This window comes from Eleginops maclovinus, chromosome 4 (assembly GCF_036324505.1).
Source record: "Eleginops maclovinus isolate JMC-PN-2008 ecotype Puerto Natales chromosome 4, JC_Emac_rtc_rv5, whole genome shotgun sequence".
In the NCBI taxonomy this organism is placed as follows: domain Eukaryota; kingdom Metazoa; phylum Chordata; class Actinopteri; order Perciformes; family Eleginopidae; genus Eleginops; species Eleginops maclovinus.
This window is the reverse complement of record NC_086352.1, coordinates 25,172,749-25,316,927: the sequence shown is the minus strand read 5'-3', so window position 1 is coordinate 25,316,927 and position 144,179 is coordinate 25,172,749. Positions and strand designations below refer to the sequence as shown.

General features: G+C 40.0%; 5 protein-coding genes and 2 long non-coding RNA genes across 11 annotated transcripts in view; 4 read left to right on the top strand and 3 right to left on the bottom strand.

The window, feature by feature from the left end:
- The window catches only part of kcna4 (potassium voltage-gated channel, shaker-related subfamily, member 4), a 44,169-nt gene extending 41,519 nt beyond the window's left edge, over positions 1-2,650 (top strand). The window contains exon 2 of the mRNA XM_063882151.1: positions 1-2,650. This exon is cut by the window's left edge and continues 5,365 nt beyond it. The gene's annotated coding sequence lies outside the window, so the exon portion shown is untranslated.
- The window catches only part of LOC134863572 (uncharacterized), an 87,386-nt gene extending 49,126 nt beyond the window's left edge, over positions 1-38,260 (bottom strand). Inside the window, exon 1 of one of the 2 annotated variants that reach the window (XR_010165681.1) lies at positions 37,962-38,260. This is a non-coding gene — a long non-coding RNA (uncharacterized LOC134863572). The remainder of the gene's footprint in view (positions 1-37,961) is intronic. The other variant, XR_010165680.1, reaches the window with a different exon arrangement.
- A 6,459-nt stretch (positions 38,261-44,719) lies between these two features.
- On the bottom strand, positions 44,720-66,646 carry LOC134863462 (CD151 antigen-like). Its single transcript, XM_063881996.1, has 8 exons — positions 66,426-66,646; positions 62,956-63,040; positions 59,361-59,552; positions 52,482-52,556; positions 48,286-48,390; positions 46,815-46,973; positions 46,016-46,102; positions 44,720-45,900 (listed from the first exon to the last, which is right to left on the bottom strand). Exons 2-8 carry the CDS (start codon positions 63,037-63,039, stop codon positions 45,841-45,843), a joined length of 762 nt encoding a protein of 253 aa, XP_063738066.1. The 5' UTR covers position 63,040; positions 66,426-66,646; the 3' UTR covers positions 44,720-45,840.
- Positions 66,647-67,798: 1,152 nt separating this feature from the next.
- LOC134862695 (transmembrane protein 138-like) lies at positions 67,799-72,863 on the top strand. The gene is made up of 5 exons (XM_063880711.1): positions 67,799-67,896; positions 69,608-70,143; positions 70,345-70,516; positions 70,887-70,962; positions 72,157-72,863. The coding sequence occupies exons 2-5, from the start codon at positions 70,127-70,129 to the stop codon at positions 72,267-72,269; spliced, it is 378 nt and encodes a 125-aa protein (XP_063736781.1). The 5' UTR covers positions 67,799-67,896; positions 69,608-70,126; the 3' UTR covers positions 72,270-72,863.
- Positions 72,303-86,663, bottom strand: cfap70 (cilia and flagella associated protein 70). 3 transcript variants are annotated; one of them, XM_063880707.1, is made up of 26 exons: positions 86,548-86,663; positions 85,663-85,849; positions 84,637-84,732; positions 84,460-84,545; positions 82,622-82,813; positions 82,168-82,350; positions 81,725-81,819; positions 81,095-81,185; positions 80,787-80,924; positions 80,527-80,682; positions 80,294-80,383; positions 79,304-79,395; positions 78,908-78,968; positions 78,605-78,787; positions 78,222-78,353; positions 77,968-78,096; positions 77,665-77,798; positions 77,159-77,274; positions 76,381-76,590; positions 75,919-76,064; positions 75,436-75,588; positions 74,454-74,615; positions 74,151-74,240; positions 73,735-73,836; positions 73,370-73,417; positions 72,303-73,020 (listed from the first exon to the last, which is right to left on the bottom strand). In XM_063880707.1, the coding sequence occupies exons 1-26, from the start codon at positions 86,620-86,622 to the stop codon at positions 72,922-72,924; spliced, it is 3,246 nt and encodes a 1,081-aa protein (XP_063736777.1). In that variant the 5' UTR covers positions 86,623-86,663; the 3' UTR covers positions 72,303-72,921. The 3 variants fall into 3 exon arrangements, with proteins under 3 accessions (XP_063736777.1, XP_063736779.1, XP_063736780.1); XM_063880709.1 differs by lacking the exons at positions 84,460-84,545; positions 85,663-85,849; positions 86,548-86,663 and having other exon boundaries at positions 84,637-84,749; XM_063880710.1 differs by lacking the exons at positions 84,460-84,545; positions 84,637-84,732; positions 85,663-85,849; positions 86,548-86,663 and adding an exon at positions 83,267-83,291.
- A 471-nt stretch (positions 86,664-87,134) lies between these two features.
- ddb1 (damage-specific DNA binding protein 1) lies at positions 87,135-143,943 on the top strand. 2 transcript variants are annotated; one of them, XM_063881875.1, is made up of 27 exons: positions 87,135-87,310; positions 99,467-99,615; positions 100,112-100,228; positions 100,660-100,881; positions 102,007-102,121; positions 102,732-102,829; positions 107,292-107,450; positions 109,137-109,220; positions 109,454-109,570; positions 112,142-112,244; positions 116,963-117,038; positions 117,127-117,235; positions 118,425-118,603; positions 120,026-120,189; positions 122,080-122,187; positions 123,495-123,702; positions 123,882-123,977; positions 124,297-124,408; positions 125,248-125,371; positions 127,313-127,477; positions 128,007-128,101; positions 130,613-130,783; positions 132,447-132,556; positions 134,783-134,952; positions 138,369-138,471; positions 139,158-139,281; positions 143,274-143,943. In XM_063881875.1, exons 1-27 carry the CDS (start codon positions 87,250-87,252, stop codon positions 143,355-143,357), a joined length of 3,423 nt encoding a protein of 1,140 aa, XP_063737945.1. In that variant the 5' UTR covers positions 87,135-87,249; the 3' UTR covers positions 143,358-143,943. The 2 variants fall into 2 exon arrangements, with proteins under 2 accessions (XP_063737945.1, XP_063737946.1); XM_063881876.1 differs by lacking the exons at positions 134,783-134,952; positions 138,369-138,471; positions 139,158-139,281; positions 143,274-143,943 and adding an exon at positions 132,740-132,928.
- LOC134863590 (uncharacterized) lies at positions 112,929-114,941 on the top strand. Its single transcript, XR_010165683.1, has 3 exons — positions 112,929-113,226; positions 113,784-113,888; positions 114,345-114,941. It is a non-coding gene; the product is annotated as an uncharacterized LOC134863590 (long non-coding RNA).
- Positions 143,944-144,179: the final 236 nt, after the last annotated feature.

The window sequence follows — 144,179 nt, the reverse complement described above, 5'->3', positions numbered from 1 at the left end:
AACAGAGATTACAGTGTGTGCCTGGTCACATCTGTCTTAGATAGGAAGAATAAGGATTCATACCTGTGTGTTGACAGGCTCTGGACTATACTGGTAATGTCAGCTCAATTTACTCGGTTAATAAACCCGTCGCCCCAATATAACTTCATCTAGGAAATACTCAGTGGTCACTACTAAATGTCATTACTGTTCTTGACTAAAATCAAGCCCGGCCCTGACCATTGTGCTGCCCTAAGCATGATTTTAGCTCATTGATGAGTTGATTCAAACTTAGTTTCTCCACAGAGAATCATTAAAGCATTACTTTAAATGTTTACCGAACATGAGCCCACACGTTTCCTGGTAAATTGTCTAATAAGAGAACTAAGAGGTGACAGTCTTCGTTTTTGAAGTTAGCTAATTTTTTTCGGAGATAAGAATATTAATTTGATAACAGTGACCCTCATTAACTTCATTAGTCAAATGTAACTTTGTTGTTTTTTGAACACTATTGTACCAGAGCAGTAGGAGAACATGATATGCTAAATGAAGAAGGGGCATTATTTTGCTGAAGTGCTCATCGTTAGAAGGTAATTAGCACTTGCACCTTTTTCAATGACAACCACAGAGTTGATTCAGTGTAGTTCAGGTTGAGGTTTGAAAACATAAACGCACACATATTAAAATCTTCTAGTGAGAAAATCTGTGCACACACCCACAGCAGCCGGAACGTTTATTGCTCTCAGAGGACCCTTGAGCAAAGCAACTGCCTGCTTCTCCTGACTGATGCCGTCCTCTCGGGTGTCTCAAAGTGAAATGTGGATCCTAATTGCACAAAGCCTCATAGATCAAGCTATTGGACATTCACATAGCTTTACAGTGCAATCAAAAAGATATGTCTTTGCTTGAAGATGGAAAACTTTGATCGATATGAAATGAATTGCCAACTATTTTGATAATCTTCTCAGTCAGGCGTCCTCTGGTTCAAGGGTCTCCAATGGGAGGATTGGATGATTTTAATTTGCAATAACTGATAAGAAATTGAATTTCTGTGAACTAAAAACATACTGTATCTCATCAGACTGTGTAATGCATGCTTTTCCTCCCTTTTTAAATTATAACAAGGACATTATACAGTTTTTTTTTCACTATTTCTGGACATTTTACTGATCCAAAATAAAAAAGTGAATAATTTGGAAGATAAAGCAATAGTTACTGTAGTCCCAGCTCTAATTACAACATAACCGTTCTAAATGATATAATCATGCTATGTGATGAATGTGCTGTGCTCTGTGATATGGAAATGTAATGTCTAATAGCACTTTTTGGGAAAAATTAAAAACACAAGCAAATGAAAACAAACATCTCCACCAATTTGACAATAAAGCTTTTAGGGAAACGGGTGCAAAAGAAACAAAACAAAATGACACATAAATCTGCGAACACACAGAACGGGTGTTATTATGTTTTCTGTTTCTGTATAATGGGGCACTTGGTGAAGACGTTTCCTCCATTTGTTTAGTCTATTTTTCATGCGTCTTCTGTAATTGCAGCGTGTTGAGCTTTCAAGGTGGCCGCAATCATTGAATCAAAAGTAAATTTAACTGCCTGCTGACGGTATTAAACATGCCCTTTTTGGAAAGCACCTTACTTTAGCCTGTGCAAACATATCACTATGGTGACAGTAGGTAATTGCAGCAGATCCTTTGTCCCCTCAACAAGCCTCCAAATGTAAAGGCCAAGGATCATCAGCATGTTTAACTGTTCGTCAATGTGTAAATGACCTGTTTTTAATTTATAAACTAGATGTCTCCGATTAAACAACCTTTCATTTTTATGTTTTTCAAAGTCTGCTCCAGTGTTACATAAATCATTAGTTAAAAAGATTGAAAAAAACAAAGAAAAGAAGGATGCATTAAGATGTGAATTTGACACAAGGGCGGGATTCAAACCCATAATAATCTGGTGTCTATGCAAGCTGTTGCAGTTTGATCAGCCAAGGACAAGGTCACATTTATATGATGGTTATAATCCAGTTCATCTACATTAGTCAGTGATCCTCTCCATCATCTCGCCTGCAGAGAGGTCCACTGTCTACAGGCATTGTGGGTAGTCTTTAAGTCATGGAAGACTATAATAGTTTTTGGGGATGATGTCGGAGGCTGCATTTGATTTCATATGTCTGCTTCCCATTTGTGTACCAATTATATTCAACATTTGTGAGCGCCTCGTCAATCATAAAAAAAAAAGGGGAATAAGCAAAAGGAAAACCGATGGTATCTATTAATGACCATGTAAAATATTTCTACAGTTCAGGTGTTGAGAAATATCCATATGAGTTCTTGGCCAGCCTTGCTTTTATTCTGCATGATGCTTTGTTTTGAGAAAAATGCATCCTAACCCAAGGTATGTTTGTATTCTTTTTACCTGAGGGAGCTCCTCTCCTATCTTTCACCCTCTCTTTCTCTCTTTCTCTCTTTGTATCTTTGGAGCTTGTCATCTCTGACCCTAAAATCTCCTTATTTTTTGTTTTATTTTTTGGTAAACCTTCTGGATTTTCTACATTCATAACATTTTGTAGACAGCAATATGAGATGTGATTGAAAATGGAATATGTGCAAAGTTGATTAAAGAAAAATATAATATATTCAATAAAAATTCAGAAACAGAATTGGTTTTACATGTGCTTTTTTTGTCAGAGGTAAACTGTCTGCATGTAGCTTTTGTTGTTTTAACACCATAACAGTCATTACTAAAATTGAACCTGACTTCTAATTGTTTATTCATCATTATGTGGTCATATGTTTTGTTTGCTGCTCGCTGAACTATTTACGTAAATTGCTTGTGTCTCTAAAACAGAATCAGCTCTGTCAGCAAGGGCCGAGTGTTACAGTGACATCATGTTTTCATCCACAATGGCCTTTTATGGTGGTTGCTTCTGAAACTCGATGCCATAGCCGTTCATGTTCAACACCGTTTAAATATTTTAAATGGGTCCGTTGAGGTGCAATCACTTGACTCCTGGACAGACACCAGTTCATCCATCAAGCTGCTGATAGACACGCAGCTGCCGGGTTATGCTTTGCCTCCTCGCTGCAAAACACGTTCTAAGAGGTTGCAGCCGGTTCACCTTCAACAAAACTTCCAAAAAGCAAATTAATATAATGTAACAAACCGTATGCTCAACAAAAACATACAAACTAAAGGAATTTGTCATGAGTTTGCTATGCAACCCTGAAGGGTCGACGTATGACTCTTGGATCAGGTCAGGGTAAAGAAAATTAGACCAGTGTTATATATAGCAGCTCACCCTTTGCAGCGCTCTTCACAAAATAATACGCAAGGTCTACACTACACAATCACAGAGTCATGTGCACACATTTACAGAGCAACCACAAACACAAACAAGCAGCAAACACCCAGACCAAGTCATTCAGACGAATGCTTTGTCATCATGAGCGGACCTGAAAAAGCAGTGATGCAGGACGCGCCATTGGCTGTTTTGCTCCGGTGGTTGTACTCGCATTAACTATGAATGTGAACAAATAAGTATGAATGACAAAATTGCACAACATTTTTCTTTATATTGCTCTGTTTTTAGTGAATATTTTGTCTTAAAATATAGCTCCGGAAAAAATGAAGAAACCACTCCAAATGTTTCTTGAATCTTTATCTCTACATGTCATTCCAGTGTCTGTTGAATTCCAACACAGAGAAATGTTGTCAGTAGTTTAAAGAATACAATAAAAATCTTTTAAAAAATCATAATTTAACTCAAGACACACCTATAAATAATAAAACAAGGGAAAATGATAATGCTGAAGTGGTCTCTTTTTTCCACGGCTGTATGTGTATTCGACAAAAGTATTATTTGTGGAGTGGGTTAAATTAGGTTTCCCCTGGTTTGTGTGAGTATATATATATATATATGGTTGAACCCAGAGTGAGGCATGAAAAACAAATCTCCCAGCATGCACAGCTGCATCAGAGGAGCACTTCCCATCTTGTCTTGCATTGATATATTGATGGTTTGTGTAATTGTGCACTTCAATTCCATACTTTTGTTTAGAAATTAGAAAATGTGTTGGACCACGAGTGTTGTGTGCAAAAGTGGTAAACTGTGCTCCAAATATAAGTGCGTAACTAGCTGACTAGCTCAGAATTGATGCTTTTTTTTAAATGGTTTGAGTAAGAATAATTGAATTATGTTTTCTAAATTAAATTTGTTTGAGAAAAAAAGACTCTGTACAATTCCAAACTTAAAGTACAGGCAGATAGAAAGTGCAGTGACAGCAGCGTCTCAGCTTCACACGTGTCACAGCTCCTGCTGCTCCTCACTGTCTGCTGCTGTCCTCCAAGAAAACACCCCATCACTCAGAGGTGTAAGGCAACACCTGACAGGAAACAATATCTCGCCACATGGTCAGAGGCTGCCCTCGTACATTCATGCCAGTGGATTTGGCATTCACCATTTCCCCTCTGCAAGGAAACCCAACGCCGCTGTACTGCATGCTGCTCTGGCCCCTGAAACCCAATCGCCCAAATCCCAAAAGCTACCTGCCCGCTCCTTTACAATCAGCCCGCCTGTCGCAGGGCGGAGTTGTCAGCCACAATAGTGCTTGCTGCTATAGACAAACTGTTCTTTTACATCCAGAAAATGTCAGGAGGCCTTCTGCCAGACAAATGCAGCATGACTAAGGCCAGGGACCTCCCCAGGGGAACATTTACCAGTTTCAGCACTTAGATCCAGTGGCGCTGACCTTGGACTTACTCCCCTGGCAAACTCCTTTCACTCTCCATTTATTAAATTTGACAGTCAACGTCATTGAATGGATGTGTTGTCAAGGATAGATACATTTCACAGGTTTGCTGTAATATTTATATACTGTACGTCTGGGATGATTTATGGAGACTTGAAGGAAGAAAATTAAGACGTAGCGATAGAGATAACAGTGGAAAGAACATTAAGATGGATTGACAGGTAAACTAAATGCATGCATCACTAAAGGGGAGTAAAAGAGCTGGAGAAAAAGAGTAGAAAACAGCAGCAAAATCCCAAATCAAGCGAGTTACATAAACACATCAGTGATTTCCACAGGATCTCACAGCCCGACAGAGGCTTTGAAGTCGGGAGGCTTAAGCAGCTTGTTAGTTTTCAAATCTATCTGCACACAGAGTGAGGAGAAATCAGTGTTTGGGTTGTCAGGATAAGGTGTTATTAATCTGATAAGACTATACCGAGTGTGAATTCCCTCCAAATGTGCTTCATTTCTCCTAGCTTTCGCACAAACAGTCAAGTAGTGGATGCTGCCGGATGTTTTTATGGTTCCACCGTCTCCTCCACATGTTCATGGGCGTTTGAATTGGATAGGATGTGCTCGAAATTTTCTAAGGTTTACTATTTTCAAAGGAAAAGTGCCAGCTGTCAAAATGTCAATTCTGGGATGGTCTGAGCAGGACACCACCCAAAATAGAGTTTTTGACCGATCGCTGTCACTCTCTGACATCTCAAGGTGTGAGAATGGACGGACAGAGGGTCATGGGTCGAAGAATCCAAAGCAGGCCCAGGTCTGGTCTGGCATTTCAGTGCCGGGGCCCCCAACGGTGTGTAAGTGTATCCTTGCTGCTGCTGCTGGTAAAGTGGAGGAGAGTCTATTTCAGTTTGGAGTACAGAAAAATAAGAGTTTTTCTCTGCTCTTGGTGGAAGAGACCGAACAGGATATTTAGTGTGTCCTTCTCTGGCTCACTCATCCCTCCACTGCAGGCCAGGCGGAGCGCTTCCCTGTCACTGCTCTCTCAGACCGTGATGCATGATGGACCGAAGTGCTCGCACAGCTGGGTCGCCGCTGAGCACACGGCTGCTCCAAAGCGTTCAAGAACAGCAGCTCAGCTCATCCTGTTGCAGATTCAGTCATCACCGTTCAGTCAGGATCAGAGGATCTCAAATTGATACCGCTTGAGAAGAGAGAAGAATCGAGGCGGTGATCTCACTGACATCTGAATTAGTCATGTGATCGGTCACGCTCCGCTCATCGGCAGGAGACCAATTGAAGTGTATTCCCCAAACTCAGGATGAGGCTGGGAGCGGAGAAGCGGGTGCTAACTTAGGGAGGAGGGAGGATAGTTTCAGTGTTGAAAAGCATTTGGTGAGGTGTGTGAAGGGAAATTTCTGTTTGTTGTCATGGTAACAGGCAGTGTGGTCCATAGCAGAAACCCATCCCTAGCATAGAGGCTCGATCAGGATCCAGCGGCTCCTCGCAGCACAGCTCCTCTCCTCCATTTTGAACATAACGGCGCCGGTTGTGTGATGAATGTTTGATGATTGGTAAAGCTGCGAGTCACAGGAAGTATATTTCATATGCAGCACGGGGCTGTAGAACTATCTGTGTGGATGTTGGGCTTCACACATGTGAGGTGAGTCACTGAATGGTTGTGGGGAGTGTGAGGAAGACGTTCCTTTTTATGGTGTGCAGGATTTCAAGGCAACCATGCGTTAAGGTGAGAGAGAAAATGTCAACAAACAGCAACATTTACTGTAAGTGTGAAACCAAACAGAGACAGAAGACATGAAGAAGATTTGAACAGTGTTTGGTATTACTCGAATATGTTCAGTGATTGTAAATGAAGGTTATGTTGTATTCTGATTACAGATCTGCAAGAAATACTGTCCTCAAGCCATTTGAAGTGTTACAGTGGACAAGATCATTGATTAGATCATTCCTACAACGACTACAATCACCAGGAGCTAAACCCCTTTATCTTTATTATTCTTGCTTTTTGCAGGGTTTGTAACTTGTTAGGTATGGATAATAGAAGTTCCAGTAAATATGAATATATGAGAGTATATAAACTAGTTGGGAGCAGGTCTTTATAGGATTGAGAGTTTATTAGTAATCTACAGTAGAAGGCAGATTTAAAGGTCTCCTATTATGCTATATTTTAACAATATATTGTAGGCAATATCTATACAAAACTTGTCTGTGAAGTGTTTTGCTCAAAATACCAAACAGATCACCCATTGTAGCATGCCTCATCCCCCTCTATTTCAGCCCTGTTCCTGAAGTGCTGATTCTGTGACGCTTTAAATTTGAGCTGACCTGAAGCTGGCCACGCCCCTCTGGAGGCATGATCTCTCTCTGAAGAGAGAAGTTTCTAACGAAGATAAACGCTGCCGTGATTAAACCCCATATTATGTTCCAAACCACATCAAGAATTATTTCTGAAACACTTCTCAGTGTTTACCACTAGAACAGAGACATTATATGTTTTATATATACAACAACTCGCTCCTGCAGACATCCCGCACAGAGACACAGAGGTGCTGCGGAGGGGATTCAACTCGCGACTGTATATTGTGGACGATAGGTTGGGACGTGTCACGTGGGCGGGACGGGCCGACAGTTCAATGTAAAGCCAGCCCACATTTCCGATATGACGTCATATCGGCAGCAAATCTGGATCATCTCGTTCTCTCGGGGACCTTTAAAGTTATCTTGATTACATTGCTTAATTTTCCATACAACTCTTCTTTTCTGTTTTAATGAAGATGGTTCAAGTACGATTTTTCAATAGGAAAATGTTCAATAAATGCAATTTCTTTTTGGTATAGCCCTGAAATATAAGTTGTAATTGTCTCTTCCAAGTGAAACACACACATTGTTTCATAATTCCACAAATAAAAAATGGCCGTCTGTCCTTCACTAGGCCAGCATTCTCTCTCTCAGCTAATCGTTTCAATTAGAATAATAGCTATAGAAACGAGATCCATTGTTCTCATTTCAGATGATTGGTGCTTATTGTTGTAATTGTATCTGTTTAATTACAATATGTGTATTCAGAAATGTTAAAGATTTAGATTAAGTGGCGCATTAGCACAGTGATAAGCATCAAACCAAATAAAATGAACCCGTTATTTACTCCACCCTTTGCCATTAACAGGATAAGTGGATAAAAAAGATGGATGAAAAAGTCAAACAAACCTCACACAAGTGACAAATATAAAGTCTTGAAGTTTAAGGCTGGAAAATAACCTGTCAACTGTAAGGATTAATATTAAGGTTAGGATGGGGATTAAAATGTGGAATTAGGAAAAGACAGGGGTTTAGGTTGCGGTTTATATCGAGTGTTGGTGGGGGACGTGTAAGACAAATGTGTGTAAGTGTGTTTCACGGAGGAAGACACATCCTATCAAGAAGCAGGAAAGCCGCCGTGTTTGTCTACAAAGATCCTGTGTGAGATCTGTAACTCCACTTTTGAATCAGACACATTTCCGACTTCCCTGTGAATGTAGCAAACAGAGACAGAGAGACACCTGCACACACTCTTTCCTTCAAGGTACACACCAGAAAAACAGACTCAACGTTCCTCATCTCTGCCTCACTCACACATGAGCAGAGAGTGAGAGTGAGTGAAGAAAGCAGCATACGCCTGCCATTCACTCCTGACTGTAATCCCCAGTGCTTCCACAGCTGTAAACTGTCAGGCGTCTGCTATGATTGTCTGTGCGTGTTTGAGCGTGAAGCCACACATCTCCCTTTCCTTCAAGAAAAAACGATCTAAAATTAGATTGACCTTTTTAAATCTAGTTTTTCCAGGCACTAAAATAGAAAAATCAAATGGCTTGCAGGGAAACAAAAGCCTTCCCCCCCATTCTGAGCATCACACAGTCTGCGCCTGGGAGCTCAGGCTTTGCATAAAATGAGCATTGATAAATTTAGCAGTGCTTACTTAACTCGCGCTCAGTTTGAATTTTACTGATGAGGCAGAAAAAGACGTTGATTTCACTCCAGCTTCCATCTGCTTATCATTTTTTGCGGTAAACCCGCAAACATGCAGCCGCAGTGACAGCAGCGCCTGACAGGGAGCGGGCACGGGAGTCACTCAGCTGAAAATGCCATGCTGTGGAGGTAATGTTATAGAAGTGTTTGTCAGAAGTTACCCCACACCTCCTCATCCTCCTCTTTCCAAACCTGCAAAGCCTCTACATGAATATCCACATCCAAAAACCTCAGAGAAGCTGTCAGTCTATTTTGTGTTCAACTTTCACGATGTAGACTAAAAGCTTCTGGTACAGATTTTCCCTGAAGAAAAAAAAAGGGAGTGCCCTATTTTAATATTCAAAGAATCGACACCAAAGAGTAGTTGTTTTACAAATATCTCTGGCAGTGAAAAGAATAAACCCTGTCAGTGTGCAGGATGTGTTCTTTTCTCTTCACTGCATTTGGAGGCAAGAAACGCTCAGACGCAGCGAAGCATGATGGGAAGAGATACCATCAGAGAGTGCGTAAGCCGAGGAGAAACCACTCTCCTTCACTTCGATTGGACAATTCTGTATCAATTTGAATAGCACAGTCACAGGCCCATCTATTGTATTAATTCAAGAGAGAGGTGATGCATTTCAGAGGGCAGACGGTGGGAGTAAACAGCAGCGCAGCAAAGCGAATGTCAATTCATCTCATCACCGGGAAGCAATTACCTCTCTGTAGACTGGAGCTGCGTCTCCGCTGCACAGAAATATCCACACCACTTGAAGGGAGAACATACTGAAGGCCTGCACACAATCTCTTCCAATTCTCCCCTGGCAAAATGACCATTCAGCCATGCCAAATGTGGATCAGGAGCGAGAGAGAGAGATGAGCAAATCACAGGCAAAAGGAATTCTGGGTAATACAATGCCAGTGATAAGCCTTTAGATACCCCATCCATTTTGTTCAACATGAGCAGTCTCTGGGATGGATGTAGGTGGAGAGAACGGTCTCTCCATGGCTACTCCTGATGATGCAACAACAACAGAGCAACAAGAGACCCTTGTGCTGAAAACAAGAAGAACTTAAGGGGGGAATGACTTAAAATACTATGTTGTGATTCTGCAAGAGAGATATTTTAGATTTGTGGATGGTGTAGAATGAACTGATACCATGGGTCAGTGCGCAACAACTTAGCATCACTTTAAGTAAGGGATAATCAGGGCGATCAAGATCCCTCCACTTCGAGCCGAGCTCCCTGATCATGTCAATATGTTAATACAGTTCATGTTGAGAGACAGCAGGTGCACCGGGGCTAACTAAACTAACCTGGGACAGATGTTGTGCCGTCTACACAGATTGTTGATTACACTCACAGTCCTGAACGTTTCAGATAAACTTGATTCCACGCAGGGAAGCGGTGTAAAGCAGCCACTGCAACTTCCTTATTCTGGATGAGAAGTGAAGGACGAGGTATGTCAAACCAAGACAGATGGGAAGCACAGTCTCTTAAGCCCACTTTACTAATGAAGGTCTAATGATATGTGATGTTAGAACCCCCTCCCCAAGCTATTTTTCACCACATGTTTGGGTACATAACACTCATGACCTCTGGTTTCCACAGATGCTGTTTCTGAAAGGCATGAGGTGGCCTTTTGCTCTGTTTACCTCCTCCATGTAGAGACGGAGAGAATTTTAAATGAACTCCTGCTCTGGGTTTGCAGTGTCGATGCATGGTTAATGTCCCGTCTTACTTACTGCGGGTCGGTCCAAATCTTCTCCTGTTATCACATTGCTCTTGCAAATATAAAAATGTCAACAGGGCTTTCACTGAAACACTTGAGGGAGTTTGAGTTTCAGGGGAGCTTTCTTTTCAACACTAAGTACTTTTAAATGCACACCAAAGCACCAATTACTAGGAGGAATGACCTAAATCGGCTTCTATCGATTAAGATGTTGACATGGGTCAAAGATAAGTGGTTTATCTAATAACACAATTTTCCTGGATTAATTCAATTGATGATTCATTCAAGAGTCTCTTCCTCTTGGAAAAACAAAAAGGCTTGTCTTACATGTCAAAATGTGGCTGAGGCACAGTTACAACATACATCTAGAAGGGACTGAAAGCAATCAGGCTAAAGACAGTAGGGTTAAAGAGTCTTCATAAATAACACACAGATGGAGGTGAAGAGAGGCATTCCCCCCACTGAGACCGTACAGAAGTTAAGTGGGAAGAGTTATCTTGGGTGTACTAACATCAAAAGTCCCTTACATTTTCTGCAAAAACAATGGTAGGTGACCGGCAGTTGGAGTTCCTCCAAGGCTTGGAGAAGCATGAGACTGTTGGCTGCATTCAAAGACATTTGGTTATTTGATATAAAGTGAGAGGTACAAACAAAAAGGGAATTGAAAAGTAATTTTGGAGGCGCATGTTTTAAACAAGCGCTGGGCACAGAGTGTAAACAATATACATGTAAGGTAATGATTGCACATCTGATAAATCTGACCAATCATTCAGCATTTTAAATGAGGTTACTTTCTGGTCCTATGTAATGTAGGATGACTATCGTAGCTATGGTTCCGTGTTTTCCCCAAACTTCAACATTATTGCATTTCTCGGAAAAAAAGTGTATAATATAATAATTGAAACTGAAAACTAAAATGTGAACCTAGAGGATTGTTAAATTGTCCAGTTTATTCTTTGTTGAGGATAATTTGGGGATATGACGTCAAAGCAAATTATTTATCAGTATGAGATAAACCCTGAGTTTATTATTGAGTATGTACACCACCAAGGCAAAAATAAATCACCATTATAACATTTCTAGTCGGTTTAACCCATTGTTCTTTTCACAAGAGACAGTTAGTTTAACTGTGAGCACCAACTATAGACACACTGTTGCTATAGATACCTGGCGTGCCATAAACTCAGAATAAACTTTGTTTGTTGTAAACAATATTTTAAGTGTTTTGTTTTTATAATGTTTTACCAGAAAACCTCGAGCGAACCAGAAACAAGTATAAAGCAGCAACCATGGCCGCTGGAGGGCTTTGTCACTTTAACGCTAACAGAATTGTTGGAATAAAATTGGATTAATGAAAAATCCTAAGTGTATGCTGTTACTATCCCCTGTAATATTGAGTAGTATCGCTCATTCTACTAAATCTACGCACAGCTTTTTATCCTTAGCACACATTTGTCAAGAACATCTTGGACAAAAAGTTAGGAGTACTGAAATATTAATGTTTATAAATGATCTACTGTGTACCAAATCACTAATGCAGGAGGTGCAGCAGGGAGCAGAGGCTGACAGCAGAGGGTATGAATGCTGAGAGGCTTCTGGGAGAGAAGGAAACAGAATACAGTGCAAACATCCAGACTGTCAACAGAATAAAGCCTAATACAAACACCTGATCTTTGTTTGTCCCTTTATATGATTCCTCCCTCCACTCAGCAGGCAGCAAATCCAACAATACATCAAGTGTCAACATCTCTCCCAATGATGGCCAGACTGATAAATTGGCCATGCTGATTTAAGAATAAATGGACATTTCAATACAAGTGTACAAGTCAACCAAAAGTTGCAAAAAGTCATTTGAACTCAGATAAGTGAGCAGTTCTTCTTTGCAAAGATACTCCCGTCACCTTCCGGGTGTGTTTGGTCACAGCATGATAACAACACACAGGTGTCCCTCGGGCAGATAATGCAAACAGCACTGCCGTTGTGTTGCTACAGAGAGAGTGGTGTTGCGCACCGCTAAAAATGATCCCCAAGCACGCTCAAAGTTTGAAATGTTTCCACTCGGACCAATTTTACCGGACCTTTCGACATGCAACTAATCAGCTGTGTGAAGCGTTGCAAGCTGGCCAGATAGGTAAGAAACAAAACGTGACTGCGTATCACTTGAATGCAGCTTTACATTTGTAGTTTCATTACACAGCGTAATGCCAAAGATGTTGCCCTGAAAATGTTTATTTCACCATCATAAGCAGTCTCTGTTTGAAATTTGGCAGAATCTTATGTGCATCGACGCCAGCTCAGGACCTCAACACCTTCCGCTTTAGATCTTCTGGGACCAGCCCCCAGCCGATGTTACAGTTGGTTTACAGAAAATGTCTGAGTGAAGCTAAGCTTGGGGCTCCTCTTCCTAATCAGGGTCTTAACACAAGTTGCTCACCTTGGATGATGTATTCTCTGAATGAATGAATCATGTGTGACCAAAACACACATTTTTGTAGCCCTTGGCATGTGTAATCCTTATCCTGTGCATGATGAAGCTGCACGTCTTAAAGTGGCCTTCCATTAGGACCAGCCCACGGCAGACCTATGTAAGGTCATGCTGGTTAGTCCGCACATTGAAATGCAGCACCTGTCAGGTGGACGGATCATCTTGGCTATGGGTCATCTCACATTTGAGAGCAATAACTATTTTGCGTGCATAGAAAAAAGTATTTAATTACAACAAATGAAAGCAAAATCAAAAGCTTTCCTTTGAGGTTTTTGCTTAGTGAATGAATCTTGATCACCGTTTAGAGCAGGGGTGCCCAAATACTTCCCAGTGGAGGGCCAAAATTGAATGTGGGGGAGGGTCATGGGCCAAAATGTTAATTTTACAGTACATTAAGTTAAATATACGTGTGCAGTAAATATATGTGTGCAGTACATTAAGTTAAGCATAGGTGTGCAAAATAAACACTATCAAAGTCATTTTGAAAAATGAATGATAATGTGTATTGTGCTTCACATTTATGTTCTTAAAATTACTGATCATCAATCTGGCTTCTTTAAATTAGAAACATAATTGAAGCACTATGAAATATTTGAAGACAGACATGGAATATTACTAGGCCTATATAACATACTCCAAGGTGACACATTGGAGGCCTAGGCCTACACATTCTGCCTGAAGTAGGCCTATCAGTGGGAGTCAGGAAGCCTGTTCTAGGTTTTTAAAAGTCTCTCAATATCAGGCTCAAGCTGACTAACTGACAAAGTGAGAATGTCATGTAGGTGAGAGTCAGATAAAGCATTTAGCAATTTGGAGTTATTAAGATTAATCAGGCTGAAAACCTGCTCACAGACATAAGTACTTCCAAAGAGGGATAACATAACCTGGGCATGTTTGCGGATCTTGCCATATCTGTGTGCGGGAACACATCTGTAAAAGTCCTGTAAGGACCTGCTATGGAGGTCTGAATCAGACTGAAGTTCCAAAAGTTCCATTTGAAGCTCCTCACTGACTGCATCCACATTTACAGAAAAGGGTTGAGCAAACGGCTCAAATACTGTTGTATTCGCACGAAAATCTTCAAAGCGATGGTCGAACTCCACCACAAGATTGCTGAGAATGTCGAGGTATTTTGGTGTGTCTTCCTCCATCAACCCAGCTTCTCTGAGGCTGGGGAAATGTGCCAAATTTCCTGAATGTACAGACACAAAGACAAACAGCAATGTAATATGCAAGGTTGTTCATGAAATGAAATGAAATACCAAACATCAATCAAATGAGAAAAAAACAACTTCTTTTGTTTTGTTTATGGCTGCAGTAGTCTATGAAAAACAAATACTGCTACTGTTAGTAGATTTAAAAACAACATCTATTTTCCACCAACACAAAGTATGCATGCATCACACAAATATCGTAAACGTCGTAAAACTTTCCCACGGCTCAGCCACCGCACCTCCTGCTGGTACAATACATCACCATACTGGGCATCCATCTCATCAAGAAGAGCTTTGAGCTGACGGTGTGAGAGGGCCTTTGAGCGAATATTGTTGACAATGGTGACGACATCCTGCATCACGTTCTTCAAGCCGATGTGTTTAGCGCACAGTTGCTGCTGATGCAAAATACAATGCTATTTAAAAATCGAGCCACCAAACTCACAGACTTTGTCCGACACAAGTGCAGTTAGGCCTGCTCTCTTACCGACCATGACCGGGGCTCCATCAGTTGTGATGCCAGATAGGGTTTCCCACTTCAAACCGTTCTTGCCCATAACTTGCTGGACTGCCATAAACATATCGATACCTTTTGTTGTCCCTTTCAGTGTTTCAAGCCTCGCTAGTTCTTGGCACACTTCAAAGTCCTCACTGACGCCTCGCAAAAACACCAGCAACTGTGCTGAGTCAGATGTCGGTGCTTTCATCGCACGCGATGGACAAGGCAGAAAACCGACCTGCTCTTTGGGCTATCTGGCTCCGAACATCTTCGGCCATGTCCTCAACACGGCGGGTGACTGTGCTCCGTGAAAGACTAACCTGAGAAAAAACCTGCATCTGATTTGGACACACAACTTCAGCAGCAATTGTCAGACACTCTTTGACAAAATCACCCGCTGCAAAAGCTCGTCCACTTCTGACAATAACATTGCTAATGAGATAACTAGCCCGAGTGGCATTTTCTTGTGCAGTAGACGGCTGAAGTAAAGTTCGCTGCTGGCTGGTTAGCTTCGTTAGCAAGTCTGCTACCTTCACCTTGCGATGCTCTCCTGTGTATTTTGCGAACTGAGAATGCTTAGTTTCATAGTGACGACAAATGTTGTACTGCTTTGAAACAGCGACCCTTTGCTTACATAACAGACACACTGCGGTGGAATCGACCTCGGTAAAAAGATAATCGTGTTCCCAACTTTTTTTGAATTTTCGTTTGTCTGTGTGCCACTTCCTAACAGGCTCCATCATTGTATCCTCTCACTCACTGGTCTTGTGTGTCATCGGATTAGAGCTGGCAGGAGCTCAACAGCGCCACCCTACCCTACCATCAATGTATCTCACAATGGTATTATTTGGAAGTGCACCAATAAATAATATTCAACGAGAGATTCCGAGCGCTGACGGCGGGAAAAATAGGACAGTGGGCAAGGCGCGGGCCAAATATAATTGGGCAGCCATGGTTTAGAGAAAGTTAAAGATGGCACTATCTAGGGCTGCACTAGAATAAAGATTTTTCTCGTTGACTAATCGTCGTCAATTCAGGCGATTAGTCGACTAATCGTCTCACGTACATGATTTGACATGATTACATGATTTTACAAAATCATAATACATTTTTTCTCCCAAAATGGTTTCAGTTTCAAAGGCTGATAAAGAACGTTATTATACCAACATGGTACGCTGTGCTTTACATGAAATATAAAATAAAATGAATAATTAACCGTTGAAATATAAATTACATTGTACACGTAGAAAGCGCATGAGTCACAGCGCACCGCACGGACGGAGCAGTCCGCCCAGCAGCGGTACACACAGCAGAATCTCCGGTAACAATTCTTAACGTGCGGTGAAGAACCTTTTTTTCTCCCACTAATGAAAAATTAGACGACAAATCATTTTTTTGCCGGCTAACAATTAGCCGACTAAGGGGTGGCAGCTCTAGCACTGTCAGCAGCCACTAACTTGAGCTGTTTAACCTTGCGTCCCAAAGGCCAATATCAGTATCAGTTGGCCTCCACAAGCCCCTCCACAGGATGAGGATCCAGGTGAGCCAGACACTTGTTCGCTATAAGCCTCATGCACACTTCTCCGGGGCGGGTCCCCTTCACAGGTCATCCGTTGGCACAGCCTCCCCCTGCAGCCTGCTGGAAAATAAACAACACCAAAAACTGCTCAGACTCCGTCCAACCTCCGAAAGCGTGCATCTGCCATACAGAGCTTTATTTCCTACAGTGTCAAACTCCAGCAGCTCAGGAGCTGTGAACGACAGACAGCCCCCCCCTTTCCTGCTGACAGCCCCCCCCCCCCGCAGTGATAACAGAGACAGAGAGGATGTCATGCTCACAGTCATCCTCCCCTTGTTCAGACAGAGTGGGGATAGAAGGAGAGAGAGACAGACAGAGAGACAAAGACAGAGGGAGACAGGAACCGTGAGACAGGCAGAGACGATTGGGGGTGCCATGCAGTGAGCTGAACGCCCGCAGCGTACATGACCCTCCCCGTCTAGACACCGACACACAGCAAGTTCCCACTGGCTGAAAGCTTTACTTCCTGCACAGAAACAGAAGCAGCATTCAGTGGTGTAGCAGTGCTAAGCTCACACATCTAGTATTCATTTTATTATTATTATGCATATCTTTGAGCCCTTTCATCAATAAAAGCTATAAAAAATTAAAAGCCCTTTATACGGAGAGAAATTGGACTTTATCTTACACAACTTTTGTGATAAATCAGCAAATCAATATATGGCAGTCAGGATATCTCTCTCCCATACCTCCCACCTCAGTCTACTGGTATATGTGCTGAGGATGTTCCCATACCCCCACACATGTTTAATTTCTTTACACATTGCCTTATTGTTTGTATGATTCTATTTGCCAGTTAAAAATATTCTTCTCATTCTGCTGAAAGACATTTCTCTGCTGCTGCAGTAACAGAGCTTCCCCACAGGGATCAATAAAGCTTCAGCTCATCTTATCTTTTAGGAATCTGAAGGGCAAAGCTCTCGGTAACATAAAAGACATGATTGTGAAGCTGGGTGCAGAGAGCTGACCTGGAGAGACTGCAGCTTTATGTTGTGTACTTTGTTTGTACACACACCATACAGTATGCACGCCGAAGATTAGGTTTGTCATCGTTGCAGGGACGCAAACTCATCAGGTATGAAAGGTGTCAAGGATCTAAACGAAGGCTGAAGGTAACGCTAGGAGTTAGTGACAATGTATGCAAGCTCAACGATTCATTAAATAGTGTTGCGAAATAGTAACTTTGACAAATTCCAGCCATTTAAGCATTATCATAGCATTTCCTCTTGTTTTATTATTCATAGGTATGTCTTTGAGTTTTTATGTTTTCTATAAACTACTGACAACATTTCTCTGTGTTGGAACTCAACACACACTGGAATGGCTGCCATACATGTAGAGATAAAGATTTAATAAACATTTGGAGTGGTCTCTTCATTTTTTCGGAGCTGTATCTAGAAAAAAAGATGAATTGCCAACAATAGTCCTTCAATATCAAAGGGCAAAGCAGCTAAAATGGTTGATATTGTTTAAGCTACAATCACATTTATTTATAAAGCACATTTAAAAACAACCCACGCAGACCAAAGTGCTGTACAGAACAAAGAAGCTAGCCAGCACAACCTTTCATAGAATAAATTATTACTGTCTTATATGCTCATTTCTTACACAAATATTTAACTGCAGTCACAAGATTATGTATCGTTATCAATTCCACACTTTTATCCTGTTTCCTAAACCCACGCACCTGGAATCAAAGTGAATAAACATGAAGTGCTCCTTATACTGTAATCGTCTTTGACATGGAAACAAGACCAAAACACTTAGTCGCTTTGGAAGCTTCGCTGTAACGCTCAAATCGGAAAAGAATGTGTTTGAGAAATTGCTTTGCACGAAAGTCCATGTTGTTGTGTAAACAAACGTACGAGTATCTGTGCGGAGGTAATCATAGGGCACCTCACAAAGCGCTACATTGTCAATTTGGTTCAACTTTTGGTCAAAGCACCCCCCGAGCTGTGTTCAGCTGTGTAGAGTCAGGCCAACTCGCCTACATTTTCACACAACACACAATTTTATTATTTCCAAGAAAATAATTTGTACACATTTCTTAATATAATATAGAAGGGGGATTCAAATCCACCAAAAAACAGTGAATTTTTCGAATTTTCCGAAGAGATTTCGATTAAAACATTGCCGTTTTTGAAAACAATATTAATACAAAAAAGGAAAAGCACTCAAAAAGGTGAAAAGAAGTGGGTCCTAGTTGTCTATAGTTGTACAACGTCTTATTTGCTCTGTGTAGTTTAAGACCTGGTATAGACTGGGATTCAGTGGGTCACATAACATGGAAGCTATTCTGTAGCTATAAAGTATGAAATATTCCTATAAAATATCAGATGGATTAAAATCGAACAGATAGAGGTGTGGCGTACTACTACAGTGTAGCAGTATATCCTGAATGGATTTGAAGACATTGGTTAACAAGATACGCTTTTTTTTAAACATTCATATTAAACAGAGGGTGGAGTCCTGCTGTGTCACAGGGTAGTTGTAAAAGCCAAAGGGAGCTATTGAAAGAATACATTCTACAAGACTTGCCGCTGCGCAAAGAGTTTCAAACAGTTTTTATATGTGGGTTAAGATCATAAACTTTATACAGCCTAGGGTTTAGATGTAAATGTTTATCAGCGTTGCGTGTGTTCAAAGATGTTGATATAATATAATGTCATTTCCAATTGTGTGTCGGACCACAAATTGCGTGGCATCGCTATTTCAGGGGTAAAAAACAACAACTTTATAACAATGAAATAACAGTGAACATCTGGAAAATAACTTTTGACCCAAAATATTCTTTATTGTTCAGATTTACTCCAGCATGGCTGTTAACGGAGAACATGTCATAACACTTCTATTAGAGAACATGCGTTATGGCGCAGGCTTTCCTACTTTCATTTCATTTTAGAGCCAATAAAGCCATCCTTTTTGTTTGTCTTTCTACAGATATGTTCCCTAACATAGACAATAGTGTAAGAGTAGTAGAATCATGTCTATAGATGAATATCCAACTACTTCTGTTTTACAAAGACGAATTAATAGAGAGTGGTATACATTTAAGCTCATATCACCCAGTCCTACTACATATTATATGCCTGCCTCCCTGCTCTCCATATTATTACCCAAAACATCATTTTGTGTCTTCTTTTACCTAAAAGTGAACAGACACTCACAAACACCTATAGGTTCAGCTGAGCCCTAAAGCACACCATCCATGCTACAAGAATCATTTTAAACTCTGATCTATTTTAGCATTTACCTATAAATAGCCTGAGGTGGTATCCAAAATGTCCTGATTATTATTATTATTATTATTATTATTATTATTATTATTATTATTATTATTGAGCAGGCTTACAATTTCTCAGCTGATAATTTATTTTATCAATGATGAAGAGGATTTAGCGAAGGCCAGTTGGATTAAAGACTAATCGAGGAATGCCAACCAAAATGAGTTGGCACTCTACAGAAGTTATGAGGAGCTTCCAGCTGCCTTCTGCTCACTGCTATTGATCATCAGAAGAGACAGACTGGCAGGAAGTGGAGATGCTGTGCTGGTCCAGGTCCCCAAACTGGCTAAGCAGAAGAAGGAATGTCTGCTGCTTTATGCACAGGCCTCTAATGAGTTCTGGACCCACTCTGGTTATAATGTCCCTTCAAAGCTCCACTCGGTGTCATTGTTGTCTTCTCACCTAGACAGCACTGTTCACTATTCCAATTACAATGCTTTATCTTGGAAGCAAATAAACTCTAAAACGCAGAGTGACTTATACACTGAACAGTACATTGAATAAATGTGTTTGACATAAAGCGTAAAAATATAAATTGATTTAAAAGAAAGAAGAATGAAATGAAAGTGCTGCTAAAGCCATCACTATGATGTATGTGATTTACTACAAGGCATTGTAAGCTATGGAAATGAAGAGGTGTCCATTCCTCAGGCCTGCTTTGTGGTACATATTAAGTATTTCGGGGTAAAAGTGGAGGCACTGCACAATGCAACCCACCCTGCCTGCTATGGCTCTCTATGGATAGTGCTGACTGTTGCAGAGCTGTAAGTCAAAAATTGCCCATTACCTCAATAGTAGTTTTTATTTAATAGAGAAGCCGTTACCCCCACCCACAATGTGACCACAGAGATCGTTGTTGAGTTCGAGTCATTTCAAAGGACACAAATGAAAAAAAAGAGTTATTGACAAATACATTGTTCATTATAAAGTATACTCTGAGGAGCATGAGATGTCATTCTGAAGTTTCAAAGCAGGAATCTGCTGCAGGTATGTGTTATGAACTGGATAACAACACTGTTGTGGGCCATAGAGTGATAGGACACGTCTCCTATCATCTGATGCACCAAGTTCTCTGGTTCTTGATGACGTTAAGGCGGATTTTGCCAGGCAATTTGGGCAAATCCAGACATTTTCAAATTAAAAACAGGAAGCTTTCCTAAGGCAAACAGGAAAGAGAATCTGTATATTCCTAAAGAGTGACTGTGGTCTCTGAAAACAAACCCTTTGTCATGTGGTGCTGCTGTTGCTGCTGATTGTTACCACGGAAACATAGCTCTTAGTCCTGAGTCAGCTTGGGGGTATGGTGGCTAACATTAAGGATACAAATATCTAATTCTACTATTACTAATACGACACAACTAGGACTTGTGAATCACCGCAGTGCAGCAAGAAATGTGTTTCTGCTCCATGTAATAAAGACAACAACAACAACAACAACAACAACAACAACACAATGACTGCCAGCTTGCTATAGGCACCCAACTGGATGTGCCAAATTAGTTTTGGAGTTGAAGGGACATTTGGCTTAGTAAAAGAACAGGCTGTACCTTATTTTAAAATATTAATCTCAATCAATATGTTGTCTTCCATGATCAAGAACTTCCTCACAGCCTTCGTTGGAGAGGTTTTAGATTCTCTCGTTGAGGATCTGTCAGGATGGTGTTCAGAGGCAGCGGTGAAAAACTTGAGGCTGCAGTCCAATCAGAAGGAAGATGAGCGACAGTGTTTGGAAGTATATTGGATTCAGGCCAAGTGATGTTAAATATTATGCAGACACAGAATTAGCAAGTTTAACCACCTAAGAAAAACACCAAGTGCAGAATGATGAAGGGCAGGAAGATACTGTTGCTAGTGTTCCCTCCACATCCTTGTCCAGCCTCAAATCAGACATCCTTACATCAGGGTATGTTTTGTTTCACTGTCTCCTTCCAGCAACGTCATGGTGGGATTTTATTTATATTATATAAATTAGCAGGAATGTTGCAAAATATGGATTTGATTGATTACAGCCATCAAGATTCTAATTTTGGCCATGTTCCTTCATCCTCGTTTAACAAATAGTATAAGCATCAGAGGCACAAAGGCACTTTTGCTCTTCACACATCATGTTCAGGAGGATGTACCTTTTGAACAGCCACACACAGAGGACCTGAGCATTAAACAGGAAAGCAACAGCTGTAAAACATGATTTAAGAGAGCAATGATCTCCTATAATATCTATTATCAATAAAATATAAGGATCTTAAATCTTAAACACCTCAAATCAATGTGTTTTTTTTTATTTGAGCTCCTCTTTACATGTGTTATTACTTCACACAAAGCCAAACCAGTCCAGCTTGCCTGATACTGATTACCGTATGATGTGAGAAACTGCTTTTTTTTTCCTCCTCTAATCCACCAGTAAGGGCATTTGGGGGGTATTTGCTGCTTTGTGTTATTTTCCGGAAAGAGAGTTGTGATCCTGTTAAAATGAGGGATAATCTGTGAGCTTGCATTGTGTATGTTGTGTGCTTTGCGTGTCTTTAGCCTGCACACAAAGATGAATTAGTTGCGGTTAACAAAAGCCAAAAGTTGTCAACAGGGAAATTGCGACGTCACTAATAGGCTTTGAGGTTGAGTTGGAACGAGTTCCTATCGTTCTGGCTTTCACACACAAAGTTGCCATCATTTCCTCCAGCAGAACCAATACAGAAACAGCTTAACATTAGAGGTCAATGTCCATATCCTCCGAGTGAGAAGAGAAGATATATGCAACACCTTCAAAACTGCAAAACCCTTTACGGAAAAACAGCATCATGCCTCTAGAATTGGAGCAATCTGCTGCAAATGTGTTATTATTTCTTATATTGGTGAGCCACAGTTGAGGTGGACCTCAAATCCATAAAAACGTATGAATATACATAAAAAGCCACATGAACCAACAACAATTAACCATCCCAGTACTTTCAGCTGCTTACAGTCATATCGGATATCATTGTTGTTGTAAATAACTGAAGATCCCAGACAACATAAAACCAGCGTATCCTTTTTTAAAGGCAACAGAATAAAAAAGCCAAGAAACATGCTGTAAATTTGCAACAAAATGAGCCAAATCATTTCATTGAAAACTAATAGGGCGGTAATTATTGTAACTGGAGGCGCTGAAGAGCAAGAAGGTCATGTGTTCTTGCCGTTTTGAATTTGCTTCTACTGCACCCAGAAAAGTGCGAAGCCCCGCCTTTAATGAAGCTTAATATCAATAAATATATCTCAATCGCAAGTAAGGTTTGATCCATTTCACTTCTAAAAGGCCTTTACAGAACACATTTGGACTCATCATACAGCACCAGTGTGGAATTTGGGGATCTTTAACTGTATAGTTTACACCTGTGCTTTTACATCCATGTCAGAAGTGCCTCTGTGAAAAGGTCAATTGCGATAATAATATACAGCATAGCCTATTTAAACCCAAGTGACTTTGTTTTGAGGGATCCTAAGGTCCTCCTGCAGCCCTCCACCTTCAGGTTCACGGTGGCACAGACGCCGATTATCATTCTGACGGATAAAAGTGACCCACATCTGTCAGCTGCCAATGTATCATTTGCTGAGCGGAGTGCAGCAGCCAGTGATGAATGGGCCTGCCTGCTCTGCTCAGTGTGACACTGGCTGGCGCGCTGACCAGCACTGGGCAACCGGCAGAAACTGGCAGAGCAAAACAACTCTGCTAATGTATTTTAATAGAAAATGATTGAAGGAAAATTTAAAGCAATAAATGTAAAGTAGAAGCATTTCAATATGGGGTGGAAAGTAAGGTGGACTCTTTTGAGATTGCTGTATCATTACTGAACAAACTTGCAAAGAAAAGTCAAAGTAATACACTAAATTATGTGAAATGCACTTTTTGATGTCTTTTATACATAAATATGTGTCTCACAAAGTGTCAGAAAATACAACCCTCTCTCTTTTCTTCCTTTAGCCGGTATGACGTAATAAGGCAAATGTACGCTGGCTTTACATTGAAATCCTGGCAACGTCCCACCCACGTGAAAAGCCTCAACCTATCGTATCCAATATGCAGTCGGCGAGCTGAATCCACTCTGTTTTGGAAGTAATATGGTCTGTGTTTACATTAGCAAGTATCGCTAACGCTGTGCTGGAGAGACTGTGTAAAGAAGCTGGATATAAAAAGGTACTGTGAGAGAGAAACGTTTGAGCTCCATACTGTTTCAGAAACAATGCTTGATGTGGTTTGGAACATAATATGGCGTTTAATCACAGCAGTGTTTAGCTGAGTATCTTCTCCCGGTAGAAAACTTTCACAGAGGACCAAAGGGGTGGGGGATCTGTTTGGTATTTTGATCAAAACACTACATAGACAAGTTTTGTATAAATATGGCCCTACAACATATTGTTCAAATATAGCATAATAGGAAACCTTTAAGCAAAAATATGGAGTGAAACATATTACAAACTGTTTAAAAAGGCTCTGCGTCAAGGCTATATTTTAAATCATAAGCTTAATAGCAAATGTTTGTGAGAGTCTTCATTAGGATTTCTAACTTCTGGAGAAACACATGGGCATTCTGGTTTTCATTCGGCTCTCTAAAAGTCAGATTTCTGCCACAAATCTGTAAAGGCTGATTGATGAGTTACAACCCCCTCAAAAAAATTGTGCGGTAAAAATCTTTTCCCCAAAACAGGTTTAAGGATATTTTGATAGAAGAGAACTAAGGGAATGTACTGTGAAAGCCATCCAACTTACTCATCCTCCCCATCTCTTCACACACTGAGCTGCCTGCTGGATGGAGTGGATTCCCCTTAGGTACTTTTTTCTGCAGCGTGAGTAAGTCCCTGTTCTTTCTTCCCCCCACTACAACAACATTAGCATTTGTTTGCTGTTTGGAGCAAAGAGAAAAAGCAGAGAGGGCAAACTGGTGCACAGTGACAGTGGGATGATTGTGGGATCACCTGCGGGTGGGTGCCTCCATGAGTAGCGTTTGTTTTTTTTAGCCCTGTCTTTTGGCTCTAGGTTCTTCTTTGTGCGTGACATTGAAAAACCCAAGCTCTTAAAATAAAAACCGCCACAGACTCTGCCAGCGGAAAGTTCCAACGACCAGGGACAAATGTCCAATCTAGTCCTTGTTAGTCAGAGTGGATGTCTCAGTTGTACCACCATTTAACAGAGAGACTGACTGAAATGCTCAGTTTGGGGTCAAAGAAGACAACTTCAAGATTATCTAACAGTGGACAATGTTCTTAAAGCAAGTCGCATCTCAGCTCCACTCAGATCACGCTTTAAAGGCAGCACTTCCTGCAGTGGTTTGATCTACTGTGACATCATTTAAAACGTAATCCAATGAGGAAGGAGAGATGAAAACCTGGCAAATCATTTTAGGTTTCACACACATATTGGTGAGTTCTAATTGGGAAAAAAAAGATGTGGCTTGTGGTGCAATGTGGCAGCTGATAGTCTGACGTCATTTAACCACATCTGTAGTCATTTAACCACATCTGTAAACTAGTGAATGCTCTGCTGCTCCTTTTCTTCACGCTCACAAACGACAACAAATGCTATAAAAATGCTCCAAATAGCTTGCATAAACAATGCATTTTGACAGCGCTTCCACGTTTTTTCCGTTTGGCAACTGAGAATGGATTTGTTTGATCTGGTTGCATGTTTAGAAAGGCGACCAATCATTTTCAACACTGACGCCGCAAGGTAAGAAAAATGGAGAAACCAGGCAGAGAGCTGACTGCTAGTGCACTGAATGAGAGAGGATTGTGATGAAGCATTAAGTATGGCTTAATGTTTAATGAAATCTGTATTAATGAAGTGCTAAACAAAAAGTATAAATATCCTGCTATAAATAATGAACCCAAACAAACACAAAGTGGGGATCCAAGATGATAAGTCTGGAAACTGAGGTGGATATTTGGTTCAGAAGTGGACAAGAGGCTTGCCTGGAAACAATCGGTTGATATCATCATATTCAAAATGTTCATGTGAAATAATTCTCAGGAGACGACTCGAGTCACATCCGACTACTGTACGTGTTGACTAAACCTCCTGCTGTGCAGCGACTCGTCCCGACGGCGCGGGTGCTGCCTCACACGCCCCAGGATCAGCGTGACAAGCTGTTCATCACGTCCGCTCATTTATCTGTCACAGTCCGCCCGATGAGTCCCGCAGTGAGGACGGACCATTCCCCGCTACACCGTCACACAGACACCTCCAGCTGTCTGCCTCATTGCCTGTTGGTTCCACGGGCCGGCGTGTAGTTTGGGCCATGATTCATGCACTCCATGAGGTCACTCAAACACAGGCGGTTCAGCCAGACACCTGACCCACACCAGCAACACTTCTTTCTTTCTTTCATTCATTCGTCGGGTTTATTTTGCAGCCTCAGCTCTGTTGCTTTTTCCAGCCCGAGTTTATTTTTCCAGACTTGCACGACAGTTTTGAAGGCAAACACAGCAGACCAACGCACTGTGCTGCATACACCTTCAGACCAAAAGAGTGAAAGTTAAGTAAAGAATAGTAGTGTTCATCAAACTCAAATAAAATCTTCTGTTGCATATCCTTTACCTCTTTATTTAAAGGGGCCATATTATGCTTTTGGGGGTTTTCCCTTTCCTGTAGTGTGTTATTTATGTTTGTGTGCATGTAATAGATCTGCAAGATCTAAAATCCCAAAGTTCAGGCCAGAGGGAGATTCTCTTCCATATCCCTCCCCCCTGCCTGAAACGCCTTGATGGGATTCCTTTCTTTACATCCTGGTTCAGTTCCGTATCACAGTGACTTCAACGTGATACAGAACTGAACTTAGCCAATAGTAGCGTGAGCCGCTAGAGCTTCAACAGCACTAAGGTAAAGCCAACCCGAGCGGAGGAACCATGGCGAGAAGACGCTGCCACTTTCGCTACCAACCAAAACTATCTTTGTTTGCCATACCAAAGGAAGAAGACGTGAAAACAAGTTGCTTGCATTTATTACCACTCATTACTACATTTTTACCACTATTCCCTCAGAGCAAAAACCCAAATTACGGTTGTGTCCTCGACATTTAACAGCGATGTTTTTTTTTTAATTCACAACACGTTAACCTCTTAATCCCCACAGGCGGGGGCAGACGCAGCAACTTGTAAGAAACAGCGTCTCAGGGCATGTTAACATTTAACAACCTATTAATGTGGCATACCCACTTAACGGGAAAGAAACTCAGCTACCGGACTATATGAACCATTTTTACGAAAAACGAAACACAAATCCAACACCAAGTGTCTAAATCAGCACTTAATGATCACGAGCTAATGCTACATAGCACCGAGTGAGCTACGGCGATTTTTTTACTTCATGCTATCTGCACAAACCACATATCATATGAAACAAATTCCATTGGTATAAGTCTCATCACTGTACGACCAAAACTCACTGAACTAGCAGCCAAGAAAGAGCAAGAAAACTGCTTCACTTTACAGAGCCATAGCCATAAACAGTCTTTGCTGTTTGTGATCAAAAGTTGTGTTCAAGGGCATACAAACGCTGCTGAAGATGAATCCGATGTCTCTGTGTCACTTTGAAATGATTACTGATAATCTATCATTATTTATTTGTAATAAACTGGTACGGCGCAACAAGCAATGCCATTTTTTCAGTTATTTTCAGGGACGGGACATTTTCGACACATCTCTAAGCGGTTGACCAATCACAGCAGAGTCGCCAGCTAACCAATCAGTGCAGAGTGCACTTTTCCAAAGGTGGGGGCATGGGCTTTTCAGACGGAGTGAAAAGTGGTACTTTATGCACAGGCAGTGTGAGGAAAATAAAGCACTTTATCAACATTGAAGCACGTAAACATGTCATAGTGGAGCAACACAATACATATATGAACCTGAAAAAGTTGCAAAATATGACCCCTTAAATTCAAGATTACAGTATGTAGGATTAGGGTTTGACAACATTTGGAAAAATCCACACAACATTGATTGTACTCTTAGTAAAATAACACACATCCATTCAAACATGTACTTTTCTGTGACGTGTAAATAAGTAAAGAAATGTCAAAACAATGCCTCAGATGCTTTGGTGAAGTGCTGCACATAATGTGAAATAAATTCCCCCTCAAACACTGTTAGTGACTGTATGTAAAATAAACTGAAATCTAAAATCATAAATGTAAACACGCATATAACTCAGTTGATGAGAAAAGTAGCCGAAGCTAAACTAATATGAAAATACCATGCCACCAGCTGTTTCACTGTTAAATCAATAAAAAATAATATCTGTCAGTCAACTGATAAACAGTGTCCTTTAACATCCCTAGTTAAACACACACTGTAGTTCTGCAATGCAGTACCAAGCTTATGATAATATGTCAATAGTTGTATTGGCCAGAAAATGTAATAAATAACTCCCACTGCAACAAAAGGAAAAACAACGAAATAGTTCTATAACTCAAACTAAAGTAAATGTTAAGGATTTGCTCGCGTTTTCTTCATGGCTGTAAAATCCTGCTTCAAACACACATAATGCACACGTGCAACAATCACATTGGCTATTATTGGTTTAAAAATAAAACACAAGAACAGAATTCTCTCTGCAGAGCTTCCTCAGTAGCCTGTTAACTCAGAAGTGTCCCGTCACACCACATTCGATTCTCTGTGCAGGCGTTTGTTCTGGCCAAATACCAATTGATTTTGCAAAGACGAGTGGCCGGCACCCAGAATGTTATATCATCATTCATTGTTTCAGACCTAGATTAATTTGATCACAGCGGGATAAAAACGCTCCATCAGGCTGTAATGTAGCTGTAATGTGTATGACATGATGAACCATCCCCACAAAATTACGGGGGGGAGGGGGAAGTGCTGAAGTGACAGGAAGCAGATGCTCGGGCAGCGCTCTCTGATGGCATTTCAAAACACACAGATTGTCTTAAAACTGACTCCTCATGTTGCACTGCAATGTGGAGATGAAGCAAACACTGCTGGAATGTGACCGTGGAAACTAGTCTGGAGTTGATGTTGACTCCCTAAGCTCTTCTTTATGATGGAAAAAGTCAAATTTGTGAGAAAGAAGCATATATAACTTACGCTTTATCTCCTGTATCTCAGCCATCCATTTTCATTCTGTGGGCTAATTGCATTTAGTCTGAATATCAGCAATATTTCAAAGAAGCCCAGAGATCATTAAAGTGAATTCCTCATCAAAGTGTAACTAAACCCCGGAATTGATGCGGCTGTAAATCCTGGAGCTAAAAACTTCAGGTTTTAAAACCACATCATGAAAGAAACAGTAAAGTTGGTTATATTGCCAATACTTAAAATAGGCCGACTCATTTAAAGCCAATGTTGTTGTTCCCAAATTCCATCTTGACAAACAACTAAGTAATTTTCGTTTGAAGTTGGTCAATTTCACACTGCATTTCATTCATATATCATCAAGCGGCATTTCATTTGATACCTGTCATCTTTCACGGGAGTGGGCATTAATCTTATGGAGTAGCAGGAATGCTGGGATACAATTTCGGAAACACGACAAGACCTCACAAAAGCTCTATGTATTATGTGTAAACAATAACATTCTGTGTAACTGAAAACCATTGACACGTACAGCTACGGAAAAAAATAAGAGACCACTCCAAATGTTTCTTAAATCTTTATCTCCAACACAGAAACATGTTGTCAGTAGTTTAATGCCACAATAAAAAAGAAAAGTAAAATCATTTGACTCAAAGACAGACCTACAAATAGTAAAACCGGAGAAGCTGTGAATGCTGCAGTGGTCTCTTATTTTTTTCCGGAGCTATCCAGATATTATAGAAAAAAAACATCCACGTTATATTTAGATATGTTGCGTCAATTGAACTTCAAAACTGATTCAGTATTTGTTTACATATTAAACTGATAGATAATCTCATTGATTAATATTAACATTATCGGTTTGAAAAGTCCACAGTCATGTTTTTGAAATTGGACACAGTGCTGCTCTTTTTGTAAACCCTATGATATGCCACGGTGAGTAAGGTCCCCACAAAAGAGTTCTTCAACCTGATTTTCCAACATCTTTCCATGGGGAACACCGCGTCGCCATTAGAGTCGCACTGGAATTTCTTTCAAAGGCAATGGTTTTAATACTTCTGCTTAATTAAAACTTCACAAACGCGATTGATGGTAAGTAACACGAACAAAAAGTTCCAAGCAGATCTGAATTTTGAGATAGGTCAACTCAAAACTTATTTTGCTGCTGCTGTTAGATCTGTAAATCTTATTTAGTGTTAAATTATTGTAGTTGGGTTAAGTTTTATTTATTATGGGAATTTGTATATTTATGTTTACTTTCAACGGTTTAGTTAATATGTTGTTCAAGTTCAAATAAAACATTTTTAAAAAACTGTTTTTTGACGTCGTCGAACGAAGTTAAAAAAAAAAAAGTACCGGTACAGGCACTGTTTAGGAACCGGTACCGTTTTAAAAGTATTGTTTTAGCACCGGTATCAGAAAAAACCAAAACGATACCCAACCGTAGTCGCAGATATGCAAGTGAAAAAAAAAAGTTGAGGAACAAAAAAATCACGAATAAAAGTCACATTTTTATCTTGAAGGCCACTTTTTTTTGAAAGCCGAAATTTGTAATGCTGTGCGTGAAGTAGCCGTTTGACTGGAAATGTCTGAGACCCTATATATTCATATATATATATATATTACAGCAGTGGTTCAAAACTCTGGGTCGTGATTTATTGACGAAGGAAAGAGGGGGTCCTGAGGCTTGACTAGATGAGAACCACTGATTTAGAGGAATAAATTAAAGCATAACGCTGGGTGTTTTGAGTCACATTTGTGAATCGTTTGAAATACCATAATTAATATCCTGAGCCGGCAGATATTATATTATACTCAAAATACGTCTAACAAAAGCAGGCACCCATTATTAATAGACAGCCCTTACACAATTACTCATTATCATCATATTTATACATACATGTCACCTGACTAATAAAAAACATGATTGATAAAATATACTAGAGAGCAGTGGAAAGAAATCCAATCATGAGCCCAGTATTAATGCTTCTTTAATTATAACCTCTCCATCAGTCTCCTCACTAAAACCCCCCGCCCGCTCCTCTAACACAGAAAGAAATGCACAGTTGGCTGTACAATGAATCTGCAACTAATATATAAATAATTAAATTCTCATTTCGAGTCCCCCAAAAAAGCCCTCAAGCTTTTGTGTTGGAACAACAAATCCCCATTTAATTTCCATTGATGTGAAACAAGGAGAGGCTGCAAATTATCAGCTATGGTTTCCCTCTCCGCATATTCCTAATACTCTCGCTCGGTTTTTTGCCCCAAATCATGTACTTGAACTTTGAACATGTAGAAGGTAATGCTTTGGCAGGTTCCTACAATGATGTCAAGTCCCATCCAGCCCCAAGTATTTCTGTGTAGGCTTCCCTCGCTGTCACTGAGCGTTAGTTAGTGAGGTCAGCGCCTGTTACATCACTGCTTACACTCAACCTGATGAAACCGCCCTGGGAGAAATCAGCCTGGTTGACAAGGACTGTGGCCGAGTACGTACTGTATCATGTAAGAACAGAGGATTCAAGGTTCTACGGAGTCACAGTTAAAGTCTACAAATCAGCACAACATATCTTTCAGATAGTAAGACTTGTCAATACCACACCACCTTAAACATCTAATGTCACTGCTGGGAAAAGTTCAACTGTCACAACTACTTTGAATAAAAACCCTTGTTTGACAGCGCGTGCACCAGGGAACAAAGTGTGTACAAAACAGTACGACAAACTGTCCTCGCTGTCGAGTTGGGTTGACATTAATGAGCACATCTGAACGAATGGAAAACCTTCTCTGTTCTGATCCGAGCTGCAGCCGTGTCACACACAACTGCAGCAGCCCAGAGCGAGGCCAACATCCTCAGATGCATCTCAATTGAGTCACTGATGCAGCCCTAACCTATTTCCAAATGAGCGTCTGGCAAGATCCTCCTTGTCAGCGCAGATAGGCTGACTGCGCGGAGCCGTGTGGACAAATGGTGAGCGCGTTGAGCTGCAAACAGAATGAAAATGACCAAGAGAGACAGACGGAGAGACGGAGGGAGAGACAGGGATGGAAGGAGGCATCTCACTGGCTGATGTAGCTCCCACACACTTAACGTCTCTCCATGTTGTCGTTTTTATTTGTTTTTGCAAGGATGATTCTGCGATGAATCACCCTGTGACCTACATCTGGAAACCCAGGCTTAGAGAAAAATAAACAGATATCATTAGTTGGCTTCTACCATCCATTTGTCCCAAATTACAGTCTCACGCTCTTTGAGAAGTGCATGTGATTATTCGTGTGGCAAATGGATGATAGGTTTGTGTGTTTGTAATTGTGTGTACAGAAATGTGTGTTTTGTGATGATCACAGCTCTCCTCAGTGATTTCAAGGCTACAGTAGTAATAAAATAATGTGGAAGTGCAGTCAGCTGAAAGCTCCTTTTCATTTCAAAAGCAAATCATTTCCCTGACTTCTTTTAATTTACATCATGTGCAAAACGAAGGAAAATAGGAAAGGAATTATTATTTGTAACCTTGTGATTATTCCTTTTAATGTCATGTTTCTTAAAGTCAAAAATCAACAAATGTAGCAAGTTTAGTAATTGTAACCCGTTAAAACCCAAGGACAAGATTTCTAAAGTAGATTTCTAGTTGAACTTATAGATGACGGTTAAACCTACATCACTTCCTGGCGAAATTACGGCCCCGCCCCCCACTTTTGGGGGAAAACATTCGCTTTCACTTGAATGGCGGTAAATGCAGATTATGAAGTTTTGGGAATTTGCCTCAAAAAATTCAGATAACCTGCCTTTTTCTTTTATCTACAAGAAACCCAATGATGATGGTCAGACAGGCAAACTATTAAAAAATGTCAATAATTTCGCCAGGAAGAGCCTCGTAGTTCCCTATGATTTAAATTAAACTATAAATCGACACATCATCGATCTCTAATGACATGTTTTAATAGTTTGCTTGTCTGACCATCATCATTGGGCGTCTTAGATTAAAAATGGTGCGGTTATCTTGATTTTTTGATGTGATTGCCAAAAACTTCAGAATCTGCATTGACCGCCATTCAAGTGAAAGCCAATGTTTTCCCCCAAAAGTGGCGGGGGGGGGGGCGTAATTTTGCCAGGAAGTAACATTGGTGTTACTCTCATCTATCAAAGCTTTCACACAAACTCGACCCAAAAATAGTGCAGCAGTTGACTCACTGGTTGATGATTTTTACAGACAAGAAACAAATAAACTTGGACTACAACAACTCGCATTAAACTGCTGAGGAAAGCTGGCTAAGCCTCGGGATATGAGAAGCACGTTTTCATTTCAGAACGAGTGAATTATCATAACGAGCCGGCCATGGATGTGGATGTATGGCAACATGCGGTTGTGAGGTTCCCTGAGGCGGAGGGAACATATCTTCGTGTGAGTCCACTTTACTGTTGACTGAGTGCTTCGGTGCAATGTTCACTCCTAGAAAGTCATTTTCTTGCACAACGTGGGGGAGGATGCTGCACCGAGAAGAGCTGAGAACAAATTGAACATGAAAATATTCGACAGTATACTAAAGCGAAGGAATTTCAAAAAGAGGGGGCTCACACTACAATAATGCTTTATTGTAAACAACAGGTCGGTGTTAAAATCGGCAGGCTGAGAGCTAGAAAGCATTTTTGTTAGCAACCAGTGAACAGACGATCCACAGATAACACTGTGGTGCATTCAAGGTTAGCCTACTTGCAGTGTTGATTCCTTTTATTGTCTTTGTGTGTGTATCATGTACGGTGTCCTTGAGTGCCGAGAAAGGCGCCTTTAAATAAAATGTATTATTATTATTATTATTATTATTATTATTATTATCATTAAGGTCTAATCAGTAACAATTACCATTGGGAACTTGTAATGTTTGCATGATGTGTTCAAATCATGGTATATTTTTTACAGAGAAACTTCAATACATACAGTTGCTTCACAGCAATATAAAATATATACTCACAGGTGATTTAACCTGTTATCTTCCCATCAAAAAGCTGTCTATAAATCGTACTAAAAGGTTGTTTTGTGCTTTGCTGTGGAATCGAATGGGAACGAAGAATCATGATTTCACTTGGTATGATAATTATACCGTGCCATGAGTCATTAAATTGGATGATGTGAAGCATGATCACGTGAAAACACACAATGTGGGACCAATAAAGGAATTCTGAACAGTGTAAATAACAGAAATAATGATAAGCTCCTCCAGTTTCAGTGGAAAAGATGTGCATATTTATACAACCAATGTGACTTGATTAAATAGTTTAAAAGAGCACAAGTAAATCTTAGTTCTATTCTCTTTAAGTGCAACAGATTGATGCATTTAAAATGAAAATGAAAACATTTTCTTACAGATCTGATCATCAGCTCATCACGCCATTAAAGAGTTCATCAGGACTTTCATTGAAACTGCTCTCTAACTCTCGCCCGAAGCACTCCATCGCTCTTTACTGCAGAAAGCTGGGTGACTGTTTTGGAAACGTGCAGAAAGTGGGCAACACAGTGGGAGAGACCCCCTGTGCGATCCTGTTAGGGCTGCTTTCAGATTGTGCAAACAGTGTGACTGAAACACAAGTTCTGGCCTGAATGCAGCGGCTGTTTGGAAGCAGCCTGCCGTTTCAAAGCCAGAGTACTGATTTGGAGTCCAGCAATGAATTCAAATTGAATTTTGTGAAACTGTGATTGTTTTTCCGCAGAGCTTCCAAACACAAGGCTGTCACTGGATCTAAATATAAACATTCACTCTTCCCTCACACACACTTTAACAAACCGTTGTAGAGGGTTTTTCCCCTCAACATTACTCCTGCTCACGATTCTCTCTCTGCGGCGCTGCATGCAGTCAGAGCTTGCAGCTCCAATCCCCTCCCCAGCTAGTAAAGCAACAGAAGGAGAAAACAAACTGCATGTGTGCACACGCAAGCGTGGATCTTCCTTTGCTGCCCACATAGTCACATGACATCAGATAATGACCAAGAATCACTAGATCTCCATTAGGAATAAACAGGACGCAGGAGCTGTGGTGGGTTTGAGGCGTTTTAACGGCGAGATAATGGGATGTGAACAGCCTGACACATCGGAAAACACCAAGCTGAGCGACACAGAGGCAAGAGCAACACAGAACAACTGCCCAGCTGTATTTTACCGAAAAAGAGAAGTATTTTTAATTGCATTTTAATTTAATAATAAATGTTCAGCCTTGCAAAATACCCATCAGTTCTGAATCAAAAATGTCAGGTAACTCCATTCATGCAGCTCAGTATTTAAATGACTGATAATAAGCCAGGGACAAAAAAAGAAGAAAAAAATATACTTTCAAAAAAATCTCAACAATTATTAAAAACATAAAAGAAATGTATTAATCACGCACATCATTTAATTGGATTGACATATTTAAATATAAATATACAGCACAATCTGAAGAAACTAAAGACTTATTTTTTCACCATACTTTTGACGTTTGATAAGTGAAAAAAAGTATTGATTCTGCCAATTAATTATCAATATTGTAGCTACAATGAAAGTGGAGCCACAGTAGAATATGTAGCTTTGATAAACTACAGATTTTTAAATAATATTTTATCTTCTTCAAGACTAAAAAATTGAGAGAATAACTCATAATGATGACCTTTGGAAAGGATAGTGTTTGATTCCACCTTCATAATCCTCTGAAGAGTCTGAGTCAGAATGCAGTTGTGAACATGATGAACTCAACTTGGACCCCCCCCCCACACACACACACACACACACACACACACAATTACACACACACATGCATGTCCTTTTCCTCTCACTTATGTAACCTAAATGCAAGAGACAGCTTGACTAAGCCATCCTGGACCCATCTTGGGATCGCCGTTTACTTGGCTGGCTGGGAATTCATTCATTCATTATCATGTTGAGCTGATGATGACCTGTGTGTCACGAGAGATGAACCATGTGGACAGGAAGCATTGACCAAGGAGTGTGTGTGTGTGTGTGTGTGTGTGTGTGTGTGTGTGTGTGTGTGTGTGTGTGTGTGTGTGTGTGTGTGTGTGTGTGTGTGTGTGTGTGTGTGTGTGTGTGTGTACAGGAGATGTTTTACACAAAGCAAATCCACAAATCCCTTTTTACAAACGCACGCTGCTCCCTGATTCCATTCTCCCTGCTACAACCTGTAAGTGGGGGTCAGACAGAGACAGCTATGGACTCAGTAGGCTTGTTTTAAACGGCATTGTAAAATTGTTGCTGATGAGAACACCAAACTAAACAGTTGCTGCAAGCTTAACAGTCTCCTAAAATCTGACATTAACTCCATGAGGAAAAGTATTTTAAAAAACACCTTTAGGACCACCACAAATTACTTAATGAGTGGGTGTGTCATCCAGCATCTGCTTTGTTCAGAAAGTCTTCAGAAAAATGAAGCAGCTACTGCCTAATGCTGGTAATTATTTCACAACAAACATGATTTTCAATCATCAGTTCCGTGCAAAATATTCCCTTTTTGTTTGTCATTAAACATCATGGTAGAAAAAAACAGTCATTGTTCCTCACTAAATAATAATATACTTCTACAGCTAGTAATAGTCAGCCGACTGTAGTTCACAGATAAGCTTCCCCTATTGGCTACGTGACCTCGTCTTCCAGGTCAAAGCGTCCATTCGAGAGTCTCTGACATATAGTTAACTTCACCTTTTTTACCCTCTAAGTCTCCATTGCAAAAACACACACTCTCATTCAAAGGGAGCAACAGGGGTTCAGCTTCCTGACTGGCAGTGAGAAGCTGGGCTCCCAGAGGCCTTTGCTGCGGCATGCAGGCAGGCGCCACTGACAGCCGGGCACACAGGCGACGGTGACAAATAGTAGTAGACTTTTTACGCCCCAGCAACTCGCAACCCCTAATTCCAACACACACACACACACACACACACACACACACACACACACACACACACACACACACACACACACACACACACACACACACACACACACACACACACACACACACCCCTCGGCATCGCACCCTCCTCCTCCATCTCTTTTACCATCAATGACACACAGAGATTGGAGGCACAGCCTATCAGCAGCTCCTCGTGCAGGGAGGGAATAAAATTGTAAACAAAAACCGCGAAAAATGAAAACGCTACATCTGCAGGAATATTATGCACTGTCATACCCCCCGACTGCATGTGAGGGGGGAGGAAAGTCTCAGGGAGGTACTACAAGGTGAGGCAATATACTGAAGATCTACAAGACTCTCAGTAAGGTTTTGCTGCTCTAACATGAACTCATATTATTAATCCATAAAGCAAAGGACACATCAACTAAACTGCCACGTAAACACCTTGACCCGTTTATCTATAAATCATTCAAACCCATTCAAATCGAAAATTTTAATTTGATTAGCAAACAAATTTATGTTGACTTGTTGATTTTGTGGATGCACGTAATGCAAACACGGTTTTGAAAAACGAGGATTGGTTTTCTTTGCATGTAAAATGAGCTTCACAAAGAATGTTTATGCAATACAAAAAGAAACGTTCACTTGTATTATCAAATTTGAGCCCTGTGTCATCTATATATTGGAATTTGGTATGTGTAAACTATTCAGACATTAGAATAGTTTACATCATAACCTAACAATTCACCTTAAATGCATCAGCAACATGTTGACCAACAGGCTGAATTATTATTAATGTATAACTTTTATACGAGGTTTGCATGAACGCAGAATTCTAAGTCATACTGTGAATAGTTTGCTTTTTAGAGAACATCAATCATGTTTATATATCCAAAATGAATACAACGTTACTCTGATTTAAAAAAACATTGCAATGCTTAAAAATGGTCCCCCAAAAGCAGCCACAAAAACAAGGAGGGGGTAGATACAAAACTACAGTAAATACAAATATTTTTTCGTAAATGTAGGCCTATGTGTCAAAAAACTAAATACATATAAGCCCAGCCATTAAAACCAATTTAATAATAGGTAAACAGCGGTTTGGCCCCAGTTGAATACTTCCTCTGCTACTGCAATACATTTAGAAAGCCAGTTATTGTACTTCAAATAAAATAGTTTTTGACTAGAAATAAAGGCCCGCAATATCCTTTGTTTCTAAAGGTTAAACTTAGGCCTGCTGTAATGCACTTTGATTTCAGGACTCGGTTTCAACAAAGTTTACACAGTAAAGTTGCTAGCCGAGTAGCCTACCCACCACTGTACTGTAATAGCATTAAAACAGAATTTATCAACCAAAAGAAGCAGTGACGTTAAAAGTAATATTACTTATTTCAACAACACAAATGCTAATATTATGAACCTCATTAACACAGCAGAGACAGACATTTAGCTCAAACACCGAGGAATACAATCAGCTCTTACCTTGGCCGCGGCTTCTCAGTGGAACATTGAGGACAGGAACACCCCGGATTGTAGTGCAGTTTGGGGCCGGTTAACGTGTTCCATGCGCCGAATAACACGGAGTTAGCCACAAAACTGGATTATTAATTCAAAACCCTCCTCAATGCGATGATTGGAAAACGCTGACAGGTTCACTTTTTAATAAAAGGCTACATGAGAGCAGCGGAGTTGAGTTAATCTAAGCGGGCCAATGACAGTTCAAACAGCCCGCCATTTTGAAAAAGGTGCTTTTGATATGGTTACATTACAGCCGGTGGAGAGGGTGGAGATAAAGAGGTGGAAGAAGTAGCATAATGTAGGTATACTGTGTTGCAAGTAAAAGTAGGGTGACCAGACGTCCTCTTTTGCCCGGACATGTCCTCTTTTTATGTCCTGTCCGGAGCGTCCGGGGGGGTTTTATAAATTCATGAAAACGTCCGGTTTTCACAGTTTTTCATGGGACCATTAATCGTGTACTTAAATTGAATGGCGCTTTGCACAGAAGTCTACTGTACTTAGACTTCTGTGCAACAATCGCAAGTGTCCTCTTTTTCGCCACCTCAAATCTGGTCACCCTAAAGTCCTGCTTGCAAAATGTTACTCAAGTAAAAGGATATTAAGTATGAGCATCAACATATACTTAAAGTACTCATTACGCAAATTGGAGCATTTCAGAATAATTCAGACCTACTTGCACTACCGTCAAACTGTGTTGATTGTGTCGAACATATGTATATATTACTTAGTTTTTTGTTTTTGTATACCTCTTTTTACCCCCCCCCCCCCCTTTTTTTTTCCCCCCTACACTCTTATCTTTTTATGTTATATGTTCTTGTTTATATTTGCACTGTGGGACTGCCAGAAACGGTATTTCAATTTCCTGTATGTATAACACATGTGGAAACTTTGACAATAAAATGGACTTTGACTTGGACTTTGAATTTGATAATATTATATGTTTTGATTATTGATGTAGCCTATCTGCTTATCGAAGCTGGTGAAGGTGCAGCTCACTTTCATAACGTTGTGCTACTGCAGGGAAGCTTGTGATTGTTACTCCAGGTATAATTAAAGTCTTTACGTGTGTATATTAATATTTATCCAAACCTGCCAAGTAACTAAGTATTAAACAAATGTAGTGGAGTGAAAGTACACTATTTACCTCTGAGCTGTAATGGGGTAGCAGTACAAAGCATCATAGCATTGAAAAAACTATACTGAAGTGTACTTGTACATGTTAGTGACTTAACACCACTGCTAAAACAGTATAAAAATACTTAAGTAAAATTCTCCATTTAAGAGTGTTTAATCAAAATGTCCCTTTTCTAAATAATTGGCCTATACAGTCTAATGTATGTCACTGGCTTATAATTAGCTATACTTAATCGAAATTTAGGCACATTCTGTTACTCCTGATAGGGCTATCTTTTATATGTTGATACTAGGCATATACAGTGTTCTAGTTATCACAGTAGCCTAAGTGTGTATATTGATCAGTGAATTAGCAGGGTTTGGATAATCATCTTCACTGTCATTGCCTGAAAGTCTCTCTGAATAAGATAAAGACAAAATGTAATAATCCCAATGCAATTAGCTCCTGAAAAAAAAGGAACTCTTGTTCTGAGCAGGGAGAATGTCCCAGAACATTGACTTTATAATTGTGCCAATATTCAGATGCCCTGAGGGGTCTCTGTATCACTGCTGCTCAGTCGTCTAAATCTAAATGAAAGAATTGTATCCACTTGGTTTAATAAAAGTAGTCATGTACAGATCATTTACAGTGTCTTGTTGCACTTATCTATATTGACCTGTATAAGGTATTGTGTTACGGTTTATTTAGTGAGGTGTTGTCCTTTTGATGGCCAGATTAATCAAAATATATATGGATCAATATCTGTACTATACTGCTCTAATCCCAAAAGTGAAAAACCATACAAAAGCTTGTGTTACAGGCTCTGTATTTTTCTGGGTCTGTGGCCCTTCTTTAATTAATATTTTACCTGCATGAATACATTTTCTGATTCAAAGTTAAAGTTATCTTGCCCGTGGTCTAATCCAAGTATGTCAATGAGCATTTTATTATGCACTTTGCAGAATCATTTAATGTCCGAGTCACTGACCCTCCACACTGGCGAGATCATTTCAATTAGATAAATCAAGAGCAACTGCAGCTTTTAAAACAGTCCATACTACAAAACACACACACACACACACACACACACACACACACACACACACACACACACACACACACACACACACACACACACACACACACACACACACACACACACACACACACACACACACACACACACACACACACACATGCGATGCCCTGCAATTGGAAAATATATATAGAGTGTAGTTATATGATAATCAGATAATAAAGTATGATATGTGTTACAGATCTACCATACACAGATAGATGCACTAACAATGGTCAATCTGCAAAATGACTTTGTCCTTATTTGTCAATATCTTTGCACTTTAAATTTAGACTGCAAGACTCTTACTTGCAATGTGTTGCAAGTGTACTGATCTTGCAGTTTTAAAACGTTATATAAATGACTAAATCATTATTCTAGTACTGATAAAACCATTGTGTCATTTGTATGTCATTACTTCATCACCTTTTACACATGTTGACATTTTTTCTAAGACTTCCGCAAAGACATTAAGCTAATTAGCATTCAGAAGGTCAAAATGAAAATAGTCTCCCTCCTGTCAGGGTTTCAAATAAAACCATGTCATCTTTTTAATTCATGGTCCTTTTTCTTTTAACAAAGCAGTGACGACTTTATCTAATGTGATGGTCAAATTAACATTATCTCAGCGGAAGAAGTTCAAACCAAACACATCCCCTCTTCTGTCTGGGTTTCATTTGGAAATCAAACCATATTGTTCTTTTAATTATTTTGCTCCTTTGTAATTAAAAAAACGTTTTTTCTCAGACCTTGTGCAAAGAAGCTTAATCAGTTAAATTAGGGTAATTCCAGCAAAAGAAGCTCATAGTACTCTTCTTGGGTTTATGTCGTAGATCAAATAGTGTTTTTTCCTTTTTAAAGTGAAAATGTCTTTCTCAGACCTTGGCAAGAGTTGTCCCCTGAACTTACATTTAGTATACATATAGTAGATCCATATCAGCATAACAACAATACAAAGCCATGGCCACCTTCTTTTGACTCCACATCTACAGTTATAACCCGGAGGACACACACACAAATATATCAACACCTTAACCCCCCAAAACATATACCCCAGCCCCTAGAGGAAAATCAAAAGCCAGCTGGTGAAACCACCTTGGAGAAAGTCTGAAAACCTCAGGAATCATGCAGAATGTGATTTGACCCGGAAGAGGAGGAGGATGTAGAGCCAGATGTTGAGGCGCTATGCCTCAGGGAGTCAGCTCTGGGCTGCAGTGAGCCTGAGCGAGCAATTGAGTGACAGACAGGGCGACGTATGTGGAGGACTCTACTGTGTTCATATGCATAGGGATAAGAGCCATGTGAGCCTGTTGTCAGCACACAGGAGCTTTACCCTGATGTGCGTCCTCACAGGCGCTCCTTCTTTCTCCCCCCAACAGATGCACCAATGACATGTCTTAAGCGCTGAGAGGCAGCTCAGAGAGAGGTTGTATTTCACACAGCTCCTCAGAATTAGTCAGAAGGGAGCTTGAAAGCTATACCGAGGCTCAAAGTCTCTAGGTTCGCTGAGCCAGTCACTCTTAAATTGGAGGAAATGTAAATGACTTACATAATCAGCAACCTACTTATACACACATCCCCAAAAAATGTGAAGTCAGCACTGTTGATAACTGGGTAAGAACAGCAGAATATAGTCAGTCATGTTCAGCAAGTCAATTTACAGTTTGACCAAGTGAGCAGAATACATCTGACATTTCATCTGGCTCCTTCTGCTGCATAATGAGGCTTATCCTTAACCCAGAGTCATCAGCATCACTTGGGTGAAGTAGAAGCTGTTACCATGTTTTATTGCATTCCAGCATGTTAACGATGCTTCTTAAAAATGTACATTTGGCCTGTATGTGTGCACAGGTGGAAACAACTGTTACTGGTAAAGACTGTGGATTTATTTGTTCTTTCACGATGGATTATCCCAATTCATTTCAATTTCAGTTGGCAGCCCTTGACCGCCACGACAATAGACTTTTTTCTATTTCATTGAGATTGACCAAGAGTGTTGCTGCCATCTACAGACTCATGATTACATATGTTACCCACCCCCCCCCCCCACACACACACCCCCCCCCCCCCCCCCCCCCCACACACACACACCCCCCCCCCCCCCCCCCCCCCCCCACACACACACACACACACACACACACACACACACACACACACACACACACACACACACACACACACACACACACACACACACACACACACACACACACACACACACACACACACGTGTATGTAAACAGCGAAGGCTTTGATTGAAAATGACCTGAGATGTCTGAGCCTGCAGCAGAGGCATTCATACAGCTATACATGTGAGCACTTTCTATATTCACACCCAGTCCAAGGGTGAGCTGGCTGGAGTCACAGCTACATTCTGCCTACAGAATAACCTGTGTCTCTTTCCTGACATCCCTTTGTCTTTTTGTGTAATGTACACACACGTGGACATACAGTCACTCTGTAACCTTTTTGGCATGTGACCTCTTCAAACTATGCAATGTCTATTTTCGGACCCTTGTCAAAGTTTGGCATACCTTCGGACAGTTAGGAAATACATACATAATTATTTAATTGTTTATGTACTTGAGGAAGTCAGATAAACCACAGAGAAAAAGCAAAACATTGGTGCAAATAAAAAAATAAAATATATAAATATTTATATTTATCATCAGGACTCCTGAGATTTATCTGGCGACCTCTTAGCTGGTCGTGACCCGCAGGTTGGGAATCATTTGTAGTGTGTACCTCCGGGGTGTTCACTCATTTCCATATAGGTAACCCTAAACTAAACCATAACTATACTTACCTAACCTTAACCTCTACCCGACCCCGGTGACGACAGGAACCGTTATAGCTCATGATAAATGTGACTGCTGTGAAACCAAATCAGAAACAACAAATTCTTAACCTCGGCAGCTGATGTGTCCGGCTTTAACTAAGTTAAAATGGAAAATCATGCAAACTATATCTAAAATAAGACTCATGTCCCCTGCCTTTGGGTGAACCTGCATGTTGCTGCTACGGTTCCCAGCTGCAGATGAAGTGAATCACAGCCCCCTGTTTATCCTGTAGGCACAGAAATCACCTGTCAGGAAAAAAAGGTGGAAGGGGAAGGCTGTACGAGCCCCCTCCTGGAGTGAAAACAACATAGCTCTCTGCTGGATGGGCCAGTAGGTCGAGGTGCAATGGATAGACAACTGAGCATTGGGGCAGATATTTTGAAAATGTCATCCTGCAACAGCAAGAGCGGCAGGGAGGACTGCACGGCCGTCAGGGGTCAGGAAGATTTATTATGGCTTTCATCAGCGGGGCACGATTGGTCGGGACACACTGGTGGATCAAAGGCTTGTCATAATTTCTGACATCTATTAAAAGTAAAATTCAAGCAACTTCCGAAGGTGACGACTGTGTCAAGAGCAGGACTTGCATTCCACAGATGTCTGCTACTTGGAAAAATGCCCTGTTAAAATTGCCATGTGCTGAACTACTTTCACTCCAATGGAAACATTAACTGCTGAACCCCCCCAACCCCCCCCTCCTTGTAAAGGATTTTTTTTTTTTTAAACACGACTCTTTCGTTTTGAGGGATGACTCAGCTTTCACAAGGTGTGCTGAGAGAGCACTTTCAAGGGGTATTATGACAATACACACACATTTCTGTTGTTTCATTTTATATTACAGAGGGGAGATGTTTTACTCATATTTACTCATGGAGAAATAGAAAAGAATATACTGTAGTCATGCCATTGTAATTTCGGACCATATTTTAGGATGAATGCATTATGTGTTTTTCACATACAAATTACAAACATATGAAGTTCAATGTCTGAGTGAACTTTGTTATAGTAACTGAAAATAATTTCCCCCTCTCCCCCTGACACTTTGGGTGACTGACTACATTAAAGCTTTTCCATCGTTTTCAATGAGAAGACTGTATTTAGGGAGGGGGTAATCCTCAATAGCCTCTGGGTGTTATTGCTCACACTCTTACCAGCTGTTTTCGTCGGTGTGGTGTTGTGGCACTGAAAGCCTGGCGGGTGCTGCCTCCCTGTGTTTACTCGCTGTAACTGCGGCAGGTCGCAGTCATGATGCACCCCAAACAAACAAAAGGGGTGAAATGCAGTGGGCTTTCACTGAACAGCAGAATTACTCCCATTACAGACCATATAGCTGTCATGCTATAGGTAATACACTCCAGTAGTAGCCGTGGAGAATATGGCTCACATCCTAAATCTCAGCAGTACAGTCACATTAGGGAAATTACTTTGGGGTAATACACTAATGCACCTGTAAGCTGGTGCCAATTGTGTAAGGGCCACTGGTTACAGGCACATGGTTTTGTCTTTACACAAAAATTGTGTACAGTTTTTTTAATTAAGTGCCCTGACAACATGAGGTGAAGGACGTTTGTGCAGTAACATTATTGAAAATATCAGTTACAATGAATAAGAAATGGATATGCTGTTTGTTACACCGTTCCAAGTTTCTAAACACTGCCTGACTTTAGCCGAGAGATCACATAGAAGCAAAGTGTTACTGTTAACCAATGTTTATTCAAACCCAAATAAATCCAGGATTATCACAAAGACAGAAATACAGCAGATTCATTTAGTGTCGTCTTTGAGGCACATGGGGAAAATATCAATGCTTAACAGTGAGTGACTATCATGTCCTACCAATGTGTCTGTTAAATACAATCATATATTCATGGTCTATAGAAAAGTAAACAAATGTTAATTTATAAAAACAATCTAAAAAGAGAGACATCAATAGTAATGTGGATAAGGCTGGAAGAGAGACAGTAGGTCCTTTACACAGAGCTGACAACTTTGGCATCAGTGGATAAATCCCTTGTACAAAAAAGGCGCTAACATGAGGCACTTCCTTATGAGCATTATTAGTGGCACTGCTTGAATGTAACATTACCATAATGACTTTATCAAGATCAACTTGGGGTGGCAGAAATGATATGATCAAACATGATCGGACAATATGACACATAGGTAAAAACTTTAGCTCACAAGAAAAGCACCTCTAATGTTAAAAACAACCATTTACAAAATATAAAAACAAACAGTGTAAAAGTTTAAAAAGCCACTAATGAACAGATATTTGAAATGCATGACTGGCTACTTTAAGTGGAATCAAAATGCTGTTGCAGTTTCAGGGCGCTCCAGTGGGCGGGCTTGTTACAGCTCGCTGCTGGGACCAGGGTTTACATTTCCTGCAAAGTGCCAGTTTTACTCCACTGATCCTAATAGCACTTTAGGGTGTAGCACCTGGTCCACAAACAATTGCACATCCAGGGAATCAGAGTGGAAGAAAACTACAATGTTTCAGTCCCTAGGAGGCTGTCCCACACTAATTTATCTCTGTTAGAACTCCCATCAGTTTCTCTCTGAGGGTTTTGCAGTGATCTTGAAGATGTAGCTGAGGCTGCAAATTGAGTGCCTAATTACTTCAAAAACCTTGTAGTGTTTTTCCACCCTTTGTTTACTAAAATGGGTTCCTCAGATGTGCAATTTGATCCCTCGCCAAAATTTCCCTTCCCCTATGTGCATGGAAAAGAAAAGAACCTATGGGCTATTTGAGTATGGCATGTGTTGAAGGAGTACCTCCCTCTCCCACACACGTTTCTTCCTCTGCTTCTCTTTTTAGTACGGCTCTGCCTTTAGACTTCGATATAGGCAGCATGTAAACACCATTCCTATGACCTGGGGATTGGTTGGTAGGAAAAGAAAAAGGTAATTTAGCAAACTCTCCATGGATATATGTTTATTTGATCTTTGTGTTGAGTAAACTGTAAGAAGAGTCGACTTTATTTCTCACCTGTACGCAGGCTATCCCAACACCGACTGCTCCGATGATCTTCAGATGGTCCAGGATGAATTTCTCCAGTTTGGTGATGCACCCCCCCTAAATGAAAACACAGGACAATGTTGATGTGGGAGTCTCACGGCAAACAAATGTTGTGTATACCGCTCAGATATTAAAGCTTCTATCTCTGTTGTTCTTCTACAATGTTGAAGTGTAGCTAGGTACAAGTACCTACAAATACTACTGTACATATTGAGGAAATACTACACTTGTGCATACTAGTGCAGGATACTTCTACTGCACTACTCCAGGTAATATTGTACTCCACTACATGTATCTGACAGCTTTAAATCAATGTTTTCTGCATAAAAAAAACACATAGTTTAAAAAAATATTTTGTGATAATTTAAATTAACCATCAACAGCACAACCATAAGTTGATCAGAAATAATGTGTTGATTGATCAACTGTTTTATCAGTTTATGTTATTATCCAGGGGAAAACAATTACTTTTTTCAATGATTTATTATATGATAGTATCTTATGCACAAACAGGGGGCATTTTTCTGCACTAAGTTATTATACTTGAAGTACTTTAAGTACTATTTCCTGGCTATACTATATATTTTTACTAATGTAACATGACTTCTATGGAGTATTTCTACAGTGTGGTACTTTTACTTAAGTGTAGGTTCTGAATACTCCCTCCATCGATGCCATAACACATCTCAGAGCTGACATGCTGAGACATGACAGAAATACTGATCCATCCCCCCCGCTGTGTAAAGTAAAGCACCCATCCTCTTCTCACCTCCACCTTGTAGATGTTGGACGGGTGGTCCCTGCGGCCGCAGAGCTCAGTGAGACTCTTACAGCAGCTGTCAGGCACTACGCGGCCCTGCGCCTCCCTGGAGCGGATCCACACGCTCTCAGCCCAGTCTGATGAACTGTTGCTGCCACAGCACTTAAACTGACAGGAGACACAGAAAGACATTTCCTATCTTTAGACCATTTTGATAGAAAAGACATTGTTAAATTATTTTCATAACAAACTAGGAAACATTTTATTACTGCACTGAAGAAAATAAGCAAGTCATTTGCTGGAGGAATAGTTGGACATTTTTGGTTCATTTGTTTTCTCACCAGCTGTTATACGAGGAGATCGATACTACTCTGAAATCCGTATGGTTAATAAAGAGCTACAGCGAGCGGCTGCTTAGCTTAGGGGCGTAAATCGTTCTGTATCTCCAGAATCAATTTCAATCTTTGGGTTCATGATTCATAAATAACAGTGTTATTGTCTTTAGCTAGATGCCTTTTAATTAATCAGAAACTGAATACACAGAATCACATTATAAAACTAGACCTAGACGTGTGTTTAGGATGACTGTCCCTGAGTAGCAATATTTGGGTTGATTTTTAAAAGAGAAACATTTCTTAAAATGTTTTTTTGGAAGTTGTGAATGGATAAAGAATCACAGAAAAATAAATCTGGATTCTTACATAAGTCTATTTTTCCCTCACCCCCTAATTTCTTGGAGTAGGAGTAGTAAACTTCCTTGACGTCTAACAGCCTGGGGCAACTCATATTTAAAAAACTGAGAATAAAAAATGAATCGAAGTCTCGACTGCTGCTCACATCCATCCGTTCCTTCATGTGCTGTCGTGTATAAGCATAGAGAGGGTGAATTACAAAACAGGATGAAGACAAGTCCATCATGCTTAGCTGAAGACTCAGGGACTGGAATCGGATTTGTTTTTGACTCGCCCTCATCACCAAAATCTCTAATCTGATGGGATGATAGGGTACCAAAACCAATCATCAAGCCTCTTGAGAGTCAATGAAAACACACACGTAAGCTCCTGTTCGCTTAAAAGAAATGATGGTGACCAATGTGTTTTGGTCCAAAGAGAAACTGCACTCTTTAAAATCTGTTATCATTCAAGAGTTGATGTTTAAAATACAATTAAATGTACTTCAGCTACAGATTCAATGACACATTCATGTAAAAATGATTCCAGCCTCTACAATAAGTAGACTTCCTGCTTTATTTGTTGTGATTTTAAATGTCCTATTTGAAGTCTTGACTGACAAAATAAGAAATGTAAAAATATAACTTTAACTTTGAGAACTGGGATGGACATTTTCACGATTTTATAGACCAAGCCATTAAAAGATTAAGTGATAACGTAAATAATTGTTGCTTTCAGCCTGAACCTCCACCTTCTATGATTGGTACTTGTATCCATGCCACGCTACATCCTGGTATTTAGACTCTTACCTCCTCCTGCAGCTTGTCCACCGCCCCGGTGATGTGCTCATGGGTGCTCTGCTGATACTTCTGGGTCATGGTCTCCCTCAGGTTCTGCTTCAGCTCCTCATTCAGCTGCCACACAAACACACACACATTATATTAACTAACAGCCAACTACATAGCAACACAGAAATCTCAGGCCAGCTTGGAGCATGACCAAGTGATGAAATGTGTTGTAATTGTTGATGGAGGAGATTGATAGCACGCAGGATTCAAAGCCGTCCTGACGATACACGTCATGGACAGCAGGTTAACAACACAGGAGCAGAGGAGAGCGGAACCGGGCGAAGGCAGAGAAAGTCTTTATGTTTTTTGTTTTTTTGTTCTCAAGACCAGCAGGCAGACACTGGAGGAGCGGCAGGTCTGGGGGGCTCAGTTTCTATGGCAACAAGCCAGCTGGGAAACCACTGTAAATCAAAGCGTGAAGGAGATATCAAGGGAATGAATGATGAAGGGAGGGGCGGAGAGAGATGAGAGACGAGAGGGGAAGACAAAGAGGAAAGTAGAGGGCGTTTCATTTCACCTGTTGATCGTCTGGGAGACACTGCGGCAGTATGAGATGGCTCGATAAGAAGAAACAGCCAGTGTGTGAGAGAACAGTGTTATATGGCATCAAGCACATAAATAAATGCAAACCTGAGTTTAAGCATCTATTAAGAGCCATCGCCCTAACACTGCAGCTGGCCTGGCTAGTCTCATCAAAAATAACAGCAACATTGTGCACCACCTACAGGTAAGAAAAGGCAATAGCATCTGCTGTAGGTTTTGTTAAAGATATGTCTGGGTTTCCAGTGCCTTTATACGAGTGAAAGTGTGGAAAGGGGGAGACAGAGAGGATGAAACTCGGCAAATGGTTCCAACAAACTGAGCTGTACAGCGGGGTAGCATCTGCTGATTTGACTGCTTCAGCTGCAGACATCTTCTAAATAGCTGGTATTGACATCTTTCCTTTCTTGAACTTACACATGTTTACTATTACTATTAAAAGCCTCTTCATGTGTTTCAGGTCACCAGAACTGTACTATAAACAAGCTATTGGGTTCAGTACAGCTTACTGTAGACAACAAACACAGTAAGCTTTGCTCTGTTAATCAGGTGCGTGTTAAAGTTTATCTCAGGCTATACTGTACAAAGATAGAAGCAGTATTAAAAGGGAAACTCACACATGAAGAACAGCTTGAGAAAATATATGTCATTGCAGATGTAAACGTTATTGCCTTCAAGTTATGAAGTTCAGCAGCTATTGCTTTCTTTGCCTAAAGAAGGCAATGTGTTTCCATCTGCAGGTCCAGGCTGCTGCTGCTGTTCCTTCCCTTTAAGTGAGGCTGTTTAACATGCGTTGCTTCAATAAGTGTGTTTGGTGTCTTGCAATTAAAAGCAAATGTAAACTTATCACAACAAATTAAGAAATCAGGAACAATTAACAAGGGAGGAAGAGCAGAGGGAGCTTTAAAGTGTTTAGGAAACAGCAGCGGAGCACAGAGACTGCTCATGTTCAGAAGAGTTGTGTATTATGAATGAGGATGTTACAATGAAGGCAGAGCACCTCTAGACTGAGAAAAGTCCTGTTGCTGAGCTACAGACGAGTCGAGGAGGGGGTGACGCTGGTGCAGTGTCAGATTAATATTAGATGAGTAAAAACCTTCTCATTTGCAACTACCTGCCCTGAAGTCAGTCATAACTCACAGACTGTCGGATTTAGTTGGGTTTTTACATCAACTACAGCACAGACAGACAGTAATCACATATGTGCATTTTGTAGTGTTTAGTACTCTCTTCAGTGTTTAACTTATGCGAGTAGATTTTATGATTATTATTTATTTAACGGCTCCGTTTGAGTGTCATTCAATCCAAACACTAACAAAAAGCATCCAAATGATCCTGATACAGTATTCCAGGAGAACATTTTAATTCATTTTGGACGAGATGATCCCAGAATAAAATAGTCCAGAGTGATATATGTTTTCAAAAATCTCCACACACTGATTTATCATGCTGGTTATGCGGTGGTTAAAATCACAGCAAAGGCCATGTGGGAATGGAAACAGTCGTTTTTGAACTCTTCTGACTAGTGCTCAGATTAAGAGGCACACAATGTGTCAAGCAAGCTCTATTGATTTTTCAGTAGAGTAATAAGAGCTTTTACACACACACACACACACACACACACACACACACACACACACACACACACACACACACACACACACACACACACACACACACACACACACACACACACACACACACACACACACACACACACACACACACACACACACACACACACACACACACACACACAATTTTGAGATGTCGTTGATACCGCAGTATTCATAAATTCATAAATTGGCGTTCATATTGGGTCGCATTGTCGAACATTCTTTGTCTTCTGAAGTATATTCAAACGGGCTTCGGAAGATTAACCTAACAACAGATCTCCGCTGGATTAATGAATGCCTGGACGTGTTCCTAAACAGCCTGTCTGTTCCTAAAACAGCTGTGCACAGAGTTCTCGTGCACCTCATTTCCATACAAAAACGCTCCACGAGCTCCTTATAGGGCATGCAAGACGTGTGAACAATCCAGACTCCACAGGCAACACGAAAGCAACTTTAACGACCAAAATCATGACATTATTTTAGGACATCACGATGTCTAGTAGAATCATGAATGTAAATGTGAAACGGAATTTTTTAGTCCGCGATAAGCATAATAGCGTGTTTAGAACAAAGTTTTGGAAATCTTTTCCCCCGTGACTGATTTCGTAACTTCTAGCAAGCAGGGGCTGGCTTGAGCGGAATGGTTTTTCAGTGAGGAGACTCACAACGCTAAATGCATATGCAGTGAATGATATTAGCCTACTGTAATTATGCCCCTTATTTGATTTAAGTAATACAATACAACAGAAGGTAAGCAAGAAATAAAGGCCTGGTCCATATACAAGCCTGCCCCAAATAAAGGCCAGTTCGATGTGCAGCCTAAGTAAATAAAAGCACTCGGCCACAATTTGAGGGTTTACGGTGTAGACCTATTTTTATGAGCGGACGTTGCAAGCATTTTTTGCTGCGCGGAAGTAGTGCTAGCAATAGTGGATCCAAAACAACAAGAAGAAGAAAAAGAAGAAGACGACCTTAAAATCACCTTAAAACGATGCATGTACGAGAATATGCAGATTGCATCAAAATGCGAGAAGCAATCAGCCCAGGAGCTCGACCAAAGACAAGCCAGACTTCCACTCAATCGCTTCAGCAATCACTACAAACATCATTCGCTGCCGGTACTCGCTCTGAGCGGACAAGCAAGAAATGGAGAGACATCACGGAGGCTATAACCCATCACATTGCGAAGGACATGGTACCCATCCAAACTGTGGAGAAAGTGGGTTTCAAAAAGTTACTTCAAACTCTGGACCCAAGGTACGAGATCCCGAGCCGCAAGTACTTCAGCCAGAAATGCCTGCCTCAACTTTACTTGGAATGTCGGGAGAGAGTTTACGGCGAAGTAAGCCAAGTCGATTTATGATGTTAAAATACATATTTTGCCTCAACCAATGTCATTTAACTAAGAAGGGCTATTCAAATGTGATTCAGATTTTTTCCCCCTCATATATTGTGATATAATATCGATATCGTCTGGACAGTGAAAAATATCGTGATATGAATTTTACCTCATATCGCCCACCCCTAACACACACACACACACACACACACACACACACACACACACACACACACACACACACACACACACACACACACACACACACACACACACACACACACACACACACACACACACACACACACACACACACACACACACACACACACACACACACACACACACACACACACACACTAGGAGGACAGACATATGTCCGTCCAAACCAGGAAGGTTAAAAAATGTCAGAAGTCACAAAATGTAACAATAAAAACAAACACAACTCAGCAAAGACTGTATTGTGACTCAAAATATATCCTGTCATCTGTGTCCAATTTAAAAATAGTTTTTTGTCATTTGAAATCAATAAATCTTCCCATACCTGTCAGCTGCTGCTCCATCATTGCAAACATACAACCTGACTAACAGATCAAATCCCCAGGTACCTTGTAAAATATATTGGAAGAGACTCCTTTTTTTTTTATCGTAAAGGGGATTACCTGCTGGTAGTAGATATAAGCCAGGACGCCAGACAGGATCTCCAACAGGAAGATACACAGCAGCAGGACGAAGTACTGAGGACACAGGGAAGCAGAAGAAAGCCTGGTTAGTGGAAGGTAATGTGATGAGACAACAGGTGGCTGAACAAACTCATGTGGGAGCATTTATAGTCTGCTAGAAAGCTGGTTTGAATGAAATAAAACATTTAGTGGCCAAAGTCTGGCCCAGTGTTATTAAGATGTTAATTAGAAATTAAAATATGGAAAAGTCGATCCACTGCAGTGCAGGTTTGTGAGCATAGTCGATATAAGAAAAAAACTGAGAGCAAACAATGCTCATGAATAATAAAAGTGTGACTGCCTGGCTTGGTTTTCTGCTGACAGCTCGAGAAAAATGTATTAATTGTAGAACCGAGATTAAAAAATAAGTATAAAAGTAAGATGTATTACAGGGCTGATGTTGAGGATTGATTTAAGGTTTACTGGTGGGACTAAATGAGTGTTAATAGTATAATAACAACAATATAATAACATGAACAATTTTGCTAACACAGTCCAAACATACTTTTAAGCAAATGGCACTAAAACCGCATCTCTAAAATGGTTGTATGTGAACATCCAGCTCTTTTCCCCAAAGTTGATTTATTAGAGCCTTAAACTGCAGAACTCAGAGTTGTTCCTCAGAGTTGGATCTCACACGGTGTGCCCTTTAGAGAGGTTTGCTGTTTAGAGTTTATCTCCGGTGTCTGATTCGTGACCGGGCCTGAGAGAGTTAAGAGTGAAGGTCTGCAGAAGTTTCTTCAGAATTAAAGACAAGACGATGTTATCAAAGTAAAACCTTGACCTGAATTCCTCCAGCCTGCTGCTATCAGAGGGAGGAAATCAGGCCGGTAAAGTGGACCTGCTCTTTGATTCGATAGCTCGGCTGATTAAATCTCTCACAGGCTCTGAGGCTGAATGCTGAACACACTCTCAGATACACTTTGATGCCATGTTGACATGGCAACAGAGAAAGATACTAAATTCATACTAAGGGGAAGTTTGAGTAAACTATTTAACATATGACATCATCTGCGACCAACTTCTTGTTTGTGTAAATCCTGTACATGATGCACATTTCTTCTCCAAACTACCTCTCTTAAATCAGCAAAGCACTTTGAATACAGTATGTAGTTGGTCATATTTTATTAGCATTGACTGTTTCTCACATAATAATATGTTGTGTAAATATTGTTCATTTGTTATAATAGTCTTAAAACATTTTTAAATAGCTGTTATTACAATCCAATATTTATTTTATTTTGCTACGATAACTTCTTCCTCTGTCTTTGAATGCACTACATATACCCAAAGCAAATTCCTCCTATATGTAAACCTACGTCTGATTCTGTTCATCTGCAAGGATTTGATCTGATTCGTACCAGTTCCTACAAAAAGCAACTTAACTGATTTAAAGATATGTTTGCTGAAGAGGGAAATAGTGGTACAGACTTAAATGTGTATGTTTCGTTATAAACATATTTGTTTTTTATCTATAGTTACTCAGAATAACTTTAATTTATTGAGACAATTTAACTTTATCACAACTTATTTCATTTATTATTATACAAAATATTTATGTCCATCAGCAAATATGGTATAACACGTTTAATTGATATTAATGGCATCTAAATCTGCCAGCCAGATTTAGATGCCAATTTATTTTAGATTTTTGCAATTTTTTCTCAGAAATATAACTAATAATTAATTAATTACTCATCTGTACAAAATATATTTTCAGTTGCAGCTAATAAACAACACCTGGGTGAGTGAGTGGAAGGCCAGTTTTTCTACCGTACTGTTTTTCTTCTGCCCACGTTTTCTCTTTCCAAACACTAAAGCATGCTTCTCAGGCCAATCCCACACTGGCAGTGGTGTGTACGGAGCGTGGCAGAGAAAATGTTGTTGGCTGGTGGAGGCTGAGGTGGCTGAATTACAGACTGCAGGGACTCCAGAGATCTCCTTCTGATCTCAGGCACACACACACTCTCTCTCACACACACAGACTTATTATACATCTGAGCTGCCATTCTGCTCCCAGGTGACTTAAGGCCACAGTGTAATTACTGCCAAACGCCTCTCAGCAGGGTCATATGTACATACGAGTCTGCATTGGCTACACACTTCCTGGCTGAACTACAAAATGTCTAACACCCCATGGTAAACACAGGCTCGTTTTGCTGAGGTTGTTAGAAAATATTTGAACAGTTTCTGTGTCCGTCTTTCCTACCACATTTTTTCCTCCGACATCAAACTGCAGCAAGAATTCCAACACATCAGTATACAGCTCTGTGTTTGTATTTCCGTCTTCATCAGAAGTGTACCGCCACCTTTAACAATTACTGAGCGAGTAGGTCTCACGCTGAAGGTGACTTTGATCAGACAGATAACATTTGGACAAGTTTTGGTTCTGAAAGGAGTCATCCTGCAACCTTTTTATGAAGAACTCTTTGGCCACATGCAGCTCATCAAATGAAACTTTAAATTGACTTCAACTAAAAGCAGACTCCATTATCCAGCAGCTGGTGATTATCAGACTACCTTCAGCTAGGAGTCCGTCTGATGGGCAGTGACGCATTTCTTCACTGCAACATGCTGCTCTTCATTACAGTGATAGGAACGTGATCAATCTGTCCCCTGCTGGGCTGAATTAGAATTTCTGGAACACACTTAGTTACCAGTCGACGTTTCAATAACCACATCACTCATAAAATACGTGCTTGCTCTGATAGCTGATTGGAAGCCTAACATTATGTTTCATAAACGTTTATTCATATCTTCTGACATTAAAAGAAATGATAAAACTCATTGCTGTTTACCTCGAGCAATGAGTTTTATTTTTGATTTATGAAAAATAGAATAACCCTTTTGTATTAATTAATCTGCTGGTTATTTTCTTTAATATTTAATTATTGTTTGGTTTATAAACATTTTTATTTTATTTCTAAATGTATGCCACAATTTCGTTACGTGAAAATTGACGTTTTCAACTTGTTTGTATAAAGAAATCAATATACACAAAACATAGAAAAACAGAAAGCAATTACATTTGGCATTTATGCTGGAAAAAATAAATCAAAATACGGTCTGTCCATCTACTAACAAACTAAGTAACTACCAAAGATACCTTTTACACTTAAATAAATTAAAGAGATAAAAGATGCAAGTGAAGTGGCCTCTCCTGGTGTTGTCTCAGTGATATACTCTAGTTAATAAATAAGCTTCCTCTTGAGCGCAGGCAGCAGCCCATTGATAAATGGGTCTTTCACTAATTCATAATAAAGGCATGAGATGTCAGCTGCAGTATAATGGATCCTTTGAATGTAATTAATACAATTATTTAAAGATGTTCTAACGAGTTAAAAGCACTAATGCAACAACATCACTTCATGAATTTGCTTTAGACACACACGTTAGTTTTCACCATCTTTGGCAACCTCTTGCGAACCCCCTCAACCCCTCAAGACAAGTTCATTCCTTCTCTGTGATTCATGGCTGCGATCTCAACTCTCAAAAATGCACCATGTATTCAAAACACACAGGCAAGTTGTGCACAGATTTCAAACTATAAACTATGTGGATACTTTAATGTCAGTCTGCACGGAGTACTGAACCTTCTCATCTGTCTCTCCTGCCCTTGTGTCAGCCTCAGTCTGTCCTCCAAGGTGAGCGATGATCATCACTAAGTCATAAGACTCATCAGATTGTAGAGCAGGCGGACTGCGAGCTGAGCAGCCTGAAAGATAGTGGACTATGAAGCAGTTCTTTCAATACTTTAAATGATTTTAAAAATAGACAACAGGTGCAATTAATTATTTTTGCTTGGCACATTCACAACCTGCGAAAGCTGAACAATCTATGCAAAAGACCTGATGTAAAGAACCCTAACTTAATTTACATAAGTCCTACATTTGAACTGAAATGTTAAGTCTATAGATTTATAATTTGTTAAATCCAGAATATTTTTAGAAGTTGAAAACCAAATATTGTTTGATTTTAAACTTTTGTTTGAACAAAGCAACATATCAAAGACTCTGGGCTCCCGGAACATATGGCAAACATTTTTTACTACTACTACTTTTGTTTTGTCATTAGGTAGTCTTAACTATTAATCAGTTCATTTAATAAACCATCTTTAGTTGCAGCTCTAATATTACAAATTAGATTGTAACTTTATTGAATATTAAAAAAAAACATGTTTTAAATGGCAGAGATGGAGAAAGTGAAAAACGATTAGTAAAATACAGACCTGACAGATGCTTTTTTTTTCACGTTATTCGGGGGATCTTTTGATGCAACACACTTCCATGTGAACAAACAATAAAGTTGTATTATATGTCTTAACTTACATTGCGGTACATATGGCCGCCCACTGCTCCTAACGCTAGGATGGGTCAAATGCAGAATGTAAATTTCCCCCCTGGGGGACGATTAAGGGTTCCTTCTCTTTTTCTTTAACAAAAGGCACAGAGAGATATTTACAGAAAGAAAGTAAGGCAGATCTACAAAGAACACTCAGACTTGTAATATGTGAGTCAAACTGCCTCCGTTCTGACAAAATTTCCATTTAGCTCTGTCATTTGGATGGAAACACTTTCTCCTTCTTTGCCCTGAGTCATTACACCCTTGTGTCATTTTTCTCCCGCAAAACAATAAAGCTGTGTGCTGCAGACACACCCGTCTTCCCGTGGGAAAGTTTTCTTCTTCATGTCTTTGTTCGACTGACCTTGCTCATACTTTATTTAGTACAATCATCGCTAACAGCCGATACGGCCGTCCCTTTAATCTAAGGTAAGGTTAGTGCAGCTAGTTTATGCAGGCCTTCCCGCTGCAGATGTCCTGGTGATGTTATGGCTGGATCAGCTTTTCTTACAGGACAGACAATCACAGCTGCTCTCATGTACTCTCAGCAGGTAGCAGGCACTCTCCACATACAGAAAAACAATTGCTCTGCCCCCTCCCCTCTCACCTGCCCTTATCTTTGCCCTCTTTAACAATCCCGATAGCATCTCTCCTTGCCGACAAGTTCATTCCTTCACTTTGATACATCGACCTAATCTCAACGCTTCGGGATGCACCGAGCGTTTCAAAACTACACACAGGACGAGAGGTGGTGAACACATCCCAGTCAGTGCACAAGTGCTGGGTTATAAATCAAATCATCCGGACAGTGGGGACTTTATTTAGAGTGTACGGATAGATCTTTACTCTTCTCAAATATGATTTACAGCCTAAAGAAATCCCCATACTAGCTGCCCTGGGTTCTTTAATATTCAACATGGACAAAAATAACAGACTTCCTTAAAATAAAAAAATATAAAGCAAATTTCTCTTGGTTGTGATTGTCATATTAGCCCCATTATTAGCAAATGCTTTCATCAACTACTGTCTTTGAAGATTTCCACTCATCCAGAAGTTGGATATTAAGTTCTAAGTCGAATGAAAGTGGTTTTGCAATGTTGCTTTTTCAAAATAAAAATAAATGTTGAGCGTAAGAAATACAACAATAGTTGCATTTTTAAAATTAACTGACAAATAATAACAACAAACAACAATGCTTTTCTTGTTTACAATGTGAAATGTAAAAGAAAAAGTGCCATTACTTTGTTATAGATGCTTTCCCGGCCCTCTAGAACCTTTTTGCTCCTTATTAATGATACATAAAAATAGACTAGGTGGATACTGGCTTTATTTTTGAAGTTATCTGGCTGTGCGAATTGCTGTAGTCTCTGGTGAAAAGTGGAAAATGCCAAAGATGACATGTTCTCGCAAAGCTTATACAACACAAACACTTGAGCTGCGTCCACAGAGGTGTGCATGCATACATTTGTAAGAATGTTGTGGATGAGAGCCTGAGCTGTTTGTGAATAGTACAGTGTTTCTGCAAATTTAGTGCGGGTTGGCAAAACCCTGTGCTGTGTGCAGCGAGTGCCAACACAAATAAGAGCACACACACGCACACACAAGCACACGCTCCTACTGTATGAAGTTTTTGTTTCGTCTGAACTGAACCCAGTCAGGCTGACACCTCGGGCGGTGCTGTGTGTGTGACATCACAATGTCCTTCTAACAACCTATTATTTTTGGAAGTTATATAAGGTTTCCCACATTTAGTTTTTGGCTCATACAGGGTGGAAAGCTAAAACCATTCACATGCCAAGAACGAACGAAGGTTAATTGATGTACACCCTACTGAAGAATATGGAATTTCGAGACATTTTCTGTGCACAGAATCACTCAGAATATTTAACATATAATCGAGTCAATGCAGAACACACCGATGAAACGATAGTTAGCCATCTCACTGGAGACCAAATTGAAAGTGTGCCAGAGTACAAGTTACTCCTTCCTGTCGAACACTGAATGAAGTGTGTGTGATACCAGGGTTTACTTTGTTTTTACCCAGGCTGGTGAAGGGCAGCAAGGACAAAGTTTGAGCACAGCACATTCCTTGAAAAAAAAAAAAACATTTCCTCAGGCTATCCCACACCTGCATGGTAAAGGTATTTTCATTTTTTGTGGTGGAATATACTACGTTTAATTTAGTATGCTGTCCATTCACAAGGGCAAGTTCAAATATTTGTTATTACTGGGAATAAAAGTAAACTCAACATGAGCAAATGTAAAAAACTGACCATTTCATAAAACTACAATTGGACGTGATAAAAAAGTTGTCAGCTAATGGGGAGTGGTGGATGTGATAGGAGTCAATATATAATGAAGGTATAAGCATATGTATGTAGGTAGCACAGTAAATGATTTCTGTTTCACACACTTCAGTATATTTAAATGTGTATGTTATGCAGCTTCTGTTATCTCCACCCTGACGTGATCTCTCACCACTCGCAGTAGCCTCCTCTGCTCCTTGAAGGTGGCACAGCAGCCCAGCGCGCCTGTTACCATGACGATGGCTCCAGCCACGACCAGTATGTAGGCGGAGGCAGCGTAGGTCTTGGAGGAGAGGAGGCTGATGTAGTCGCTCTTCTCAACCAAGGTCCAAACACCCACCGCCATCACTACGCCGCCTGCCAGCTGGAAGAAGAGCACATGATGAGAGTCCGATCTGTGAGGGGACCGGTTCAAGAGGAGCCAGAGTCTGCTACTTTAAAAACCAGCACACAAAGAGACAAATCCCGAGTGTGACAAAGAGGTGTCTATTATTTATCACTCAAGCAGGATTCAATGTGACAAAAGAGGAGAAATGAATGACGATCAAATGGTTTGATATGAAATGATAAAATGGACCAATTGCTGTTACATGAGATAATCTGATCCTGAATCAGTTAATTCTGCAAGTTAATTCTGCATGAGCTGACCGCTGAAAAGCATAGCAACAGCAGCAGCAGTCAATTGATAGTCATACAATACATTTGGCAACTATTATAACAAGTATATTTGTTTTAAATCCCCTGTAATTGTCACACGCATGTACAGTATGCATTTAACCCATCCTTGCATAAGGGGCAGTGAGCAGCTATTATACAGCACCCGGGGAACTGGCACCTCCACCTGGTACCAGTCCACACTCAGTTTTTGGCCCGTTCTGGGACGTCCTCAGCAAAGCCCTACAGACTGAGCTGCTGCATCAATATTATGATGATGGGTTGGAAAAATTGCCAAGCATGCTCTGTTTTCAGCTTCTGAAATGAGAGGATTTGCTACTTTTCTTTGTCATATATGGAAGTCATTTTAAAAAGTTTGGGTTTAAGGGAGAATTTCTTGTTGTTGGTTTTAATTTGTGATTTGTGCTGTATGAAAAGCGCTATATAAATAAAGCTTTATTATGATTATTTATAAAAATCAAAGACTTAATGATTTATTTACTCAGCAACTGGCACGCTATAAATTAAGTTAATCGCATTCCTGTAATCTGATCTTTTTTCAGAAATTCTTTTGTAGGGAAGAAGCATTTAAAAACGCTTTGAGAAGCAAGACAGAGAAATAATAAGGATAAAGTCTGAGAGTTTATCAAGCACCAAGTAAATCCGAAACCCTGAGGATACAATAGGCAAGCATAAAATATCAATGGTTCCATCCAGCATATAACTGTCATAGTCTGACATCTTCAGCATCATCTAAGAAAACTCTTTTGGGAAAATTAAATCACTGACATATCAAGAGTGACGAGTCAGCAGATGGTAGAGCACTGCAACAGAAATCTGTCATTGCGCCAAAGCCGTAAATCTAACAGCTGTCCTAATTTAGATTTAATTTATACAAAGACAAGGCGAAGGCTTCAGAGGCTAGACAGTGAGAGGGATTGTACGGCACACCCAGAGACAGTGAGGCAGGGACACATAGCAGAGATAAGCAAGGAAACACTCCTTACTTACCGTTTTAATCACTAACCACAGTGGTTTACTGGTGACTGAGGAGGAGCAGGTATTAACTTAGGCTACATTACACGATATGTTGAATATCTTAGTGTGTTGTTTTATTTATCAAATTCGAATAGGGTGCATCGGTGTCATTTCTAGACATGCACACTGACTTGACATAGAAGGTCATTTTTCCAGGGGGAAATTGTTGTGCAGCAGTTTCAGCAGGAGGAGTGCAACTATAAAACAAAGTGTTTTCTTAAGAAATATTATCAATAAAGTGCAAACCAAGTGTCAGTGATTGTCAAAGTTTTTCTCATGAATCAAAAGTTACATAAAACCAAAGTTAAATTAAACATGTTTCCGTTTAAGATGTTTGCACTGGATTTAGGATACAGGAATTGGTCAATCTTGTCCAAGTGTCAGCAAAAGCTGCACAAGAGAAATGGCGACATCTAGTGGCAGCCACAGGTAATCAATGGAACATTTAAAAAGGCTACAGGACCATGAAGTGAATGTTTGAGGGTATATTATTATTATTCATGAAACCTACAGATGTATTTATGTTTCTTAGAAGTAAACAGGGTTAGTTGCAATTCGTCTTGAAGCTGAGGGGACAACACTTGACTACATTGCTTTAGAATTCTCAAATGATGTAAAACAATATGCACATGAATTAAAAAAGTGTATTCACTATCAATGCAGTCAATGTGCTGCACTGTTCACTCAAACTGAACTCCTTGGCCTTCAATATTACAAGTGTATGTTCACAGCAGATCTGGATCCATGAATCCACTTAAGCACGAGACACAGAAAAATATCTGAAACCTTTTTTTCAACCTGAAACCTCCAAGGGTGATACATGTACGTACTTATTCGTCAAATCTATACTTTGAAAACAACCCAAACTGAATACATTTTGTAATATTTTACTTTATAGTGTTGATAAACTGCTAAGCTCAAACTCAACATGGCCAAAATAATGCATGAATAATTATCAACAACTGATATTACTTTGTGGAAAAACATCCCCTTAGCAACCAGCATGAGACAGAAGAACTAGCTCATGCTGCTGAAACTTCTATAACACTTTTTTATAAAATTCTGTGTCATAAGTCATAAACCTACCAAAACAACATAAAAAGAAAACAGGGCATGAAATGTGTAAAATACTTTTGATGAAGTGTTTAGTGCTTATTTCATTTTCTTGATGAAAATAACTGCAATATCCGGAAATATTTGGTTGTAATTCTGGCATCACAGAAAAGGTACAGTATGGTTAGCCTGCCAGTTTGATAGAGATCTGATTCTTTGGCAGCCAGATGATTATCACATATGGGAAAAGATGTAACTGTGATTTCACACCGAGTAAGTGAGAATAAGAGTCACTTTTCCTTTGCTTCTGTGCTGAGATTTGACTCTTTTTCCACACAAAACATCCAAATGATTAAGTTATTTGTAGAGCTTTTCTACTGGAACACCATGTTCTTGATAATGGAAAGTTTTGGGGGATTGGGCTCTGTGTCCTCTGTAAAAGTATGCAGCTTGGCTTTGATTCCTGGAATAGCAGCATGCATTAATCTGCCGCCTGAATAGGAAGGCTCTGTTGAAGGGTTTAGAAAGAGTTTCATCTGGTATGTATTCCAGATATCATACCGGTCAATGGATCAACTAGTTTATTACCATTTGGGTTACAATTATTTTATTTTGACATCATTTTAGTTGTATTTTCGGATAAAATACTTAAGTTAAGTTAGTTATGCTGATATCTGGAGATCAGGTCTGTAAATTGTGCGAATAATACAGCATTGTAAATGATAGTATTATCCTCCCTTTGTTTTCGCCTCCAAACACAGTAAGTTTGAGCAACCTATGCTTTGTTTAAAACCAGATTGTCTGACTGCCTGTGTTTCTTGCCCTCCCCACCTGACTCCCTTTTAGCTTCACTGTGTTTTAAGATTTCAGCATGTGTCTTTGTCATTATGACCCAAATAAAACAACACAAAAAAGAGATTGCATGATCATAAGTGCATTCCGGGAAGCATGCATGTGCATTAGGAGCACTTCAGCACAAGCACTTTGATAGTTAAACTCAACTATGCCAGAATAAAACTTACCCAAAAGAGAAAGTTGAAGGCAAACAGGAGGTATTTCAGGCAGACAGTTCCACATGCTTCCTTTTTCTCCTCATAGACCCCCATGCTGCAAAAGAAAGCAGATTTCAGATCAGTTATGACAATTACACACAGAAAGAGTTGGTTTTATTCAATACATTTCATACAGCACTCACTGTACACTCAGTTTGAACATGTGACCATGAACCAAATGTTAAGCTTTCGCCCAAAGTAATGTGTTGGTAAAGATAATGGTGACCAAAAGACTCTTCTGGTGACAGTGTCCTTTTTTGTGCAGCATATTAAAAAAATTGTTTTGTTTTGAGTTCGGATTACCAATGCCAATTTCCTAAAGTTCACAAGGTTTGGAGCCAGTATGATAAGTAAAGACAGGAAAATCAGATGGAGGCTTTGCTTTTAGCCCTTGATATCTTTTTTAAAAGTGTAAACACCACTGATTTAAGAGATAACATACGGTTTTAAAAGGTTACTATTGCGTTTAAGGTCATACATTCAGGAATATCAGGATTTGTTTATCAAGCATTATTCCGCAAAAAAGTTCAGTGTACAATTAAAATACACTTTGTTTAAGTACAATAGAGGCTTGTAGTTTGCACAGAGGACACAGACTTATACTCTAGCTTGAAATAAAAGCCAACTTTCTTTTTCATTGTGAGGTGCTGTTAACAAATGAGAAATTACAAGGCGGATGCAGAACATGGGGGAGTGAGCATTAGATCAGCGGTGTAGGCACAATCAGTGAGCTGAGTTATTACATGTGCATGCAGAGAGATCCATGACTAAGCACTGAGTAGGAGCTGAGAGTCGGCCAAAACGCTGGAAATTAGAAACCACCCTTCATCCCTGGAACCTGGTTACAACACTGAACACTTTTCCAGAAGCAAAACCTTCTTCTTTTAATAGAATATTCATAGTAACATTTAGTATAGTGTTTTATCCACTAAGTGAATGAAGTGAAAAACTTTCACTAACATGGTTAAAAAAAATCCCTTTTTGAAATAAAACAGATTGAATCTTGTCCAATCAATGTCTTGTATTTGAACTGCAGTAAATTACACTGTAGTGAAATTTGACAGGTTTTCTCAATGTCAAACACGAGGGTTTGAAGATTTATAGATGACATCACAGAGCAACACTTACCTTCATGTAATCTTTGTTCACCCATGTCTCACATCCATTTTTTTAGACCCATAATTTTCTTAGCTTACTTTCCTGTCAAGCCCAGACCTGCCCTCCTCTGACGGCCTCTAATCAAACTCTCTTTCCCCTCCTTACACTCCGACTGCACCCCACACCCGCATCTACTACTGTCAATACAGATGAGTGCACTGCATGAATGAGTGAGTGTGTCTGGGCTCTGTCTGGTGACCATCTGTTAGTGTTATAGTGGGACCATTTAGTGGGATCTTGTTAATTAAGTTCAAACAAGACTAAAATGACAACTCCTTATTTTACTGTTTAAACACGGAGGGGAAACAGCTGAGTCAAGACAGCAACCAAGAAATGTTCTGCATGGACAGTTTTGCGTAAAAGAACAATTGAGTTGTACAATCTTATTAAAAGCTTTAGCTAATTTTAGGATGTGATATTCTTACTGAAGTGCACACTAAACAAGACTGTTGCTTGCACTCAGGAACAATTTCATTAAGTAGGATAATGGCTGTCTTGTCTACTCTCAGAGATTACAGTGATGAAATACTTGGAGCAGGTCCAGGTAACTTTTTTTAATCGGTATAAGCAAACTGAAACTGTGATGGACATTTTAGATGACTTCTACCATCTTATAGATAAACCACTAAAACAACCCACAGAGTAATCAAACATTTGAAGTGTTAGTTGCAATTGCTCCAAAGTGGGGACTTCATATGAATAATTTGAATATCTTAAGACAACTTTCAAATACAGTGCCACATTTAATTCGAGCAGCCTAAATATTGTATATGAATTGGACCTCATGCTATATATTTAACGTCAAACTGAAGTCTAGGGGGGCAGGTGTAGTACAAAGTTTACTGGGATTTTCTTTAGGTCTAAACAATTCAAATTATAAGAAACTATTCAAATACTTTTTAATCTATTCTTTTCAGGGTTTCCACTATTATTTAGTTGTGGTAGTATGCCACACAGATCCTTTTTCAGATCCCCTCCAATATATTTGGTAGACAAACATCTAAATAAAAGACTGAATCATTAAATAAATTCAATTTTCAGTGGGAAATACTTACTCTGCTTAAAAACAGATTATGTTTTACAATACTAGAGGAATAAATATTTTTAGGCCAGATTTGGCAGCCTAAATAGTCTGATTTGGATGTAGGTAGATGTGTGAAACAAGATTGAACATAAGATCTACTCTGTCATGACATCTAATGTTGTTTGAATAGCTGCTATGTCAATTTTAAGGAATAATAAAAGATGTTTATAATACAGAGGTGGAAAAAGTACTCAGATCTCTCAGTTCCAAAGTGTAGGAATACTCTGTTATAAGTAAAAGACCTACAAAATGTTACTCAAGTGAAAGTACTAAGTACTCTATAAGCATCAAAATTCACCTCAAGTACCAAAAGTAAAAGTAATCCCAAGATTGGCCTATTTCAGCAAGACGGCAGAAACATATAATATGTTTTGATCACAATCAGTGATGTGTTAATGTGTTTATAAAAGCTAGTAAAGGTGCAGCTACTTTCGATTACTTGGCACGTGCTAAAGTCTTATTTAAGTGTTGATTATATTTCACATCATTAATCCAAATCTGTAAAGTAACTTAATGTAATACATAAATGTAGTGGAGTAACAGCACACTATTTACATCTGAATTGTAGAGGGGTAGAAAAACAAAGTAAAACGTGTGAATAATCAAGTAAAGTCCCTCAAAATTGTTCTTTAGTACGGTACTGTCATGATTTACTTTACACCACTGCAGGTATACTAACTAGCTAGCTCGGACTACAATGAAAAGTGAGCTAGCTGAACATGTCCATTACAGCCCGTCCTGACAACGGCTCAGCAGTCAAACCTCTGAAAAGTCCTATGGTTAGGGTACTAAGTTTGAGTTCACATTAACCATTTATAAACCTTGTTTGAATACTGCGGGGTAAGCTCCAATGTGTGTTAATTTACAGGAGCACACACCGACACAAAAAACTGAGTTTTGTTGGTTTCCTCGATGATTTTCAGCTGACGCTACAGCGCATCTCTCAGCCGGTGGGAGCTAACGCTAAAGTTATACGTATCATCGCTGATATAGGGGGAAACACAGGGTTTATCAAAGCGACCTACTTTCAAAAGAAACCAACAATAAAGTGGACACATGTCTGATAACGTAGATTTGAAATACAGCTGAACAATGTCTTAACTACATGGTAAAATCATAGCAATGCTGCCTTGTCTGCTCAATGCGACACCGCAGTGTGGAGCTAACCATTATCAGGGCACTTCCTGCTTTCACTTACCTGCTGTTTCAGTGATCTTCTGTAAAATAAAGCGATTAAATGTTTTGGAAATATTCCTAAATGTCCTTTGTTTTCACTCCACTTTTTACTCTGGTCAAGGTCTATCGAACAGCCGTGTGTATCTGGAGACCAGGGAAATCACAGTGCCGAGCTCACTGACTGGTGCTGCTGACTCCACCCCGGGCTACCTTGCGTGTTTCTGGGTGTTTTTTCTGTCCCGGGGCAATGCTTCTGTGATGCAAACAGATACTGAGGGAGAAGCAGAGAGCATACAAGGAAATAATGATTTAAATAAAGAATATGTATTTGTAATAATGGTCAAGCCAAAATAATAGGGCTATTTTATTCAGCGTACTTTATCAGCATCTTGTAAAGATGTTGATGAAGTAAGTATGTGGATATGTGGATAATAAAAGCTTTTAAGATTGTTCTCCACTACTTTCACAACGTCTTCACATGGCTCAATTAAACCCTGGTGGCACATACTGGAAATCCTCATGAAGTGTCATGTACTAAGACATAAGCTATTCAGACGAGGTCCTTTATGTTGTGTCGTAAACACTATTAGAATACATGTACCAAACACAACTGAAACTGCATGTCCATTGAAAAAAGTCAATTTCAAAAACGTCCACATGTGTGATGTTTGATATTGGTCTACATAGAGAAAATGCACTGTAAAAATAGAAATTAGACCTACTTTCCTGCCCAGGTAAATGCAGCATTGTTGTGTGTGTTTGTAGTAATACACATTCACCACTAGATGACAGTGGTTTATTTTGGCTCGCCTCCAGAAAGCCTTCTGAGAAGCATTACCGTAATCTTGAATGGAAATGTGACTGAAGAAGCTCAGGCAACTTCTAGCTACACCTCAGCAGTTGGTCACACATATACAACCTGACCCTGTTTTTCCAAAGGGAGAACAGTTTTTTATTGAACTAACCCCCACATATATTTTACATCTTCATTTTTGGCATTTAAGTTAATTTTGCTGTTGATAGAAAAGTGAAAAACCTCCATATTATTTCAGGGTAACACAGGTAGACAGTATAACAATATGTAGGCCTACACTGAAAAAAGTAATAAATTATAATTGAATACATACAAAAGTGAAAAATTCAGTCTACAAGAAAATGTAAAAATGTGTATGTGCTTGAAATCCAAACAACTGCTCCATTGACCTTAACACATTTTTAAATCACAGACTCATAGGATTTCATCACTACTAATACATCTGATCAGCTTTCTATTGTTATGTTTTAGTACTACAATTGGTCAATAGCTACAGTTTGCTGTTGTTAAGGTAAACAATCTAAACACAACGTCATCCACAAACCCTGTGCCTGTCTATTAGAGAGGTGGGGGGATAAACCCTTTAACTAAGAAGGACGTAAATTTTCAATCTGTGCTGCACATTTCAGTTGTTTGGACAGATACTACTCCAGCCTCTGATATCAATCTTCATTTACAGGTACTCACACTTTGTTTTATTGGCAGCAGTTTGATTAGTAGGAATAGATATTCTAAAACAGTGTATTAAAGAGGATTTATCTCGTATGTGTAAAGAAACAAGCTGTTAAAGAATTTCCTAAGAAGATTACATGGTATTCAGAGCTAAAAGATGAAGACACAGGACAACAACAACAAGACTTTTAAAATTAAACCTCTATTATATAGCAATGGAAAACGAGATTCCCGAAATGTTTTCAGGGACATTTTATAAGAAGATGGAGCAGAAATTCTTCTTAAATAAGAATCTTCACCTTGACATTGTGGTTTAGTAATCTTTTTGCTAACACGCACTGGTTCTCCAGTTTGTTTTGCCAAGTTACTAGTACTTCTTTTAACCAACAATCTCAGTGGGACATCATTTAAGAATAATCAGTCTTCTGGTAGGCCCTGCACAGTTTAAAAGGGGTCTTAACCTTTGTTACACCTACCACGTTATAAATAGATAAATACGGGATACATAATAGGATCCACCTGGCGACAGTCAGTGTCAAGAGGCCATGTTGGATAGTGATCCTGCTCACAAGTAGATCCAAGGTAATGATTTACAGAACCTGCTTTTCCTACTCAGTGGAGACAATAGTTGTGAAAGGAACACCTCAGGATTTGTTTGATTATTTTCTGTAATTCCGGGATGTTATTACATATCACCAGAAAAAATGCTCCTTAGAGAGAAAAGATGCCTTTCTACACTGAATAAACGGAATCAGAATCAAGCCTAAACATTGACTTTAATTAAATGTTTTATGTCAATAGATTTCACATAACTGTATTACGTGAGTTGAAAGCAATATTATGAAGTTGAACCTAATATTTGTTTTATTTAAACTTCATATAATTGGTGTGTACTTTCTGTTAGCTATTTATGGTTAATCATCCTGGTGTAAAGTTAGCTTGAATGTTATTTAATTTGTGTTGGGGCTTGTTAAAACATTATATTTATTTATAAATTACATTTTTGATGTGCTTAAAGGTTTGGTTCACCCAAATTCTTTTGGCAACTAGCTGTGCAGACATTTTTTTTTTGTTGTCAGATATCAGACAGGTCAATACAATAAGGGTGAATGAAGTTCCTTTTTATATATTTTAGTAGCAAGGTAGTTCCAACAAAACCTAACACAGAGGCAGGAATCTCAGAATATGAACAAATAAAACCCACACTATCTATACAATATGCCTCTAGAGTTTAGAATATGTTTTTTTTTATGTAGGTGAACTGACTCTAAATAGATCAGGCAGGACAGTCCTGATCATTTGGCAGGCACAGTTTTTCCTCACCCGGAAATGGAGTCTGCTTGTATTGACACTGTGAATGTATTTGTTCAACATGCCTGCCCATGTCTTAGAGCAGGCCAGGTTACTCATACTACAGTCACTGATGCACAGGGTCACTCCCTTACAAAACGTATTTACCATGTGAAGGTTTATTTCCTCCAGTTCTTCTTAATCATTTCACAGGAGGACCAATAATGGGATACTTCTCAGATCTTTAAGAATCATCACTAGATATCGTAGTAAATGGATTCATTTTACAATCTGTGTGCTGTGTTTGGTTAAGTTAAAGAACAACTCTTTCCTCTGAGTGTGCATACATTAGCAACCAAATGAGAGTTGCAATGTACAGTGAGTTTTTTAAAGGAATACTAATGTGTCTCTCGTGTTTCTTTCCTCAGAGTGTCTGCTGGATTTACTTGGTTCCTGATGTTCACTATAGTTGTGAAATGAAGGTGAAAGAAAACCTGGATGCTTGTACCACCCCATGGACTGAACTGCGCCACTGTTTATGTTCGAGCTGTAAAACTCAACACTTGTGACATGTTGACACCTGTGATTTCCCATGGGCTCATCCCAGAACTTGTCCCCTTTTCCCATTTTGAAAGGTTTCCCCAGAGTAAACAGGAATTATTTTAAAATAAAAAAAATGGTTCCTTGATAGTGTATCAAACTTCAGAGAGGAGTTATTTGAAGGCTTCGAAAAGTGGATTGATGTTTCTATGTAGTAAGTGTGTGAGTGCAGTGCAGCCTTGGATCCATCGTGGAACAACCCCAGTCCCCCCGGGCACCCAGCCTTCGGGCCGGAAGCGCTCAAAACCAAAAACTACTCTCTGGTGTTGCTGATCCAGCTCAGCCTGCTCTCCTTCGACCTCTTCGTAAACTCCTCCAGCGAGCTGCTGAGAACTGAACCCGCCACCATGCTGGTACTCTTCATGTAAGCCAGACTTTCATCCCTGTTTTCAAACCTGGCTACAGGAGGGAATGTATACTACGCTTTGGTTCTCTCACTGAGTCATATGGAAATGATTTTAGCACAAACAGCAATATCCTAAGACAGTAAACTTTGTAAATTGTTCTGATCCTGTCACTCATTTTCTCCTCTCTTGTCTTTTCCTGCATGCTTTTCCTTCGACAGAATCCAGGACATATCTATCCTGTTCAACCTGATCATCATTCTGCTGATGCTGTTTAACACCTACGTGTTCCAGGTCGGCCTGGTGGCTGTATTACTGGAGCGTTTTAGAGCTGTGCTAATGCTCTCTGCTCTCTATCTGACCTTCAGTATCGTACTCCACTCCTGGCTCATGGTACATGCTGTACCTGCACAACCACGCTGAGATATACTATATTAAATGTATTATGAATGTTAGTGTTTCATTACTGTATGAACCAAATAGTCTTTGCATTTTTTAATTGATGTATTTATGTAAAGATCGTAAAAATGCAGAGACTTCATAAGGGGGCAAAATCGCAGACAGAAACTAAGTAAACTATGAATAATATAATAACTACATAAGATTGGGATTTATTTTCAATCCCTTCTTGGAGAAAAAAACGTGTTTCTGAATCCTTCATACAGCCCAAGTTTTTCCCATCAGCTTTTTGCCTCCTTTGAATAAGAAATGTGTTATTAAAAGTTCAGGCATTAAATTAATTATTTCTGTATAATCTTTCCAGAACCTGCGCTGGCTGAATACCAACAGATTTGTTTGGACGGACGGCCTTCAGGTGCTGTTTCTGGTCCAAAGAGTCGGTAAGATGACATTTAAATTGGTTATTTTCAACGCCAAACAAAACCATTTATTTGGAATGCTTACTGCTGTCCTGAGAGCTTTGTTTGATTGCAGAAATCGGCTTCTTATAGAAGAAAGAGCTACAGTTTATCACCTCACATTTCATGAGATGTAATTGTGTTCACTCAACCTTTTTTCAACACATCTTTTAAATTAAAACAAGTATCCTTAAGTCACATCATTACATTTGCTTTTATGCTCTGTCACAGAAAGCTGTCAACATGCTCCAGGCAGAGATCTGACATCACCATGTGGGTGTAATTTTCATACACATATAAGCTCATAAGTGGATAATGGGATTTATTATCTAGGTATTGTTATTAAGTATTAGAACAGACTGCATCCATCTTATTTGTCTCCTTTTTGTCTGAGACCCACCCAGCTGTTTGTGCTTCACAGCTTAATCACAAAGATCACAAAGTCTCTTCATCATGAGCTTTCCTTCAGAAACTGTAAACTCTGCTGGGCTGAGTTGTAAATGCTGGTGGTGACTTCACATTTCTCTGTGTCTACAATCACACATTGTCTTAAATACCTTTAATCATTGTTCAAAGTCTATCACAGGAGCCACACAGTTGGGAATGGCTGATGAATTATGCAAACCATTGAAATATTTATTCACACAACTGAACGTTTTTATGCGGTTGGGATTTATTAGGGTGTTAAGTTAATGATGTTGATGCAGATTTTGACAACAACTGAAGTGATTCTCAAGTTTTTGCAAGTTGATTCTCATGATGATGCAGCGGTTTTTACAAGACAAAAGCTTACAGTAATGTAATTAAAGTGTGATTTGTTGTAATTTTGTTAAAAAGACAAAACATTAGCGTGGTTCTATTAAACTGCTCCAACTATACTGGCATATTAGAAATTCAACGGAACTTGAATACTCTATTTATTTTTTATTTACAGTCTTGGATGTGTTTAGCTGCTTCGTTGAGCATTGGATTATGTATGTAAGGCAAACATGTCAGCAGCTGTAATTAAGTAACCCTAAATCATCACTGTTTATCAACAATTATTTAAATCCTTTCAGCCATTTGACTGCTCTGGATTTTTCACTGTCTGAGTCAGAGCACCATGAAATTGAGTGTATTTTTCTTTTAATGTTTTTGAACGATAATTTCTCCTCACGTGTTTTTTTCTGTACACAGCTTCAGTGTTGTACTACTACTTATACAAGAGGACCACAGAGTATCTGGGGGACCCTCGGCTCTACGAGGATTCGCCGTGGCTGCGAGAACTGTTCTCTCGGGTTAGACAGTGATTTCACCTTAAAAGTATATGAATGCAAAAGTGCTTCCATAAAATACAGTTTGTTTTAATTGCATCTGAAATGCAGTTACAATCAAACACAACATTACATTTCCAAAGTTTAAATAACCGATAGTTTCCGGCTTAAAATGCATATTTTCAGCACATGCATTTTTAGTCAATTCTACAGAAATTGTAGCCAACATATATATTCCTCTTTACATCTCCTTCCAGTGTAGGATGGATTGTGCCAAAATCTGGTAAGACATTAGAGAACAACTACAAAAACAGCATCTTATCAGCTTTTTTGCTGTTCAGATTGTAGAAATGCAATGAAAAGTGAGATAATGATTAAAAGTAATGTCTTGATAGATGTCACCAGATGCCCTTGTTCTTTTTTTTTTTTGATATGTATTTTTTTTTAAAGAATATATTGACCACATTGAAGTTGCTTTATATACCTTTCAGACTTTTGTGTCGCTTTGAGTTTATTTAAAATGTGGATATTGAACTTTATCACGGTCCGTACAGTTACTAATCTGCACCGTCTGTAAGATCTCTGACCATCATGTGCATCTGAGCTAGCTGTGTTTCATCTTCACAGGATGTGTAAAATACTTAAAATAGAATAAAAAAGTTTTCTAAAATGTACTTTGTCATGTGATTTATGAGCTTGTTCCGAAGCATGACTGCAGATGAGAGAAGCGGAGCTGATCCTTCAGCTGACTGTACTCTCTGAGGAGTGACTCCCTCTGCAGCTGGAACTGCAAACCAAGTAATGAAAAAAGGTTTTAATAAATGGGTTACTTCATGTCAATTAAAAAGAGATATGATATCAGATAGCTTTTGGAAGGATATTTTTAGTGAAATAAAAAACATGGCAATAGCCCTATGTTTGTTTGTGTGATTACTAAACAAAATCAACTAGGAAATGTATTTTTCAGTAAAAAAAAAAATCAATGGTGTGCTTTTTGTGTGCTGAGTTTTATTGTGCCAGGTTTATACGTCAGTAAAGACTGTTTAAGGAATAAAGGTTTTGAAGCACTATTGACAACTACCAATAAAATCAAAACCCAGCCCTGCTTCAAAATAAAAAAATAAAAACACACTCACCTGTGATGCATACTTATAAAACTGCTCTGCTTCCTCTTGTCGGCCAGACTGAAAATGTAAAGTTCATCATGGTTAGTTCAGGTCGTTGTAGCCTGCCTTGGAAATGTAGTTGTGGCATTCAAATGTGAGTGTGTGCTGAACTGTGTCCCCCGTCAGAGGCTGCATGCCTGAAGGGAAATACTGTAGATGTGTAAAGGAAATGAAGCCTGGGCTACTAAGGACTAAAGGATTCAACAGGTGTGCCCCCCATTTGTTTGAGTTAAGGCTATATTTCTTGGTGTCATTCCATTGTATATAGGAATGTAGACCTAAAGGGAGGCAGAGTTTGAATTGGTCCGCAGCTAGTGAGTGTCTTCATCACTCACCTTGATGCAGAGCAGAGACAGGTAAGCCCACACTTCTGCGTTCTGAGTGTTCAAATGGTTGGCTTCGGTCAAAGCTTCCTCAGCTACACACAGCTCCTCCAGCTACACACACAAACACAACTAAGGCTCAGTTTGTCACAGAGTAAAAAAAACCTCCAGAGCACTCTTGTTAACATGAACTCATTATATAGTCCATTGGAATAACATCAAGTCTTCACAGTTGAATTAGGACAGAACTTAAATATTACCCCTCTGGGAGGATTTTTCACAACTATTGCTGAGGTTAACAGCCTTTAACAATGTAAAGTCACAAGATACAACAAGTAAAATTAACTGCCTTTGAACCTTTAAAAAAACAGAATTCACATTTAATATACTTTCAGGTTTCTAGTTGTTGGTCTTGAGGTAGAGTTTACCCGGTAACAGGCGATGCCCAGGTTCAGCCAGGTCAGGCAGGAAGGGGACTGCTCACAGGCTTGAAGGAAGACGACTTTGGCTTGATCAAACTAAACATAAAAACATAACAAAAAACAGCAACATGTATTTATATTTGTTGTTTCATAAACGATATCAAAAACTAATTTTGTGAGTTTACAAAACTCACAAAATTACATTTCTTTGTACATTAACAGATAACACATTGACACAGATTATTTATCTGTTCACACAAAATATATTGTGACAAATGTACCTCCATAAGCTTGTCCTGAATATCTGACCTTTCTCTGTTGGAGGTAGATGGAGCCCAGACGGATGAGGACAAGGTGTGGGTCTGATGGCTGCTGCAGGAAGCTCAGGCTCCGCTCGTAGCTCTCCTGGGCATTACTGACCTCTCCCCGGAAATGGAGACAGTGACCATTCAGTGCCCACGCATCCACATCCTGTTCACCATGTGGACAACACTTCTCAGGTAAGGGTTCAGGGGAGATGCTGGTTTAATGAGGAGCTTATCTAATTCTGTGTGTCTGGTCACATTACCTTAACAAAAACAAACTAAACCGATGTAGAGAGAATGTTCATTGAAATGTTCAATGGAGGGAATATTACAAAATTTAATTCACGCACAAACCACTACCAAATAAATGTATATTTTTAACCAATGACCTTTTCAGAACGACGGTACCAGAGGTGGAGGAAGTATTCTTTGCTAAAGTACGAGTATAAATACTACGATGTTAAAAAACACCAGTAGAAGTAAAAGTCCTGAATTAAAAATGTTACTTCACTAGAAGTACAGAAATATTATAAGCAGAATCTATTTCAAGTTTCAAAGAACAGTAAGTTGTCAGTTTACCAGTTTATTGACTTAAAAAAAATACAATAGAAGATATATTATATAAGTGTATCGTGTGTTTTTAGATGTAAAGGTAGCCTAGTTATTTGTGGTGTGGTGGGGTAGAAGTACATGTATCATTAAATATAAAAAACTCAAGCAAAGTGAAAGTATGTCAAAGTAGTACATAAGTACAATACTTGAGTAGATGTTCTCTGTTACTTTACACCACTGGACAGTAAACTAATTAAATATTCAAAGTCACATTACAACATATTTGTTCTAACCACACACAACAAGGACAAGGTGGAGAAAGTGTATAAATCCCAGATCAACCAGAACAGTACATAAGCAGTAAACCATACTGCACATGTCACATTATCCACCCAGTCCTTAGTGTTGCAGTAAATAGTAGAAAATTGAAGTACCTGTTCTCTGTGAACCAGCACCTCTTGGAGGCTGGCTGCAGCACTGCAGTAGTCGCCTCTAAGCATCTGCAACCGGGCCAGATGAAGAAGATAGGAGCCGCTGCGCCCCCCGTGTGAACACAGCAGCTTCAGGGACAGAGCCTGCTCCGCCATCTGACGGCAGGAAAACAGTCACTGCTGACAACTATAGAACTACAGCATCTTGTTTTCTTCAAAACTTTTAAGCTGCCAATTTTTCATTCGAGCATGCCAATATTAAACCACAGAAAAACGTGCAGATACTCATTGTTGTATTGTCTTATTGTCATAATTTGCTTTGAGTTTCCAAAACTGTTCAACCAGCTTTCAACAAGAGCATCAATTGTATAAATAAATCCCTTTTGCAGCATAACGCACTTAACTGGGAGTCTCAAAATGTCTTTACAGCAGTACTCCACATTGTTGTTGTTGCTGTTTAAACCAGCAGCTGCTCTGTGTTTGTACCTGCAGGGCAGAGTTCTGCAGCAGGAACTGAACTGTCTCTGTGTAAATAGAGGAGGAGGAGAGTTTAGCTGCCTCTGATCTGGAGCTGACAGTCTGTACTGGAGGCTCTCCCTGCACCTCCGAGTCCTGGCCTCCACCCTCGGGGTCTGAAAAGAAAATGAGGGTGACATTGTCAGGTAGCATTAGCTGCCTACATATCTTCAGGCTGAAGAGAATCAATTCCAAAGAGCATATCACATTCTCTCAGAGGAGAGGAGACAAGTCCTATTTCTTAGTGAATGTTGCCAACAGAGTGCATCGAAACTCTGTATTAACAATTAACAACAATGTATCTTATCATGTTAACGTCTTCTTTTCTCAGTCACCATTCGTCCCCTCTAGCATTTCTGACTTTCTCTCCAAGAATAGAATTTACTCATGTGATGAAAGAAAATCACATTACAGTCTTCTGTTGCTTCTCACCTTTCTTAACAGCAGGAGCGAGATATGCAGGTGTAGCCACGTCCTCCTCCTCTCGCTGGTCGTTCTCCTTCTCGTCTTTCTCCTCCTTGTCTTGTTCCTCCTCCTCACTCTGTGTTTGCTCCTTTGCCTCTTTTGCCCTCAGCTGCCTTCTGGCCTCCAGAAAAGCCCTCTCAGCCAGGATGGATTCGTTCTGGCTCTCATGAAGCAAACCTGGAGAGCAGTCCCGGTAAACATGAAATGGGACGATACTCCCAGAGTTCTTAAACACTCACAGGATCATTTAGGGTCAGAGGATATCGATTTTTTTCAACCAAAGTTTATAATTGTTGATAATTCTCTAGATTTCATAGATAGGCCTTCTTGATTTTAACGATTATGTTGTGTCTTGTTCTTTTTTGTATTTTTTTAGCTTTACAAAAAAGCCTCTGAAACTGTATTTTATTTTCACCAACACTGTACTGAAACAGAAATCATTTCATATATTTGGCTTTTAAACTCCTAAGAAAGTGAAGTGTTACTTATTACTGTCTTGAAATTAAGAATAGAGGGAAAAAAATTATCTAAAAAATTCAACAAATAAAAATAATATACATACAAAATATAATTTCATAAGAATCCATCATACTGGGGATAAACAAAACTGACAGGCTGATAACCAAAGATTAACATAATACTGTCTTTAGCATAGACTGCATAAAATATGTCAGTAGTGGCTCTTTGTACGGTATGTGTTCACAGGGTAAGCAGCAGTAAGTAGGGAGACAGACTATAATCTCACCCAGCAGCGTCCATGCCACCACACTGTGTGGGTCTAAGCTGGTAGCTCTCTCCAGGAAGATCTGAGCCTCGTTGTGATGCTCAATCATCGCTGCCAAGACCCCACACATCATCAGGCTGGAGAAACACACACAGGATTTCACAGTTAACACATTTTTTATCAATATCACACTGTTCAAACATAACCATTCAGTTACCTTCCGTTGACGTAAGCACATATCTCACATATCTAGTTATAAGCAGTAGCTGATAAGGTGGAGATGAAGTTGGAGTGGTTTACGGTTACACATTTTAAATAGACACATGGCGACTATTGTATTCCCAATAATTAAAAAAATGAAGAAGAAGGATTAAATGAATATACACTTAAGATTGTAGTATTGACCTCATGGCTCCTCTTAATCCGTAATCGTTCATTCTTATAAAGCAGAAGTCATTTATTCATGTTCTCTTAAATAATAATTCCCTGAATTTTTCTACAGATATTTTATGTTGAGGGTTTCTCACCTTGGTTGGTGTGCCTGCTGGATGGAAACAACATCATGGTAGCACTCTTTAGCCTTCATGTAGTCTCCGGTCCTCATGTAGAGGCTTCCCCACTCAAATTTGTGAGAGGGCTCGCTGGGATGCCTCACCACCAGCTGTAGGGGAAAAAAAGAAAATGAGGGAAAACACTCATTTTGATTGGCTGTCAACCCTGCCCTGTTCCATTTTTACCCATCTTCTCATGAGTATAGTATACATGTTTTTGGGAAGTTATTTTCCTCATTAAGCTGTCAATGAAGTGCAGAAGTATTATGAGTATGGCACCTCTTGGTAGTACTGAGCGGCCTGCTGATAATCCCCAGTGAGCTGAGCCTCTCTGGCAAAGTGTCTGAGCTGAGAGGAACTCAACTGGATCTCATCTGGGGAGTCATCATGGATGTCATCTGAATACATCTGGAGAGGAGGAGAGGAGCAGAAAATGAATAGTATGCACCCATGTAAAGTATGTATATTATACACGCTATCTATTTATACATATACTGTATGTGTGTGTGTGTGTGTGTGTGTGTTTGGGTTACCTTGTTGAGAGCTGTGTGCATCTCGTCCACCAGGTACACGTAGAGCTTGCTGACAAAAGCTTTCAGCTCCTGAGGGTCAGTGAAGGGCTCTGTCCGCTGCATTTTGTCTCGTACGATCCTCACCACTGCATGCTACACGCACCCACCCACCCACCCACCCACCCACCCACCACCACACACACACACACACACACACACACACACACACACACACACACACACACACACACACACACACACACACACACACACACACACACACACACACACACACACACACACAAACATGTTCCTTCACATTTATTTTTCACCACACGTAAAAAAAAAACTATTGGGCTACAGAGTTTTATTCCTCCACCGGGGATGTGTGCCGTTGCTCTGACCTTCAACTGTTCCTTAAAAGCAAAGTATCTCCCAGAGACATTAAGCGACCCCATCAGCTGAACCATCATCTGCTCCCGGCTGCAGTCTTCAGGTGCCTTGCATCTCGATCCAAACAATTCCTCGTGTTGGTCAGAAACATGGGTCACCACACTGCCTACCTGCCTGTGAAAGTCCAGCACTGCCTGAAAGAGCATACAATCGTGAAGAGAGTTCAGCAAGTAAGCAGATCTCCACTTTTGTGTGTTTTTTTTGTGTGTCTGTGTATGCATGTATAAAAGCTGCAAAGTGAATAACTGTTTTACTCTCTCTGCTCTGCTAGGACCCGCTGGGAGTGGAGATCTGGGTGGGATCAATGCTTTCACCCTGCAGGAAATAGAGACACATGCCATGCCATCGGATGGAATTCTGTCTTATATGAAATGTTGCCTTTAAATGAGTAGGAGTTTATTTTAATACAGTGATTCTTACTATACATGTCACTTTTTAAGACGCTTTTACCCTAAGTGACTTACATACACTCAATACTGTGGGAAATCCCCCCAGGAGCAATTTTGGAGCTGAAGTGTCTTGCCCAAGGACATGCCGAGATGCTGACTACACTGCGTATCAAGGTGGGATTGAACCGGTGCTCCCCTGATCTGAAGATGAGCGCACTTACCCACTGAAGCACACAGTCTCCCTATAATTCAAGACAGTACCTCCTAGAGAGCTCCTCCGAAGATGTTTTGGGTACCAGCGGTTTCTCCAAGGCTATATCAATGATAATATAGGTTCTGGCCTCCACATACATCTGTGACACACAGGAAAGAGGAGTTAATATACTGAAGGAAGCAATTCAACTGGATAACGATTTAGTATTACAGTATTAAGCAATAATGTTAGGAGTTTGTATTCCTGTTGCTCTCGCTGGATCTAAAACCACAACGACAGCTTGAACTAAACGGTGCTTTTCTGTTATACAGAAAAGCACCGTTTACTTCCCCACCTACGATCAGCAGAAATTAATTTAAATAATAATTCCCCAAATATGTTTAAAATATATGTTTGAATATATGTTAAGATCATGTTAAGCCGTCTGTACATTGCTGCTTCGGACTGCGTTGTTCTGATTAGTGGCCGCAGTGTGCCTATTGAGCCGGGCTGAGCAATGTGGGGCAATCTCCGAGCTGCCCCTTTCTCACTGTGAAAAAGAAGGTGTACTGAAAACTACACTGTGCATCTTCAGAGTAGTTTTTCATTCAATGTGTGCGGCGAAGCGCTCGCAGCCCCACTAAAACATCATATCATAAGTCAGAGCTGATTGGCCTTAAGTGTGTGTGCCGTGAAAAGTGAGACGAGAGAGCTTAGTGTACAACACCAGCGGTGAATAATTAAAAACTGAAAATGAAAGAAGTTGACCATCTGCTGGAGTTTTTGTGAGGGAAATATGGCTTATGTTGATTGTTTGTGTTTAGCCTTTAGGCTATCGATCTGCTGGAACGATTATTTTTGTAACCACGGTGACGAGGGTCGGTGTTTTCCTTAGTCTGGTTGTTGTTATTGTTAAGTTTTGCTTTGTGATAGCACTCTTTACTCCATGTATTAAGGTACAAGAAGCCTATATATAAATATTGAAGTTGTTAGTACCCCAACAGTTTTGTACATGTGAAAACGCCACTGATTCAACTGTACAGAGTTGTGTTGCTTACATTTCCCTCCATATTGACGTTCGGTTCAGTTTCAGCCACAGTGTCCGCCACACCGTCGGCTGCACAAGTCCTGCTCTGATTACCAGGTTGCTGATAAAATAAAAATAAGCTACATTAGAGTCCAACATTCACAAACACAACCTGGACGTAAAGTTTGAAAAGTAACATTTTTGCTGAAACTAAATGCTGAAACCCTGTTGCATGTCCTCTATGACCGTCACATCCTTGCTGACCTTCTTGGCTTGCTCCTTGGAATCCTTTGTGGCCTTCCCATCAGAGTTCTTGCCTGCTTTCGCCTTATGCGAGCCTGCAGCGGAGGCAGCACGAGCTTGGCGCTGATTGGCTGCAGCCTTGGCCTGCTCCTTCAACACACTGACACTCCGCTTGGCCTTTAAGATCAATGACAAACTCATTTTAACAGAGAAACAACTGTACATTCCACCATGCTACCAAGGTAATTCACTTTCTAAAATAAAGTTTTTATTTGAGTGACCTTTTTCAGCAACTCAGCCTCGGAGAAGGGAAGTATGCTGTATGCTCCACGGATGTGGCTGACTCCAGGATAGAGCAACCGCCCCAAGTCCACAAACACAACACCATGGAAGGGGATCTCTGGGGCCTCCTCTGCCAGCTACATGTAAACACACATGCATCCAAACACATACAAAAAACACGCTGGAGCTTTGACGTTTTGTCCCCCTTTTCCTACATTTAGTTCAGGCTGGAGAGATCAATATAGTACAGAGACGGAGAGAGGAGACAAATCTCTGAACCTAACCTTTGATATCAAAGCCATCTCACCATCTTGTTTTCTGCTGCCTTTGTCATCGGAGCCAAAGACCTCGAAATCTCCACCGGCCACAGTCTGCTCTCAGTGATCTTCTGCCGCAGTCTGAACATCGATACACATATTTTTAGAACTTTTTCCGCCTCTATCGTTCTGTATTTTCAGGGCAGGTTGTCCCATAGGCTATAAGAGTGTTGAAGTCCTGAGCTCGGTCAAGTCCCACTACTCACATAGTTTATGTTTCTAAAACACTGATGGATTCACAACATATTTATATATCATTATAGTCCACAGTATTTATTTAAATGTATAGTGTTTAGTTTTAAACTCTGTTTCTTCTTATTTTATGTATATACTGTATGTTTCTTAATCTGCAATTTAATTGCAACATTATGTCTATTGCACAATTTTATTTCACTATACAGTATGTCTTTTTTTTAGTTGTTAAGTATATTGTATCTTGTTTGGAGGAGCCTGAGACTTAGATTTTTCATTTTCAGTTCAGACAACTTCCAGGACTTCACACTTGGCATAGATTGTCCAATTAATGATGAACTTTTTCCACTATAATCTCTTCATGGTAATGGCCAACAGGCATCATTATGATCAGAATGGAGGAGCAGTGAGTTGTGTGTCTGGCTGACCTGGTAGTTCCTCCTGCATCCAGGAAACAGGGCATCTCAGTGTCCCAGCTCACCCTATCCTTGGTGGTCTCTGCCTCATTGCGAAACTCCCTGTCCTGTAGGAACATTTAGACCAGCAGGGTAACTGACGTGCTTCCACACAAAATTAAATAATGTTAGATCTTCCGATCGATAGTATTACAAAGGCTTCCATGGTTAATTAACTTTTTATACATATATTTTATTAGGGCACTCATATCAGAAGTCAGTACTCAAGTCTGTGTGCCAATTATTCACTTTTACCTTAAAGTCTGATCTTGTCAACAACAAAAATAAGGCAATAATATGAAATCCCTCACTTTCATGAAGTTCCATGTTTTTAAAGTAACAGTAATGTGCCATACTGCAAAATGAATGCACTGAAGCATACAACGGCAGAAAATTCAGGCCACATTTGTGGTTACCTCTAAACCAGTCAGCTGGCCGTCCTCCAGTTCGAAGTGCTCTTCCTGGGAAAAGGCAGCAGGCAGGAAGTGATTCCCTGGGACAAGCAGGGCTCGATGGGGCCTCTTCTTCTGTCTGCCCTTTTCCTCCCTCTTTCCCCCTGCCTTCAGCTGCCCCTCACAGAACACCAGCACCTGATTTTTCTGGGAGTCCGAGGAACCGTAAAGCCACAGTATTAAAATCTGTCACCATGAAGAGGTTCAGATTTGAACTTGATCTGAACGGGGCAGCATGGGTTTCCTGTTTCATTTTCATTCAACAGCATCATGACACTCTTAAGATCATGACAAGTTATCATATACACACATTTTGTCCATGGATTGCCTCACTTAAAAGTTACAAACTGATTACAAATGTCCTTGTTCAGAAACATAGCTTGAATATATTACATGAGGACCAAAGAGAAACACTCACCTGTGCAGTCAGCGGCACCTCCATGGCAGCAGTGTATGTGCAGGGAGGGGGGGCAGGGCCCGTCTGCAGCATCCATGGCTCAGGAATAGAGTAGGCTGTCTCCATGGTTACCCTCAGCAGATTGGAGGCTGAGAGTTCAGCCTCTGACAGCAATGGATCTGTCACACTGACACACACATCCAAGTTTGGATGCTGAAGAAAAAAATGATGAGGCACATTTTTTGAATTAATTGTTTCATTACATTTTCTGAAAATGTCATTATTCGAATTAACTGGGTTAGGGTTAGGATTACGCATTCGGCAGGGCAACTTTGCTTTTCATTATTGAGACCCAGAAGAAATCAGCAAAAATCTAAATCCTGAGCATTTTGTTGCATAAGTGAGTAGCTTAATTACCAATTCTGCTTGAAACAAAGTGATTTTCATCTTGTGCAGGCTTTCTCTTTGGTATAATTATTGGTACTTTTTACTATGTTCATAAAGTGCAATCCTTATAGGCTACATGTCCCCTCTGAAACCTAGTGTGATTAGAGACGGTAGCATGGGAATGCTATGAGAGCAATTTAATATACCAGATAAAAGACATGTTGTCAGTTAGATATTCACCCTGTAACTGTCCTAGCTCAAGTGATTTGATGGGATTACCTGACTCCTCCACTTTGGAATGACTTGGTTGGCCACCTGCTTGTGTCTGGCCCTACATGCTGCCTCCACATTCAGGCTGCTCTGTGACTGTAGAACATTCGCTGATTAAAAAATCTGGAACAAACAACTGCCATCTATTTAAGGTCTCATCCATTCATTCTCAAGATTAACCTAACAAAAGTGTATTCGTATCACCATATATCAACATTTAACAAAAAAGTGCATAAAATGATTCTTTTTTTTACTTTTGCCATTCCTTAAACACCTAAACATTGACAAGAAGGCACAGACAGAGGGAAGAATGAGCAGAAAAGATGCTACATGTCTGATTCCAACACTTTCCTGGAAGCTGAAAAGAGAAAGTAAGGATAGGAAAAATAACTAAATGTTAAAATCTGTTAATGGCTAATACACTCATCTACATATCAGCAAAATGAGAGGAATGGTTACAGCAACTCAGTAGATATGGTATAACAAATAGTCTACCAATAAATCAATCTCTATTGTCTCTTATTCAAAGCATTATACTGCTAACCCCTAAGATAGCAGGACAATGCAATTAAATACCTTTCCAGCAGAGAAGAGGAGTAATATTTTGAATTTGCGTAGCTTTCCGGCACTTAAAAAAGCAAGTTTCTTGCAGGAATGACAAGATTAATGGTTGATGTGTGGTGGCCAGCAAACACATTTTTTTTTGCAATCGGTACCCTATTTTGGTGACTTAAAAAATATATATTGTATTTAGGATTGATAATTAATATTGACCATGAGAGGATAGGGCCTGTGTACATGACATGCATAAAATAAGGTAGTACAGCAGGGTTAATATTTGACTTCCATTGTAATTAATGGTAACATTTCTAAAACAAATGCAAGTGATACCTGCAATTAATTGATACTTCATAAAAAATGTACGCAATGTAAGTTTGGGTCTTTTGGGGATCTGAGGCCCCTGTGCAGTTTTTCATATAGTCTGGTTGCGCATCTAGCCTCAAATACAGATAAAGTTAACATTTATTTTATCCAAAATACATACAGAGTTAAAGACAGAACCTAGGGGGAAAAAAAGAAATGTGAAATTGTATGAACTGCAAAAATACCGAGAATGTCACATCTCTGATATTTAAAGAAGGAATGACTCTGTCCCTGACAATAGATGAATGATATCATTAAAAACTCGTTAACCAAATGACCTTTGAGCCAATGTCCTGGGAAGAATCTTTGGGTGAAGGGCTGTACACCGGATTCAATGGAACTGTGGACGAAAAGCTGCACTGACCTGAAGATAGAAGAGAACACAATGATCCAGCAATGAGTTTCCCTGTACAGAACGCCCTATGAAGTAAATGACTGCTTCGTTTTCTGTGTACCTTGTAGCAGCGGCAGCAGGTCGACCACAGCTTGGCCCAGCATGGCTGTCTTCGCCTCAGCTTTCTTCTCCTCAGACAGGACCTCTCTCACTGTCACTGACCACCACCACAACAACAACAACAACATTAAAAACAGAGCTGTGAAAACTGATACCGGAATGTAAACTTCAAGAGTACCGCTTTGCTATTTCACCAGTCAGCACACTACCACCAATGTTATGGAAATGACAGTTTAAGCTGCACTTCTGCTTTTCAATTAGGCTGCTTGTCAGTCTTTACTCCATTTTTTGACAGGGGTTCATTGGGAATGAGCTTGCTATGTCAAGACAGGATTTCTGCGATGAATAATTCATGGGTGGTTGACAAAACTAAAAATAAAACTGTCATGAGTATCGCCATCAACTGACAACAATAATGCAGCAAAAATATCTGATGATTTCAGACTTTAACTTTAACTTAAAATTAGGCCATAAAGATTTGCTTAAAGTTGGTTTATTTTGCATGTTGTTCATACGTGAACTATGTAGGTTTTATCTTTACTTTTGGTACAAATAGTAACTAACTAAAGCGCATTAAAGCACTAGTTTGTGCAGTGAAATGTATTTGAATCTAGGTCACAATCCTTAGTTTCATAAATTAAAAAATCCGAGTTTGTATTTACACAATGTCAGCTTCACAGGTTCAAGGAGAGAAATACGAGATCTTTTCTGTGGTAAAATAACAATACATCACCTTTGGAAAAGCAGCATAAATCTGACATTATCAGCTAAGCTAAGTTTGGCTTTTAAGAAGACGCTGGAGATTAAAAATACAAGAGTTAACAAAAGTTGAAAGAAGCAAAGGTCTGAAACTAGATGTTTAGATCTGACAATTCAAATTTTTTGTTAAAATCCTATAAGATACAGGCGGAGAGAAAGTGAGCAGGGGCGTGCAAGAAGAGTCTAACCAGGCAGTGTCAGCCTGGTTAGTTCAATGGTCTGTATCACCAAATATCAAGAGACAGAACAACATTTAAACTCAACCTACATATGATGGGTTTATGGGCGATGTCACTGAGAGCCTGAGTATTATTGGAACAGTGAAAGCTGCAGGTAAAGTCATAATCAACATGCTGCTCCACAGGGTCGACCTGCTTCTTCTCTGACTCTCCCAGCACATTTCCATCCACCTGAACCTGCAGAAAACTCTGGAAGCTGTCTGTCTTTTTTCCTTGCTGAAAAGATAAGACAGGATGAGTCACACATTCCAGCATAACTGTAAATATGCTGATGATATGGCTTATGTCAGCCTTCTACAGAACAGGTGTCAGTGCAGTGCTCTTGAACTTATCATTTGTAAATGAACATTCAATTTCATATAGTATGGCAACTATCTAACAATAACAGGGCACCATGATGAGAATACTAAATGTTTTGATCTTAATTTAAGATTATATACGGATTGTTTTGTAGGAGTAGTGCTTCTCAAAACTTGAAACAGAGTCTTACATCACAATTAAGTGTTTTCCTACTGTGGCATTTGCCATGTCTACCAAGTGAATTCTGGGAGTAATTTCCTCCATTGGGTGAATGTAATGCAATATTTATTAACTACAATAACAGTCTTACCTCATATAAGCGCAAAAGGTTACCAATAGAAAAAGGTAACTGTTATTAACTGTTTAGCATTAGCCTACCACGTTACAAGCCTTGCTTCAAACCTAAGGTGATAACACTCAGTAAGATGGTGTTCATTTTCAGTGTTTTGGTTTAGTAAACCGTAGCTGAAATAAAAAGTGAAATGCACGTTATTAAAGATTGTTTTGTTAAACAGATTTCTGCCGTTGTAGCCGTTTGTAAATCAGCTACGTTTACGTTAACAAGCTAACATGTGTGAGATGCTTCCCTTTTTTTTAAATTAATCTGAGTTTACCAGGTTATTTCCACGGATGACAGTTATTTGTATAGTTGTATAGTTTGTTTCTGCAGAATTTCCTGTCGTCTCCATTGTGTAGAGATAAAAAGGTTAGCTCCTGTACTGATCCTTGGTTGCTCTTTTTGCTGGATACACAGAATTCCGTTTCTATGGCAACTGCCCTTCACACGGTGGTACGTTTAGGGAGAGCCTGAAATATCGGACTTTGGAAAACACATCTTAAAGCTTAAGCATGATGTTTCAATTATAAATGGTGGATTGTAAAAGTTTATAATATTTTTAATAAAAACATATTATGCTGCGTTTATACTCGGCCTACAATCAATTGTTTTCCGTAAGGTACATGGACTGTTTTGGAAGCCTTTTGTTAAACATTCGGCAAAACAAAAACATAATTATGATTCAGATATTAACGTTTTCTTTTCAAAACTTTTTTAACTGATATACCCACGATAACTTTGCTCTGACATATTTAGATCAATAAACACATATGTTTTGATCCACATAACTGGGTTGTTATGCATCGACACCTTCAGGCCTCCGCCACAGAGGGGGCGCCTTAGCTCAAAGTGAGTGCTCCTTCGCCTCCGTTACGTTCGTAGCAGAGCTAACTACTTCCGGAAGCTTATTATCAATGATTTTGTCACTTGTCTGAGATTAAAACACTTCTCTTGTGTTTGTCTTTTGTTGTTGTAAAACATGTCGTACAACTACGTGGTAACAGCCCAGAAACCTACTGCAGTGAACGCCTGCGTCACAGGTAAGTCTCCGCAGGTTGTTGTTTTTCTCAGTGCTGCATGAACATTCGCCACCTGCGTGCTAGCTGAGCTCCCGCGCTGCAAGTACAGCGGTCCAGACGGGCCTGTAGCAGCCGATAGCTAGGGATTTGCTAAGTCCAATGTTTACTTGCTTGTCTATGAATACTTTTATGCATGTAAGTCATGACCCACACGGCTTTTATGTATTTTTATCTCGTCTGCTATTGCGCACACACGGCCCGGTTTAACCTTTCGTTGGTTCTTGGTTTGGATCCAACGTTAGCTGTTGTTGTGTCGAGTTTGGTTACCCCAGATCATAATGCGTCTGCTGATACACATTATCATACATAAGCGCAGTTATGGCAAACTCCGTGAAGCATGCAGGCAGGTGGTGTTTAGCTGCATGTGTTGTCTGACAAATAATTTCCACTTGTATTAGAAAGCTGGTGTCGTCGCTTGATCTAACATACATGGGCCATTAGCCTACATTTAATATGTGAAGCTACTGATGTTGAAACTAACATTTTGAGTGGTAGTATTTATTGAATCACCTCACATTTCTCCTATGAAATATATCATGCAGCTAAAGCAATCCTTGTCCCATTTACGTTAAATGTTGGCTTTATGTGGCATTAATCTTAGATCTGGATATGTACACATGGCATGACTCTCTAAGCTCAAGTGTCTAACGTGATCTTTAGCTTTCATTTTTTAAACAAGATTTTCCCTAATTACAATATTAAAAATGGGGGTCTCAAGTGTTGATTTCTCTTTTTATTCTTATACCTGTTTAAAATTGCTTCTCTGCAAGCCTGCAGCATACTGTAATGATGTTGATTTAAATCTGACATTTTCAGAGATGGACAGTATACAGATATATCATCTATAACTGTTAACCTTTGACTTTGTTAACTGTTTACATAATTTATTTACATGACTGCAGAGTCAAAAAGATCTTGAGGAAATAATATATGCCTGTGTAAGAAATGTTCTTTTATTCGAAGCCCAGGAGTCGATTTAAAAGAAAACGAAGTGAAGCTCCTCATATAAATTTTAAAAGGAGTGTTTAATAAAAGGATGCAGCAGTAGGTTTTACAAAAGTTTCACAGCTGTGGCTCAATAGCCCGGTACACGCGTCCACAGGCCGCTGAATGAGTGGAGCTCATCAGTAGTTACTGTCTGGCGGTCCGGAACAAAATACAGATCGATTTCACAATACTAACATGTTTTATAGAACCACCCCTTTGCGGTCATACAATAAACAACTTCAAAATAAGACGAGCTCCGGTCTCGTGCTCTCCTTGGTTGGTAGCGGGGGGGCTGTATCTTGTTGGCCGCTTGTCACATGGGGGTCTCCGGACTCTTCTTATTGGCTGAAGTCGTCGGGGGCGGGTCCACTTATTCGCCAAAAACATATCTAAGGCCACCCTATTTTGCCAGGCCATCAGACTGGTTCTGTCCAACTGTTCGTGCAGCCCTTTTACTGCATCACAGGTGTAATTTATGAATCTCAACATTTTTCTCGATTGTAGGCCAAAGAAAATATCGATTCGAACCCTGCGGTTATCTGATTTCTTGCTTTAAACTCATCTGGACCTCCCCGGGGCAGCCCAATATAGTCAAAATAAACTGAGGGAATAAAACTCCGTCCTGGAATTGACTTTTTCATTCTGCTGATCTTGGGGTGCTGTGCAAGCTTTGTTAGCGGTCTAGCTGTCATTGGTACTGCATAGAAAGGCATCACTAACTGCACCAGTGCACATGTTCCAGGCCAGTCATGTGGAAGGACCGGACACTAAGTTTTAGTACCACAGTACCACCAAACATCTGCCCTGGGGTATTGCATGTTAGCCACAGCAATTCTGGAATGAAGGCCCTGGCTGGTTACTGCTGTTGTGGAATTTCACCATTGTAACGTTCCCATATTAGTGCCTTTTCGTGTGGTTCTTCACAATACAATCATAAAGGCCCTCATAGGGAGTGAAAACAGGTGGAATGTCGTTTTCTTTTATGATGGGGTACATTAATGCAATATCAGTAGAGCCTGCTGGGGATTTTTGTTCATAGAGTCTATACATGCACAGTTGTCCTCTTGGGTCGTTGTAACAACCTGTTTGTTTCTTATTGGTTTCAAAACACTAAATAAGTAAATATGAATGTTATGCTCATCATTTCCAACCCCCATCTAGTATTATCTGTTATGCAGCATTTATTCCTGTCATTGAAAACTCCTTATGGTCTAACGTAACTTCAAAACATTATTGGCTTGTGCCATAATTACAAACAAAATGAAACTCCAACTTCTTTCGGTAAATTATGTTACATTATTGCAATTAGCTTTGAATTTCCAATGAGTATCCAAATTATTCCTACATTTTAAAATCCCTATTTAAAGTCAAAATGCAATATGTTAACAACTCCTCTCATTTCTGGAGAAGGAAACACCGACTGTTTAGATAGAATAAGACCCAGTAAAACCATGATGCAGCCAGAATGAATGAATTTCCTGGCTGTTGTTCCCGAAAAGGTGTGGATGAAATATATATATTGGGTTCAGAATCAATAACCCAAGGCTTCCCTTCCTGCCAATCACATAACCTCTTTAGATGTATCTTTAGCTTTCTCGTGCCAAAGTCCATTCACCAACCCCATGTCAATCTCTGCCTGAATCGTGTGCAGAAATCCCTCCTTAAGCACCAGACAAAACTGCTTCTACCTGTTAGTGTTTAGAAGTTAGAGAGCTGGGAACATGAATTCAGAATTCCAACAATGTTATCACATTTTCCCTTAGATTACTTCTGTGAAATTATTGTTGTGTTTATCACTCTCCTTATACTCATAATCTCAAATAGTCTGTAGCTGAGCCTTACCCTTTTAAAAAAAAAACTATTTTATTCATCTTACCTGCACTATGCATATCGAGTAGTTGGAGGAGCCTGGGATATAAGATTTAGATTGCCAACCTATACGCTGTATCTGCTGTGCATATGACAAACAAAACCTTTGAACATTTGATACTTCTCAATCTCTACTAGAGAAAGGGTGCTGACTAACTTAGTTCCCATTTCATCAAATATGTTTAGCTTAACTTAAACTATTCTTATTATCTCCACATTTACTAACCCAAGGTATCATATCTGTTAAAAAACCCATTTACAAATTCAATATCATTATCACAGGTCAACTTCTTTAATTGGTTCCACTCTGGAATTGTATCTGTCAGCAGCCTATCTGCAACTAATTCTGCTTTTCCTGTAAAAATTGCAAAGAGAATGGAAACAATATCATCATTTATAAAAATGGAATTGTTCATCATGGAATTTTAATTTGAGCAAACATGTTGCCACTCCCCCTTTTTACATATCTTAACAAAAAGGTGTAACAAAAACCTGGTCAAGAAAAAGAACTTCAGTTAAGCAAAAGTTACAAAACACATCAATCATTATTCAGACACTTCAAATCATTATTGTTTAAACATCAAACGCTCCCGTTAAAGAGCGTCTCTCTCAATCCATCAGTCCTGGAAGAAACAATCTCTAGATTTAGCTTGTGTTAGTTCAAAACATGCTCAGTTAGTCTCTGTTCCTCTCTAAACTCATGCAATTGTATTGATCACATACAGTGGGGCAAAAAAGTATTTAGTCAGCCACCAATTGTGCAAGTTCTCCCATTTAAAATGATGAGAGAGGCCTGTAATTTTCATCATAGGTACACTTCAACTATGAGAGACAAAATGAGAAAGGATTTTTTTAATGAATTAATTGTAAATTCCTCAGTAAAATAAGTATTTGGTCACATACAAACAAGCAAGATTTCTGGCTCTCACAGACCTGTAACTTCTTCTTTAAGAGGCTCCTCTGTCCTCCACTCGTTACCTGTATTAATGGCACCTTTTTGAACTCGTTATCAGTATAAAAGACACCTGTCCACAACCTCAAACAGTCATACTCCAAACTCCACTATGGCCAAGACCAAAGAGCTGTCAAAGGAGACCAGAGACAAAATTGTAGACCTGCACCAGGCTGGGAAAACTGAATCTGCAATAGGTAAGCAGCTTGCTGTGAAGAAATCAACTGTGGGAGCAATTATTAGAAAATGGAAGACATACAAGACCACTGCTAATCTCCCTCCATCTGGGGCTCCACGCAAGATCTCACCCCGTGGGGTCAAAATGATCACAAGAACGGTGAGCAAAAATCCCAGAACCACACGGGGGGACCTAGTGAATGACCTGCAGAGAGCTGGGACCAAAGTAACAGAGGCTACCATCAGTAACACACTACACCACCAGGGACTTAAATCCTGCACTTCCAGACGTGTCCCCCTGCTTAAGCCAGTACATGTCCAGGCCCGTCTGAAGTTTGCTAGAGGGCATTTGGATGATCCAGAAGAGGATTGGGAGAATGTCATATGGTCAGATGAAACCAAAACAGAACTTTTTGGTAAAAACTCAACTCGTCGTGTTTGGAGGAGAAAGAATGCAGAGTTGCTTCCAAAGAACACCATACCTACTGTGAAGCATGGGGGTGGAAACATCAAGCTTTGGGGCTGTTTTTCTGCAAAGGGACCAGGACGACTGATCCGTGTAAAGGAAAGAATGAATGGGGCCATGTATCGTGAGATTTTGAGTGAAAACCTCCTTCCATCAGCAAGGGCACTGAAGATGAAGCGTGGCTGGGTCTTTCAGCATGACAATGATCCCAAACACACCGCCAGGGCAACGAAGGAGTGGCTTCGTAAGAAGCATTTCAAGGTCCTGGAGTGGCCCAGCCAGTCTCCAGATCTCAACCCCATAGAAAATCTTTGGAGGGAGTTGAAAGTCTGTGTTGCCCAGCGACAGCCCCAAAACATCACTGCTTTAGAGGAGATCTGCATGGAGGAATGGGCCAAAATACCAGCAACAGTGTGTGGAAACCTTGTGAAGACTTACAGAAAACGTTTGACCTCTGTCATTGCCAACAAAGGGTATATAACTAAGTATTGAGATTAACTTTTGTTATTGACCAAATACTTATTTTCCACAATAATAAGTCCCGTCATGGTCTGCAGAGTCTTTAATTATTCCGTCATATTCTTCATTTACAAAAAGATTGCCATCATAGGTTTCCTTCTAATTACTACTATTTTTAAAATACGTCTTATCATTCTATTAGGACAGTGTCGTGGATATATAGAGAGATGTCCCAGACGTACGCACATTCCAATCTACTTATATTAACCTGTCCAATGAACATATTTCAGATGTGTAGGTCACTGACTTTTGACCTTCTAAGGCGTCAGCTTTATTCCCACAATATATAATGTCAAAACTGTTGAGATATTGCACACATCTGGTGTCGCACCTTGTGTGAAACCTTCTAACGAATCTCAGTCCCTTCTTACTTCAATATACTTTACTTAGATTACATTAACAAAAACTGCTTCTCTCATGTTAAATTAAGTAATTACTAAGTCACCACTTCCTTTTTAATCTACTGGATCTTCATCCCCACCTAATTCATACAAAAATATCTAATAGATCTTATTTCCAATACTTTTCACATACTCACAATCGTAAATCAAAACATTATTAGGATCTGTATGACTCTGCTCGATTCTCTTAATATACTTCATTATTAATTATCAATTTCAGTCTTCTTGAAAAATATTTCAAGTCTTTAATCGGGAAAATAATGTGTGAAACTATGAGACCTCTGACATGTTATAATTACAACTTCAATCAATAAAAAATGTTAAAATAGGAGTGACTTTAATAATGGTTTCCATTCACGTGGTTAATTATATTTTACATGGTCTGTAATCTAATGTTGGAGTTATCACTATGACAAGTTTGTTTCATTTAAATATCATATCTGAGATCAAGTGTGTACTAAATCACTCCCTCCTTCTGTAGATCAAAACTCCCACAATTTAACTTTACCAAAGACACACCCCAATATAGGCTCTGAAATAATAATAGGTTAACATGATTAAAATGTTCCTACCCTGTTCTCCTGACTCCTGAACAGTTTCTACCAAAAGTGTAGTGGATCTTGCTTATATCTGTAATTTCCCCCTTTTTCCAATAATGTGTTTCCGATTTATTTACTCGTTCACTTTAAAAACTTCTATTTTTCAATTATCATTTACCAATCTATAAAATCTTATGTTATGAACATTTTTATTTTTGATGTAAATTTAAAAGCCAATTTAAATTCTTTAAATGTGTTCCACTTACAGTGGGGCAAAAAAGTATTTAGTCAGCCACCAATTGCAAGCAAGTTCTCCCATTTAAAAAGATGAGAGAGGCCTGTAATTTTTATCATAGGTATACCTCAACTATGAGAGACAGAATGAGAAAATAAATCCAGAAAATCACATTGTAGGATTTTTAAAGAATTTATTTTCAAATGATTGTGGAAAATAAGTATTTGGTCAATAACAAAAGTTCATCTCAATACTTTGTTATATACCCTTTGTTGGCAATGACAGAGGTCAAACGTTTTCTGTAAGTCTTCACAAGGTTTTCACACACTGTTGCTGGTATTTTGGCCCATTCCTCCATGCAGATCTCCTCTAAAGCAGTGATGTTTTGGGGCTGTCGCTGGGCAACACAGACTTTCAACTCCCTCCAAAGATTTTCTATGGGGTTGAGATCTGGAGACTGGCTAGGCCACTCCAGGACCTTGAAATGCTTCTTACGAAGCCACTCCTTCGTTGCCCTGGCGGTGTGTTTGGGATCATTGTCATGCTGAAAGACCCAGCCACGCTTCATCTTCAGTGCCCTTGCTGATGGAAGGAGGTTTTCACTCAAAATCTCACGATACATGGCCCCATTCGTTCTTTCCTTTACACGGATCAGTCGTCCTGGTCCCTTTGCAGAAAAACAGCCCCAAAGCATGATGTTTCCACCCCCATGCTTCACAGTAGGTATGGTGTTCTTTGGATGCAACTCTGCATTCTTTCTCCTCCAAACACGACGAGTTGAGTTTTTACCAAAAAGTTCTGTTTTGGTTTCATCTGACCATATGACATTCTCCCAATCCTCTTCTGGATCATCCAAATGCCCTCTAGCAAACTTCAGACGGGCCTGGACATGTACTGGCTTAAGCAGGGGGACACCTCTGGAACTGCAGGATTTAACTCCCTGGCGGCATAGTGTGTTACTGATGGTAGCCTCTGTTACTTTGGTTCCAGCTCTCTGCAGGTCATTCACTAGGTCCCCCCGTGTGGTTCTGGGATTTTTGCTCACCGTTCTTGTGATCATTTTGACCCCACGGGGTGAGATCTTGCGTGGAGCCCCAGATGGAGGGAGATTAGCAGTGGTCTTGTATGTCTTCCATTTTCTAATAATTGCTCCCACAGTTGATTTCTTCACACCAAGCTGCTTACCTATTGCAGATTCAGTTTTCCCAGCCTGGTGCAGGTCTACAATTTTGTCTCTGGTCTCCTTTGACAGCTCTTTGGCAGACGGATGCAGTTCTAGACAAAGCCCTGCTTTTGCCTTCCTTTTCTGTTGAATAGTGAGGAAATCGCTGTGGGGGTTGGTCTTTCGCATTGCTCAGGAGGGTCGGGGGTCTGTCACCAGATTGCAGAGGGACAGTCTAGGTTGCAGCCCACTTTACCCTATGAATCTCAACACACTGGTTAAATAAATCCACTTAATTTTCACTTTTTCAACTAAACATGTCTTCTGATAACATATTTCTCAAATGCATTCAAATAAACTCCTTTTAAAGGAACTATTTTCCCCCATAATTTAAATATTTAAGTGTAATAACCATATTCCCCCACATTATCTTTGTACGGCCTCTGTTTTCTGGCATTTTCTTTTCTTCTACAATAAAAACATTCCATTTTTTTTTTCAAAAAGTAAAAATCCCTTTAACTTAACCTGTACAACCCAGCAGAACATGTTAACAGATCACTAAGATATATATTAAAAAAGGGACAGACACCATTACAGGGACAACAGGGACACAGGGTCGTCACATCCCCCCCCTTAAAGTCGGTGTCCCTAGGACCACCGTAACACTAATTCCATCCCAAAAACAAAGATTAATACAAACAAAAAATATACGTACCACCTTTTTTTAACTAACTAGTTCAGTGGAGCACGTGACAGGGCATCAGCAATAACATTGTCTGATCCCTTAATATGCCTAACATCAAGGTTGTAAGCCTGAAGGAACAAAGACCACCGTGTCAATCTTTGGTTGGGACATTTCATAGAATGCAAGAAAGTCAGTGGATTGTGATCGGTGTAAACCAAAATTGGTCCTCCTGCTCCCACATAAACATTGAAATGTTGCAATGCCCAAATGAGTGACAGCGCCTCCTTCTCAATAACAGAGAAATGTTTCTGGTAACTGTTAAACCTCTTGGAGAAGAAGCTGATTGGTCTCACCACGCCTTGGTTATCTCTCTGGAGCAAAACCGCACCCGCTCCCACCTGGCTTGCATCCACCTGGAGCATAAAAGGTCGATCAAAACATGGAACAGCTAGTGCAGGAGAGGAACACAACAGAGATTTAATATCATCAAATGCTTTTTGACAATCAACCGACCAAGTATATTTTACAGTAGACTTAAGAGGTTCAGTCAGGTGAAACACAGTAGTTGAAAAATGTTGACAGAAACTCCTGTAGTATCCCACCATACCCAGAAACCTTTGGAGTTCCTTTTTGGTTGTGGGCTGTAGATATTCAGCTATTGCTCTGACCTTAGCCTGAACTGGGGCCACACAACCTTGTCCCACCACATGGCCAAGGTATGTCACTGTGGCTTTTGCAAATTCACATTTGGCCAAATTTATTGTCAGGTGTGCTTCAGCCAATCGTTCAAAAAGCATCTCGATGCGCTGAATATGCGAAGTCCAAGTATCACTGCAAATAACCAAATCATTTAGATACACAGTACAGCCCTTTAGGCCTGACACCACACGATTCCTCAAACGTTGGAATGTAGCAGGAGCATTTTTTAACCCGAATGGCATTACTTTATACGAATAAAGTCCTGAGGGTGTGATAAATGCCGATATTTCTTGTGCACGCTTGGACAAAGGAACCTGCCAATAACCTTTAAGCAAATCAAACTTGCTAACATACTTGGCTGATCTATACAATCGTCCATTCTTGGCAAAGGAAATGAGTCAGATTTAGTCACTGAATTCACTTTTCTCATGTCAGTACAGAATCTAGGTGTTCCATCCTGCTTTGGCACCAAAATGCATGGAGACGCCCAACTAGATGCTGATGGGACAGCGATTTTATTCTCCAACATGTAATTAATCTCAGCATCCAAACAATTGCGTTTAACTGGTGGCATGCGATAAAAATGTTGTTTAATAGGCCGAGCATCCCCAACATCAATGTCATGCTCAGCCCAGTCAGTTTGCGAAGGAATGTCTTTAAACAGACATAGATACTTGTGTACCAATGCTGAGAGTTCTTCACGTCTCGACTCTGGCAAATGAGAAAACAACCCGTCTAAATCACTTAGCGATTCAGAATTTCTCAAACGACCATACAGCAAACTATCATCAGGTTCAGGCACTCTATCTCTCTGATGCAGCAAACTATCTGATGTCACAGCCAGAGCTGGATGCACTCTATCATTCACCTGTGTCTGTGTTTACTTCACGCATGTGGTATGGTCTCAGAAGATTTGCATGACAAAGACATTTGGCCTTCCTCCGTTCTGGTGTTGACAAAACATAATTTAGGTCAGACCTTTTTTCAATGACAGTGTATGGACCTGTATACTTAGCCTGAAATGGGGAACCAACAATAGGCATAAGTGATAACGCTTGGTCATCTGGATTAAACTCCCATTGAGCCGAACCACGGTCATACAACTCTTTCATTTTACTTTGAGAGAGAGACAGCTTTTCTTGTGCCATACTCAAAGCTACCAACAAACGATGTCTGAAGCCATTCACATAATCAATTAAGCGCCCTGGTGGCTCAGTGTCAACACAGCCATCTTTCAGCACTGCCAAGGGATCATGTACAGAATGTCCAAAGACCAACTCATTAGGGCTAAAACCTGTACTTTCCTGCACAGCCGTACAGTATGCACGAAGCAAGGATTTCTGGTGAAACCTTTCCAAGGCACCTTGGCTTTGTGCATGGTAAGCTGTTGATTGGTTCTTTTTAATCTTCAAAAGCTTCAACACTTGTCGTAACATGTGAGAAGAAAAATTTGAACCTTGATCACTCTGGACGACCTTAGGAATTCCAAATATCGAAATAAACTGTGACAAAGCCTTAACCACAGCTTTCGTTGTAATCAACCTCAAAGGATAGGCAGCTGGATACCTAGTGGTTTGACACATTACCGTGAGCAGATAATTGCAACCAGACCTTGAACATGGTAATGGGCCCACACAATCAACTATGAGATGAGCAAATGGTTCACTAAATGAAATGTATCCCCTCGATCGGCAAAGCCGGACGCACACCAATAGCCACTTCACCCTTGACAAGGTCACAGTTAAGATACAACTTATGAACGGGAACAGGGAGAACCTTTAACCCCATCCCACGACTCAGAACCGTGTCACCAGTGTCACTTTCCTCAGACAATGGCAAAATAGAGTCAACAATAAAGGAGTCAAAGGCACCTGTGTCTCTCAAGATTTTGATTGAAACTCTTACATCACTATTTAGTAATGACACAAAGCCATCTCTAATAAAAGGGGCATAAGATGCCAAGACATCTGTTTCACATGAGTGGGCTGTAAGCACCTCAGCAACACAGCAGCTTTCCACAGGGGCAGCAAATGCAACAGGCTTAACAAAAGATCTTTGTCCCTTGGACTTTGCTCTAAGCGCAGGACATTCTGCCTTCCAATGTCCTTTTTCCCGACATCAGTTGCAATTATCAACATTATCCAAATGGTCAACATCTGATTTTACGAAACCCAATTTCTTTGGATACATCCCAAATGAACTACCATCAGCAGCACATCTCCTCCCTTCAACAGCGGTTAGGGCCCCACAGCGCCCTCTAGACCTGTTCTTATGAAGCAACGCAAACTCATCTGCTGCCACCGCAGCCTCAGCAGCAGAAGTGACCTTTTGTTCTATTATGTATGTGGCCATGCGATCAGGAAGAACATTTTTGAACTGTTCTAAAATCATTAGTTCACACAAATCGTCGAAAGAATTGATGTCCAGAGCAGTTAACCGACGCTTAAAATGAATAGACAAATCCCTCGCCATCTCCACATACGTTTGACCTTGCTTTTGCTCAAGGAACCTAAAACGCTGACGATATGCCTCTGGCACCAGTTCATATGCTCTAAGCACAGCAGATTTAATTTTAACATAACTCGAGCTATCTTCAAGACTTAGAGAGGAATAAGCAGACTGTGCTCTTCCTGTGAGCACACACTGAAGCATCAGAGCGCAGTCTGCATCGGCCCAATCCCTAGCCTTTGCTACACGTTCAAATAATAAAAAAAACGTGTCAGGATCACTTTCATTAAAGTGAGGTTACAAGCGCATGTTACTAATATCAAAACGATGAGGAGACCTGGGCCCCTGTCCACCCTGCCCCTCACCGGACAACATGCCATCTCTGAGCATAGACAGGCGACATCCCTCCATATCTGGCTTGGCTTTCTCAGATTCTTGTCGAATTCGTTCCACTTCAATCTGTTTTTTAATTTCTAACTCATATTTAACTCTGTCATGTTCCAGCTGTCAACATTTCTTTCTGCTGCTCAAAAGACAGTACACTCGACTGAACAGGAGGCTTTGAAAAAACCTCCCCTTTCTCTGCAGGCAAAACTTTAATCTCATAATCTCGATATTATAGAGTCCTTGATGTTTTCTTTCACCCTTTTGTCACCACCAATAGACACAAAATGCTCAGCAATCAAGAGCAATTGATCCTTTGTGAAAGCACCAAGAGACTCATGTAACATGTAACTAAATCCATGTTAAAAATAAGTTCTGCCCTAAATTAGATATATTAAAAACACCAATAATTATGCTTAAAACATTGCCATCCTACCAATGAAAACAATTGGTAAGACACTGGGAATTACTATTTTGCCAGTATTACTCTCCAGCCCTATTTTGTTATTTGTCCACCTTGTCATCTTTTCCTCCTCGGCTCTTACCCAAACAACCGCCTAATTAACTTTTTTATAAATGTTGTTGTGCCTATAGGTCACTTCACCTCTGCGGATGACCTCAACCTGCTCATTGCTAAAAACACACGGTTGGAGATCTATGTTGTCACAGCAGAGGGGCTGCGGCCCGTCAAGGAGGTGGGCATGTATGGGAAGATTGCTGTCATGGAGCTCTTCAGGCCAAAGGTGAGTGTTTTGTGGTCGGTAGTAATGTGTACAAGTTTATTAAAAGTCATTGGTTGGAGGGCTCTTGGAGTAACTCAAGAACTACGTTTAAGCTTGTTATTTGAGACAGAATGCACATGCATTTCTTCTCATTAAACAAAGGAAAAACTCTAAAATGTATCTCTGGTTTACCATAATCAAAGGCTTTTATTTATTGAAAGGAATTACCTCTCAAGTATATAGTTATGTTGTACCTCAATGATGTCTGTGCCAGTCGTAATGTAGATACCTTACATATGTTTGAAAAAGAAAAAAGACATCCCAAATATTAGTGTTATTATAAGTGTTGTCTGAAAAATACCATTATCCGAGTTGGACAGTTACTTTTGACTGAAGAGGGAATTTATAGTCTGGTCGAGTCTGTCCAAAGTCATTTGGCTGGGGGAATTAAATTGGAAGCAGGCCTCTCTCATGCTTGTTTTTCTGATGACTTGGGTGTTTTTTCCCATTTGTTCAGGGTGAGAGCAAAGACCTGCTGTTCATTCTCACATCCAAGTACAACGCCTGCATCCTCGAATACAAACAGAATGGGGACAGCATTGACATCATCACTCGCGCCCATGGAAATGTCCAGGTGAGACAGAAATACAAATATTATTCTTGAAATTAGACTGTATTGTTAAATCTACTCAATAAACGTGACTCTCAGGGGATTAATTCATTCAATTAGCTTTGTTCATATGAATAACTGTTTTGGTTTATACCTTCTCCCATTAACTTTGATTCAATGCACCAGAGTTCACCTTGAGTCTATCTACAGTAGAGCGTCATTAATCAAACTTCAGTTAGACTCTGAATTCAGCTACATGTTAATAGAATATCCTGGAATATAAATTGGCATGTTCATCATTTACAAGGATATTATTGCCTTTTAATAGAGTTTGTATACAACATATAAATACAGTTTTTGAATAATTAGCTCATTTTAAATATAGAAGCTGATAATGTTTTATGAGGTTTTCAAACAGCAACTTAAACCTTTTCACACCCCATGCTGTTTTTCAGGATCGTATTGGGCGTCCGTCAGAAACCGGTATTATTGGAATTGTAGACCCAGAGTGCCGTATGATCGGCCTGCGGCTGTATGACGGGTTGTTTAAGGTGATCCCATTGGACCGGGACAATCGTGAGCTCAAGGCCTTCAACATCAGACTGGAGGAGCTCCAGGTCATCGATGTTCACTTCCTGTACGGCTGCCAGGCCCCCACAGTCTGCTTCATCTACCAGGTACTGGAAAAGGAATGAAAGTGGGATTGTGTGTTAGAGAGAATAACAAGGGTTCATAGAAAGTGCTAAACGTTTGGAAAATGTTGAATTTTAACTGTTATTCTTTCAAGGTTAGGCATCGGTTATAAAACACTCATTGAAAAAAGCTTGATTCATGTTGTTTCATCCACATATTTACTCACACCAGAACCGAGCAGAGCAGGGTCAGCTAAACGTTAAATAATCACGATCAAAACATACAATCAAAGTGAATATGAACAGCTAGTAAAATATAATGTATCCAAATAATTAAAAAGTGACAGTTAACATTGACTGCTGTGTTTTAATATAACTCCTCGAACCATATGCTGAATTATAGAGGCTTTAAGATTTTGAACATTTTTGGTTTATTTACTCTGGTCTGATTACTAGCTGTTTTTCTTTTTTACTCTTAAAGAGCTTCATGAGACCTGGAATACAAATCAGTTTGTACGTAAATTCATATTGGTGGGACATTTGCTATTATTATGTAAAGTATTCTCTGGAGCCTATAGTGATTGAAACTAAATGTTATTGTAATACTGAGGCAGCAGTTAGGCAGCAGTTTAACATAAGATACCACTTTGTTGACTGTTCACGCGAACATTTGCCCCGCATTACCTGCCTCAAACAAAAATTAAATAACATAAAAACATCTGTTGGATCACCCTCTGGCAATCAAAAAGACATGAAACAATACAGCCACATCTGACAAAAACTCAACTGTTTGATGGTGAAGTGTGAAGGTGCTGTTGTGGAATGTTCCTGTTGTGTGAACAATCTGTGCAAGCCATTTCTTTAAAGAGGTATTTCAAATCCAACATTGTTTAAATCTGTGATAACTAGCATGCAGTCTTTTTCATCCCTGCTTTCTCTGGGCTTTGTGGCAAAACTTGATTGTGTGATTGCCACCTGTTGATCAGTGAAACAATATGATGCCACTTGTAGGATTGTGCACTTGCACACCGTAAACAAATTGCCACCGTTAGAAAAACAGCTCCATTACTCTATCAGAAGTTTTAATCGCTACATGGAAACTCAAATTGTATTAATACTTCCAAAATGATGTCATCTTGTCCTCATTCAAGACATTTTTGTGTATTGTAGGACCCCCAAGGGCGCCATGTGAAGACCTATGAGGTTTCTCTGAGGGAGAAGGAGTTCAACAAGGGCCCCTGGAAACAGGAGAATGTGGAGGCAGAGGCATCAATGGTCATCCCAGGTAATCAGAGCATTTAATTAATCAATTAATCAGTTAGATAATCAAGAGAGAAGGAAGTGCTGTTAATTATGTCTGTCATCATCATCCTGGATTTGAATCAGAATAATTTTGTATATGAATTGTAACGAAAAAAATCTTAATAAAGGAAATAGTGAGTCTTACCAATGGTTCAAACTAAAAAAGTGGTTTTAATTGGTACATGGGATGTTATTTATTAGTATTTATCTCAGGCTTTACTTCTTGTTGTTGGGAAAAGTCGGACAGAAGAACGAACATTTGGTGCTTTGGGAATATGGATGTAAATTAGTATTCTTGCTATCTCTGGTAATTCAATTTGGGCATTTTTATACTCTTGTTCGTTAAGATGCTCTGTTCCTATCTGATAAACCAGCAAATAAATGAGTGAATAAAAAAATGATAGTACATTCTCCACTGGAGCCCTCAACATTGTAGATTAGTTGAAAACATGGATGGGGTTAATATATTGATCATGAAAATATTATTTGTTGAATCCCAACTAAAACGTATCTTTGTTTCTAACATATTCTGTGTCCTACATCCCTGTCTGAACCAAATGAAACCGACTCTTCCCTATGTGCTTGTCTTTTAGTGCCAGAGCCATTTGGTGGAGCTATAATCATAGGACAAGAGTCCATCACTTACCACAATGGAGACAAATACTTGGCCATTGCACCACCGACTATCAAGGTAAAGCCATCAGCGAATGGGTGTTGATAATCCAATGGTTTTATTATCCGTGTCTATAAAAGAAGATGTTTTTCTAAACTCTTAACTTTAGATTATGTATCCTTCAGGTGGCATTCAGTTGCAATGGTGTAGAATTGATGGATATAGTGTTTAGTAACGCCATAATGTTATTTCCACACTGATTTAATATGTGAGCAATGCCAAACAAATTACAGATCTTAAGCCCCAAGTCATAAAGCATCCACAGGCGTGTAGAATTTTGTGTAACATCTGCTTGCAAAGTTACGTGCAGAGGTGATGTAATGTTACATACCTATCAGTCGTTAGGATTGGACTGTTATCCATCTTCATAAACATTCAAGTCCAGTTAGCAATAGGAGGGTGAGACAGCCTCCAGCTAAATTATGTCAAATTAAACTGTGGTTTTGGTGGAAATTGAGTCCCAGCAGCATCACTCTTTATAATGAAAGAATAAAAATGGTGCTAGTAAACGAAGTCCTCTGCATCTGTTTATGCGAACATTTAAATCACATTTTGCTACGTTTAGGAGTCTCTGAGGTGTACACATCGGAGTCTATTTGTTATTAATCTTGTGATTGATATTTGAAGGGTTTCTTAAAGGCGAGTTTTTAAGTGCTGTGATGATGACTTCAGCTCCCCATGCACCGCTGCTTTTAATGTTATACTATCAAGACTAAGTTGCAGCCTGTACGGCTCTGCTCACATTTAACAAAGCTCAGGGCCTTAAGGAGCCGCTCCACAGCATGTGCCGTCTATAATTAGAGAATGTTCTCTCCCCGTCTCGCTGCTTTCTGCTACGACTGTCTCATACATTTTGAAAAGATAATTTCAAGTTACTTAGATGTAGTAGGGTTTAATTAAGAGTTACACAGCTTTTTTTGTCTTCATGATAAAAAAATTATGTCTTTGCAAGAGTTTTTTGCCAAGTTGAAAACTAACCTATTGGTCAGATGTAGGGTTGATTTGATTTTCACCTTTTTCGAAAGCAATATCAAACTTTTCAACCTTAACATATTTTGAAAAATATGTTTGTATTTTCCTATTATGGATAACGGGAAAATTAATATATTGGAAATTGTTATGCATATTTTTTTCCTATATTGAAGTTGAGGCAATCTTTGTTGGCCTGATATAATCTGTAGGGAAACTTAGACACACTTTATTGCCAGAAATTACTTTTTGTATTTTAACAGGTGTCAGTTAAATCTCCGAAACAGCTGCTTCTTACCACGATTATTTTCCCTTTTAATTTGATCCCCTGTATTCCCTGTCCAGCAACTATTGTCACAGATGGGGGAAGTTTTAAAGTGACTTTTTTTCCCCGTATTTAAATTTCTTGGACGTACCAGGCTGCGACAGATTGCTGCTCCTACTGTTTGTACTTTAAATATAACTCTAGCTGTGTTTATTTTAAAGTATCTGTAATAGCCTCTCATAAAGCAGTGCGTTTATTACAGTACAGGAAACAGCCACTTGCAAACTACGCTCTGTTATTTCAATAAAACAAGGGACTTTTCAAAAGTACAAGATTAATAGACATGAACATAAACTAAAATATCAGTTAACTAACCTAGTAGAAATTGTAAAATTCTCCATTACTTTATTTGGAGTGCTGTTCCGCTGCGCCACAAAGCTGTCCTTTCCACGACCCTAGCAACACAAATTAAAATGCAACACACGCTTATCCTAAAATGTTTCCAAGCTGACAGTTGTCTCATTGTTGTCTCCCGGCTCATCTCTGTGACCTGCTGATTGGTTTTGTCTTTAAAAGCCCCGACCAACCTGCACACAAACACGGCTCATGTATGCCTTGCAAGCTGTCGTGTCTCTGTTACAGCTCGGTTTCCACACTAGCATTGCTTCACTGTTGCTCAGCAGACATCTGAGGACAGAGCTAGTGGGGCATCCATTGTTGCAGTGTGACAAGAACTCAAAATAAAGTTATTCTGTACTTTTTTTCCCCACACGGCTACTGTTACATTAGTATTCATCTGAAAAACGCACTTCTTTCAGCGGTGCCAAGCACACGAAAGCATCCCTTCTGATGTATAACAACATTTTTGGCAGCTAATTAATAAATTGTCACTCATGAGAACAGAAGTGGAACACAATTGTGGGACACCAGATTCTGCCAGCATGTGTCTCATATTTTATTGGTCTGTGTTTCGGACAGCAGACTGGTTTCGGCTGTTGAATCTAACAAGCTAATTACCTGCCATTCAGCCGAGAGAGGGATGCTAGATGTTCGTGAAAAGAAAAGTGGATTCACGCTTTAACAGAAGATGTAAACAAAACCACAGTCAGGAAAATACGTTTTTTGAGAGTGCGATCAAGTGAGAAATTGATTTGGCTTGTACTGTAGACAACAGCAATAACAAAGCTTCTTTTGACGGTAAAGTAGAAGAAGCTTAGTCACTCTGCTTGATTTTAATGCCAATTCCAAACACAACTTCTCTGTTAAAGAGCTAATAGTGGAGACAGGAGACTTTGGCTCTCCAGTTTAAGGCACATACCATATTGTTTTTGTCGTTGTTTAAATATAATTTATAATGCTGTTTGGTAAACGCGTTAATATAGCTGCTTGGCTCCGTGTGCAGCCAGTGGGAGAGTCATCTGTTTTTCATCACAGGGAACATTTAGATTTTGAGAGGCCAACGAGTAGGAATGTCAACAGATTATTTGAAAACAACAACAACAACATGTAGTACATTTAACATTTATTTTTTTCAACATTTTTGTACTTTTAGGTTTATGCTTTTTGGTGATTTTCAATCTTTAGGTCACATCTTTCATTAAAGAATTCTCCGTAGCCACCACTGGAATAACATTTTCACAAAAAACCCAACAACAATAGAATTCGTGTAGCCATATCTTTATTTTCAACTGTGCAGAAATAATGGATCCAAACAGTATGAATGGACTAGATATGCCAGAAAAAATCTGTGCAGCAGTCAAAAGTTTGTTTAGAATTTGAACGTCAACTCTATGAACAGATCTTGAAAGCCTCAAACTATTCAGGACAGCCCTATCTTTCAATAGTCAGATACTCCCTGGGGAGTCTTGTTCCAGTAGAAACGAGAAGAAGACATTTTATGTGTCACTCCTGTTTATATTTCGCATCTGTAGGGTTTTCTGTCTTTCCTCTACTCTAAGTGGATATGCAGTTTTACTTGGGGAACATATATTGTATAACACAGTCCTATGTCAGCATATATTGATTCGACAACTACCCAGCTCTTATTTTGAGCTACTAACTTATCGCACATATCTGTATTAGCGTCACCTGATAAGTCAAAAGTAAATAAATACTTAATATATGTTACCTTCACAGTAGGTGATATAGAAATAGTGAAGCTATTGCATCAATTGACCTCCAGGGAGCACTGATGAGTTATTTTTCAACCATAAAATGTCAAATGTACTGCTCAATCATATAATTTAAGGATTCTGCAGAATTCAAGATCCCAAAAGGGATGACTCAATATTCGTTCATTTCAGATACTGCAACCTTGATTGTCTGCCGATGACCATCCCATACAGTGTTTTCCCCACTCTTTAACAACTTACCCTTTGAATAATACATTAGAGTAGATGCACTTTCACCTTGCCATCTAGAAAACATCAAACTCTACACACAGTCTTCACCCCTAAAGGCAGAAATACAGAGCCCCAAAGACAACTCGGTTATGAAATACTGCCGCTCTTTTTATTTCAACTTTTTCACACAAAGAATTTTAAGCTCAGTTTTGATTTATCAATACCATTTAAACTTCCTAATAACAGTGTAAGTGCGACTCTGTTAAAAAAGTTTAAACCTGAGTATTTAGAATAGCAAAGATATTATAATTCCATGGCTAGAAGTCAGTACTCTATACTTTAGGCCTGATTCTCTTTTGTTTGTTTTTTGATATCCGAGACACTGATTTTTGTTCTTGGATATTCTTTATGTAGATTGTTCTGTAAGAAAATTAAAGTATTATCCTAAAAAAAACTGAAAATGTAAAAGAAAAACATCAACATCATATGCCTGTGTGTCGCATTACATTAGTAACTCGCATTTAAATTGTAGTCTCTCAGACATGAGGCAAAAAGAAAGTTTTCAGCATCTTCGTTTATCTCCTGTTGTAATGCATACGGGGTCCTGACGGGACGACAGGCAGACTTGTTTAATCTGAGCTTTTCTTGTCAAACAAAATCTGAGCAGTCTCTACATCTGTAAATAAGATTTAAACTGTACATTTGGGAGACTCAGAGTTTATTTTTTATAAATGAACAGGAACATTGTGAAGACAGGTCTGTGTGGCTTGTTCTTGGACATGCTCATAATAGATAATGCATGAGGTGAGGACTTACACTCCTTCTGTAATAAAAGGACCTCTTACTACTCCTCCACTGTTCGTGTCATTTTAACAATGTGTTTTTGTCCCACTCTCACCCTCAGCAAAGCACCATCGTCTGTCACAACCGGGTGGACCCCAATGGCTCCCGCTATCTGCTGGGGGACATGGAGGGACGGCTCTTTATGCTGCTGCTGGAGAAGGAGGAGCTGATGGACGGCACAGTGGCGCTCAAAGACCTGCATGTGGAGCTGCTTGGAGAGGTCTTCTATTTATCTTATTCTTTATGTCTCTCTATACCTGTCCTGTCCTTTCAGTTGCTTGTTGATTTTCCTCCTGCTGCTGCCTTTTCCTTTCAGTACCTTCTTTGCTACGATTGACTCCCTAATGGTTTATAGCTCTGACAGGCGCTAATGGATCAGTCTACACTTGGAGAGAAGATGTGAAAGAATGATCCCACCTCTTTGTTGCTAACTTTCCAGGTTGTCACTTATCTCTTTTGCGTTGATTCAGACGATGTCCGTATGTCAATATCGCGCTCAAAGCTAAATCACACCTTAAAAGCATACAGCTCTTGGCTTCTGCCACCTTCTTCTAATAACTCGCCAAGGAGTTTACAAAGGTAAATTTGTGCTGAGTGATGCTGGAGCAAGAAACAATCACGCAGAGTAAGACCGCTGAACTAAAGAAGGATTGCTTTTCAAATCAGTCTGAACTTTATCCTAAGGACCCGTGTGCTTACTCCACAGGCAGCAGCAGCCCTGCAGTAAAATGTCACAGACAAACCCTCTTTATGTGTATCACAAAACCTCAGAGTATAACACTATATTCACACTGATGATGGTGAATTTAAAAACATTTATTCAACAGGTCTGTCTACTTTTAAATAACTTTAATAAAAAGAAAACCAATATGCTTGTATTTTAATTTTCTTATCTTCCATTTGGCCCAACAAACTAAATTGTGCAGTTAAACAATTATCCGCCGTCATTGTTCGGACTTAATTTACGGTTCAGTAGAGCTACAGGTTCCGAGTTGGCCTCACTCTGTTAATTGTCTGTTCAGATGATTTCACGAGTTGGGCAGCAAATAATCATTATTTTTATTATCACGCAATCTACCAATTATTGTAGTGGTTTATATGTGAAAGGTAAAAAAAATAATGATCATTTCCCCGCTGAAATAACCAGAGTCTAAAGAGATTACTCATAATTACTGTTTTGTTTGGTCAACTATGAAAACAAAACCAAAATAATTCAAGACGTGAGGGCAGCAAGCACAAACTTCTATTTGCAAAGCTTAGGTTCTTACATGAATTGCTTTAACAGATAATAATACAAATTATATGTAATGAACATTTTCATTGATTGAATTATTGTCGATTTTCAAATGATAAAAATGGTGTCCTCGGAAAGGGAACTTGTTCCATTGAGATTACTGTTTTATGTTTGATCAGCTTTTTTGGTTAATGCTGACCTAATGTGCTTTGGAGTTCAAAGTGGAGGGAATAAGGATGTATTTCATTTTCTTTGCATAAGTGTGCAATAAAACTGAAGCAATGAGGAAGTCGGTTGACTGAAATGAATCTGAAATGATTTGATGATTGATTAGAACGTCATTTTTCTAGCAAAAATGCTTTCATATTTGCTAGTTCCACGTTTCCAATGAGAAGAATTGCTGCTTTCCTTTTCCCATGATGGTAAACTAAATAGCTTTGGGGTTAGGCTGTGGTTTGCCAAAAAACAAGCTATTTGAAGACATCACTGTGGACTCTGAGAAATTGTGATAGTCATTCTTCACTACTGACTGACTCTCTGACAGATGGACTGTGACATCCCTTGAGCCATTCTGCTAGCTTTGCCAAAAAAAGAAATAATCATAGGCTTGCAGCCCTGGTGTGGATATAGCCTCAGAGACTGAGATGTGTTTGTGTTTCTCTCCAATGACAGACATCCATCGCTGAGTGTTTGACCTACTTGGATAACGGTGTGGTCTTTGTGGGCTCAAGACTAGGCGACTCCCAGTTGGTCAAGGTAAGCTGCAGGAGACGGTTTCACACCTTCTGCAGTCATAAAATGCATGATGTTTTTTAATCTTTCAAATTTTCCATAAACCCGTTAAATAATTTAGATGCTAATAAAAGGATTTCAAGAAATGGATTAAAGTATGGCAAAGTAATAAGTATTGGTCCCTCTTTTAGGCTTAAATGAAAATCTATATTTCAATTTCAAGTATTTATTGTTTAAATCCTGTTATTTCTCCACAGCTCAACGTGGACAGCAATGAACAGGGCTCATATGTGGGGGTGATGGAGACGTTCACCAATCTGGGGCCCATTGTGGACATGTGTGTGGTGGATCTGGAGAGGCAGGGCCAAGGCCAGGTAAATAAATCAAAAGCTGAATCATTTTAAATGTGTGAAAAAGTGAATTATTATTGCCATTATAAAACAGCTACATACTTGGGGCTTATCGTGTCACATAGAAAGCATGTGTCTTGGGGCGTTCTTGTAGACATGATATAGTGATTACAGAACACCGTCTCCACCATCACCCGATGCACGTTATAGCTTATGGGGAGCCTCCATCTCTGTATTCTTTTTTATCATACGGTTTGTCACAACCCTCAGGGAGTCTGGGCTTATAACGCCACTGCAGCAGCTTTCTGGAGATGTGTTAAGAGTGTTTTTGTGAGCAGAATTAAGCATCCAACATACTAATGAACAAACCTGCACCAGCCGGGAAAGCCTTGTGTATTCAGGAGATTCTTGCTGACATCAAATACAAAGCTTCCTGTGGGTTTTTTTATAGGAAGTCTGGGTGTTCCTATTTTGTCTGGTCTATTTTTTAGTTGACAGTAGTCCCTGAACACCTGGCATAAGTGTTAGGCGGTATCCTATTTGCATCTAGATATGATTTAGCTGCACTGCACTACACCTGATTGTTAAAATACATCTCTGGTATACACATTTAATTTGGCTTTCTTGTTCCATTTCAAAAAAGGCAGATTGTTGTGCATTTTATTTTAAAATAATAATACTTCCACCCTAATACTGACAGTGAATACTTTGTCTAGGTCGTTCCCTGTCTGCATGTATCACAACAATCCATCATCTTAATCACTACGTGCTTATGTTTGTTTACCTTCGGCAGTTTCCAGAGAGTTAGTATTCAGAATGCAATGTGATACAACACATATTGCAAATTCAAGTTAAAAAAGCCAACAAAATCTAAAGCCTATTTCATGCATCCAGTAAAGGAATTCTTTGTGTTGTTGTTGCATATTAAAATGAAATCCTTTTCCTGTTAACTGAAACTAATCTGTTTTTAGTGCATTCTTTGACATCATTTCAATATACATTTCTTCATTTGAGCATTTGTCCTCCTTGTATGAAATCAGTGAGGAAGAGGAAGATGAAACAATGAAGTAATGAGAGAGAGAGGGACAGTACAGAAGGTTTTCTTGGCAGGGTGTAACAGCAGGCCTCGGGGGTTCTTGATGTATTTCCAAAGGCAGCAGTCCACTAGAGCAACAAGCCACGAGCCACTCTGGGTCCAGACCAGCACACAATCAGCCACAGACTGTATTCATTCTCACACTCAGGCTCATTTCCGTCTGTTGGGGTCTAGGACTAAATCCAATAATTGTTTTAATTTGCTATTTGCAGTAATCCACAGAGAATTTGACCTGGTTAATTGCTGCAGACACTTTCCAACATAGTTAAGACAGGATTGATGCACAAGCTGCAGGGCAAACATATTACCGTACTTCTCTCAGAATAAGGCATAAAAAAATGATTGAATTCACAGATGGGTAACTGCAAACCAGGTTGGGGTTTATGACAGATAAAATAAAATGATAACAAAGACACATACATAAGATTTAACGGTCAGATAATCAGGATTTAGTCAGACCTCTGAGAGTGTTTGAGAGCACACTCGGGGAGTTAGGTTGGGTTGCCAGGTTCACTGTGGGTTTTTCCATCGGAGCTGTTGGGTGGCAGGTGGTAGGAACTGAGATTATATAAACTCAGGTATTAATCTTGTTACCGCACCTTGACTGGATGAATAAATAACACTCTGATGCTCACCAGTCTGACTTTACAGACACCAGAATTATTTACCTTCAGGGGGATAGATCTCAGCGCTGTTGTTTGATGTTTGAACTGGCAATCTCAGAGAAGATCTTTCTTGAACTGATACTGATTCTGAAATCCTTCACTGTTAGTGCTACACTGACTTCTGTCACTATTTCTGTCATAACATGTATTTTGGATGACATGGACTCCAGTGAGACCTTCACTTTTTAATTCCACTACCAGGCCTAATATTGGTGCAACCAGCCATTAAATCTGGCTATAATAACTACTGCTGTTACAAGTAATAAAAACAAAGGAGTTTAGCAAGTAGTAGTGGCTGAAAGAAAATGAAATGGCAGTAAACAGATTTTTTCTATATATTGAATAATTTATATTGCAGAACTGTTCAAAGCAAAAATCTAAACACTGAAAAAAAACAAAACATATATTTTAAGGATAATGTTCGCATATTAAAAGTTAACGTTGCTCCAGAATTAAATCTGATCATTTTCAATCCCTTTAATTTCATAAAACAGAAAGTACGTTCATTTAAAAGAAGTTTGGTAGGTCAAAGTTGAACCAAGAAGTTGACCTGTAAACTGTGAGGGATGATTACGTCAGACCGTTTTGGAAACAATTAACCCTTTGCCTTTTCTTTTTCAAAGAGGTTTGATTAACATCAGTTTTAATTAGTGGGTAAAATGTGAATCTACAAAATCAAACCAAGGTGTAGTAAAATATGAGTTATATTTTAGGCAAATAGAACTAAGAAGTACAAATAGGGAACAACTACATATATACTATAAAAAAGATGCATAAATCAAAGCCCTTGTATTTCACATCATGTCCTAATGTCTTTTTTTTTGCTGCTTTCAGCTGGTGACCTGCTCTGGTGCGTTTAAGGAAGGCTCTCTGAGAATCATTCGCAACGGCATTGGGATTCATGAGCATGCCAGCATTGACCTGCCAGGAATCAAAGGTTTGTGTGTGCTTCATGTATGTGTAAATGGGTGTGTTTCTCAACCATCTCCCTCCCAAGACTTGAATTTATCTGGAACGTATTCTTGACAGTAGCATCACTACAACCTGTACATCTGTTTTACCTCGCTTGGCCAAGACACCAGCTGTTGCTCCTCCAAGCTCCTCGTGTGAGCAGATGGTGCAGATGTCATAGGTCTTGGCTCTGCACTTTCAAAAGGAACAGGAAAATTGCCGAGGTTGGCTTTGGAAACATTTGTTTTCATTTAGCAAACCAATGAGCACTGCAGTGTCTGCAGTTGTAAGGTGTCAAGTTGAATCCCGTCAGGTCTAACAATGGCAGACACCTCTTAATCCCACAAAATGAGGTTCTTATCCCGAGACACTTCTCTCATTCTTAAATGAGATACGCAGGTTAGGCAAGGTCTGCTCACTCTTGTTAGGCTTCAGCTGTTTATTGACCATCTCTGCTCCTTAAAGCCTCAGCTCCTGCCTCCTGCCCCTGGCCTCTTGATGGTAGACGATTATTCACTCAGCCAATCAATGGCTCTAAGAGCGATCTGTAACCTGTACACAGGGATGGGCAGTATTTCTAATACATGTATTTGAAATACGTATTTGAAATACAAAATACTATTTTGTAATTTGTATTTTATTGAGATTATGAAAATGCCTTCGTATTTTGTATCAAAATACTTCAGTGTTGTGTATTTTTGTATTTTCAAAATACTGTAAAATACTTTCTGTGAAACACTGTGATAACATCTATCTATCTATAAACGAATGTCTCTGTCTGTGGCACCTTCGCATAGTTAAGCCCCTGTGACGCCACGCTCGGCCACTAGGGAATGTTGGCGCTGTTTCACACTTGCTATGGGCATGCACATTGCACTCACAACACAAAACGTTCGGTGCTGCAGATTGAGTTGGGTAGCTACGTTGGCTACTTTGTCCGGACCTGTCATACATTGTTTCAAAGCAAGGTGAGCAACCAAATTAACCTAATTTATTTAAGTAACACATTTATTCTCAATCTCAACCATGAAACCTTGAAACCTTGAAACCTTGAAACCTTGAAACCTTGAATCATTCTTTTTATGGCATGTTCCTGTTCAGTGTAATGTTTGGTGTTCTTTGTAAGGCTAGGCTATTTCACTTTTGAATGTTGGCTGCTAACTCGCTGTGTTAGTTTCACTCTCTTTGATTTGATCCAGTGAACATTCAAATAATCACGTTTTTAAAGTTATTGTTATGTTAGACGGTTTCCGTTTGTTTCATGTAGCCTATAGGCTACTTAGGAGTTTTGTACGTCATTGTCTATATGTGTGCTGCTGCAGCACCACAGATAACCAACCCCCTCCGCCACTTGTAGTAGGCTAGTTTTGGCTCATAGGCTACTGTTGGCCATTTAATGATACATTTTCTTAGAAATGTACCTAACTAATGTTCTGCTGTTGACTGTATGTAGCCTACACAATATGTAGGCTAAAGTAAGCAACAATCATACAGTACAACATGCCACAAATTTGTTCTCCCTCAGATTCAGGTTCAGAACGTGATTGGAGGGACAGTTAGGAGTTGCAGGGACCTGTGAGGAGAAATGAGTGAGAATGAGTGGGAGAATGGGAGACAATGAGGAGAGCAGGTAAGGGAGTTGAACTGATGGAAGCTTGTATGCTGCATTCTTGACACATTTACAGCTGTGTAGCATTTATAATGGTATTATAGAAATAAAGCATTTATGGATGCCGATTCTGAATATTTTGTTTACTAAGCTTCAGGAATTATGAACTTTGAGCATAGTGGCTACGCTTTTTCAGTGCATAATGTGTTCGCAGTTTTCAATTTGTGATGCATTTGGAATTTTAACATTATAAATAATAGTTGCAGCTTCAAACAAAGTAGGCCTACACCACCCGTGGGTGCTATTAACAAACCAATACTGAATTATAAATAATGAAACTATATACATAATAAAATAAAATAATGAAAATCTGATTTTCAATGTATTTATTATTTATATACTATTATATATTTCAATTTAAAAATATTTCTGTAGTTTAGATGCAATAGATAGTGAAGTCTTCTTTTTATCTCACAGCTCTGACCAGCCCCTGGAAATACCAGAGGAGAATCCTACCCCAAGCACTAGTACTGCTCAGTGGACTGTGAGATCAGCGATATTAGATGGGACTTATTTTGAAATTGTGAAACAAACAGAATCTGGGCAAGTTCAGGCTTCAAAACTCACCTGAAGAGGTTGCATGCTGAGGTACTTCCAGAGTTTGAGCAACACAAGCAGGGTTTCAGCAGCGGAAAGAAAAGGACCATCGGTACCACACTCAAGCAGACAAAGTTGTTTACAGAGTGTTCTCCCAGAAATGCCCAGATCTCTCAGAAAAAGGTAGATGACTTAATCACTGCCTATGTTGTTAAAGGAATGCATCCTCTTTCAACTGTTGAACAGCCGGAATTCATTGACCTTGTTGAGGGCTTGAACCCAGAAGCAACTGTTATCTCTAGAAGAACTCTAGGAAGAAGGATTGACAATGACTTTACAACAAAAGTGGATGATTTGAAGGAAGTTTTGAAAGGTGTTAAGCACTTATGCACCACAGCTGATATTTGGTCCACCAAAGTTTCAAGCTTTTTTGGTGTGACAGCACACTGGATTCAGCCAGATACACTTGGCCGCCTGTCTACAGCACTAGCGTGCTGCCATTTCCCTAGTCCACACACATACGATAGAATTGCCGAGACACTGGATGAAATCCACGCCGAATATGGGCTGTCCCATGAACGTATTGTTGCTACAGTAACAGACAATACGTCGAATTTCGTGAAAGCGTTCAAAGAATTTAATATTTCAGCAGTGTGTGTGGACGAGGAGAGTCAAAACGATGAAGAAGATCTCTCATTTATCGCAATAGACTCTTCAGACTCTGAGGAAAATGAGAATGGCATTATTTTACCTACTCATTTGCGATGCGCGTGCCATACTTTAAGTCTGGTTGCGACAATTGATGCAAAAAAGGCCATGAAAGAAAATTCTAGCTTGTCGCGTCTTAACAACTCCACAATGGGAAAATGTTCTGCACTGTGGAATGCAGCAGGAAGGCCTAAAAGCGCTGAAGTGGTGTCTGCAGTACTGAAATTCAGGTTGATTACACCTTGTGCGACGCGTTGGAACTCTCTTTATGACAGCCTTCATCAGCTCTGCAGCATCCACGAGACCCTCCCTGATCTCATGAAACAGTTAAACCTGCCATTGTATAAGGATGCAGAGATGGAGTACATTGAAGAGTATACCAAAGTCCTGAAACCCCTTGCGCAGGCAATAGATCGATTGCAGAGCCAGTCACCGTGCTATTACGCAGAATTAATTCCAACCCTATTTGCAATAGAGGGTAAGCTTGAAGCTCTGCATGCCAACAACCTCCGTTACTGTTCGCACCTTCTGCATGCCATAGTGGATGGTTTCCATCGGAGATTTGGTGCCTTTCTAGATCTTCGACCAGAAGTAAACGAAGCGATCCTGGCGAGTGTGACCCATCCGTACTTTAAGATGCGCTGGCTCCCTCCACACCTGGCAGGTAAAAAAAAAAGAATCCAAGAACTGATGCTTCAGGCTGCCACTGATCTTGGGCTTGTGACTGAGAGTGAGGCTTCAAATGCAACTTCTGCGGTAGAGGAAGAGGATGACTTCTTCATCTTCACAGAAGACGTGGAGGTTTTCCAGAAGTCTACTCACAGCAAGGCAGAGCTAGAGTCACTTCATTTTTTGGAGGACCAAAGGAAGGACTTGCCATCCTTGGACCAGTATCCCCTCATCAAAAACCTTTTTGTGAGGTTCAATACCATCATTCCATCCTCTGCTCCAGTAGAGCGTTTATTTTCCTTTGCTGGACTGATCAACAGGCCCCATAGGCGGCGTCTGAATGCAAATCTCTTTGAGAAGCTAGTTGTGCTTAAAGGCATTAACTGAGGAGACACCACTAGGTTATACACACTGTTTTGCACATGCTTGGATCACAACACTTGAGTTTGCCATTTTCCTTTCTTTTTCCTGTTTTACAGTATTAATGTGACAACCTGTTTTTTTTTAATTATTATTATTTTTACTTTTTTGTTGTGCATTGTGATGAAACCCACCAAGTGTGGTAGTGGTGGTGTTTATGCTACCTACTGTAGCTTACATTTCCAAATAAATCATCAATTTGGATTGTTTGTCTTTGAGTAATTGTCACTGCTTCATAGTGGGCAATCTATTACAACAATAGAGTAAGGGCAAACATATTGGGATGTCTAACCTGAGGGGTCAGCATATCTAATCTGTTAACTGAATATGGAAGGAGTCTCTTGCTTTCAGATGTTTTTCCAGATAGTGTGCACAAGTGAAGGGATAGACGAAAAAGGTTTTTAGAAATAAGTATTTTGTAGTATTTTGAAAATACAAAAATACAGTATTTTATTTTGATACATTTTTTGGCTGCTGTATTTTGTAGCTTATTTTGATACATTTTTAAGGTGGGTATTTTGTATTTTATTTGGAAATACATTTTGATGTATTTGTGCCCATCCCTGCCTGTACATCTTCTAGCATGTGGCCATTTGACAGATTGAATAGTTGAACGATCAGACGATTGTCGTGTTTCCCTGCAGAATGTTGCAGAAAGTAACTTTTTCCCTTTTAACACCCTCTCTCGAATTCCCTTCAAGGTTTGTGGCCGCTCCGCTCGGAGGCAGGCAAAGAGACAGATGACATGCTGGTGCTGTCTTTCGTGGGTCAAACGCGGTGAGTGTTTGCCGTGCTGCAATGCAAGATAAGCGGAGAGTCAATTCCGTCTGTCTTTATCTTATCTTTAGAGTGTGTTTTCCCCCAGAGTGTTGATGCTGAGTGGTGAGGAAGTCGAGGAGACAGAGCTTCCCGGCTTTGTGGACAACCAGCAGACATTTTACTGCGGCAACGTGGCGCACCAACAACTCATTCAAGTTAGTACACGCTCTGTCATATATAAAGTATGTGTGCTGTCAGTGTGTTTCAACAAAACATGCTTTAGTTAGTTTAACACTGAGCCTCACTTGATGTCTATAATGAACGCACACGCAGTACTTCCACGTCCTAGTTCAAAGCAGAAATATCATCTGATTTCAAATGTTCTAAATAAATTATAGAAACATTTATTATTCAACTGTGGCCTTTTTCCATTTAGTTAGATATACTTAGCTGTTGCTGAATCATACATGATTAAAAGTGGAGTTGTGAATTTGAATGGCAGAGAGACTTTATGTGTTTTACACTTGGCTGAGATGAATATTGCACTTGATTTAAATTCAGGTTTTAGTCTGCCTTTTGGAAATGAGCATGTAACCTGCTGGGAGTTCTGCCAACTATTAGCCCGTCAAGCATAAATATATAGGTTGTTATGACAACGATGCCTCTACTTCAAGGCAAGACAATTTTTGTCTCTCGCTTCTCAGAGTTGATATTCTTACAGAAAATACATTTTCACATTTAAACTAATGCGAATGTGCAGGGTTGTTTTCAATAATATAATGTTTAAATGTTGTTAAGTGGTTTCAGAATACAATGACATGCTTTTGCACTGTAGCACTCTGCCTTACACAAACTCAGACAGAATGAAAAGCATTAGCCACAATATGCAGTAAGACCTTACAGCCACAAGGTTTAGATTTTATTCACATGTTAAAAAACTGCTCAGCATCCTGATGGCTTGAAGAAAGAAACTGTTACTGAGGTGTGTGGCGTGGCATTTGATGCCCCAGTAATATTTTGTAGAATTGAAGTTAAGCCACCAGATGTGGAGTTATATTTTTACTTTGGCCTTTAGTGGCTTTATCAAAAAAGACATTGCAGTAGACTGTTAGAACCCATTGGAACAAGTCTTTTGATTGGCTTATTGGAACAGTGATACATTTTTCATTTAAAATGATACCAATATTTGGGAAAAAGTTCTCTTTGCAATAAATCATTATTTCTTACCATTCATTGAAAAGTAGGCAATAACAATCCTGGCACAGAACCACTTGTAAACAATGAGACTTGCTTTGAAAAGGCTTCACAATTTCCCTCCCGCTCTTCACATCATCCTTCCTGTCACTTTCCAGAAGCATTGTGCAGAGTGCCATTTTAAAAAGGTTAAAAACTGTGTGCCTGCAGATCACGTCAGGCTCGGTGCGCCTGGTGCTGCAGGAGAGCAAGGCATTAGTGAGTGAATGGAAGGAGCCACAGGGCAGGAACATCAGCGTGGCTGCCTGCAACCACACCCAGGTGGTTCTCGCTGTGGGGAGAGCCCTCTACTACCTGCAGATCCTGGCTGGGGAGCTCAAACAGATCAGGTAGGAGATAGCGGATCATTGTCATGCTGATGTTTGTGTGTATCTTAATTCAGGATGTCTGGCGGACTCCTTGTGTGACATTCCAAAAAGAGATCAACCTTATGTGTGCTTTAAAGGAATCGTTTAACATTTTGGGAGCGACGCTTATTCACTTTCTTGGGGAGAGTTGCATAAAAAGATTGATAGCAGCCAGTTACCGTGTATAGCCTACATATTTACCATATAGACATGAGTGTTATCAAGCTTCCTATCTAACTCGCGAGAGGGGGAGCAACTAAGCCTATTACTCAAAATGTCAAACAGTTTATATAAACACCCCCCAGTTCGTCTGTGGGTTTGATGGGGAGATGCCTAAAAACTGGGTCAGCATTCAAATTCAGCAAAGCTTTTAGAGTAATAAAAAAAAACCCATCGCTCCATAGCTTTGATCTTTATACAAATGTTGAGGCTCAAGACTTCAATATTAAAAAAACGAGTAATTAATACATTTCATTTAGTTAAGTTTAATTGAATAGTAAAAACGATAACAATTTGTGTCCGATACAATACCCAACCGAGCTTTTGTTTGAAAGGCAAATTAATCAAACCATTTTCAACCATTGTTTCTTTAACTCAGTTACATGTTATTATTTTACAGCACCAACCAACCTTCATTTTTTAAAATTATTCTTCTCGCATCTGTGGAAAAGTTTGAGATCAGGGATTTGCATCTCGTTTTTAAAGTCTGAATGCTGCAGTAGAACTGTTAAGTCTTACATTTGATTGTATTTCATTCACGCTCCTGCTGTGGTTTAGCCCTTGTGGCTGGCTTCGTGCCACTATTGCAATAAAACAGCTTTGAGCCAATATTTATTTTACAGTATTTAAAAAAAAAAGTGGAGGGTACACAAAATGTTTTTCTTGCTGGAGAAAGACACACAGCTTGTAAAAGGGCCACAAGGCCTGCTTGCAGCACAGAGTGTTTGTTTGCAGCCTTGGGATTGTTTGTAACAACAAAAGATACACACCAGTCTCACCAGAGCTGTGAAATAATGTTTGACCTACTATCTACTACATCATTGCTGCATGAGTTACAACATTCTGTAAATGTTAGGTAGCAATAGATAAAAGGTGTTAACATGGTTCAGATTCTCTTTTGTAATGCAATTACAGCGTAAGTGCTCAACACACCATACAGTGATTATCCTTCCATTATATTTCAACATTAAGTGGCTTCTTCCTGTTACAATACAGGCTATTTCTTTCTCCATTCATGCTCATTTTCACAGTAGTTAAACCTCTTTTCGTTACACTTGGTTTGCAGTTCTCAGTTCCTATTTCACATAAGAAAAGTTGTGCTCAGTGTCACCAACTTATGTATGCTGTATACTTTTTACACAATCATTATGCTGTTTTTCCCCACTTCCTCTACACTTTCCTTAGTACCACGGAGATGGAGCACGAGGTGGCCTGCCTGGATATCACACCTCTGGGGGAGGGCGGCGGTGAGTCGCCGCTCTGCGCTGTGGGACTCTGGACCGACATCTCAGCCCGTGTCCTCAAACTGCCCTGCTTCACAGCCCTGCACAAGGAAATGCTGGGTGGAGGTGAGAGAACAGAAGGGCACAATGCCACTGAGTGACAATTGCATGCATTCAGGGACTGGTGGAGAGAGAGGTGTGGACGCACATAATGTAAAATCAAGTGGAGTCTCTTTTTCTACGTAGCACGTAGAATGTCTCAATGGGATTCACGGATACACGAAAGGAATGATTCATATCCAACATTCTTTCTGAAAGCAAGAAAACATTTTTTTCACATAGCAAGAGGAAATGAAAGAATAGATCATGAAGGACAAGATGTTTTTGTCATCCAAGGCTCATTATCCCTGAGCAAGCCACAGTCCTAATACAGGCCAGGTGACGGTTTCATTAAGGCAGTGTGAACAGACTGTATCACTGTGAAAACAGTTACTTGTTTTATAAAAGGAGCTCTAAATAGCACCACAGTAGAAAAGGCCAGAAACAAACCTTTTGTAATTAGACTTTTAAGAAAACTTGCTTTTATGTTATCATGCCTCGCGCTGTCTTGTGAATGTCATATCCCAGGAGCGCCTTGAGAAAATTCATTTCAAATTGGCAGAATCGTCTGCTTGGAGTCAAGGATAACATTTTAAGAATTTGACAATCAAAGGTCACTGTGCCTTAACAAAAAAGGTTTTTGGCCATAGCACATCAATTCTTACCTCAAATATGACAATTTTACAAATACCTAATAAGATAAAACTCGAAATAAAGTCACTTTTGGACATACACCGATGTAAACTGCAGCCTTGCCGGTTGGGGGAGGCATAGAAGTGATGGATATAAAGTAAAGAGTAAATCAGTTAAAATATTGATTTACTTTATTGTATCAAGGTAGTAAATACAAATAAATTGTTAATTCAATCATTTTAAAGGTTTTTGAAATCAACAGCTTTGCATAAAGACTGTAATTAAGGGCAACAGCCAGCACTGGCCATTTTAAAAGCTCTTAAGCTCACTTATCATCATCATGTTAGTGAGGAAGGGGTCTTTATCTCTATTTTCATTAGTAGATGTAAATGACATCTCCCATACTTCCGAAATAAGTACTTACTTCAAACTGAAGTATGCTCCCAACCCAAATGCATTAACTTTGGTATTAAAATGCTTGCAAAATATTTAAAGTTAGAATGATTTAATACGCAGGAGAGGGTATGACTGCGGTTTTTGGTTAAACTTATGAAAAGTTTAGCAGAGGCGATGTTTCATAACATGAGGATCCGGCACATTCGGGGGCTCCATTTTCAATGCTTCTCCCATGAAGAATATTTCCAGACATTCTCACACATTGTCACACTTCATTTTCCAAGTGTGTGTGAGATTGACAGCTGCTCAATGCACAAACTGTACTTTCTGGCTGTCTCCCCTAACAAGGACAGACTGAAGGGAAACTGAATTATGAACAGGAAAACTTCAAATTAAAATGCGCCGTTCAGCTCAATGTTGGACTGTTAAGCTTTTTGTTTTGATGATAGATTAAACACTGCAACACAGTTGTACTCAATTATGTTAATTATATAACTATAGATTTGAACTCTATGGTATTTTTGGTGTTAGATGCATGTTACCATTGAAACATTCAACTTCCCAAGTAGCGACTTTTGCAGACGTTGCTGTTTTGTGTCATTAGTCGCACGAGAAGCATTTAATCAGAGCCAAAGCTGTTTTGATGTCATGGTCCTGCTGTGAGAAATTTGATGTTGGTAAACGGAAAGGACAAAATAATTTATATTTGCCCCGCAGCATTCAGATGTTATTTCTATCCCAAAAGTTACCGGCCAATCTGGCCGACAACTATTATCGATTTTTCTGACAAAGACATTTTAGCAGACATTTATCATTTTGTGGTTCATCTGTGAGCCTGTTACTCCAGAGCACAGGAAAAATAAATCATGTGACTGTGTGTGTCCTCAGAAATCATCCCTCGCTCAATCCTAATGACCACCTTCGAAGGCAGCTACTACCTGCTGTGTGCGCTGGGAGACGGGGCGCTCTTCTACTTTGGACTGGACCTGCAGACTGGTAGGTTTTTCACACCATCACCATAACTACCTGTGCTCCATGAGAGCTTCTCAAACTTCTCAGGCTGATGAGGGCCTCCAGGCAAAGCCACAGGCAGCTGTCTGAAGACATTTCTAAATTATTATTTTATGGAGAATTATAACAACCAGCATTATATGTGGATGTAATGGCGGAGGAACAGTCCAGCCTGTAGCAAACTTGCGGATTCACACATCCAGCTGTTACGAAGCGTTGTTTTCATTTATTTTGAGTCGCACTTGAAGCCTTTTTAGCTCTATTTTGGTCTTGCATCGCCATCAAAGTGGAAACAGCAGAGGCTGACATTCCCTTACTTTTATAACCAAGTATGATGTCAAGCTCCAAAACCACTCTATCCTACGTTATATAAGATATTGCTCAATTGTGCCTTTCTGTTACATGCTCCCTGCGTGTTAAATGCTTTCAAACTCCAAACCCCCAGTTTGTGAGAAAGCACTTGCTGTTAAAATGTTTAGTCTCCATGCTTGAGGCTGGGTGATGTAACTGAAATGACATCATCTAGCCCTGACACCCAAGTGATGTAATTTCGAGTAATATAGAATAATGAACGGAAATTAAGAGCCACAAAAACAGAACAGTTTTACAGGTTGTCTAGTGCTTCCTGTGAGGAGCCCCTTACATTACTGCACTACTGAACGACTGTCTGCCCAACAAATGCTCAATATAAAGGTCCAGTGTGCAGGGTTCATGATGACATTCCCATGCAAAGCCCACATTGATTGTTTAAAAAAAAACGTGAACCTGATTCATATGTTGGGAGTTTTATAAACCTTATAGCTTCGGGCTCTGTTGGCCAGGCTCAGACGAACTCCTGCACAAACTGCCAACAGTAATCAGAGACCTGGATGTTATCATCATGTGCACACGAATATGAAATCGATAGGGTATTTTGATGTTACTTCTCCTTTGTTATTAATTTAGTAATCATTAGATGCAAGTGTGCATATAATTGTGCTTTTACTTTTACTTCTTGCACCATGGTCGAAACACACGGGCATCAGTAGTATTACCACTTATTGTACACAAATGAAACGAAAACCGTGGATAAATGAGTGGCGAAACATAAAGAAAGCAGATGCTTCCATGCAGGGCTGACGGGCTCATCAAAAGGGTTTATGAGCATTTAAAAAGGAGATAAATATTCTGCACACAAGGACAAACTTTACTAGCTGAAGGCACTTGGCAAGTTACTCCCAAAAAAATGATTTGTACACCCACCGTTCTAACTGGACTTAAAGTTGTGTTTCCGTCTTATTTCCCTCCCGCAGGCGCCCTGAGCGAGCGCAAGAAGGTCACTCTGGGCACCCAGCCCACTGTGCTGAGGACCTTCAGATCCCTGTCCACTTCCAACGTGTTCGCCTGCTCCGACAGACCCACTGTCATCTACTCCTCCAACCACAAGCTGGTGTTCTCCAACGTCAACCTCAAGGAGGTCAACTACATGTGCCCGCTCAACTCCGAGGGCTATCCCGACAGGTCAGCAGCAGAACTTTTACCGCTTGTGGGTTTTATCATCAGCATAGATGGTTGGGATGAATTTTCTGTTGACTAGAGAAATGCATACAGTCAAACTCTGTTTTGTTTTTGTAGGCAGTGGGTGTATTTTTCTTGTTTTCCCTCTAGTAATGCTGCATCTTGTTTATTTCATCTTGCAGTCTAGCTCTGGCTAACAACAGCACTCTGACCATCGGCACCATCGACGAGATTCAAAAACTCCACATTCGCACCGTTCCCCTCTACGAGTCCCCCAGGTCAGTCCATTGTACAAATATGTAGTTAGAATGAACCCCTCAGAAAAAACTTTTAGACCCATCATCTTTACAGATATGCTGTGTGTTCTTCATGTTTGCGCTGGCTTCGCCTGTTTGCTCTGCTTCAGCGTTCTCCTGTTGGTGAACGCTGAAGTTTACTATATTTGTTTTATCTTTTAGTTCTCAAACGTTTAAGTGCCAACCAACACTTGAGTTTGTAAAATAAGAACATCTTCTGTTAGCTTGCTCTTGTTTGCACTTTATGTTCACCGGTCTCTTCCCTTTGCCTTGCCTCAATCCCCTTGTCTCCCTCCACCAGACGGATCTGTTACCAGGAGGTCTCGCAGTGTTTTGGTGTTTTATCCAGCAGGGTGGAGATTCAGGATGTGAGCGGCACCACATCTGCCGTGCGCCCCAGCGCCAGCACCCAGGTACTCTAGCTCCATGTTATGTTCAGCTAATAAACACCCAAGGGCTTGTTTGTTTTGCATGTTTATCTTACTAGGACTGCTGACTAAGAACATTATTTATAAGGTGAGACTCGGAGCTTGTCAGCACAACAAATGTCTTGTTACTTCTACCGGAGAAAACATTCCAACATTTAAATCAGTATACTGTTGTCTTGATCATTTTCTTTTATAGTCTTAAGTGTTGTAGCAAATAAGGATGTTACCTTCATTGTTTTTATGTTGATGCTTGAAAAGGCCTCAAAAATCATTATTATAAACAGATAGTTGTAATCAAAACTATACATACTAGAAATAAAGTTTGCTCTAAATGTCACTGTTGAGTCCAAAACTCCATGAAGCCTAATCATCTTTTGTTCGATCTGTTGTCAAGGAATACTCACAGTGAATATTCAGCTGCTCTAAAAAAAAAACCGTAGGACCAACATTTACGAGAGATTTGGACTAGAGAGATAACAAAAAAGTATTTTCAGGCAGATTTACAGTGACAGCGTGTGGTGTCCACTCAGCCTGGCTCTGTACTCTCCCCAAGGGGGACATGTGTGTACTTTTATTTGTGTTTTATATGTATTGCTTCAGCACATAAATTTGAATGAACAAAGCAGAACCATAGCCTCTCGCACGTGATGAACACAAACATGTTTACCTGATTATAAAAGCTAGACATCTGGTGCTACAGATGGTGCCGTCTGTGCTGCGGAGCTCACACAGAAATAGAGATTTGAAATACTTTACAGCCTTTATTAGATTTCTCTTGTATCTACCGCCCCCCCTGTCCTACCTCATAAATCTCCATCCTTCAGGCTCTCTCCAGCAGCGTGAGTTCAAGCAAGCTATTCCCCAGCAGCACTTCTCCCCACGAGACCTCCTTTGGTGAAGAGGTAGAGGTTCACAGTCTGCTGGTGGTGGATCAGCACACTTTTGAAGGTGAGACAGCTGGATGAGCATTTCCTTTTGAGTCCGCAAAGCTGATGCTTTCATATGCAGCTTCTGATAATAAATCATTGTGCTCAGCATGGAGAAAAAACACAGCCTAGTCCTGGCACTCATCATCAAGCTTTTATATCTGATCTCCAAATGGGTGCACACTGATTTTATCAATCTAACTTTTATTTATATGTTGTCGTCGTCCCTGATTTAATATCATATCCTATTTGAATATTAGCCTTTTTACGTGCTCCATGAAAGACGTTTTTATTATTCCTCAAAATTCAACACACACGCAGATTCTTTATGGAAAAACTTAATGATTGAACACGATGTGCGTCATGCGGTACATTTCCATGTTGAAGCCCATTGAATGTGGCAGGTTTTTGCTCAGTTCTGTTTTGCATTGCAAATTTCGCTGCGCCAAGCCTTCCCTTTAAAAATCTAAGAGTTACCACATCAGCATACATTAGGGTATGTTATATGTTAATGATATGTAAATAAGGGACTGGTTTTGCACATAATGTCCACAGCTCAGTGAAATTTATCAATGTGCGATCAGATAACTGCTCATTTGCATGAGAGGATTTTTATCAATCAGATGTGGAGCTTTTGTTGTGCAGTGTACAGTTTGTGCACTTCAGATGCACAGTGAGGTTATTGATGTTTACAGCTGCTCTGGTACTCACTTATTTAGGAGGAAATGCAGGGTTCATATACACAGTCTAAACAGTAATTCTGTTACTGCGACAGCACTGAAATCTGCAGTTATTTCTAATGAGGTTTACCTATAATGAGCACTCAGTCAGACACAACTGCTATGCATTGTTTAGCGTCTGTCTAATCCACATTACCTGTGTTAAATATGCCTCAATGGATGCATTATTTCCTGTATGTCTTTATGTTACAGTATGGCCAATGTGATTCTTTGTTGTACCTTTCCCTGGGCTCTAATTTGTTTTACCATGTAGCTCTTCATTCACTGCCATGATAAAGCCCACAAGTGTTAGAGAAATGAGCAAAACAAGTGATAAAAATGAAAGGTGAACCTTCCCTGACAGAGGCAATAAAACTAACAGGAGCATGAGGGAAATGAATAAATAAATAATAACACTGTGCAGACATATTTAGACATAACAAGCAACAGACTTCACCCGGATCTGGATGTTGTACATCATCTCCCTAGTCTTGGCCAGCTTTGTACTCGCTGAAAAGTGAACTAAAGAGAATATGACACAAAATAGACATGAATAAGGCCAGGAAAACAAGCAGTCAGGCACTCCTACAAGCTCAAACAAACCTCCATGGTAGCTGAAAGTTATTTAGAAGATAAAGCAGTCCATGATTCAACTTTGCTATAACCCTCTTGCCAGAGTTGTGTATGCACACTGTGCGATGAGGGATGGAAAGTGACCTTCAAGATGTGCTAACTTTTAATTGGAAATAAAATGTTATAGACGTGATATAGGTATGTCATATGCAGATAAAGGCTTTAAAAATAAATGTCCTCGTCGCTCAAAAGTCAGCATTTGCTAAAATGAATAAATAAATAAACGGTATGTTTTATGTGTACATTTTGAAAAGCATTCTTTAGTTTGTATGCATCTGCCAACGCACACCATTGTATTTATTTGATTAAGGGAGAGACTTGATGGGCTAGCTATTGGGTGGGGAAAAAACAAATTTATATAACCTCCTTATCTGTTGTTTAAAACCTGTCTGTGAATCTGGCCAGTCATGCTTCACTTGTTCTGTGTTATCATGTTTCTAGAAAACAATAAGACTTTATTTGTAATAAACTAGAAGCATCCTGTCTCACTGAACACCGGTGGAGATTCATGAAAAATGAACATATAAATGTGAAATCCTATTAAGGCAAGATGTATTGTGCTGGCCTCCCACTCAGTTTCCTAAGGTGTTTATGTTTTATTCCTCTATCAGTCCTCCATGCCCATCAGTTCCTCCCCAGCGAGTATGCCCTCAGCATGGTGTCATGTCGTCTGGGAAAAGACCCTTCAGTGTATTTTATCGTCGGCACCGCCATGGTGTACCCAGAGGAGGCTGAGCCCAAGCAGGGTCGCATCATTGTCTTCCACTACACTGACGGTCAGTAGCTCTTCTTCACTCTCTCTGTTTCAGGAAAACACACACACACACACACACACACACACACACACACACACACACACACACACACACACACACACACACACACACACACACACACACACACACACACACACACACACACACACACACACACACACACACTCCCCTGTCTTTTCCATCAACCTTTTCTGTTTGTCTTCTCCAGCATCTCATTTGGCTCCGTCTATCCTTCACCCGGTTTCATTTTCTCCTCCCTGCCCTCTGTCTTGTGTTTTCACTCGGGGACACTTTGTCCTACCTTCCTCTTGTTTCCCTTCTCACTTAATCATTTTCTTATCACTTCTTATCAGATTTCTCTCCTCTCAACTACTCTTGATTTTCTTTCATACTCTGTGCCTTTCAAGGTGCAATGCTTGCCTTTCATCATTTGACTCTTAGCTTTTCATTTAAGATAGTCTGTGCTAGTTAAGGTGGGCATTGATGTTGCCTTCGCTCTGACTGACAAACATTGTGCTCTTTCTTGCAGGTAAGCTGCAAACTGTGGCTGAGAAGGAGGTGAAAGGAGCCGTCTATTCTATGGTGGAGTTCAATGGCAAACTGTTGGCCAGCATCAATAGCACAGTAAGTAGTGCTCGTTGGCATTGGACTTTTCAGCGAGTCACACTTGACTTTTTCTCGCACTGCACTTCTATTTATGCACACTATAAGAACTCTTGAAATGACTGTATCTTGAACAATGAATGTGCAGGTTACACTTAGAAATAAGTTAATTTTACTTTTTTTTTTAATCAGAGACTCTGAAAGTCTTAAGACTTGTTAACAAAGTCTCAGCCTTTAAGAAAGTGCTGACTTCTTTCATGTGCACCTCCTAAAGAAGTTGCTTCTACAATACTTTATCACCTAGTCTAGGGATTAAACCAGCGTATCTCAATTCTGCTTCTGTTTTCTGCCCGTACGTCAACAGAACTGTCAGTTGTAACATGATTATGTTGACATTGGAGATTAATATAAATAACTGGATACGCTCTACAGCTACTTAAGCCCAGGATTGGAAGGCTGTCATTCAATTCTCTTTTTAACCTAGACAAGAAGTAAAATGTGAGAATATTTAAACCCTTCATGTACATTTAGTATGCTACATACTAAATACAATACCTACTTTTTGTTGCAATGAAACATTTATACTTTTACTAAATAATTCCTTTATTTACTTTATAAATGCTTTAGTTTTTAGAATATAAGCTTGATTTTCACCCAACCCTTTTCCCCCTAATTTTCCCATTCAACAAAGCATACCTTTACCTGAATATATAACTGTTTATTACCTTTTTGACACAATAAGGTAAAAAAACATATATAAATAATAGTTTGAAAGTTCTAAAAATACCAAGACGAAGCATTTGAACTTGTGTTTCATATCAAAGGATTAAGTAGAGTCACAGTTAGGGTGGTTGATATAATTAATTTGAACAAAATTCAGACGGTGTACTCTCTTAATTTCTGTGTGATCTAGAAGCCCTTCACTATATTCAATTGAATCCTTCAACAGAAAGAAACCCTCTGGATGATGACTTGTGTGTTTTGAATTGTCTCCCTTTGATTTGTTTAAGGAGCTGATCTGTTCAGCAAGAAAAGTGCCTCCTCAGTCATTTTAAAGCGCAATATTGAAATAGATTCATCCCATATGGATTGCTCTGTGAAACCACTTGACATACAGTGAGAGAGAAACAACCCCCCTCCCCTACTGTCCTATAATACCGCGCTCTTCCACACCGAGCTATAGATAGATTAAAGGATTAAAAGCTTGAAAAGGAAGCTTTATCTTAAGATATTGAGAGTTTAATAGAGATGGGTTGCAGATTTCTGGAGTTCATCACACATTACCACCTCATACCATGGCTTTTCTTAAACACCTTCTTTATTGAATTGGACTTTGAAGATTCTTATTTCAAAAATGGCGATTAGTGACTTCAATGTCTTCGAGCAACTGCAGCCCAGTTTAATCACAGAAAATATTAACAATTTTTAATGTTATCTTTTTTGACGACATCAGAACCTAATACAGAGTGACCAGACCTGGCACTACTGCTTGTAAAATGCCTTCCTAGATTATGTTTTCAATCATTTCTATCAACTGAACACAGCTCACCGCTGCATTATTTGGTTTCCTCTGACATTTTCTTGGCTGAATAACTTCCTGTCACAATCACTGGTGAAAACATCATATTTATGTCAGTTAATATTGGGATTGCTGGCCTCTTATAATTCCAAGCTGTTGAAGAAATTGATTCCCAAAAAAAAGAGATATTTATCTGAACAAAATCAATACCCGTTTTATTCCTGTTCGATAATGAGGATACAATAACATTAACTTGAGGGATGAATAAGATGTCAATCTCTGGATTTTATCAGATGTCTATATTGTTATGCATAGCTAGAAATAAAGAGGATTTCTAAATGTTTTGTGTGATAGGAACATTTAATTTGTGCATCAACGTTAATGAAAAGATCGAGCCTAAAGTGCGTCACATAAAAGGATTACAATGAAGAAAGTTAAACAATTTAAGAACATATTACATTTTTATTTAAAAATAAGAAAAAACATTGTTAAAAACTAGAAAAACCATGAGAACACAGTTTGAAATACGCAATACATTAAATAAAATGCCACATCACAGCAGTCTTTATCGGATTTCTTCAAACAAAACTACAAAGATTCTCGTTTTCCTTTGAATAAACGTACTTATTATTTCTTGTGTTCATGCAATTTTTTTTTTTTTTAAGATGTTGAGCTGAATTCATTCATCACTAATGTCTCAGAGTCTTATTAAACGTGTTGTAAAATCTTTTGGCATCCTGTGAACAGTAATTATATACAGAGACTTCTCTCTGTAACTCAAAACTATTTAAACAAATTGTAAGAAGGTGCAGACCGTGTGAAGCAGTGAGTGTAATTAGCCGTCACCAGCGTGGCAGCTGATAACGTGCGCTGTTAATCATCTTTCACGGACGCACAACATATTCAGCATGATGGCTCCAGCTGGGAACTAGCTGACATTTTAGCTCCACTTGGCTAAGGAGCTGTTCCTCCACCTTTTGGCAGCTTGTGTGACAACAAACCATTCATTTCAGGTCCGTCTGTACGAGTGGACGGCTGAGAAGGAGCTGAGGACTGAGTGTAACCACTACAACAACATCATGGCTCTTTACCTGAAGACCAAAGGGGACTTCATCCTGGTGGGAGACCTGATGAGGTCCGTCCTGCTGCTGGCTTACAAACCCATGGAGGGCAACTTTGAAGAGGTGAGGAAATAACACAAGATCTCCTAAAGGGCTCAAGGACTCAATGTGCAGTTTCTCTGTCTTTTATCTTTTACATACTCAGACCTTCTCACATCAAACAAATATTTGGCTGGTTTGATGTGTGATTTATCTTTGGGGTACAAATGTGTTTTTTTTTCTGTCTCTACCGAGCACTGTAGCTGAATTCTACCTCCCAGCCGTTTGATGAGCGGAGTGTTGAAATCGATTAGTGATAGAAAGATGAAGAGATTTGAGGAAGAGTCACGCACACTGTTGTAAAGGCATGCTGTGGTGCCGTGCTTCAGTCTGAGTGGGGGAAATAACTTACATTTATTCAGAAATGGCACATACCGCAGTGTTCCTCAAAACTTCAGATTGAAAATAGAAGTTTGTAACTATTGGAAAAACAATCTTCTACTACACTCAGAAATAAAGGTGCCACCGTTTTAGCTTTTCCCAGTAGGAGAAACCCTTGTTAATAACTTTCTAACTCTCCTCTCTGAACTCTTCCAGAGGGTTCTACCGAGAGCTCTTAAAAAAATGAATGTAGCAAGTACCATCTGTGGGGGTCTATCCATTACATGTCACTTATTAGACGATCCAAAGTGACTTGCATACATTCAATACTGTGGAAAATCCCCAAAGGAGCAATTTTGGGGGAAGTTTCTTGCCTAGGGACACAATGACATGCTAACTGCAGTGGGGATTGAACCAGTACTCCCCTGATCCGAAGATCAGCGCACTGCGCCACAGCCTCCCTCCAGCACATTTCCACCTTCTAAGCCTTCAACAGATAACCCTTTTACACTACAAGGGTCTTGAAAAAGGGGATCTAGAAAAGCCTTTTATAAATGTCTGCCCTGTTAACCTCTAATAAACATATTGTATTCTACAGACGAGGCGAAAAAACCTATTGAGTCCCAAATTGTATGTTGTGGTTACCTCATACTCCAACTGTCATTTTTTATAAAAATGACAGCCTGCGTCATTGGGGACAGCTTCAAAAGGCTCAACAAATGGAGCTGAAATAAAGTGAATATTGGACTTGAATTTTTCAGTTTGCCAAGAACCTAACATCCCAAAAAGACAGCTGTTTTTCTAAAAGTTCACCAAGACCAGTTTCTTCTCGTCTCCTCAGGTTTCTAATATAACGGAGTAATAAAGCATATAAGTGTATCCCCCAACATGTGAAACCATTCCTGTAACTTGAATATACTTCTCTATTGAATCAAAGTGATGTGAGGGGAAACAAATGCAGAAAGTTAAGAATCTGCACTCTTGTCTTTTTAAATATAACAATACAGAGGTTTTTTTTCTTCACTAAAGCTTCTTTGGCCGAGCATCCGTCACAGTCTCTAATCACGATGCTCACAGAGTGCAGGCCTGCATAGATAGTGCAGATGCTCCAGGCTTTTGGGTAGTTTCTTCCTTTTTTGTGGTGTGCGAGTTCTTTCAAGGGTGTTTAAAAAGTCTATTATGGCTCTTGTAGTGAAACACACTGGCGGGGGTTTGGATCTCAGCACTTGTGTGCAGTCAGCACTTCTTTTCTCATAGATTATACAGTATTTACTCGGAGGCAGGAACCGCACTGCTATCGGCCCAACTCCTCCGCGTTGTTTACCGCTTTACACAACATATCTGATTCTTCATTTTTTTTGCTCAGATTGCCCGTGACTTTAATCCTAATTGGATGAGTGCTGTGGAAATCCTGGATGATGACAACTTCCTGGGGGCAGAGAACGCTTTCAATCTGTTTGTCTGCCAGAAAGACAGGTAAGGAAAACAGTCCTTGTCATGATCCTGGTTTCGTGTCTGTCATTTGTTTGTGTTTATTTTGAAAGGTTTTTCCCTCTTGTGTCAGCTTAAGTTTCACTTCCTGTCTTTAGTTTCCCTCCTTTCCCTGATAGTTTCATTGTGTTCACCTGTTGCCCCTGTGTTTCTTTAATTTAAATAAAGCTCGCCTTTTGTTTGGACCCATACCTGCCTCCCATTCATTTAACTGCACTTGGGTCCTGTTTCCCCAAACCCTGACAGTACGACCGAACCAAAGATGGACCCAGTAGTATGTTTGGACGATGCGCTGGTGGAATTTTCATACAAAATTTTGTGTATTTTGGGAGAATGGAGGAAAGCAGTTTCTAAAGAGGCTCAAGATTCAGCTCTCCTTCGTGCACGTCGGGAAGTGGCAGGGAAGCCATGGTTCGTGAGCTACTGTCGGAGTATTTGAGGACATTTGTCACATCCCAGGAAAGACTGCACCCTATCCTGAAACCTTGGGTCACAGCAGTGACGCTTCCGGCTCAAGCTGCAGCCAAGCCTCCTGCAGCCAAGCTTCCGGCTGAAGTTTCGGCCCTAGCCGCCATATTTCCAGCTGCGTCCCGGCCGACTTCAGCCCCTGCTGCCCTGTCGGCGGCCCGGCCGACTCCAGCCCAACCTGTCCCGTCGTCTCCAGCCTGGCCTGTCCTGTTGACTCCGGCCCCGCCTGTCCTGTCATCTCCGGCCACACCTGCTCTGTTCCCGTTGGGGGTCCCACCGTCACCTGTTCCAATGGGGGTGCCGCCAACACCTGTTCCTGCGCCGTTGGGGGTCCCGCCGTCACCTGTTCTGATGGGGGTCCCGCAAACACCTGCACCTGTTCTGTTGGGGATCCTGCCTTCACCTGTTCTGATGGGGGTCCTGCCAACACTTGCACCTGCTCCGTTGGGGGCCCTGCCGTTGACTGTTCCGATGGGGGTCCAGCCAACACCTGCTCCGTTGGGGGCCCCGCCGTCACCTGTTCCGATGGGGGTCCCGCCAACACCTGATCCTGCGCAGTTGGGGGGCCCCTTCATCACCTGTTCCGATAGGGGTCCCGCCAACACCTGTTCCTGTTCCGTTGGGGGCCCCGCCGTCACCTGTTCCTCCTCCAGGCCGTCCTCCGGAGCTGCCTCGCCGTCCTACAGGCCATCCTCCGGAGCTGTCTCGTCGCCTTCCAGCCCGTCCTCTGGAGGCGTCTCGCTGTCTTCTAGCCCGTCCTCCAGAGGCGTCTCACCGTCTTCCAGTCCTTCATCCAGAGGCGTCTTGCCGCCCTCCTGCCCGGCCCCCAATGTGTCCCCGTCGCGGCCTCCGGCCCCGTCTTTGGCCCCGTCTTCGTCGCCGGCCCTGTCTCCGGCCCTGTCTCCGGCCCTGTCTCCGCCCCAGTCTCCGCCCCAGTCTCTGCCCCCCAGAGTTCCCTAGCCTCGTCCTTCGCCCCTGTCTCCGGCCCTCAGTGTTCCCCCGCCGTGACCTACGCCCCTGTTTCTGGGGCGTCACGGCCTCTGCCTTGCCCCCGGGTCGTCCGCCCGAATCCCGCCTCCGGACCCCCTCCACCCACCCTTTTGGCCTTGGTCAGGCGTAATCGTCTCGTCTTTATACACTGAAATCAACATTAGAGGTTGTTCTTTTTTATACTGAGTCCCACGATGCTCCTTACAGCAGCATCATCCATACAAATGTGTTTTAACTCCATTGTCATTTGTTTTGTTGAATGGATGACTCATTTCACCACGTAGCTTTTAGCTACTCGGCTTCACATCCCACTTCAGTCATTTTTAGACGAGTGTTGATTTCATAAAAAGGAACAAAGATGTGGTCTGAGAGTGGGTGTGTCACATTATGCCAACACTTATTATCCACCTAATACATCAGGTCGCACCACTCAATGCTTTTGACCTTTTTATTTTTGATTCTCGTCCCCCTCCCCACTTTTTCTCACCTTTTTATCCATTACTGCGCTGTCATTCTCTGACCTTTTCCAACACTTATGATAGCTCTGCACCTCTTTTTTCTTTTGATTCATCAGTCACTCTTGCCCCTTTAAAATTGTCTAGCTTTGCCATCTATTTATTTTAGTTTTACACTCGCATTTGATCGCTCCTGTCCTCACCACTCTACTCTACTCTCATATTACTTTGTTTCGTATTCCTAATTGCTCCCTCTCCCCTGTTTGTATTTCTCTCCCACCGTCCTTCCTGCAATCAGTGCGGCCACCACAGACGAGGAGCGGCAGCACCTGCAGGAGGTGGGGGTCTTCCACCTCGGGGAGTTTGTAAATGTCTTCTGCCACGGCTCGCTGGTGCTGCAGAACCTGGGCGAGAGCTCTACACCAACCCAGGGCTCCGTGCTCTTCGGCACCATTAACGGCATGATTGGTAGGCCAACGGACAATTTCACACAAGCATACACACACAAACACACAGAACTGTTCCTGCATGTATAACACCTGCTGTACTAAATATCAACTTTTATTATGAACCACAAAAAAAACATGATTTTCTTTTAAGGCAAGGCAAGTTTATTTATACAGCACCTTTCAACACGAGGCAATTCAAAGTGCTTTACAGAAATGAAAGACATTAAGAAATAGTGCATCGGAAATGTATTTTAAAATGGCATTTGGCAAAACAGCCATTAAAAAGGGAAGATAATAAAATAACAAAGGTACATGAATAAAAGTTGCAGTGTTAGATATGAATAGTTTAATTAAAAGCAGCGGCAAAAAGAAAAGTCTTCAAGAAAAGGTTTAAGTTGACCTCAGGTGTTAAATTTAACTTATTAAAGGAATCTTTTAATCATCTAAGGAAAGCTCAACCTTCAGTCATCATTCAGTGGAGATGAACAAAATTTAAGGTAAAATTACATTTAAGAAAATCAGCAGCTTCCTCTTAGAAAAAGCTGCCCCTGTTCCTCAAGATAATCATCAGACTTCTCTTTGAACAGTTTTGTTTTACTTTAAGTAGAAAACAGTTTACATCTGAAACAGTGATTAATTGTGATTAATTCAAGTGAAAAGAATCTACTCTCAATAGTTGACTTTCAGTCAGCAAAATGCCAGAAAGCAAACGGCGTGAAGATTACATTTTAATGGTTCCCAGCCACTTGTCAGTGTGAGGCTGTAGCAGCTGACCTCAGACCAATTACAGAGTACACAAACCTTTGTCAAAACCATTTATTCAGAGCTCATATTTCCATTTGAGAAAGAGCAAAGAGATATTTTTTACACCTCATTACTCAGATTAAAGCAGTATTTTTCAGGCTGGCTTTAATGATGTCAGAGCTGAGAAATAGAAAGTGCACATCATTGTGACACAGCAGTAATTTACGCGATGCGCCCTCACAGCACCAACAGCACAGCACATTATTCCACCTCAACACCTTGTGTTATTCTTTAAAAAGTCTCCGAGGAAAGTTTACCAGGAAATGAGAACCACCAGTGTACAACCCAGTAAAAACTTTCTGAAGTAGCCCGTTACACTGAAATTGGCTTCAGTCAGTAATGAAGAAAAACAGCTTGGGTCGTCTTATCGCTCCTCGACTTGTTGTGATATATTAGACGGGAAGAAGCTGCGGGCCACACGATTATTCTGCCAACCAACAAGTGGACCAACTCCTAATAAACTTGTTGTGTCTTTATAACCTAGACATTGTGTGATGGATATTACAGATCAAGATGGCTGTGTATGTATACGTATACTTAATCTGTATGTACCACTAAATTAAAGAAATGTTATGCCTTTACCATCAGACTGGTCACTGAAATAAAATAAAGCAATGACATGACCGTACTGATTATGACATCACGGCACCAAACTACTGCTGAATGAAAATGATTAGTTTGTGCTCTTCGACACCGTTAACAGCATGGTTGGTCGGCCCCAGGGAGAATTTTCTCAACAAAAACCATCATGACCTGTTCCACTCTCTTTTTCTTCTCCTGTATTTTTAAAGGCAAATTTAAAGCATCATATATTTCAGTGTTTCATCTATTTCTGAAGTACCTGCAGCTTTACTCCTTACTTTAATGCAGTGGTTCTCAAACTTCTACAGTCCCCTTGGGTAATGGAAATATTTTCGAGCCCCCCTGAACCTAGATTGGTAGGATTAATTGTATGTAGTTGTACAAACATTTTGAGGTACTTGTACTTGAGTATTTCAGGTTTTGCTACTTTGTAATTCCACTATAATTCAGAGGTATATGGTGTACTTTTACTCCACTACATTTATTTCATCCTTTTATTTACTTTACAGATTTGGATTAATGATGTGAAATATAATCAACCCTTATATCAGACTTTAGTATATCTCCCACCTTGCGCGTAATTGGGGCAACAGAGCTTCGATTTATGGCAGAAATCTGTGCATTTCTCCGTCTGAATATGATACGTTTTGGCCAGCTGCTTTGACCGATTTCTCCTGTTTACGCGAAATTACTGCTGTCAAACGAGCGTTGTCCACATCGAGCCTTGTAGAGTGTACGTTTGAACACTCCGTGCTCCCTGTCCCCGGCAGATCTCTGTGTGCACAGGGCTGCAGTGCTGTCTGTGAACAAGCAGCCCGCACACACACACGAGAGAGAGGTCTCTCTTGAGAAGAGAGCGGAAATAATGATATTGCAAGCTAGAAACTTATTTGGTTCGATAAAATGTGCAAGATAACTTTAATGTAGCAATAATAAATAAGAAATCTATAACACAGCGCAAACAATGTTTGTTTACAACTTCCTTCCCCCCAGTTTGAGAACCACTGCTTTAACGTCGCTCAACATTGTTTTTAATTATTTAATTTTGATGGTTGATTATTTAAAACGTCCGTCTCGCAGTGCGCAACATTTGCACCACATTGGTGGACAGTTGAGTCCAATAGGCTCACCCCTCATACTTATAAAATATTACTTAATTAGTTCACGTCCAGGCATTTCTCGCATTCACAAAAATCCACGTGTATAGATATATATATATATATATATATATATATATCTATATCCTTTTTTTTAATATATAGCAATAATGCTAAAAATGGGAAGATTTTCTCCATTTTGTAACTCTTTGAATATATTATCTATGAATGTTTGACTCTTCGCCAGTAAGTGAGTTAGGTAAGCCGAGTTAGACAGAATAACCTTTTTTAAGGCATTGGGAAGTTTTTATGGCTCTTTTTTTTCAACTTGTTTTTTGGGAAATGCATCATAAAATGAACAACTGGTATGAAACAACTAGATTCATTGATAATGAAACAATCACTAAGAATCCACCAGGTCGTTTCACTTTGTCCCCATCCACTTCCTTGGATTCTGACGCAGATAAACAAACTGCTTTGGCAATCCCTGTTTTTTCACAAGTTTGTATTTTTTAGTGCGTTGTCAATATCAGCGCAATTTATTCCCCCAGAGCATTACACCGAGAACATTTCACTCACTTGAACATGAACATTTTTAAAGGAGAGCACGCTACTCCCTAAAGCTTTGTGACATTTGCAGGGACATTTCTCTCAAAATAAACCGTTTTAGAATGGTCATGAATTATTGACGCTTTCAAATCATGCTACTTTACTCCCTACATTGTCTTAGCTAACAAGCATGACAGCTGCATTAGGAGACTTGTGATGACACTAATGATCTTTTTCTGTATTTAGTATAAAGCTTTCATGAGTTCTGTAGTAAATCCAGTGTTGCTTTCTTCTCACTGATGATGAATCCAAAGTATTTTCCATCTGCTGCAGTGAGGTGTGGTTTTGAACCTTCCAAAGGAGAGGCTTGTGTTGATGTTTGTGTGGTCTGTGTGTGTGTTAGGTCTGGTGACGTCCCTGTCCGAGGGCTGGTACAGTCTCCTCCTGGACCTGCAGAACCGCCTCAACAAAGTCATCAAGAGCGTGGGGAAGATCGAGCACAGCTTATATCCTTCTTATATGTTCACACCTTTGCTCTGCATCGTTCACCACCGGCACTGACAGGTTTGGTTGCAGCAACTATCACGCAGGGAAGTGACAAAGTGATGATGGAAGCTTTTAATTGGCTTCAAATGCATAAGCTTGTTTATATGAACCCACGATGCTGAAGGGTGTGATGATTTGATTTCTATATGGTTTGAATTGTGCTTACATCATCTAAATTATTTTAGGTTTAAGACCAATTCTCAGAGAAATGTTTTAAACATTGCTATAGTTTCTAGAAAATGTTCAGTTTTCATAGATCTTTTAGATAAAATGGTGAAAATTAAGAAAATATTTGTCAGAATTGTGTGATGAAAGTCACTATTGTATTCCAACAAATCTGAAACTGTTGCCAACTTCCATAATTTCAATGATTTTTCATATGATGATATATAAATGAAGGGTGATTGTAACCCAGATTAACTGGTGGTGATTTGTTATTGACATCTCAAAGTAAAATCCATTTGCAAACTTTAAATACCATGTCTGTACAGATTCACCCAGCGACCTGATATGTTTTTATTGGACTTCCTACACATACTGAATTTATTTTGACTGTGCTTGAGGTAAAATATGTGATAATGTATCTAAAGTGCAATCCTCAGGCGAAATAGCATCCTTGTATTGATTTTCCTTGACTCCACTGCACCTGGAGGTCCTTCCACACAGAGCGCAAGACAGAGCAGGCTACAGGATTCATCGACGGAGATCTGATCGAGAGCTTCTTGGATCTCGGTCGAGCCAAGATGCAGGAGGTCGTCAGCACTCTGCAGGTAGGAGCTCAGAGCCCTCGGCCAGGCTCACACAGGCAGAACCAGAACGATCAACGCTTGTTCAATTTTGTGAGCACACTGGATGTCTTGATACTCATGGACATTAAGCACTAAGGTATCAGGCATATTCAACATCTTGATCATTATCAGGTTGTGATAACAGCTTGTGGTGACCTGTTATAAACCCAATTATGGGTTTATAGTGCTTTCTCAAAATTGGATTAAGGGGGAATCTAACTGCACCGCCGCTACATAAACGGTGTATAATCTGTGTGTAATGTAAAATGCAATTGGGCTGTAGTCTGAAATTAATCATAGGTGTTTAATTTAAACCAATTAGCGTGGCATCTCATATTCCCATTAAAAGCCAGGTACAACAGTGCCCGGCACATAGCTATTTAAGTCTTGGATTTGGCAAATTGCAAAAGCGACTTTGCACAGCAGATGTATTTGCGACTGCCAAGTCTACTGTCCAATTCCCCTGTCCCATCCACATTTCCATTTGACTACATATAAGGACATGCATCAAAAATATATATAATTCCTCTCCAGATGCGCTATTGTGATTCCCAAAATTATCAAAGTCCTTGTATGATAATAAACATTAAATATAGTAAAACATATATTGATAAATAATGAAAAGTGTATTGCTTTTCAAATGCACTAATGGGGGAATGAGGCTGGACTCGGCTGCAGAGGGGCAGCCAAAATGTGCTGAAACATCAGCCCCAAAACATGTCCTTTCAGACATTGCAATGAAACATGTGTGCGCCAGATGGGGAGAGAAGACGCTGAGCACACCAGCACTTATTGCTTTTCATTTTGATATAAAAAAAACGTGTGTGAGAGCCTCTGAGTGTGTATGACAGAGGGAATTTGCTGCTTATGACTCAAGTCACGTCTCTGGCAGTGATCTCTCCGGTCAGAGCGGTGACCAGAGGAGCGGAGGAGCGCTGACAGCATGCCGCAGGTCGAGCAACACAGAATGCCTGAGAGGCTTACTTCATTATATTCCATTATAATTTCAGTTGTCACCTTCTGCCTGCTCATTGCATTTCCCTTGACATATTTAACATTACCACTACAGGTTGGTGCTGCTGTGCGTCCATATGTCAAAGCATCTTAATGACGGCATTTGAATAACAGCAAAATACTTGCCATTAACCTTAAACTTTTTTTTTTTTGTCAATGGCGCAATTTCTTTCTGCAGCTTAATGGTAGCTATGCCTGACCACCCCCCATTATAAGACCAACACACCCTATGGTGCATAGTGGGAGTTAGTAGATTTTCTACTTTCGCAATGTTGGAGCTAGGCAAGAATATGGGAACTATGCTGGTCTAAAACTAGCGCTGGCAGTGGCGCTGCTTTGCACAGGTGAAACATACCTGCAAACTAGTCACCTTTCGGCGAAATTCGCCGTTTTCAACTCAAAATATGTCATTGACGTGAATCGTGTAGATCCGAAGAGGTTTTTTTTAGGGGGGGGGGGGGGCTGACCGACCAACCAACCAACCATAGACTGTATAACCGACTGTATAATGAGCAAGAAACAAGTTTGCTATCTTCACAATAAATAAAATCTTTGTTCAAATGACTCGCGTTCCACGACCACCGACCAATCATAAGCAAGATAAACCACAGCGCGCGCTTTTTTACCCATCGGTCCCTCTTGGAGTGGAGTGCTCAGTCGTCAGCGAGTGGTTCTTCTGGACAATTACAGATACAAGTTTTGAGGTAAATCTAGTTGCAGGTAATCTGGCAAAAACATTGTATGCTGTATCATTTTAACGTTGCTGAAGTAAAATTATTTTAGCCAAATAAAGTGTATTAACATGCTTAAGCTTATCAGCTTGTTAGGTTGCTAGCTAACATGTTGAATGATGATTCATGATTCGTTCATTACGGCCGTGGACCGATAAACACTCAGTACCGTACGCACACCAACCGGCATTTGCGTGTTCCGTGTTTAACACTGGCGTTACCGCTGCTTAACTTAAATAATGAAGAACTGCTTTTAAATACGACTTGGCCGAGATCTTAACGTGCTATTCATGCGTTTCCCATGAATAGCCTACTACTATAACTCGGAGCGGAGCAGGATATAATGCGCATGCGCGGCGTTGCTAGGCAACGTGTACAAAGCGAGAGTACAGGTCGTTTTGGTCAGAGCTATGAAGAGAATATATTTGAGGAAGCTCATACATATGATGGGTCACCTGCTGCCACCAGATGCTGACACAGACCAAGAAATTCTGCGTTTCAATGTTGATCAGGCGCTTCCCAGTTTTCAGCATGGAGAGGATGTTGTCAAGTGGTGGGCCGTCGTCTTCAATACAGGGAAGTACCCTGCACTGTGTCAGGCAGTCAAGGCTGCCCTCTCAATTTTCCATGGTGCCCTGGTTGAGTCTTCCTTCAGTGTCATGGGGACCATCATTGATCAACGATCAACGTCAATGAAGAGCTCCACCCTCAGTGCTGTGCAGACTGTTAAATACACTTTGCAGACCAGGAACCAGACTGGGGTGGAAATGTTCAGAAGGGATGATTTGAAGTTTGAGGAGGTAGATAGGAGGTTGTGTTTTAACATTATTGCAGCTGGAACTAGGGACAAAGCCCAACGACAGGAAAATCAGCTTGTAATCAGAGAAAGGAGGGTTGAGTTTGGCTGCCAGCCATCTACCAGTGCTGCTAGTAATAGGGCAAAGGTGGTGGAGAACGATAGTGTGGCCCGAAAGAGGCACATTGCCAAGCAGCGAAAACGGGCCCTTGAAAGGCTTGTCCAGGCCAAAAGGATGAAAAAATGAAAATAATATTACGTTGATATGTTGCCAAATTTGGCCAATGGGATTTACTGTTTACCTGTCCTGAATGCTTTTCACATTCTGACTGACCAGTTTATGGGTCAATAAATGTGCCATTGTTACCATAAGAAAAGGTTGTCTTTTCCCTTTATTTTCTTATGGGAGTACACCAGAATGCTTAATTTACATGTTAAAATAGCTAAATTTGGCTGGGGGGGGGATGCCCCCAGACCCCCCTACAACAGTTTAGTTTGTCACCTTTTTCAGCCCTTCTGAGTTTGCAGGTATGTGAAAGAAAAGGCCCCGGAGATGTCAGACTGTTATTAGAGTCCGGGCCCCTGCTCCAATAACAGTCGAACCCAGGGGAGAAGCAAACCAAAACTGTTGTCATTTGTTTATTTGGCTTGAAGCGGCGTTGAACTTTAAAGACCCTTTTGACAGTTTTATTAGCTGCTCCTTTGCTTTGTGAGTGGGAACTGGGAATGATGTTCATGCTAGAACAGGTGGCAAGATCCTTTTTGGCAGATAAACATATAATAAAAAAAAACTTTTAGCTAACAAACAAAGAATGTTCCTTACTTCCTTCTTAAGACTTCTATTTGGACAGTTTTCTTGCCAGGAAACTCCTACTGGCGCTCGGTCATTGTACAACAAATACAATATGTTGTCGCTTCAGTTGCTCACTTACATTCTTATGCAACTAAAAATATACACCTTTTAAAATAATTACTGGCAGACCTGTAATCTTATTATCTGTGATAAGTGCTGCACCTGATGATTACGTTTATAATCAAAATATGATGATAAGCTTGAGCTATCAGAGAACACTTAGAAATACCGATCTTAATCTCCTAAAGTCCTTCCAAGAGTCTTAAATATAGCTAGGTATCATATTGAGGGGCCATACTGTCAAAGGGCAGGGTGTACAACAGAACAGAAGACAACCAGATGATGGTCACGTTGAGATGCAGAAGAAGACTGGTACTCTGAGAAAATGCATTTAAAACTAAAATAGGGAACGTATTACAATGTGATGATTTTTATGAGCTTCTTCAAGTATCTTGATATACAAAACATTACCAAAAGAAGGTGAAACATTTTAAATACTATTGAAGAGCCTTTCCCTCCTCCCCTGTTTATCTGTTCTTTGAATGTGGAGGCTCATTGTTTGTTTGTTGTTCACTTGCAGATCGATGATGGCAGCGGCATGAAGCGTGAGGCCACAGTGGACGAGGTCATTAAGATTGTGGAGGAGCTGACGAGGATCCACTAACCACGTCCCACTCCCACTGAGTGAGAGGAGAGTGCCCGAGGTAGAGCGATGGTCAAAAAGCCCAGGAACGGTTTGGGTTTCGCAGATTTGTAAATACTTATAAATAAGCAGTGCGTGCATGTCCGTTCTTCAGACTAGAATGATTTTTAAAACCGGTAAGGCACTGACTGTGCCGCACGTTGACATCAAACCAGAGTCTCCAGGCGAAGTGCATAGCATCCTGTTTGGACGACAATAAGACCAAAGTGAAGACATTGGTCTGTGTGTGTGTGTGTGTGCGCGTGTGCGGCGTGTGTGTGCGCGCACGCTTGTGTGACTGCGTCTGTGTGGAGTATCGTGCGACTATAAATAGGAGAAATCAGAGATTTTCCTCACCAAAAACATTCTCTGGGATATTTGTGACCATAACAGATCCTCTACCTAACCCCGCAGTTTAAATCTGACTTGCTTTCACTTTTCAAGTTCTAGTTATAGTCTGGAGTTACCACGCTGTATGAAATCAAAATGAGGAAAAAGATAGATTTATAGCTATTTTGTCTCTGTGATGTTTTCTGTTTATTCTAATAAACGTTGCTTTAGTACTGTTGACACTTGTGTTGTTTTTTTGTCCTCAGAACCTGACGCTCTGCTTTTATAACACTTTTTTCAATTAATATGCTTAATTTGCAGAGCGAAACCCAATAAAGCACAATTGGCCCCCTTTAAACTCCTGATCCCTCACCTAGCTCCATCACCATGTGTTTTTGCTTTTCACTATAACATTATAATGAATTACTTCTCCCAGCCTACTAATGTCAGTAGTTTTTTTATTTTTCTCTAGAG

What these genes read in the sequence shown, in the direction of transcription:
- LOC134863462 (XM_063881996.1), bottom strand. Translation starts at nt 63,039, where the DNA reads ATGGGGGTCTATGAGGAGAAAAAGGAAGCATGTGGAACTGTCTGCCTG. An exon ending in TGGACAAGCTGCAGGAGGAG is followed by an intron (nt 46,974 to 48,285) that starts GTAAGAGTCTAA and finishes GTCTCCTGTCAG; the next exon opens with TTTAAGTGCTGTGGCAGCAA. An exon ending in TTGGGATAGCCTGCGTACAG is followed by an intron (nt 45,901 to 46,015) that starts GTGAGAAATAAA and finishes ACCAATCCCCAG; the next exon opens with GTCATAGGAATGGTGTTTAC.
- cfap70 (XM_063880707.1), bottom strand. Translation starts at nt 86,622, where the DNA reads ATGGAGACGACAGGAAATTCTGCAGAAACAAACTATACAACTATACAA. An exon ending in TGCTGGTTCACAGAGAACAG is followed by an intron (nt 74,616 to 75,435) that starts GTACTTCAATTT and finishes CATGGTGAACAG; the next exon opens with GATGTGGATGCGTGGGCACT. An exon ending in TGGGCATCGCCTGTTACCGG is followed by an intron (nt 73,837 to 74,150) that starts GTAAACTCTACC and finishes TTGTGTGTGTAG; the next exon opens with CTGGAGGAGCTGTGTGTAGC.
- LOC134862695 (XM_063880711.1), top strand. An exon ending in TACTCCACTCCTGGCTCATG is followed by an intron (nt 70,517 to 70,886) that starts GTACATGCTGTA and finishes TAATCTTTCCAG; the next exon opens with AACCTGCGCTGGCTGAATAC. An exon ending in GTTTCTGGTCCAAAGAGTCG is followed by an intron (nt 70,963 to 72,156) that starts GTAAGATGACAT and finishes TTCTGTACACAG; the next exon opens with CTTCAGTGTTGTACTACTAC.
- ddb1 (XM_063881875.1), top strand. Translation starts at nt 87,250, where the DNA reads ATGTCGTACAACTACGTGGTAACAGCCCAGAAACCTACTGCAGTGAAC. An exon ending in TCTTTCGTGGGTCAAACGCG is followed by an intron (nt 117,039 to 117,126) that starts GTGAGTGTTTGC and finishes GTTTTCCCCCAG; the next exon opens with AGTGTTGATGCTGAGTGGTG. An exon ending in CGCACCAACAACTCATTCAA is followed by an intron (nt 117,236 to 118,424) that starts GTTAGTACACGC and finishes GTGTGCCTGCAG; the next exon opens with ATCACGTCAGGCTCGGTGCG.